This window comes from Moschus berezovskii, chromosome 4, assembly GCF_049115385.1.
Source record: "Moschus berezovskii isolate FMDL1 chromosome 4, NW_MosBer_1.0, whole genome shotgun sequence".
In the NCBI taxonomy this organism is placed as follows: Eukaryota; Metazoa; Chordata; class Mammalia; order Artiodactyla; family Moschidae; genus Moschus; species Moschus berezovskii.
This window is the reverse complement of record NC_142463.1, coordinates 17,729,156-17,840,469: the sequence shown is the minus strand read 5'-3', so window position 1 is coordinate 17,840,469 and position 111,314 is coordinate 17,729,156. Positions and strand designations below refer to the sequence as shown.

Here is a 111,314-nt window from a genome sequence, read left to right as displayed (position 1 = left end):
GCAGGATGCTAGTAGTTGCCATGACCAAGATGAGGCTGTTCTTGCTTTGTTCCAATATGTGTGGATTCAGCTGTCGAGGTGCTGTATCAATAGCAGTTCCTGGACATCACTGTTCACCTTTCAGCTACTAAAGTATTGTTAACTGAGTAACTGTGGAAAGTAGAGATTTTGCTGCTGGCTCTTTAGTCTATAAAACCACTGCCTAAAAGATACATAATGGTTAATGACCCCAAATTGCTTCTTTCAAAGTCTGTGGGTGATTGGTCACTGCACGTGTTACTCAGTTCACGCACAGGTGGCAAAGAGTGCAGTTGTGTTGCCTCCTCATCTTCAGCAATAAACCCACATGGCATTTTATAAAAGTAAGTAACTGAAAGAGGGAACTGACCAAAGAAATGGGAAGGGATAAAGTTGGAAGTAAAATTGAATAGGAAGCAAATGGAGTTATGGGAGGAATATGTTGCCAGGGAATGGAGACATGGCTGCTGTTCTAGGACTAAAAAGAGATGCAGCTAGAGAGCTAGTGAATGTGAACTTAGAATGAGGAAAATGGTGGAAAGGGTGATGATGTCCCAGAGGAGGTCACACTGGCAGAAGACTTCACACCAAAGGGACTCTTGGAGGTATGTTATGACATTGAAAGTACAAATGGTACAATGTTGAAAGCAAATCTGATAGGGATAGAGTAGGATAATTAGAAACCCCACCAGAGGGAGGATTAAGGGAGGAGGGAGGTGGGAGGGGGGTTCAGGAGGGGGAACTTATGTAAACCCAGGGTGAATTCATGTCAATGTATGGCAAAACCAACCAATATAATATTGTAAAAAAAAAAGAGAAAAATATTCCACCAAAAAACATAATAAATTAAAAAATAAAAATGAGTGTAAACAAGAATCAAAGAAAATAAATAAAACAAAAGATTAAAAAAAAAAAAGAAACCCCACTAGAGGATTAAAAATAGGCAATTTTAAAGGAGTTTGGGAGATTTGTAAGTTAATGACCACTCAAGAAAATCCAGTGAGATACAGCAACAATCTGTCCTTTACTGTGCCCATCTTTGCATGAAATGCAATAAAGGACAGAAATGGTATGGACCTAACAGAAACAGAAGATACTAAGAAGAGGTGGGAAAAATACACAGAAGGACTATACAAAAAAGATATTCGTGACTCAGATAACCATGATGGTGTGATCACCCACCTAGAGCCAGACATCCTGGAATGCCTTAGTTAAGTGGGCCTTATGAAGCATCACTAAGAACAAAGCTAGTGGAGGTGATGGAATTCCAGTTGAGCTATTTCAAACCCTAAAAGATAATGCTGTGAAAGTGCTGCACTCAATATGCCAGCAAATTTGGAAAACTCAGCAGTGGCCACCGAACTGGAAAAAGTCAGTTTTCATTGCAATCCTAAAGAAGGGCAATACCAAAGAATGTTCAAACTTGCACTTATTTCACATGCTAGCAAGAAAATGCTCAAAGTTCTCCAAGCCAGGCTTCAATAGTATGTGAACCGTGAACTTCCAGATGTTCAACCTGGATTTAGAAAAGGCAGAGGAACCAGAGATCAAATTGCCAACATCTGCTGGATCATCGAAAAAGCAAGAGAATTCCATAAAAATGTCTACTTCTGCTTTATTGATTATGCCAAAGCTTTTGACTGTAAGGATCACAACAAACTGAAAAATTCTTCAAGAGATGGGAATGCCAGACCACCTTACCTGCCTCCTGAGAAATCTGTATGCAGGTCAAGAAGCAACAGTTAGAACCAGACATGAAACAACAGACTGGTTCCAAATAGGGAAAGGAGTACATCAAGGCTGTATATTGTCATCCTGCTTATTTAACTTATTTCCACAGTACATTATGCGAAATGCTGGGCTGGATGAATCACAAGCTGGAATCAAGATTGCCAGGAGAAATATCAGTAACCTCAGATATGCAGCTGACAACCACCCTTATGGCAGAAAGTGAAGAAGAACTAAAGAGCCTTTTGAAAGTGAAAGGGGAAAGTGAAAACTCTGGCTTAAAGCTCAACATTCAGAAAACTAAGGTCATGTCATCTGGTCCCATCACTTCATGGCAAATAGAAGGGGAAAGAATGGAAACAGTGACAGACTTTATTTTCTTGGGCTCCAGAATCAGTGCAGATGGTGACTGCAGCCATGAAATTAAAAGACACTTGCTCCTTGGAAGAAAAGCTATGACCAACCTAGACAGTATATTAAAAAGCAGAGATTACTTTGCCGACAAAGGCCCATCTAGTTAAAGCTATGGTTTTTCCAGTAGTCATGTATGAATGTGAGGGTTGGACTACAAAGAAAGCTGAGTGTCGAAGAATTGATGCTTTTGAACTGTGGCATTGGAGAAGACTCGAGAGTCCCTTGGACTGCAAGATCAAACCAGTCAATCCTAAAGGAAATCAGTCCTGAATATTCATTGGAAAGGCTGATGCTGAAGCCAAAACTCCAATCTTTTGGCCACCTGATGCAAAGAACTGACTCATTGGAAAAGACCCTGATGCTGGGAAAGATTGAAGGAGGGAGAAGGGGGCGACAGAGGATGAGATGGTTGGATGGCATCAGCAGCTCTATGGACATGAGTTTGAGCAAGCTCTGGGAGTTGGTGATGAACAGGGAAGCCTGGCATGCTGCAGTCCATGGGTCGCAAAGAATCGGACACGACTGAGTGGCTGAACAGAACTGAGCAACAATCTACACTACCTTGAAGGAAGACCAGGTGCATCCAAGTGCCAGGCATACTCAAGCCACAAGTCCTGATAGTTAAATCTCTGCCCCTTCTCCCCACCAGTGCCTTACTTTGTACCTACCTGGAAGCTCCCTAAACCCTGCAGTCTAGGGGCTTTATGGAGATTTCACCATGTGGGCATTATTGATGAAATCATGGGCCATCAGTGATTAGTTCAATCTTGAGCTACTCCTCCCTCCCTAGATTTTGGGTGGTGGGGCTGGAAGTTTTAAGTTTCTAACCAAAGTTTGGTCTTCCTGGGGAGCAGCCCCATCCTGAAACTATCAAGAAGCTGCCAAGACTCACCTCATTAGAACAAAAGACCCTCCTACCACCTTTATCACTTAAATTACAAAGGATTTAGGAGTTCTGTGTCAGGAACCATGACAAAGACCAAATCTCTTTCTATGATATCACAAGTCACCCCCTGGTCACTGACCATGGATTCCTTACAGCAGATGCACTGTAACAGTCATGAGATACTGGCACACTTCTAGATCCCCACGTAGTCACTAATAATTGATCTGGCCCAAACTTGCGTGAAAATGTCCGTCAGGGTGGGGCCACTCAGGATTGCAGCTTCTATTCATTCTTGGCAATTCCAAAAGCAGGAGTGACCTCAGTATATGGCTTCACTCTTCAAGGTATAAGTCAGGAACAGCCAGATGGAAGATACACAGAGAGCAAGGTATTGGGCAGGTGTCGGCGAAGTGCTGAGGTGTGCACAGAATGTCCATGCACTCCTTGGGTGAGTGACTCTCCCAGCACCTCTGTGTGTTCAGTTGCTTGGATGGTCCCTGGTTCTTTCTTCCCAGAACCTTCAAATGGTACCATGTGGGGGTCTTTGGGGGTCAGTTTTTTAAAGCTGGCTCATTTTCCCAAAAAGGAGCCCACTAGCTTCAAACCGAGGGTAAAAATGCAGCCTAGTGGGTGAGGGGTTCATCCCTCCTTTCACAGATGTTCATTGATTGTTTTCAGGCTCATACCTACTCCTAGCCCACGTCTTAGTGTCTCTGAGCCCTGGCTTTTGCCCATTTCTCCAAGAGTAAACCTCCAGTGTGGGAGCTGTTAAGCATCTGGCGCTGGGGTGTGCGACGGGACTCCCAGCAGACTCCCTCCCTCCTTCAGTTCCCTGCCTCACACCCATTCTCTCCAGAATCCTGACCCCTCTCCAGAGATCTGGGGGGACAGGACTCTGTGCCCAAAGGTGTCCCACTCAGCTGGCATTTTGTGGTTTCCTCCACCCTTTTCCACCAGCTTTCCATCTTCTAAGCACTGGCTTCAGTTTTCTTCATTGCTAATGTTTCTCATTTATCTTTTAAAAAATCAATTTATTGTCCTTTATCGGGGTCTAGAAGGCAGAAGTGATTGCAGCCATGAAATTAAAAGATGCTTACTCCTTGGAAGGAAAGTTATGACCAACCTAGATAGCATATTAAAAACCAGAGATATTACTTTGCCAACAAAAGTCTGTCTACTCAAGGCTACGGTTTTTCCAGTGGTCATGTATGGCTGTGAGAGTTGGACTATAAAGAAAGCTGAGCGCCAAAGAATTGATGCTTTTGAACTGTGGTGCTGGAGAAGACTCTTGAGAGTCCCTTGGACTGCGAGGAGACCCAACCAGTCCATCCTAAAGGAGATCAGTCCTGGGTGTTCATTGGAAGGACTGATGCTGAAGCTGAAACTCCAATACTTTGGCCACCTCATGCGACAAGTTGACTCACTGGAAGACTCTGATGCTGGGAAAGATTGGGGGCAGGAGGAGCAGGGGATGACAGAGGATGAGATGGTTGGATGGCATCACTAACTCGATGGACATGGGTTTGGGTGGACTCCGGGAGTTGGTGATGGACAGGGAGGCCTGGCGTGCTGCGATTCATGGGGTTGCAAGGAGTTCGACATGACAGCAACTGAACTGAACTGAACTGAGAAGGCAGAGGAGATGTTGTATACACTTAGTTTGCCGTCTTTAACTGGAATTCTCTCCCTGGTTTATAAGATTAAGGATGTGGACTGGTGAACTTGGGCAGAAGGGAGAAATGTGAGACTCTGGACACAGAAACAGTCAGACCAAGGCTTAAAAGTGTCTTTATTTACCTGGGCAGCACACACTTTGGGCATTAATGACAAGGATTGCCACTGCTGTGGGAATATTACTTGTGGCGATCGTCTTCTCCCAAGCTCCACATTTTAGCCTTGTACAGAGTGATGTCATTGTAGACCCTGAAATGGTTCAGCCTGCGGTCATCACGTTGCGGGTTGACCTAGAGAGGAGGAGGCAGATGTCAGAAAGAAGCCTGTGGGGAAGGGGGAAGACCTTGTCTTGTAGGGACCTGGACTTGACTCAGGTTCTAGTCTCCTGATGTGTGCCCCCTGGTGCTTTTTCTTGCTAAACCCTGTTTGTGAAGTGAAGATGACAAAATCAGAATTGAAAGACAAGTGCAACAGGAAGTTCTTCAAGTTCTTCAAGTCTGTTCAAAATCCTGTGTTTCTTCCTTAGGAACAGAAGCCCTATATCATTTAGGGAGATCATACTTTGCCAGCAAAGGTCCATCTAGTCAAGGCTATGGTTTTTCCAGTAGTCGTGTATGGATGTGAGAGTTGGACTATAAAGAAAGCTGAGTGCCGAATAATTGATGCTTTTGAACTGTGGTGTTGGAGAAGATTCCTGAGAGTCCCTTGGACTGCAAGGAGATCCAACCAGTCCATCCTAAAGGAGATCAGTCCTGGGTGTTCATTGGAAGGACTGATGTTGAAGGTGAAACTCCAATACTTTGGCCACCTGATGCGAAGAGCTGACTCATTGGAAAAGACCCTGATGCTGGGAAAGATTGGGGGCAGGAGGAGAAGGGGATGACAGAGGATGAGCTATTGGATGGCACCACTAACTTGATGGACATGGGTTTGGGTGGACTCCGGGAGTTTGTGATGGACAGGGAGGCCTGGCGTGCTGCAGTTCATGGGGTCGCAAAGAGTCAGACACGACTGAGCGACTGAACTGAACTGAACTGACGCTGAAGACTGCATTTCCCAGGCTCCTTGCACTGAGTGGTGCTTTTCCAATCAATGATACAAATATGTTACTCGCATTCACATTTTCCAGAGAAGGGGACAGAATTTAGAGATGTAGGTGACATGCCCGAGACCACTCTACTTACACCTGGGAGAGCAAACTCAGGCCATCTGTCATCAGCAAGCTTTGTTTAATCCACACTTAGCAGTATTCACTTTGCACCAGGCACTGTGTTCTAAGCACTGTCTCCTCTAATCCTCGGAACAATTTTATGAGAAACATGCTGGATTATCTCCATTGCACTAGGAGAAAGCTTAGTCACAAAAGAGCTTAGTCACTTCCCAGGGTCACACAGCTAGTATGTGGTAGCCAGAGTTCAAGTCCAGGCAGCTGGCTCCATACTCTGTTTCCTTAACCACCGCTGGATTACTTCTGACCTTCCAAGTGAAGGAGACCCACTTACCAAAGGCTCAGAATCCCATCCAATCTCTTGACCTTCAGTCTGTGTCTCTGGGTATTTCTTTCTCGGTCCCTGGGCAGCGTGGTGGATAAGATTTAGAAACCTGGCTGGGAGATGAGGCAGGGGTTACAAAGGAGTCAGGTTTGGGGACCAACAAGAGATGCTGTGCCCTTGACTCTGGCACATCCTCCTGACAGGCAGAGCACCAGCCTCAGAAGCTTGCCTAGACTTCAAGACACAGGCGTCTGGTTCTTCCATGCATCTCTCAACAAACATCTGTTTGAGAACAACTCCCTGCCAGGCACTGTTTGGGCCCTGGAGGCAGAGCAGAGTAAGATAGACATGGTTCCTGGTCTCCTGGTAATGTAGCCTGGGTGAGGGGTGAGGGGACACAATATACAAGTATAAGAACAAGCCCGACATGTACTCACTGCTGTACTTAAAGTGGGTAACCAACAAGGACCTACTGTATAGCGCAGGGAACTCTGCTCAATGTCAGGTGGCAGCCTGGATGGGAGGGGAGTTTGGGGGATACTGGATACATGTATATGTTTGGCTGAGTTGCTCTGCTGTGCACCTGAAACTGTCACATTATTAATTGGTTATACTCCAACATAAAATGGAAAGTTAAAAAGAAAAAGAAAAGCAAACTGCATAGAGGCAGGCAGTGATGCACACTGTGAAGAAGGGAGTAGGCCAGGGGGCAGAGGGAGGCAGGGATGGCTACTTAGAATGACAAGGGGAGGCCTCTCTGGATGCCTTGCTGGTGCTAGCTCTGAGAGAGGCAGAGGAGCAGCACATCATAGGCAGCAAGAAAAAGGCCCTGGGGCATGAGCAAGTTTGGGCAATGAAGCTGCAGAAGAGACAGTGAGGAGCTGGACTATAAGAAGTGAGGTCAGATCCTTCTGGATTGAAATCAGCATGGTTCTCAACGCCAGGTATGTTTCTAACTCTACACCTTAAGGACTTAAGTAGATTTCATTTTCAATCTACCCTATCCAGTCTCAGTTTGAGGGAGGTAGTCTGACAAGGGGAAGAAGCTGGCTTGTAGTTAGACATTCATGGCCCTTCTACTACTAGCTTGACAGGTGGTTTACCTTCTCTGGGCCTCACTTTGCTCACCTGTAAAATGGGAGGAAGATATCTACGTCAGCAAGATGTTCGAGAATGGAAATAAAAAATAAAGGCCTTGGCAGTGGGCCGGTCTTATCCTGAATACAAGGTGGCTTGTAATGAACTCCTTACCACCTGGCTTTTTCCCTTATTGCTACAAGTCCCCAGCTGCTATCCTTTGCTCTAGCCAGGCTGGTGTCTCCACTACAGATGGCAATCTAACTTCCTTGTTCTCTTTCAGTCTATTTACTTGTCTGTCTCCACGATGCCATGAAATCCTCACTCCTCCTGCCCACCCCCACTTCCCAACCCCTCTCCTACAAAAAATCACACATCCTTCCTCTATCAAGCTCCACCCTAAGAAGGGAGAGGGGAAGGAGGAAAGCTTGTCAGAAGAGTTAGGCTTCCTATCGAGTATCTTCTTCCCTCATTCTTAAATGTGGCCCCACTTACCCGTATTGTCACCGCCATGCCGAACTACTCACAGGTCTTGGCCATGCTGGTGTCTCATTTCTGTGCTTTCCCATGTGACCAGAGTGTCCTTCCACATTCCTCTACAACTAACATACTCCACCTCACCTTCTCCAGGAGGGCTTTCCAGAACTTCACTGTCTGAGGTGGGCACCTATTTCCTCTGCTGCTGCGATCCCAATCTAGCTGTTTACCTGGGTATTTACATGTCTGTCTCTTTGCCTATGGTGTTCTAGTGACTATCACAGGGTAATAATGAAAATATTATTAATAACATGTCCCGATCACCACGTACCAGATACTTTTTAAAAAATGTAATAGTTTATTTAACTTCAAAAACATTTCAGCTTTCCAAACATACAAAAAAAGAAAAAAAAAAACCCAAAAAACACAGAACATTGCAGATCGTGTTTAGTATATAAGGTTCTTGAACTTTCACTGGTGCTGTGGCTCTTGGCTTTGCTGACAATGAAGTGTTTTATGGTTTGTTTAAAAAATAAACAACAGTTTAAAACTACCGCACTTCAACTAAAAAGGATCCAAAACACTTCTCATGTCAGCTGACCCCACCTCCTTTTCCACAGCTAAGGATGGCAGCAGGAGGCTATGTCACTATATACAAAACAAGACAACCTGAAGCTAAATGGATGCCCACTGCAGTGCTCACAGGTCCAGCCCCACAGTGCACGCCCTGAGCTACGGCCCCTCCAGAAGGCATCGCCCCTACAGTCTCCAAACCAATCAAGGAGCGTCAAGAGTGTACCTCGGTTGCTTTGCTCTTTTTAACAAACTATAGATATGTACAGTTGAAAACTTGGGATTTCTAGCCAATGACCATAGAATTAACACACCACCTTACAGATTAAAAAAAAAAAAGTGCCAGAAACATCTGTAAGCCTTGTCACACCAGCAGCCAAATGCACAGAGTGAGGAGGACACGAGAGCCTTTTCGTTTTAAAAATGTTTGGAAATATGTACAACTTTGATACAGTTTCCGGGTGCTCCAGACACCCATGGCCACTTCCTGTAAACACTGACAAGTGCTAGAGCACTTGGAGAGACTATGATATGATCATGATCCAATCGGGTAGTTAAACCTAATGAGGGCAACAGACACATCTTGGATGAGAGGTGTGTCAATCATAACGCTCCCTACTCTAAGGTATTCACAGGGAGACAGATCAACAGCTTTTTAAATTCATCCTCCTCCTCCTCCTCCCCTTCTTCCTTCTCCTCCTCTTGTCTTCCTCTTCTACTTTTTCTCCGGGCAACTTTATCAGGACTTTTGGCGCCATCAACTTCCATTTAGACATAGTCTGTGACATCCTTCTCATACTTCTCCTCCAGCTTTGCTGCCTTGTTGATGTATGGCTGCTTCTCCCTGTCACTTAAGTTATTCCACATCTCACCTAGCGTCCTTGCCACGTCTCCAATAAAGATGCCAGGGTTTATAGACTTGATCTTGGGGCAGAATTCAGAGCAGAATAGGAAAAATCCAGATGGTGGTCTCTTGAAGGCATTAGTGTCCATCTTCTTGCCTCCCTTAGCTGGTCCGTAATCCTTCATTTACCGATTACAGCGCACTTTATCCACCTCTGCCATTTCATCGAATTTAGACTTCTCTTTCCCAGACACAGCCTTCCACCTCTCAGAGCATTTCTTGGAAAATTCAGCAAAATTGACAGGAACCTCTGGGTTTTTCTTCTTATGTTCCTCTCTGCCTGTCTGCACAAAGAAGGCATAAGCAGTCATTTTGCCCTTTGATTTCTTGGGATCACCTTTAGTCATCTTGACTGTTTGCGAGTCTGGGTAGCGCGGGGCCCTAGATACTGTTTTAAACACTTGCAATACATTGTTTAATTCTCACAACACCTCTAAGAGAGAGGTTCAGGAATGTTAAAAAAAACTTGCCCAAAGTCACACAGTTAGTGAATGGCAGAACCAGGATTTGAACTCAGTTAGTAGAACTCCAGAACCTGTGCTTGTTATCAGCTAAGTATTGGATGGATGAACAAACGCAATGTTAGGGCCATGAGGAACATGTTTTTTGGCTTGACAATTAATAAACTGGCCGTTTTGAAAATGTTGGTTTCTCGTGAGTTTTGTCAGTATGAGTTCAGCTTTCAGATGATCAAACAGAGGACTGAGGCCTGCCCTAAGGAACCACTGCCCCAAGAGTCCCAGCCAGCTGCCTGTCTCTGCCTCAATGTCATTCTCAAATCCTGGACTTACCGTCTGCAGGTTCTTCCAGGTTATCATGCCAAGACATGGGCTTTCTGGTGATTGTGTGAACTAGAGAAAAACAGCATCATAGGTTCAAGTTAAAAAAATTTCTCCCTGGCCTTTCTAAGACCCTCCCTATGCTGGATACCCATTTAGCATTTTTTGAGTGTCTGTCCAGTGTCAGATATCATGCTGGGCACTAGGGCATAGGATCTTCAAGGACCTCACAATCTGAGAGGCACTGTCCTGATGATGGCCACCAGCCTTGTGTGGCAACTTGAATTTGAGTAATTTAAATTTAATACAATTGAAAATCAGTCCCACAGCCACATTTCAAGTGATCAACAGCCACATATGGCTGCTGGCTGCCATTCAGGGCAGCACAGACAGAGAACATTTCCATTATTTTGGAATGTTCTTTTGGACAGACTGGTCTATGGAGATACAGATGTATCAGGCAGCCAGAGATAGTGATATATACCCGGCATGCCATGTGGTACCAGGTAGAGGCTCCATAGACTTCTATTCAGTTCATAATTACTGATGCAGTGGAGGTAGGGCTGTGAACAAGACAGAGAAGATCCCTGTTCTCCCTGAGCTTTCACTCTACTTGTGGTGACACTCAATAAACAGATATATAATATCAGGCAAATATAAGTAAGATGCACAACCACATAAAGCACATTATATGGATAAACCCATGTTGATGGTGGGCCACAGTGTGGGTGATGTGTCTCCAAAGGCAGACAGAAGAGCAGAGACCTGAATAAACTTGCTGTGTGAGATACATGGGGAAGATCCAAGAGTGAGCTTGGTGAGTTAGAGAAATATTGAGAAGCAGAGTAATTCTGGTGCAGGGAGCTAGGTGAATGGGAGTAGTAAGTGAGTAGAGGCCAGAAGGAACCAGTGGTCTCCACAGGTTTTATCCCAATCTCCTACCAGTAAAAAAACCAAAAACTTCCACATGTGTATATTGATACAGTCTCTATGCCCTGTTGTCATACATTAACAAAGCATCATTTCTTTGTTTATACATAAGTATAATGATAGGTACAAATTCTAATATTTCCTCACTTAATCCCAATGGATCATATTAATCATGTGCCCAATGATTGTGAGCTGAGAGACCAAGCACTTTTCCTAGGAAACCTGGACACTGCTGGAAGGGATTATGAAAATTGTTGAAATAGGCCAAGTTTAAACAGAATTGGATGTTAAGTGATTTTCTTGAAATTAGTAGTTGGGGGCTCCAGAGGAAAACCAGGTTATCATAAGCAAAATGAAGATATACATTTTCTGTACTCTCATCCCCCACCCCCAACCCTCAAAGGTAAGTATGTGAGGAGGTGGTTATGCTTAAATAAATGACTGTCCTAATTATTTCACTGTATAAATGTATATTTAAATGTCACGTGGTATACCTTAACTATATGCAAATTTTAATTTAAAATAATGACAATCCATTTCTTCTACACAGCTGGGCTGCAGTGGACTACAGTTAATCAGGTCCAGGACTGGGGGGTCTTTTCCAATGGGAAAAGACCCTGATGCTAGGAAAGATTGAAGGCAGGAGGAGAAGGGGATGACAGAGGATAAGGTCGTTGGATGGCATCCCTGACTCATGGACATGAATTTGAGCAAGCTCTGGGAGTTGGTGAAGGACAGGGAAGCCTGGTGTTGCAAAGAGTCGGACATGACTGAATGACAAACAAGGGCTGGAGAAGAATTCAGAAAGAAGAAAAAGTGAAGAGGCGGGGAGTAGCATGGTTATTTAGGAAACCCATGCATTCAGATATGATGGGGCAGAAAAGAGCCCATGGCTGCTGCAAAATAGACACTAAAATGTTTATTAAAGGAACAGGGTGCAGGTAAAGGGGAGTTGGGATGAAGCTGGGTGGGCAGCAGAACCAGATCCACAGGGGCCTTCCGTTCTGATCAGGCTAAACCTCAGCTCAGAAGCTGTGGGGCCTCTGAGACTGGATGATCTAATCCCCTTTAGCAAACTCTTGCCAGCCCTGATGTAGGGGAGAGTTGGAGGGTTGGGCCTGGAAGGAGAAAGAGAGTTAGGAGAGCATCAGATCAATGCAGGCAGGAGAGGGGAGGGCCCTGCTGAGTCTTCGGAGGCCAGATGGAGAGAGGGCCGAGCTAAGTGAGGATTGGCAGTCTTGCGTGATGGCATCTCCCACTTAGGCAGGGAGAACCAGTGGGAACCATCCTGTGAGAGAAACGCTAAGGAAAGAAACAGTACAGCGCCTACTCAGCTGTATGGAGTGAGAGAGACTGAGGGTGACTCCCAGGCTTCTAACTAGGGAGGGAGAATGGCTGTGGTGCCTTGTGCTTAAAACAAGATCTTCTGGAGTAGCCATAGGTGGGAGAGAGGTGAGGGATGAACCAGGGAAACGGAGCTGGGAGGTGGTTGTGGACGTGGGTCTAGGTCTCCATTTGAGACTCAGTGGCCTTTAGAGGGAGCTGATGTTACAGGACCAGATGAAACTGGCCCAGGAATGTGCAAAGTGAGAAGAGTTGGGGTGGGGCCATTTAATCAGGGGGCACATTGGGCCTTGAGTCTGCGCCCCTTAAATTTTCTGAAGGACTTCAGACAATATAAGAAGACGGAAAGAAATCCTTTAACTTATTAACAACAAACCAAAACACATGCAAAACAAAACACAAAACCCTGCAAAATATTTCAAAAGCAAATTTATAAAGAACCTTTTAAATTTGTTACAATACAATATTATTTAATCAGGTTGTGGATGCATTTTAATACATCTGTTTGATGTGATGGGGAATGAGACCCCTCCCCAACCCCAAAGTCATAGTTCTGAAACGCTGAGATTAGGGGCGAGGTCAGAGGAGGCGTCAGCTACTGGGCTCCACCCCGTACCCCTGCCCCGCACCCCTGCCGGCTCCTTCCCGCGGGGCGCCCTCTTTCCCTTCCTCCATCCGGTAGCGCCCCTCACCCTTGCGGAGTGGATTCACGTGGTACTGCGTGTAGAGTTTCTGGGTTCGTAGCTCTTTGAGGTACAGTTCCCGCAGGATCTGGTTCTGGTGGACCTCATCTGCGATCGCTTTCTCCTTCTGGTGTCCAGCCATGGCCTTGGCTCTGCTGTGTCCGATCAGTGCAGCGCCCCGTCACCTCCCCGCAGACGCTCACCGGGTGCCAGGCCAAAGGCTGTCTCCAGGCAACAGAGTCCCAAGCCGTCTCCAGGCAACCGGTCCTCGCTCACCGTCCTCCCTTAGACCTCGCTCCTGCTCGCCCATGCCCCACCCCCAAATCTTAGCAGGCGCACTGCGCCCTCTTGAGGCGCTCAACCCACCTCCCGCAGCTTCTCAGGACGTATCTAGCTTGGTTACAGAACCGCTGCCCGAAGCTTCCAGAAAACAGACTCGCCATGAAGTGACCAGTCAATCCTAGAGGAATCAGTCCTGAATATTCATTGGAAGGACTGATTCTGAAGCTGAAACTCCAGTCTTTTGGCCACCTGATGCGAGGAACTGACTCACTGGAAAAAACCCGGATGCTGGGAAAGATTGAAGGCAGGAGGAGAAGGGGATGACAGAGGACGAGATGGTTGGATGGCATCACTGACCCAATGGACTTGAGTTTGAGGAAGCTCCGGGAGTTGACGATGGACAAGGAAGCCTGGCGTGCTGCAGTCCATGGGGTTGCAAACAGCTGGGCACAAATAAGCGACTGAACTGACTGATAAAGTGACCGACTTCATCAAGGTAATGGGCTTAGGATTCAGCCTCACCTTGACTAGTCATTTCCTAAAAAATATTTTGGAAGGAGTAAGAAACCTCTCCACATTAAAGCAGATGCCCAAAATTGAGACCCTCCATGTTCATCTCAGAAACGTGGAGAGGTTTCCCATGCATTAAAGACATTCCTTCCTGTATCACCCATATGATAAATAATATAGACAGGATAACCCTTTCTTAACCCTAAAGGTAACTTAGGAACTTTACAGTTTATTTATTTAAATTTTTAAAGTTGTGGTAAAATACACATAGAATTTGCCATCCGAACCACTTTTAAGTATTGTCGTTCAGCAGTGTGAGGTATAGTCACACAGTGTGAAACTCATCTCCAGAGAGTTTTTATATCCATTATCCCCACTGCCTCCTCCCCTTAGCCCTTGGGGGCCACCATTTTACTTTTTCTATGAATTTTACTCCTCTAGATACCTTGTTTAATACAGTTTATATTAAAAAAAAAAAACCTAAAAGTAGCCCTAGCAGAAAGAAAGGAGCCACCCCTGGTTTTAGGAAGCACCTAAATGCTGACTCCAGAGCCACTTCCCCCTCTATGTACACTCCATCTATCCACCCATCCATCCCTCCATCCAGAACAGTGTGTTCCCAGTGAGTTTAGGTTTGGAGACACAGTGCCGAACATGACAGATGGGTGAACATGTCTGCAGTTTCCTGAGCCCAGCAAGCAACATCATGATCCTTGCTTTAGCTCCTGCTGCTCCATCTCCTTGGCCTGGAAGGCTCTTTTCCCTGTTGTCTGTCTGGGGAACAATCACCTAATGTTTATAATGAGCTCACATGTAATCTTCTTTCAGAAACCTTTCTGGACTCTATAGCCCCTAGTCCAGTTTTTCTTCGTGCCATGCTCAACCTCAACTCTGTAGTTCTAGAATACTGAACTTATTTTATAGAACTAAGTTACTTGAGAACAAGAAATGTACCTGGCCATCTATGAATTACCAGTACCTGGCACAGTATGTACAGATGCAGGCTTTTGGTAAATGTTTGTTGGCTCACTGGATTTCCAACCAGATGGCACTGTGATTTTCTTCTGCTTATACCATTATATAAACCTTTATATCATGTTGAAATGCAAACAGATTTCATCGTACCTGGCTGAATTGGAGAAGAACCTCTGTTACTTGTCACTGTGATTCATGCCTGGGTCCCTTTTTCTAGCAAGAGTCTAACAGCCTCCTGAGGTCTTCAGTTCAGTTCAGTCGCTCAGTCGTGTCTGACTTTTTGCGACCCCATGGGCTGCAGCATGCCAGGCTTCCCTGTTCATCACCAACTCCCAGAGCTTGCTCAAACTCATGTCCATAGAGTCGGTGATGCCATCTAACCACCCCATCACCTTCTCCTGCCTTCAATCTTTCCCAGCATCAGAGTTTTTTTTCCAGTGAGTCAGCTCTTCACATCAGGTGGCCAAAGGATTGGAGTTTCAGCTTCAGCATTAGCTTTTCCAATGAATATTCAGGGTTGATTTTCTTTAGTATTGACCGGTTTGATCTCCTTGCAGTCCAAGGGGCTCTCAAGAGTCTTCTACAACACCACAGTTCAGAATCATCAGTTCTTCGGCACTCAGCTTTCTTTACAGTCCAACTCTCACATCCGTATGTGACTACTGGAAAAACCAGAGCTTTGACTAGGTGGACCTTTGTTGGCAAAGTAATATCTCTGTTTTTTAATATGCTGTCTAGGTTGGTCATAGCTTTTCTTCCAAGGAGCAAGCGTCTTTTAATTTCATGGCTGCAGTCACCATCTGCAGTGATTTTAGAGCCCAAAAAATAAAGTCTGTCACTGTTTCCATTGTTTCCTCACCTATTTGCTATGGAGTGATAGGACCGGATGCCATAATCTTAGTTTTCTGAATGTTGAGTTTTAAGTCAGCTTTTCACTCTCCTCTTTCACTTTCATCAAGAGACTCTTTAGTTCTTCTTCACTTTCTGCCATAAGGGTGGTATCATCTGTGTATCTGAGGTTATTGATATTTCTCCCGGCAATCTTGATTCCAGTTTGTGCTTCATCCTACCTGGAATTTAGCATGATGTACTCTGAATATAAGTTAAATAAGCAGGGTGACAATATACACTCTTGAAGTACTCCTTTCCCAATTTGGAACCAGTCTGTTTTTGTTAGGATTTTTATTGGTATCTGAAGAGGATTGATAAAATTATGATGAAGGCAAAACACAGATAATAGTAAGATAACCAGAGTCTGCTCATGGCTAAAAACATCATCGTAGAAAAGGACTCCTGCAAAGAACTGAACTTACTTTCAAGCTGAATACTGTTTGGCCATCATCTTGAGTTCACTGTGTTCACCAGGTAAGCCTTCTGGGAATTCACAATACCGGCAATTCTGAACTGTACCCAGTCTGTCCCCATAGTAGAGAAATCACCTCTCCAGAATAAGATCTGTGAATCAGCAGGTCTGGTTGGGATTGGCTGGAGTGTTGGTGAGGACCAGAGTCCAAGGTACTAAAAGAAGGGGCATTCAGGGGAGTAGGGGAACAGATAAAGGAGTAACAGGGAAGGGGAGCAAGACGAGCAGGGTGGTGAGTAGTTGACACGGAAGAGACAGGGAAAGAACTGCACGCGGATGTCACCAAGGTAGGGTGGCAGGAAGGGGTGACACTAGTCAGAGGGGGGAAACGGGCAGGCCTGAAGTGTGAAGGAGGTGGGTGGGGCTGCAGAGTAGGCTGAGGGCTAAAAGACTGAGGAGACAGGGGAGGGAGGAGCTTTGGATAACGAGAGCAAGAAGGAACAGAAAGAGGAGGTGGAAGCTAGGGGTGAGGTGGGGAAATTGGAGGTAGCTTTCTTGTCATTTTTTTCAAATGGCATATTTCATTACTCATCTTGTGAAAATAAACTGGCAGAAGCTCATACCTGCTCCAGAACCTATCTGATACACTACCACTGGCACCACCCCATGTTGGAATGCCCGTTATGAAGCGTACATACTCCTCCCTTTGGAGCCAATAAGAAGAGTCCACCAACCAGAGCAATGGTCTCAGTTTCTAGGTTGAAGAGTGGTTATGGGAAATGGCCAAGAGGATAAATGGAGTTGTAATAGTAGCCCCTATTTCTCGGGATAGCATACAGTTTTGCTCCTCAGTAGGCAGAGATTGATCCAAGGGCTAGGATAGAGCTGGGAGTTGGGACCTAGGAGAATGGATCTAAAGCAGAAATGGTCAGAGTGGGGGAGAAGTCAGTGCCCCCATGTATTTAACTTGCTACATTTTACAAAGCCTTTTCACATCATTTACATCACTCCATGAAGATGAGGTAATCACAGTAAGGTGACAAAGCAGGTATAAACTAGAATATGGGTCAAACGTCAGGAAGTAGGGGGCATGCAGGAGGGAACACAAAATGACACAGAACACTAACAGTCAGCATGACCGCGTCCCATGTTTCAGGACAGAATCTTGTAGAGGTGCTTTCAAGCAGAACTTTCCAATATAGCTTTCTTCTTGGTCTTTGTGGTCCTTTGGTGTTCTGCCTGACCCTCTTATGGAATCAGAGACACAAGGTCAAAGCTGACAGGATGACTGCCCAGTCCTGAGTGCCTAATGACTAGGTTTGGACTTTCCTCTTCACTACCCAAGGCACCTAACTCCATGTCAGGTGATTGAGGAGGCTACTGCAACTCCCATTTTCATCTGTCTGGTTTAGCAGTTCTCTCTGCTTAGCAGTTCTGGTTTCTCTGACCACTGTCCAGATCATAATTCCATTTGGCCACCTATTCATTCTCTTTTATAACATTATATTCTGATTGTTCTCTCTGACCCAAAATCCTTGCCTCCCACATTTCACACAACTTTTCTTTGTCCTCTCTGGAAATCTAGCTGCAGGACTGGGAAACTTCCCTATTTCCTAAGACTGTTTCTTCATTGTTTGCATCTGCCAGCTTTAACCATCACCTGGATCTCCCTTGAGGATATTGTTTCCCTTTTATATCTCTTAAGTAGAGATGGCTCATTCTCTCAAACTCTTAAGATGCTTCAGGGTGGGAATGAGGTGTGTTCTCCTTGCTCCTTTTGACTCCTTGTAAACCATTATTCTTCTCTTCCAATTAGAAAAGCCCTTGCTCTTTAGAAACTGGTGCTACCCACCAGCATTTCCTTGGTACTTTCACCTTCAGATCTCCTGGATACTCTTTTTCTATGAAAATTTTATACTTGTTGTAAAGTCAGTGTTGAGTCCATCGTCCTTAAGGACTCTAGTGTCTTGTAGATGACCCCACTCAAAGCTCTGGCCTCTATTTTCTATTTCTTTATCACTAAAGTTCATAACCAACACTCTTCTTTCAGCCACCCGTGGTCATACCTGATCTTTTCCGTTACTCAGGAATTATCTGGGGACTTTCCTGGTGGTCCAGTGGTTAAGAATCCACCTTCCAATGCAGGGGACATGAGTTCCTGGTCAGGGAGCTGCGATCCCACATGCTGCAGGACAACTAAGCCTGGTCGCTGCGACTACTGAGGAGGTGCGCCGCAACACGGAGGCCACGCGCTCTGGAGCCTGCGGCTACTGAGGAGGTGCGCTGCAACACGGAGGCCACGCGCTCTGGAGCCTGTGGCTACTGAGGAGGTGAGCCTGTGGCTACTGAGGAGGTGCGCCACAACACGGAGGCCACGTGCTCTGGATCCTGCGGCTACTGAGGAGGTGTGCCGCAACACGGAGGCCACGCGCTCCGGAGCCTGGTCGCCACAACAAGAGAAAAGCCCGACACCTGCTCAACAAAGGTCCCCCATGTTTCAGCGAAGACCCAACACAGCCAACAATAAATAAATATATTTTTTTAAAAAGTAAAAAGTTATCCCACTTTTGAAATTACTTGTTTGGACCTTGTATTCTCTGACCACTACTTCCTGCTCTTACATTGTAATCATTCCATTTTTCCAATTCCCTGGGGCCTCTGATTCACTGATTCTTACTTTGTTTTAATCTGCGAACACTGATTTCCCTGATTTTATTTCTTTCTTTACCCACTTCAGAATCTATCATTCAAAATGTCAATGACTTTCTTACCCTAGTTCTAAGCTCTCATGCCAGAATATCTTTTTATTGCATTTTCTTGAATGGGGTACCCCTACCTGAGTGATTCCAACTATTTGACTTCCTTGTGTTGCTGAATGTTACTGGAAAAAATTTTTATACAACCTGGAATATTGGTACTAAATTAATAGTCTGACTTCAAGCATAAGCTAAACAATATCCACAAAAAACAATACCCATGAGAATGTTCATGTTGAGAATGTTTACTTATTAGAGTAAACAAATGGAAAACAGCATATATAATTATAAATAAGGATTTAAATAAACTATACCACAATCATCACACCATGGGATATGGAAAGGAAATATCCAGATGCAAAAAATAAAGAAATGTAAATACTTTAGGTGTTAGTATGGCTGTCTAGAATGGAGTGGGTGGTGGAAGAGTGAATTTTGAGAAGTACTAGGGGCTTGGTAATGCCTACCTGGGTGGAACTAAAAATCTATTTACATCACAAGGAATTGATAAGGTGTCTGACTTGGATCTTAGTATTAAAAAGTTTCTCTTGAGATATTAAAATCCCATGTCTACCTCTTGCACTGGTTTTGAGTCCAGAATTTAAACTACATTATGTAGAAACCTATAGCCAATAATTACATTAGTAACAGGTCAATATTACCTCCACGGTATTAGGAAGCTGCAAAGCTTTTCACTCTGTAGGAACACTACAGGCCACTGTAGTGTGGTCTATAACTCAGGCCACAAGTTCTCCCAATTGGAAAATTCCTCTGAAGATGAGTTAACAATCCAAAATTACAAGACACATGAGCAAGCAAGTCATGTGAGCGATAGTCAGCAGATACAACAAAGAGAATATTTATACATACTTCACAAGAAACTTGTAATTAAAGTCATAAAATAAGGACTTGAAACTCTAAAAAAAAATAAGATACTAAAGAGCAGATGACAGAAAAAATAATCAAGAATGCATGACACTGTCATTGAAACAAAAGACTCAATGGATAGGATAAACTTTAGATGGCACGCCACTCTCTTAACACCAGAATGAAAGCTATGGTCATTGAAACAACAATAAGAAAATCTCAGTGAATAGGATAAACTTGACATTGACATTAGATGTCACTCAAGAGCAAAAGAGAGGATAAATGTGAGGGAATGTGTACATTCTGCCTGTTTGTATAATGCTTTGAAACTTGACTTGGTACTTTGGTTTCTGCCCTTGTGAATATTATGCTCTGAGGGAAAGGCAGACAGAATAAAAGAGTTATACAAATAAATATAAACCCCAATTGTTAGATGTACTAAACTGAAAAGATGCATGGTGCTACAAGGGCATGTAATAGGTACATTTAGTCTAGTTGGGTCTGGGAAGCTTTCCTTGTGGAAGTGAAGTGTGAGATCCTATATTAGGAGTTAACTGGGTCAGGAAAATCCCCTGGAGAGGGTCATGGCAACCCATTCCAGTATTCTTGCCTGGAGAGTCTAGTGGACAGAGGAGCCTGGTGGGCTACAGTCTGCTGCTGCTAAGTCACTTCAGTCATGTCTGAGTCACAAAGAATCAGACACGACTGAAGTGACTTAGTATGTAGAGGAAATTAATGGGAGGAGGGAATAATACAACAAGTTCCTACAGTCAGAAGGAGCATGGCATGTACAAGGAACAGAAAGGTCAGTTAGGCAGAAAGCAAAGGAGACGCATGTGGAGAATTAACGGAGTCAAATCACAGGCTTTGGAGGCCACCTTAGAGCTTTGTTCTTTATTTTTTAAAAAAAAGGATGGTGTTCTAAAACACATTTCACTAGAATGGGTCATTCTAGTTGCAGTGTGGAGAATAGATTATCAGGTGAATATATGAAAGTATACACTGCTTTTTTAAAACACTTAATATTTGTTTATTTGACTGCACCAGGTCTCAGTTTTGGCACTCAGGCTCTTTAGTTGCAGCATGTGGGATTTTTAGTTGTGGCATATGGTAAATGATAGTGCGATAAAGAAAGGATGATATTTTTGGGTAATGGTGAAAATGATAAGGAGAATACTAATGAGGTGATGAAGTTATGATGATGATGTAATGTGTGATGAAAATAACAGGGCAATGGTGGTGGTGAAAGTTAAGGTACCTTGGGTGTGTGAGTAACTAAGGTATGCACTTGGGAAAAAGTTAGGTAAAAGTTTAAAAAAGTTTCTTGAGGTGCCTCTGAGGGACACGGAATCATCTCTGCTTTTTCTGCTTAGCTGCAGCTGTTGGCCCAGAGGTTTAATAAGCTGAAGTTCTTAATGATGCTTCTCCCATATTCTTAAGCACTGAATTTAACAAGCCTCCCAGGTCTTATTACCTCAGAGCAACTCAGCTGTGGATTAATTGGGCCACAGCCAGGAAGTTGCACTCCTGGGGCAGAGGGACCCAGGAATGACTCCTAGTAACTGGGGAATAGACTTAAAGACATAGCAGGAGGGGGAAAGAGGAAGAGTGATCAATGCATTATTTTTAGCTTAATTGGGATTAGAAAAGCGTAGTTTTCTATAATTGACAGTTCTATAATTGCATCCTCCTGGAAAGTGTCAAGCTAGTGCAGAGCTTCTGGGGAATTCTCAGTAGCTCAAAGTCTGGGGCCTTTGATTTTCCTTGGGAAGCCATATCACAAACCTAAGGCAGCCCCCTAAATTCATGTAGCATATCCTTGCTGAGAAGCTTTCACCACCTTGAGATAACCTTGCCACGCTATTCAGTTACTGAAGACCAGAGCTATCAGAAGCCTGAAAGGTGGCAGTGATAGCCTGGTTACATGAGAAACCACTGCAGTGTTTTTTAATGGCTGTTATTTGTAATTTCTTTTATTTTGTCTCTAATTATACAAATTAACATTAATACACTCATTGTAAACATTCAAACAATACAGATAAGTAAAAGTCCCCTTTGATCTTTACTGCAATATTAGTCTCCACATCAGAGGTTAAGTCTGCTTCCAGATTAAAATTTTCCAAAGAAAATTTGCTTTAGCATTGTATATATATATATATATATATATATATATATATATATGAACATATAGAAATATAATTTTTTTAAGGTGAGGGACATACTGATATCATAACATAATAATGAAACAAATGACATACTGTTTTTACAGCTGGGTCAAAAGATGTGTGCGTGCTGTCACTTCAGTCATGTCCAGTTCTTTGCAACCCTATGGACTGTAGCCCACCAGGCTCCTCTGTCCATGGGATTCTCCAGGCAAGAATACTGGAGTGGGTTGCCATGCCCTCATCCAGGGGATCTTCCCGACCCAGGGATCAAACCTACATCTCTTATGTCTCCTGCATTGGCAGGCAGATTCTTTACCACTAGTGCCACTTGGGAAGCCCAGATCAAAAGATATACATACTTAAATTTTTTTCTGCTTTACTGAAGTATAATCGACTTGTAAAATTGTAAGATATTTAAAGCATAAACCATGGTGATTGGATAAATGTATACATTATGAAGGGATTCCTCCATCTACTAGCTCATGTATTTATCCATTTTGTGTGTGTGTGTGACAACATTTAAGTTGAATTCTCAGCAAATTTCACTTATATAATACTGTGCTAGCAACTATAGTCATCATTAAAAAAAAAGTCATGATTTCTACTAGATCTTCAGACTTTATTCATCTTACAGCTGAAGGTTTGTAGTGGACTTTTACCAAAGTCTCCCTATTTTCTCCTTCCCACAGCTCCGGCAACAGGTTTTCTACTCTCATTTCTGTGAGTTTAATATTTTAAAAATGAAATATATATGATCCTATCCAGTATTTGTCTTATTTCACTTAACATGATGCCCCAAGGTCCATCTGTATTATTGCAAATGGAAAAGTTGCCTTCTTTCCCATGGAGGAATAATACATATCCCTATGCATCTAGCTACCTACCTACCTATCTATAGCACATCGTCTTTGCCATTTAGGATGTTTCCATATCTTGGCTATTGTGAATAATGCTTCGATGCGTATGGAAGTGCGGATATCTTTTTGACATCCTCTTTTTATTTCCTTTGGATATATACCCAGAAGTACGATTGCTGGATCATACGGTAGCTCTTTCTAAAAACATTTTGAGAACTCTGTACAGTCTTCCATTGTGGCTGTACCAACTTACATTCCTGCCAACAGTGCACCAGGGATCGCTTTTATCCACATCCTTGTCAACACTTGTGGTCACATGTCTATTTGATGATAATCACTCTAACAGGTATGAGGTGATACCTCATTGTAGTTTTGATTTGCATTTTCCTGATGATTAGTAATGCTGAATCGATATACAAGTAACTATTGGGCATTTTTATGTTTTCTTTGGAAGAATGTCTATTCAGTTCCTCTACCCATTTTTAAATCAGATGCGTTTTTACCCCTTTTTTGCTATTGAGCTGTATGATTTCTTTATGTATTTTGAAAATACTCCCTTATCAGATGAAGTGAAAGTGTTAGTCGCTCAGTCGTATCTGACTCTTTGCAACCCCCATGACTGTAACCCGACTGTAGCCTGCCAGGATCCTCTGTCCATGATATTTTCCAGATAAGAATACTGGAGTGGGTTGCCATTTCTGTCTCCAGGGAATCTTCCCAGAGATAGAACCCAGGCAGATTCTTTACTGTCTGAGCCACCAGGCCTGCAATCCCTTCTCAGATATGTGATTTGCAAATATTTTCTCCCATTATGTAAGTTACCTTTACATTTTGCTGATGGTTTCCTTTGCAGTGGAGATTTTTAGTTTGACGTAGTCCCATTTTTTATTTTTTTGCTTGTGTTTTAGGTCATATCCAAAAATATCCTTGCCAAGATCCATGCAAGGAGCTTTTTTTTTCCCTTCTAGGATTTCTATGGTTTTGGGTCTACATTTAAGTCTTTAATCCATTTTGAGTTCATTTTTGTGAGTGGTGTAAGATAGGAGTCTAATTTTACTCTTTTATATGTGACTATCCACTTTTCCTAGCATCTTTTATTGAAGAGATTGTCTTTGAGGATTGTCAATGAGTGTTTTTGGCTCCTTTGTCAAGTATTAGATAACTGTATGTGCTTGAGTGTATTTCTGGGCTCTCAATGCCTTTCCATTGGTCTTTGTGTCTGCTTTTAAACCAGTGACATGCTGTTTCAGTTACCATAGGGTTTTTTTTTTTTAATATATTGCTTAAAATCCCGGGAGGAGGGCATGGCAACCACTCCAACATTCTTGCCTGGTGAATCCCAAGGGCAGAGGAACCTGGCGGGCTGCAGTCCATAGGGTCACGGAGTCAGACATGACTGAAATGACTTCGCATGCGCACATAGGTTAAAATCAAGAAGTGTGATGCTCCATTCTTTGTCTTCAGGATTACTTTGGGTATTTGGGATGTTTTGTGATTCCTTATAAATTTTAAGATTGTTTTACTACTTCTGTAAAAATGCCATTGGAATCTTTATAGAGATTCCATTAAATCTATAGATAGTATTTGGTAGTATTGATGTTTTAACAATATTAATTTTTCCAGTCCGTGAATACAAGATATTTTACATTTATTTCTGTCTTTTTCAACTTCTGTCATCAAGGTCTCGTAGTTTTCAGAGTAGAGCTCTTTCACCTCTTCGGTTAGATTTATTCCTAAGTATTTTTTGTTTTTTTCTTTGATGCTGTGAAAACAGAATCATTTCCTTTTCAGAATATTAGTTGTTAGTGTAAAGAAATGCTACGTTATTTTTTTTGTCTGTTAATTTTGTATTCTGCACTTTACCTAATTCCCTGATTAGATCTAACAGCTTTTTGATGGACTCTTTAGGATTTCTATATATAAAATTATGTCATCCACAAATAGATGTAGTTTTACTTCTTTCTTTCCACTTCTGATGTCTCTTATTTCTTTTTCTCACCTGATTGCTCTGGCTAGGAATTCCAGTACTATGTTCAATAGGAGTGGTAAGAAAGGGCACCCTTGTCTTGTTTACCAATTACTTAAACCTTTTTTTTTTGGCCAACTTGATGAGTGAATTGACATCTTGTTTAATTTGAATGTCACTAATTACTAATGAGATGGACATTTAAAAATTATTGACTGTTATTTTTATTTTTTATAAATTACTTATCATATAATTGGTCCACTTTTTAAATTAGTTTTGTTTTTAAATGTATATATTCTGAGAATAGATTCTTCATGCATTGTGTATATTGTATATACTCCTACATGTTATGCGTATATTTCTTTTTTCTGTATTAAATATGTTATAAGTATGTGTGTTAGTCGCTCAGTCATGTCCAGCTCTTTGTGACCCCGTGAATTGTAGCCTGACAGGTCCTCTGTCCATAGACTTCTCCAGGCAAGAATACTAGAGTGGGTTGCCATTCCCTTCTCCAGGGGATCTTCCTGACCCGGGGATTGAACCTGGATCTCCTGCATTGCAGGCAGATTCTTTACTGTCTGAACCACCAGAGAAACCTGTGTTATAATTATTTTCTCCCATTTTATTCATTTTTTTCTTTTGAGGTTTTTGGTATATTTTTGTTGTCAAATCAATCAGTCTTTTTCCTTATGGCTGTGTATGTGATCTTCAGTTCAGTTCAGTTCAGTCACTCAGTCGTGTCCGACTCTTTGTGACCCCATGAATCACAGCACGCCAGGCCTCCCTGTCCATCACCAACTCCCGGAGTTCACTCAAACTCATGTCCATCAAGTCGGTGATGCCATCCAGCCATCTCATTCTCTGTTGTCCCCTTCTCCTCCTGCACCCAGTCCTTCCCAGCATCAGAATCTTTTCCAGTGAGTCAACTCGTCGCATGAGGTGGCCAAAGTATTGGAGTTTCAGCTTTAGCATCAGTCCTTCCAATGAACATCCAGGATTGATCTCCTTTAGAATGCACTGGTTGGATCTCCTTGTGGTACAAGGGACTCTCAAGAGTCTTCTCCAGCACCACAGTTCAAAAGCATCAATTCTTCGGCGATTAGCTTTCTTCACAGTCCAACTCTCACATCCATCCATGACCACGGGAAAAACCATAGCCTTGACTAGACGGACCTTGGTTGGCAAAGTAATGTCTCTGCTTCTTAATATGCTATCTAGGTTGGTCATAACTTTGATCTTACTTAGGAATTAATCTACATCTTAAAACTATAAAAAATATTTTACATTTTCCTTATATATTTTTAGCTCTTTAATTTATCAAGAATTATTTTTTTTGTTGTGGGATGGGAAAGCGATCTAATATTTTCTCCAGGTTGAGAGCCAGTTGTACAAATAATGTTTACTGAATAGTATATTCTTTACCCAACTGATCTGAAATTCCATCATTACTATATTCTAATGATCCAAGGAATTATGACTTTAATTTGAACTCTACTCTTTTATGGATCAATTAGTATGTTTTCCTATCTTTCCTAGAAGGACAAGTTTTTTTTTGTCATTTTCTCTTTTTGCTATTTTTACATATTTTATGTTCCACTGGAACTTTAGAGTCAGTTGATTTCTGTAAATACATTTTTGGGACTTAGTCTGGGTTTTGAGTTAATAAATTGCAGAAGTGACATATTTACAATATTGAAGTTTCCCATTCATATATGTTCTGCCTTTATTTATTAGTAAAATCACACAGCTGTCTTACATATATCTTAAATGTTAAATAAATGTTTTTAAAACTGTAATTTTATAGCAATTATAAATATTATTTTTCCTTTACATTGGTAATAATTGGAAGGTACTTTATCTTTGTTTTCTTTGTTCATCTTATATGTAGTTTTATTTCTTGAATCTAAAAACATAGGACATGCATTAGTATATTTTTAAATTTGGAATCATTTTGCATTCAATAGGCAAACCGGTGATTGCAGCCATAAATTAAGACGCTTGCTCCTTGGAAGGAAAGTTATGACCAACCTAGATAGCATATTAAAAAGCAGAGACATTCCTTTGCCAACAAAGTCCGTCTAGTCAAGGCTATGGTTTTTCCAGTGGTCATGTATGGATGTGAGAGTTGGACTGTGAAGAAAGCTGTTGCTGCTGCTGCTGCTAAGTCACTTCAGTCGTGTCCGACTCTGTGTGACCCCATAGATGGCAGCCCACCAGGCTCCCCCGTCCCTGGGATTCTTGTCCCAGGCAAGAACACTGGAGTGGGTTGCCATTTCCTTCTCCAACGTGTGAAAGTGAAAAGTGAAAGTGAAGTCGCACAGTCATGTCTGACTCGTAGCGACCCCATGGACTGCAGCCTACCAGGCTCTTCCGTCCATGGGATTTTCTAGGCAAGAACTGGAGTGGCTTGCCATTGCCTTCTCCGGTGAAGAAAGCTGAGCGCTGGAGAATTGATGCTTTTGAACTGTGGTGCTGGAGAAGACTCTTGAGAGTCCCTTGGACTGCAAGGAGATCCAACCAGTCCATTCTAAAGGAGATCAATCCTGGGTGTTCATTGGAAGGACTGATGCTAAAGCTGAAGCTCCAATACTTTGGCCACCTCATGCGACGAGTTGACTCACTGGAAAAGATTCTGATGCTGGGAAGGACTGGGTGCAGGAGGAGAAGGGGACGACAGAGAATGAGATGGCTGGATGGCATCACCGACTTGATGGACATGAGTTTGAGTGAACTCCGGGAGTTGGTGATGGACAAGGAGGCCTGGCGTGCTGTGATTCATGGGGTCACAAAGAGTCGGACACGACTGAACTGAACTTGGTTATGATACATTGTTATTTTAATATACCTCTACATTTCAGTTAATATTTAATTTTATTTATATCTATTTGTAAGGGAAAGATTGGCCTTTAACTTTCACATTTTGTATGATCCTTCTTTCTTTGCCTGTTACAATAACAGTCTTGTAATACAGGAAGCAGTCATCTTTTCCTATATTCAGAGACAGTTTGTGTTAACATGGGAAGGATCTGTTCTGTTAAAGGATTAGTAGCATTCATTTACAAAACATCTGCACCCCAAAACTTTTTAGAAAGTATATATACTTGATTAACATAATAACTTGTTTTCTTGGTCTATTCTGAGATCTTCTTCTTGAGATATTTGATCTGTTAAATTGTTCTAAAAAACTATTCATTGAATCTACATTTTAAAATTTATGGATATGAAATTTTATACAGTACTTAATTCTACTGAATTCTAACAGATTTTTTTGTGAAGTTTTTAGTTTTATAGATACAGATGTAGATTATACATACACTATATACATATAATCTGTAAACAGATACAATTTTTACTTTTTCTTTCCTGATTTTCTTGTCTTTTATTTCCTTATTTATTTTTCTTGCCTAATTGTTCAGGCTAAAACTTCTAGTACTCTGTTGAATAGGAGTAGTGAGAGTAGGCACACTTGTCCTGATCTTAGAGGAGAAATCTTTCAGCTTCTTACCACTGAGTATATTAGCTATGGGCTTATCCTGTATGGCCTTTGTTATATCAAGGTACATTCCATCTATACCTACTTTGTTGAGAATTTTTATCATGGAAGGTGTTGAATTTTGTCAAAAGCTTTTTATACATCTATTGAGATGATCATGTGATTTTTACCCTTCATTCTGTTAATGTGATATATCACATTTATTGATTTGTGTATATTGAACTATTCCTGCATCCTGGAATAAATCTCACTTAGTTATGGTATATGATCCTTACAATATGCTGTTGAATTTGATTTGCTAGTATTTTTGCATCTATGTTCATCAGGGATATTAGCTTGTAATCTTTTCTTGTGGCTTCCTTATCTGATTTTGGCAAGGTACTGCAGACCTCATAAAATAAATTTGGAAGTGTTTCCTACTCTTCTGTTTTTGCTTTTTAAAGAGATTGTGAAGGATTGGTATTAATCCTTCTTTGATATTTCGTATTATTCACCCACAAAGCCATCTGGTCCTGGGATTTTCTGTGTTTGGAAAAGTTTAATACCGATTCAACATACTCCTCTTATTGGTCTGTTTGGATTTCCCATTTCTTCATGATTAATTCTTGGCAGGTTATATGTTGTTAGGGATTTACCATTTCTTTCAGGTTATCTAGTTTCTTGGTGTATAACTGTTTATAGTAGTTTCTTATAATCCTTTGTATATTTGTTCAACTGGAAAGGTTTGATACTGATTCAAATACTCCTCTTATTGGTCTGTTTGGATTTCCTATTTCTTCATGATTAATTCTTGGCAGGTTATACGTTGTTAGGGGTTTACCCGTTTCTTTCAGGTTATCTAGTTTCTTGGTGTATAACTGTTTATAGTCGTTTCTCATAATCCTTCGTATATTTGTTCCACTAGTTGAAATGTCTCCTCATTCATTTATCATTTTGTCTTCTCTCTTTTTTCTTGGTTAATTTAGCTAAAGTTTGGTCATTTCTGTCTATCTTAAAAAATAGCCATTCTGTTAATCTTTCCTATTTTTTCTGATATGTATTTCATTTATTTCTGCTCTAATCTTTTTTATTTCCCTCCTTCTGTTCACTTTGGGCTTACTTTGTTCCTTAGAGTGTAAATTTAGGTTGTTTATTTCAGATTGTTTTCTTTATGTAGGCATTTATTATTGCTATAAACTTTCTTTTGAGAACTGCCTTCACTGTATCCCATAAGTTTTGGTATGTTGTGTTTCCATTTCACTTGTTTCAATATATTAAAAAACTTTTTCCATTTGATTTCTTCTTCAGTCCATTGGTTGTTCAGAGATATGTTGTTTAATTTTCACATATTTGTGAATTTTCCAGATTTTCACTTGTTATAAATCTCTAGTTTCATACCACTGTGATTGGAAAGGTATTTAGTATCATTTCAATCTTATTAATTTTGTTAAGACTTATTTTGTGACCTAATATATGATCTATCCTAGAAAATGTTTCATGTGTGCTTGAGAAGAAAGCATATTCTGTTGCTGTTTAATTGAATGTTCTCTTAATATCTGTTAGGTTCATCTGGCAAAAAGTGTAGTTCTAGTCAAATATCTCCTTACTAATTATAGTCTGTATGTTCTAGCCATTGTTGAAAATGAGGTATTGAAGTCTCTTATTATTATGTTGCTATCTATTTCTGGCTTTGGATCTCTCAATATTTCCTTTATATACTTAGACTCTCTGATGTTGAGTGAATATATATTTATAATTGTTATATCTTTTTTTCTTTTTTTAAATTGCAGTATAGTTGATTTACAATGTTGTGTTAGTTTTAGTCATACAGCAATGTGATTCAGATATATCATGTGGTTACTCTAGTTTTAGTTTTTTAAGGAACACCCATATTACTCTCCATGGTCACTGCACCAATTTACATTCCCACCAATAGTGTACCAAGGTTCTTTTTTCTCCACACCCTCTCCAATGTTTATTATTTGTAGACTTTTTGATGATTTACATTCTGACCAGTGTGAGGAGATACCTCATTGTAGTTTTGATTTGTATTTCTCTAATAATTAGTGATTGGAGAAGGAAATGTCAATCCACTCCAGTATTATTGTCTGGAAAATCCCATGGACAGAGGAGCCTGGTAGGCTACAGTCTATGGGGTCGCAAAGAGTCGAACACAGCTGAGTGACTTTTTGAGCATTTTTACATGTGCTTGGTGATCTGTATGTCTTCTTTGGAGAAATGTCTGTTTAGATCTTCCCCCCATTTTTTGATTTGGTTGTTTCTTTGTTTTTTTATATTGAGCTGTATGAACTCTTCATATATTTTGGAAATGAACCCCTTGTCAGTCACATTGTATGCACATATTTTCTTCCATTCTGTAGATTATCTTTTTGTTTTATTTATGGTATCTTTTACTGTGCAAAGACTTTTAAGTTTAATTGGGTCCCATTTGTTTATTTTTGCTTTTATTTCTGTTATTCTAGGAAATAGATCCACAAAGATATTGCTATGATTTATGTAAAAAAGTGGTCTATGTTTTCCTCTAGGAGTCTTATAGTATCCAGTCTTACATTTAGGTCTTTAATCCATTTGGAGTTTATTTTTGTATATAGTGTTAAAGAAAGTTGCAATTTAAATTTTTTAAAAAGTAGCTGTCCCAGTTTTTTCATCACCACTTATTGAAGAGACAGTCTTTTCTCCATTGTATATTCTCACCTCCTTTGTCATAGATTAATTGACCATAAGTGTGTGAGTTTATTTCTGGACCTTCTATCTTATTCCATTGACCTATATTTCTATTTGTTTGTCAGTTCTGTACTGTTGTGTTTACTGTAGCTTTGTAGTATAGTCTGAAGTTAAGGATCCTAATTCCTTCAGCTCTGTTTTCCTTTATCAGGAGTGCTTTGGCTATTCAGGGTCTTTTGTGTTTCTGTAAAAATTGTAAACTTTTTTTTCAAGTTCTGTAAAAAACACCATTGGTAATTTGACAGTAATTGCATCGAATCTGTAGATTGCCTTGAGTAGTATGGTCATTTTGACAATATTGATTCTTCTAATCCAATAATATGATATAGTTTTCCATCTGTTTGTGTCATCTTTGATTTTTCAACAGTCTTATGGTTTTCAGAGTACAGGTTTTTTATCACCTGGATAGGTTTATTCCTAGGCATTTTGCTCTTTTTGATGTGATGGTAAATGGGATTGTTTCCTTAATTTCCCTTTCTGATCTTTTGTTGTTAGTGTATAGAAATGCAAGAGATTTCTATGTATTAATTTTGTATCCTGCAAGTTTAGTGAATTCATTGAAGAGTTCTACTAGTTTTCTGATAGTATCTTGTGTGTGTATGTTTTAGAACCATTTTAATATAATTATACATATCTGCCAAATCCAGGAAGCAAGATTTATACATATATAACTTTTCCAGTTAACGTCTGCAAGTCCAAAATTCATCAAGATCTGACCAATGTTTATTCACTGCTGTGCTTGCCAACAGTAAATTGTAGATGAATTAGTGTCCTATGTTTCTTTTCTCTCACTCTCCGTGCCCAGAGACAGTTTTTTGTGAAGTTTCAGTGAAGCTCACCTCCAGACAAAGGTAATCTTTTTAGATAAGAACTCAATTACTCTGAATTTACTTATAATTATAGCCTACTTAATCACAGAAGAACCCCTGCAGAATTGGAGTTCAAGGTTGCATACAACAACAGGAGATCATAGTTTTGAAGTCTAGTACAGATTAAAAACCACAGACATACCATTTATATAAGATGATTATCTCTTAAATTACATGTTGACTCCTTATGAACTTTATGTTTTACCTAAAGTCATGCATCTAGAACAATCAGTTGCACAATTCCAGCCCTAGAAAGCTTTTCAGTACCAATTACAATTTGGTCATGAAATGGGAGTAAGTTTAAGACATTGTCCATTCCTAAGATTCAACCAAGTGTTGGCTAAAACAATGGAACACCTCTGCTAAAGAAAACTATGTCCTTCCCTCCTTTCCCTCACAATTTAGTTTTACTTGTTTATTTTTGGTGGTATTTGGTTGTACTCTGGTAATGTCTTTAGGATTTTCTATGTAGAATATCATGTCATCTGCAAACAGTGACAGTTTTACTTCTTTTCCAGTTTGAATGCCAGCTTTTTACTGTTAGGCATGATGTTAGCTGTAGCTTTGTCACATATGGCCTTTATTATGTTGAGGTATATTCCCTCTATACCTGCTTTCTGGGGAGTTTTATCATAAGTGGGTATCGACTTTTTTCAAAATATTTTTCTGCATCTATTGAGAAGATTCTTCAATTTGCTAATGTGGTGTATCACACTGATTGATTTGCATATATTAAAAAAATCCTTGCATCTGTGGGGTGAATCCCACTTGATCATGGTGTATGATCCTTTTAATATACTTTTGGGTTTTATTTGCTAACATCTTGTTGAGGATTTTCACATCTATGTTTGTCAGTGATATTAGCCTGTAATTTTCTCTCTCTCCCTTTTTGTGATATCTTTGTCTGGTTTTGGTATCGGGGGATTGTGGTCTCATAGAGTCTCACTTCAGAAGTGTTCCTTCCTCTGCAGTTTTTAGCAATGACTTCAGAAAGTTATGCATTAACTCTTCTGTAAATGTTTGGTTTCCCTGAAAATTATAATTGATATCTTAACTTATAGCCATCTAATTTACTGGAACTTAATTCTAAGAGTATACAAAGACTTTGCTCTTGTTTGTCTTCATTCCCTCCTGCATATTTTTTTTCCTATTGTCATACAGATTGCATCTTTACACGTTGTGCACCCATTAACACAGATTTATAATTATTATTTTATGCAGTTGTCTTCTAAATTACATGATAAAAAATTACTAACAAAAATACATATAGTCTCTTTTATATTTACTTCTATAATTATCTCTACCAGTACTCTTTATTATTTCATGATGATTTGATTTACTGTCTAATAGCTTCTCATTTCAGTCTTAAAGTTTCCTTTAATATTTCATATAGTGCTTGCTAACAACAGATTCTTTCAGTTCTTGTTTGTTTGTGAATGACTCAATTTATTCTTCATTTTTGGATGATAGTTTTGCTGGACACAGTGGGGCTCCTGGGCACAAAGATTTTCTGTGTCCCCCATTTTTTTTGGTTACTGGAAATAGCCTTTGTTCAGCCTCTATGACCTTTCCTGAGTTCCAACTTGGAACTTCCAACTTGGAAATTTCCAAGTTGGAAATTTCCTGAGTCCCAACATGCAGATCAAGCATTTGCTATTTAGGAAAGGGAAGGGATGCAAGACCAGGGAGTCTGCAAACAGTCAAGAGAAACAATAGAGCAGCCTTGGAGCAAAGTCCTGTTTCTCCATCGGGATACACACAAATGTATCTTTAAGTTGTTTTGCAGATACTGAAACACCCTCCAGGAGAGAGAAGTTAATGATCAACAGTGGTATGCTGCCTGCAAGCTTGTGGACCACAGACCAGATGGAACCTGAATGTTGTTGATGCTTGACTCCTGCTTACCTCACGACCAACCTATCAGAAGAATGTCCGTGAGCTGATCACTTCCTCTTTGGACCATTACTGTAAAACCTCTCACAATCCTCTGTAAGTTGAGATAAATGTATTTTCAAGTCAGGAGCCCACTATATCCCTCTTTGCCTGGCAAAATAATAAAGTTATCCCTTTCTACTTCACCCAAAGCTCTGTCTCCCAGATATGATTCAGTACTGGTGTACAAAAAAACTGAGCTTTGGCATGATAAAAAAACAGAAATAGGAAGACTTTTAGGGAGTGGTAGGGATTCAGACTGGAGGGGTCAGGGAGCTGGCTAATCATAGTCTTGAGTACTAGATGTTGGAGTTTGAAGCTGATGTTCACACCTTGGGGGATTCAAAGGCACAGACAGCTCATTAGGAAGGCACCGGGTTTTCCTCATAGGAATTAAGGCCCCCAGGAGGAGAGTTTCAAAGGAAATATCCTCAGACTCCTGACCCATCCCTCACACAGAGCCCAACAGCAGGTAAAGAATGGCGGGGGTGCAGCAGGGGGGCCCAAGGTTTGGAGCATCCCGTCTTCTGCCTGCCCTAGTTCTCTCTGCTGTCCACAAGTCTTCACACCTGCGTGTCCTTTCGTGTCTGTGCTTCTTGCTCTATCCTTTCCTTCTCTGTGCATCTCTTCTTCCCTGTCTCTCTGACTTGCTTTTCTGTTTTCTTCTCTCTGTCCACCTGCCCTTCTTTCACTCTCTGTCTTTATCTTAGTTGCCCAACTCCCTCAAGGCATCTGGTTTCCTGCTGCCAATAAAAACAAAGAGGAGGAGGAGGAAGTGTTGTTGGGGAGACTGAAGCAATTAGGATTTTTAGGATATGGGAAAGAAGGAAGGGAGTTGCAAGGAGATCTCAGGGGAGTCAGGGATTTGGGGACCACCTTGAAATTGGATGTTTCTCTAAGGATCTCTTATTGAGGAGTGGGCAGCAAGACAGGCACCTACCACAAGAGACCTGCCGTCCCCTGATGCTCTCTGTCAGACTCAGCAGGAATTGGGGACTGAGTGGGGTTTTGGAGCCTGCTCATCTTTCCCCTATTCGCACTCCCCCTGCTCTTCCCCACATATATTCTGCACCATACTTGAAGAGATGGAGGTCACAGTGAGTGAAAAATTGCTTCCAGCAAATGCTGTAGGAATAGGGGAAGGAAGTCACAAGTAAGAAGTTACTGCAGTGCTCCAGGCAGTAGGCATTAGGAACAAAGTTATATAACAAAGAGAACAGAGAAGATGGGAAAGTTCTTAACTCTTCCACGTGGAGTGAACTGCAAGAGTCTTCCTGTCCCACCTTTCTCTAAGTCTGGGTTGATCCCAGAGCATCTCAGACATTCAGTCAGCTAGGTTCAGCCTGAACTGCTCAACTGACAATAAGGAGTTCATTGCTTTTGAGGACAATTCTGCTTATGGACAATTCTGAGAGCCAGAACATTTTCTCTAGTCAAATTGAAACTTGTTATGATGCTAAAGCTGAAACTGCAATACTTTGGCCACCTCATGCGACGAGTTGACTCACTGGAAAAGACTCTGATGCTGGGAAAGGTTGGGGGCGGGAGGAGAAGGGGACGACCGAGAATGAGATGGCTGGATGGCATCACCGACTCTGTGGACATGAGTTTGAGTGTACTCCGGGAGTTGGTGATGGACAGGGAGGCCTGGCGTGCTGTGATTCATGGGGTCGCAGAGAGTCGGACATGACTGAGCGACTGAACTGAACTGAACTGAACTGATCCTGGTAAAATTTACACATAATTCTAAAACTGGGGCTATGCAGAGCAATCTTATTAACCTTTCCTAACACAGCCCTTTAGATACTTCTGTAGACAGCATCCTCCCTAGTTTAAATTTTTGTAGAGAAAATATTATCACTTGCTTAGATTTTTTTTCACTGTCACCATATATCTTCCTACGTGCAGCAACTTGTCCCCACACCCTACTGGGACAGGGGTCATGGGAGTAAATTCTATATTCTTACATGTTTTGCTCCACAGGAGAGGATAGATGTCAATCACTTCGCCTTGTCTTGCCAACACAGCATCTGAGATGTAGTACAAAACTAGCATCCTTGATTTAATAACTTAATAAATATTAATTATTTAAGTTCCTACCGTGTGCCAGGCATAATGATTGCCATTGGAGTAATAGTAGTGAGCAAAGTGTTTGCTTTAACAATCTATTTGGGGGCAACATACAACAATCAGATAAATAATAGATACATTATTCAGAGAAGTGAGATACAATGAAGAAAAGTGAAGCAGGCTAAAGAGACAGTGAAGGGTAGTTGTACTTTACAGAGGATGGTGAAGAAAGAACTCTCTGGTGAAGTGACAATTGGACAGAAAAGCAAAGGAGGTGAAAGAGCTCACCCTGAAAGTATCTGGTTAAAGAGCGTGTAAGAAGCTGAAACTGCAATACTTTGGCCACCTCATGCGACGAGTTGACTCACTGGAAAAGACTGATGCTTGGAAAGGTTGGGGGCGGGAGGAGAAGGGGACGACAGAGAATGAGATGGCTGGATGGCATCACCAATTCTGTGGACATGAGTTTGAGTGAACTCCGGGAGTTGGTGATGGACAGGGAGGCCTGGCGTGCTGTGATTCATGGGGTCGCAGAGAGTCGGACACGACTGAGCAACTGAACTGAACTGAACTGAAGTACTGGATATTGTGGCAAAAGAATTTAGGTGAAAGCCAAGTTGGCAGAATAGAAGAATTACAATGTGGTTTTGGTGGACTGAGCAAAGGAGACAGTAACGGGAGATGAGATCCAAGAGCTAGATCATATAGTGAAAATTAGGAGTCCAGTTTGGGACATGATGAGTTTCAGGTGCCTATTAAACATTCAAGGCAGAGTTCAAGTAGTCAGTCAGCTGGATATGTGGAGTTCAGGAAAGGGTCTGGGCAAAGTGATAAAAATATGAAGATGTATTTAAGACACAGAGTGGTTGGTTTCAGACAGTTTTTCTAGTTGGATGAGATGGGTTTGTGTCCTGATTCTGTGACTAATTCTGATAGATCATACCTTGGGTATGAGGTATGTTAAAAAGGAAAAAATCCTTGATATTATCCAACAGAACTGACACAGATATACTTCAAAATTTCTGTTACATGTTGACCTTTCAAATATTCTGTGTCCACATAAATTCTTAACTCCATCCCACCAACCACAATAGAAAGAGGATCACTCCCTCAAATTGAGCCCAATCCCTCCTTTTGTAGCCTGGATCCCACGTTTTCCTGTTTCATTAAACACTTGGTCCATGATTTAGTTTGTCATAGCCCTATAATTTTAGACTTCTCTATTAACTGGCCATTTCCTTTACCATATGAACAAGCCAAAATCCTTACAACATAAAATACTGTATTTCACCATCTAGTTCGTGACTTACACCTCCTTTCCACCTGGTTCAAAAATCTTAGAAATCCCGCCTACACTTGGCTTCTTTTAACCTACTTCATGTATTAATAGACATCTGTTACAACTATTCTCCCAAAGCCTCTTTGTTGCTAAAAGTGATGGACAACTTTTAAGATTCTTGTCTTACTTGATGTCTTCACACATTTGACCACAAAGACCACCTTCTCCTTGCAGATCTTGTCTCATCTTGGGTTTCTGTGTTGTGTCATCCCTCTTTGGTCACTCAGTACTGTCTTCTCTGGATTCTCCTCTAAGCCTGTCCCTAAATATTGGAGCTTTTCAGGGTTCTGGTGTTAGTTTTCTTCTACACACTCTCTTTGAGTGGTCCCATCCCTTCTTATGGCTTCAGTTCCTCCAGAAGTGCTAATAGCACGCAGATTCCTATCTGCAGAGCATTTTCTTTAGCTTTTGATCCATCAATCCAACAGATACTAGGAGTCCCACAAGCTCCTTGAATCCAAGGCTAGACTTAACATGTTTCCTCCTCAGCTTCTTTCCCAAACTTACATCTCCCATTTCCTTATCTTTTCTTTTTTAATCTTCGTGCCTCCTCCGCCTCTCCTTCTCTCTCCTATGTGACCCACTGAACACATGACTTTGACTCTCCATGGGACACAGTTTATTTCCAAATATCAGTTCTTTTCTTGATAGTACAGACTTGAGTCAGATACCTAACAACTGTGTTTCTAAAGTTCTAGTGTATTCAAGAGCTTCTACTGAAGCCCATTTTTGGGGAAGCTTCAAAGGAAGGGCAGACATCCCCATTTGATATGAAACAGAGCAAATGCTGTATCTACAGATATCTAATTCTTTCCTTGGCCACTTTAAAATATTTTATAGGTTGCATGAACTATACATGTTCATGAAGTAAAACAAATATGTTTAGACACTCCTTTTGCAAGTTCTACATTTTGAAAAGCAGAATTTATTATTTGGGATCTCAAGATAAATTAGGATTAAATAATACAATATTGACATGCTGTTTCATATCAAGTGGAAATTCTTTTAAAAATTTGGCTTTGCAATTGTCCTGATATGCACTTACTTTGCTACTGATACCTGGCACTCCTAACTCGAATAACAGCAGAATTTGTATCTGGAGATTCCACTTTATGGATCATGACTCTGTTATTTCTCTACACCAGGAGAAGGATGCAGGACTTCCTTCTGGGAAACCGCAGCTCCCTTACTGAGTTTATTCTTTTAGGATTCTCTGGCAACACAAAGATAAATATTATTCTATTCAGCGTTTTCCTTTTCCTCTACCTCATCACCCTTCTGGGCAATGGGCTCATTATCACCTTGATATGCAAAGATTCCCGCCTCCACACACCCATGTATTTTTTTCTTAGTGTCCTATCCATTCTGGATATGGGGTATGTCACCACCACAGTGCCCCAGATGCTGGTGCATCTGGTTTCCAAGAAAAAAACCATTTCTTACATTGGATGTGTGGCCCAGATGTACATCTTTCTGATGCTAGGTATCACTGAGTCTTGGCTTTTTGCAATCATGGCTTATGACAGGTATGTAGCTATTTGCCACCCCCTGAGGTATAATGTCATCATGAGCCCTTTGCTGTGTGGGTTAATGGTGGCCTTCTGTGGATTCTGGGGAACTAGTTGTGCCCTGATATACACTGTCTCTGCTATGATTCTTCCCTATTGTGGACCTAATGAGATAAATCACTTCTTCTGTGAAGTACCTGCAGTCTTGAAGTTGGCCTGTGCAGACACATCTCTCAATGACCAGGTGGACTTCATCTTGGGCTTTATCCTTCTGTTGGTCCCACTCTCCCTCATCATCATTGTCTACATCAGTATATTTGCTGCCATCTTGAGAATCCACTCATCCCAAGGGCGACTCAAGGCCTTTTCCACCTGTGCCTCCCACATCACTGTGGTCACCATGTTCTCTGTCCCATGTATGGTCATGTACATGAGACCTGGATCGGAGGCCTCCCCAGAAGAGGACAAGAAGCTGGCCCTGTTCTACAATGTCATCTCTGCCTTCCTCAACCCCATCATCTACAGCCTCCGGAACAAGGATGTGAAGAGGGCTTTCCTCAAAGTGACAGGCTGGGGCAACACACTGGAATGAAGTCACCGAAGCTGGGGCACTGGCAACAAACCCAGGACACAGCCTATATGACCTCTCCATCCAAATTCTTTTGAATGTCCCTGGGCACACCTGATATATCAGTTGGCTAGATTCAGTGGGACTGCATATCAGAACACCCGAAGGGCTAAGGGACAAAGACACCAGACAGTGGACTTCATGTATGCAAGTCCCATGTTTGATTCATCTCCATATCACCAGTTTATAAGATCTAGCAAAGAACTGGCATCAACTTTTATTTTTAATAAAATATTATTTTATTAAAATATTAAAAATATTATTATTTTTATTTTTTATTACTAAATGAACACAAGACTGGGTGCTTGAGCTCTGGACTCATGAAATAAGTTCAACTTGATGGGGACAAGATGACTTCCAGATTCCCAGATCAGTGACCCAACTACAGCTTAATCAGGGACAAGTTTTGAAGTAAGACTAATTTAAGAAAAACAGATGATTGTCATATAAAATAGACTTCAGTGACATAGGAAAGGTCAGTTTTCATTTAGTACTATTAAGAGAGAATGAATTAGGACACAGAAACCCTCCCACACTAAAGAAAGGAACTCTGTTTTAGTAAGGTGATACTTGTAGAGGGGAATAGAATCTCTTAGTAATTGCGTGAAAATCTCCTCCCACCCAGACACTTTTATAATGTATTTTCAACTTTATTGAAGTACACTGACATATAATGAGCTGTAGATATTAAAAGTAAATATTCTGATGAGTTCTGAAGCATGAATATAGCTGTGAAACCATTGCCATAATCAAAATCATCATAACCACCATTCCCCCAAGTTTTCTTGTGATCTTTGCAATTCCTCTGTATTAGTTATCTATCTATAGCTGTGTAACAAATCACCTCCCCCCAATTTTGTGTCTTAAAACAACAAACATTTATTTTTTTTACACTTTCTGTGGGTCAAGAATTTGATTGAAAGTTTGCTGGGTCCACTGGATTAGGGGCTCTCAGGAGACTTCAGTAAAGGTATCCGCTGGAAGAGTAGGTCACATCTGAATGGTCTAGTGGTTTTCCCTACTTTCTTCAATTTAAGTCTGAATTTGGCAATAAGGAATTCATGATCTGAGCCACAGTCAGCTCCTGGTCTTGTTTTTGCTAACTGTATAGAGCTTCTCCATCTTTGGCTGCAAAGAATATAATCAATCTGATTTCGGTGTTGACCATCTGGTGATGTCCATGTGTAGCATCTTCTCTTGTGTTGTTGGAAGAGGGTGTTTGCTATGACCAGTGCATTCTCTTGGCAAAACTCTATTAGCCTTTGCCCTTCTTCATTCCATGCTCCAAGGCCAAATTTGCCTGTTACTCCAGGTGTTTCTTGACTTCCTACTTTTGCATTCCAGTCCCCTAGAATGAAAAGGACAACTTTTTTGGGTGTTAGTTCTAAAAGGTCTTGTAGGTCTTCATAGAACCATTCAACTTCGACTTCTTCAGCATTACTGGTTGGGGCATAGGCTTGGATTACTGTAATACTGAATGGTTTGCCTTGGAAACGAACAGAAATCATTCTGTCATTTTTAAGATTGCATCCAAGTACTGCATTTCGGACTCTTTTGTTGACCATGATGGCTACTCCATTTCTTCTAAGGGATTCCTGCCCACAGTAGTAGATATAATGGTCATCTGAGTTAAATTCACCCATTCCAGTCCATTTTAATTCACTGATTCCTAGAATGTCTATGTTCACTCTTGCCATCTCCTGTTTGACCACTTCCTATTTACCTTGATTCATGGACCTAACATACCAGGTTCCTATGCAATATTGCTCTTTACAGCACCGGACCTTGCTTCTATCACCGGTCACATCCACAGCTGGGTATTGGTTTTGCTTTTGCTCCATCCCTTCATTCCTTCTAGAGTTATTTCTCCACTGATCTCCAGTAGCATACTGGGCACCTACCGACCTGGGGAATTCCTCATTCAGTATCCTATCATTTTGCCCTTTGATCCTGTTCATGGGGTTCTCAAGGCAAGTATACTGAAGTGGTTTGCCATTCCCTTCTCCAGTGGACCACATTCGGCTGTGGTTCATGTGATCAGATCGACTAGTTTCCTGTGATTATGATTTCAGTGTGTCTGCCCTCTGGTGCCCCTTCACAATACCTACCGTCTTATTTGGGTTTCTCTTACCTTGGGTGTGGGATATCTCTTCACAGCTGCTCCAAGAAAGCGTAGCCACTGCACCTTACCTTGGATGAGGGGTATCTCCTCAAGGCCGCCCCTCCTGACCTTGAACGTGGAGTGGATCGTCTCGGCCATCCTGCGCCCGCGCAGCCACCGCCTGTAGGACGTGGAGTAGCTCCTCTCGGCTGCCGGCCCTGGCCTCAGGAGTGGGGTAGCTCCTCAGGGCCTTGCCTCTTTGCGTGGTCGGTTGAGCCGGGGCCGGTGTCTCTCGCGTCCGGGCCGCCGGGGCCGGCGAAAGTAGCGAAAACCACTAGACCATTCAGATATGACCTAAATCAAATCCCTTATGATTATACAGTGGAAGTGAGAAATAGATTTAAGGGACTAGATCTGATAGATAGAGTGCCTGATGAACTCTGGACGGAGGTTCGTGACATTGTGCAGGATACAGGGACCAAGACCATCCCCATGGAAAAGAAATGCAAAAAAGCAAAATGGCTGTCTGAGGAGGCCTTACAAATAGCTGTGAAAAGAAGAGAAGCGAAAAGCAAAGGAGAAAAGGAAAGATATAAGCACCTGAATGCAGAGTTCCAAAGAATAGCAAGGAGAGATAAGAAAGCCTTCCTCAGTGATCACTGCAAAGAAATAGAGGAAAACAACAGAACAGGAAAAACAAGAGATCTCTTCAAGAAAATTAGAGATTCCAAGGGAACATTTCATGCAAAGATGAGCTCGATAAAGGACAGAAATGGTATGGACCTAACAGAAGCAGAAGATATTAAGAAGAGGTGGCAAGAATACACAGAAGAACTGTACAAAAAAGGTCTTCACGACCAAGATAGTCACGATAACATGATTACTGACCTAGAGGCAGACATCTTGGAATGTGAAGTCAAGTGGCCTTAGAGAGCATCACTAGTGGAACAAAGCTAGTGGAGGTGATGGAATTCCAGTTAAGCTATTTCAAATCCTGAAAGATGATGCTATGAAAGCACTGCACTCAATATGCCAGGAAATTTGGAAAACTCACCAGTGACCACAGGACTGGAAAAGGGTCAGTCTTCATTCCAATCCCAAAGAAAGGCAATGCCAAAGAATGCTCAAACTATTGCACAATTGCACTCATCTCACACGCGAGTAAAGTCATGCTCAAAATTCTCCAAGCCAGGCTTCAGCAATATGTGAACCATGAACTCCCAGATGTTCAAACAGGTATTAGAAAAGGCAGAGGCACCAGAGATCAAATTGCCAACATCCGCTGGATTGTGGAGAAAGCAAGAGACTTCCAGAAAAACATCTATTTCTGCTTCATTGACTATGCCAAAGTCTTTGACTGTGTGGATCACAATAAACTGTGGAACATTCTGAAAGAGATGGGCATACCAGACCACCTGACCTGCCTCTTGAGGAACCTGTATGCAGGTCAGGAAGCAACAGTCAGAACTGGACGTGGAACAACAGACTGGTTCCAAATAGGAAAAGGAGTACGTCAAGGCTGTATATTGTCACCCTGCTTATTTAACTTATATGCAGAGTACATCATGAGGAACGCTGGGCTGGAAGAAGCACAAGCTGGAATCAAGATTGCCGGGAGAAATATCAATAACCTCAGATATGCAGATGACACCACTCTTATGGCAGAAAGTGAAGAGTAACTCAAAAGCCTTTTGATGAAAGTGAAAGAGGAGAGTGAAAAGGTTGGCTTCAAGCTCAACATTCAGAAAACAAAGATCATGGCATCTGGTCCCATCACTTCATGGGAAATAGATGGAAAAACTGTGGAGACAGTGTCAGACTTTATTTTTTTGGGCTCCAAAATTACTGCGGATGCTGATTGCAGCCATGAAATTAAAAGACACTGACTCCTGGAAGGAAAGTTATGACCAACCTTGATAGTATTTTAAAAAGCAGAGACATTACTTTGCCAACCAAGGTCCGTCTAGTCAAGGCTATGGTTTTTCCCATGATCATGTATGGATGTGAGAGTTGGACTGTGAAGAAAGCTGAGCACCGAAGAATTGATGCTTTTAAACTGTGGTGTTGGAGAAGACTCTTGAGAGTCCCTTGGACTGCAAGGAGATCCAACCAGTCCATTCTAAAGGAGATCAATCCTGGGTGTTCATTGGAAGGACTGATGCTAAAGCTGAAACTCCAATACTTTGGCCACCTCATGCGACGAGTTGACTCACTGGAAAAGAGTCTGATGTTGGAGGGATTGGGGGTGGGAGGAGACGGGGACAACAGAGAGTGAAATGGCTGGATGATATCACTGACTCGATGGACATGAGTTTGAGTGAACTCCAGGAGTTGGTGATGGACAGGGAGGCCTGGCATGCTGTGATTCATGGGGTCGCAGAGAGTCGGACACGACTGAGCGACTGAACTGAACTGAACTGAACTGAACTGGAAGAGTAGATCTTCTAAAGTTCAACTGGTAAAGAATCTACTTCTAAGAACACATGTTGTTTTCCGGGTTAAGTCCTGCCAGGCTAATGGATTGAGGGTCTGATTTTCTTCCTGACTGTTGTTCAGTTCATTCATCACTTCCTTGCATGTGGACCTCTCCCTACAGCAGCTCTCCATGTGGCAGTGGGTTTTCTCTGAGCAAGCAAGAAAAAGAGCAAGAGAGAGACTGTGAGAAATGTGGAAACCAGGGTCTTTTGCAGCCTAATCTTGAATGAGAGTTCCAATCACTTTTGGGATATTCATGAATAACAAACTAATGGGTTTAGCCCAGATTCAAGGGGAGGGTTTTGATTACCTTAGACATGAATACTAGAATACAGGGGTCATTGGTTCATGCAGACTTCTCCCTTGTGACTCAGATTCTTGCTGCTACTTAAGGAGGGATCTATGGTTGAGTGTCACCAGCATCATCTAGGAGTTGTTAAGAAGTACAGAATCTTGGCACCCTACACACCTTTGGGATCAGAATTTCACTTGAAAAGATATTTCAAGGGATTCTTATGCACATTTGAGTTTTATAACAATGATTTAGCCAACACTGCAAGGACAGTATCACACAACCTGTGTCAGTAGACCAGTAGTATAAGCTACAGCTTTTTTGTTAAAAAAATGTTTGTGAAAATTTAAGCTCAGAAGTGAATAAAGCTTTTTAAAAACTAAGAGGAGAAACCTAAACTTCCTTGACACAGGTTTGGCTCCAGGGTTTCAGGTAAGACTGATCTTACATTCTCTTGTCTCTGAGACTTTATTTGTCATTTATATTAAGTCAGTTATCTGACACTGTAATTATCTTGAGAAAAACCTGAATTTGGCTTTTGTCCACCTTGCTTGTAACTCTCACTTTATTTTGTTGAGAAGAATAAAAAAGAGTAGCATATAGTTATCTGGAATTGGCAGAAAGAAAGGGGCTAGCGTATTGACATTTTATTATCTTATCTCAAAGAAAGGCAACATTTTTTGTCCTATTTTCTTGCCAGCTATCATGCATATCTTCATTTTCCTCCGGAAAAAATTTCCTAGAAAGAGTTGTCCATACTCTAATTTCTGTCCTACAATCTTCTCTGAAACACGCCAGTTAGGTTTGACACTTATTCACACCATTAACACTTCCTTCACCACTACCTCAGTTCAGTTCAGTTCAGTCGCTCAGTCGTAACTGACTCTTTGTGAACCCATGGACTGCAACACTCCAGGCCTCCCTGTCCATCACCAACTCCCGGAGTCTACCCAAACTCATGTCCACTGAGTCGGTGATGCCATACAACCATCTCATCCTCTGTCATCCTCTTCTCCTCCTGCCTTCAATCTTTCCCAGCATCAGGGTCTTTTCAAATGAGTCAGCTCTTTGCATCAGGTGGCCAAAGAATTGGAGTTTCAGTTTCAACATCAGTCTTTCCAATGAACACCCAGGACTGACCTCCTTTAGGATGGACTGGTTGGGTCTCCTTGCAGTCCAAGGGACTCTCAAGAGTCTTCTCCCACAACGCAGTTCAAAAGCATCAATTCTTCAGCGATCAGCTTTCTTCACAGTCCAACTCTCACATCCATCCATGACCACGGGAAAAACCATAGCCTTGACTAGACGGACCTTTGTTGGCAAAGTAATGTCTCTACTTTTTAATATACTATCTAGGTTGGTCATAACTTATCTTCCAAGGAGTAAGCGTCTTTTAATTTCATGGCTGCAATCAGCATCCACAGTGACTTTGGAGCACCCCAAAATAAAGTCTGACACTGTTTCCACTGTTTCCCCATCTATTTCCCATGAAGTGATGGGACCAGATGCCATGATCTTTGTTTTCTGAATGTTGAGCTTCAAGCCAACCTTTTCACTCTCCTCTTTCACTTTCATCAAGAGGCTTTTGAGTTCCTCTTCACTTTCTGAAATAAGGGTGGTGTTATCTGCATATCTGAGGTTATTGATATTTCTCCCAGCAATCCTGATTCCAGCTTGTGCTTCTTCCAGCCCAGCATTCCTCATGATGGACTCTGCATATAAGTTAAATAAGCAGGGTGACAATATACAGCCTTGACGTACTCCTTTTCCTATTTGGAACCAGTCTGTTGTTCCACGTCCAGTTCTGACTGTTGCTTCCTGACCTGCATACAGGTTTCTCAAGAGGCAGGTCAGGTGGTCTGGTATGCCCATCTCTTTCAGAATGTTCCACAGTTTATTGTGATCCACACAGTCAAAGGCTTTGGCATAGTCAATGAAGCAGAAATAGATGTTTTTCTGGAAGTCTCTTGCTTTCTCCACAATCCAGCGGATGTTGGCAATTTGATCTCTGGTGCCTCTGCCTTTTCTAATACCTGTTTGAACATCTGGGAGTTCATGGTTCACATATTGCTGAAGCCTGGCTTGGAAAATTTTGAACATGACTTGCGTGTGAGATGAGTGCAATTGTGCGGTAGTTTGAGCATTCTTTGGCATTGCCTTTCTTTGGGATTGGAATGAAGACTGACCTTTTCTAGTCCTGTGGTCACTGGTGATTTTTCCAAATTTCCTGGCATATTGAGTGCAGCGCTTTCATAGCATCATCTTTCAGGATTTGAAATAGCTTAACTGGAATTCCATCACCTCCACTAGCTTTGTTCCACTAGTGATGCTCTCTAAGGCCACTTGACTTCACATTCCAAGATTTCTGGCTCCAGGTGAGTGATCTCACCATCATGATTATCTTGGTCATGAAGACCTCTTTTGTACAGTTCTTCTGTGTATTCTTGCCACCTCTTCTTAATATCTTCTGCTTCTGTTAGGTCCATACCATTTCTGTCCTTTATCGAGTCCACCTTTGCATGAAATGTTTCCTTGGTATCTCTAATTTTCTTGAAGAGATCTCTTGTTTTTCCTGTTCTGTTGTTTTCCTCTATTTCTTTGCAGTGATCACTGAGGAAGGCTTTCTTATCTCTCCTTGCTATTCTTTGGAACTCTGCATTCAGGTGCTTATATCTTTCCTTTTCTCCTTTGCTTTTCGCTTCTCTTCTTTTCACAGCTATTTGTAAGGCCTCCTCAGACAGCCATTTTGCTTTTTTGCATTTCTTTTCCATGGGGATGGTCTTGGTCCCTGTATCCTTCACAATGTCACGAACCTCCGTCCAGAGTTCATCAGGCACTCTATCTATCAGATCTAGTCCCTTAAATCTATTTCTCACTTCCACTGTATAATCATAAGGAATTTGATTTAGGTCATATCTGAATGGTCTAGTGGTTCTCCATTCTTTCTTCAATTTAAGTCTGAATTTGGCAATAAGAAGTTCATGATCTGAGCCACAGTCAGCTCCTGGTCTTGTTTTTGCTAACTGTATAGAGCTTCTCCATCTTTGGCTGCAAAGAATATAATCAATCTGATTTCGGTGTTGACCATCTGGTGATGTCCATATGTAGCATCTTCTCTTGTGTTGTTGGAAGAGGGTATTTGCTATGACCAGTGCATTCTCTTGGCAAAACTCTATTAGCCTTTGCCCTTCTTCATTCCATGCTCCAAGGCCAAATTTGGCTGATACTCCAGGTGTTTGTTGACTTCCTACTTTTGTATTCCAGTCCCCTATAATGAGTAGCCATCATGGTCAACAAAAGAGTCTGAAATGCAGTTCAGTTCAGTTCAATTCAGTTCAGTTCAGTTGCTCAGTCGTGTCCGACTCTCCGCGACCCCATGAATCACAGCATGCCAGGCCTCCCTGTCCATCACCAACTCCCGGAGTTCACTCAAACTCATGTCCACAGAGTCGGTGATGCTACTTGGATGCAATCTTAAAAACAACAGAATGATTTCTGTTTGTTTTCAAGGCAAACCATTCAGTATTACAGTAATCCAAGCCTATGCCCCAACCAGTAACGCTAAAAAATTACTGTATGCCAATTCTGTATCTTTAGTGTATTATCACATTTAATCATTACAACTTCCCTGTGAGGACAAGATCTAAACCTTAGAATTAAGTTAAATAAGCTGCAAGAATGCACATGCCTAGTGACTGGTAAAGTGAAGTCTCTCATCCTGGTCTGCCTGCAGTGGTCAGGCTTTTGACCACTGTGTTAGATCTGGATCCTCTTTGTTTCAAACCATACCACCGTACATAACGCCGATGACCAAGTACCCTGTTCTCTCCCATAGGCCCAGGGTGAACAGTTAGCTATATGAAGACTATCACTTCAGGTCTTGTGAAAGTGTGTCTGAGGAGTTGATGAGTGTGCGTTCTGCATTGTAAGACTTCTTCATCTTTAAAGTGTCACTCTGGGGCCCTGCTCCTTCCCATCAGTTTGAGGAAAGCATTTTTCACTTCCTTGTTCCTCAGGCTGTAGGTGACAGGGTTGAGGAAGGCTGTGGCAATGTTATAGAAAAGGGCCATTTTCTTGCCACTGTTTGACAAAGAATCAGAGCCAGGGCTCATGTACGTGATGATGCATGGAATAGCAAACATGGTAACCACAGTGATGTGAGAGGCACAGGTGGAGAAGGCCTTGATCCGCCCCTGGGCTGAGCGGATCTTCATGATGGTGGCAAAGATGTTGATATAGACAAGGACAATCAGGGAGAGTGGGACCACAATGACACTGAAGCCGGTGATGAAGTCCACCAAATCATTGAGGGATGTGTCTGCACAGGCCAGCTTCAGGACCGCAGGGACCTCACAGAGGTAGTGGTCAATTTCATTAGGGCCACAGTAGGGGAGGCGCATAGCAAAGAAGGTATCGGTCAGGCCACCCACCACACCATAGGCTGCACAGATGCCCACCATGAGAAGGCACACCCTACGGCTCATGATGACCTTATACCGGAGAGGGTGGCAGATGGCCACGTACCTGTCCACCGACATGATGGAGAAAAGCCAGGACTCAGTGATCCCAAAGAGGAGGAAGATGTACATCTGGGCCACACATCTAGCAAGAGATATGGCTCTCTTCTTGCTGAGAATATGCACGAGCATCTGGGGCACAGTTGTGGTGGTGTAGCACATGTCCAGCATGGAGAGGACACTGATGAAGAAGTACATGGGTGTGTGGAGGCGTGTGTCCTGGTGGATGAGGGTGATGAGGAGGCTGTTGCTCACAAGGATCAGCAGGTAAAAGACTAGAAAGATGGTGAAGAGCAGAGGACTGGTCCTGGTGTTCGTGGCAAAGCCCAACAGGATGAATTCTGTCACAGTGGACTGGTTGAGTTCCTGCATTTTGCTCTGCCTGTTTAGAGTTTGGGGAATATATAATATTTGGGGTTTTGGTGCCAACGAATTTTCACACTTATTGTTTTTTTTATGTCTCCTAACAGGAAGTTTAAATTAGCAGTTGAGGGTACTACTGGATATGTCCCCATAATAGTGTGAATGATTTTGGGGTTTGGTTTGGGATTAAGTTGAGGGTCATTGTTATGGAACGGAGAAGACCAAGTCAGGGAAGTGCTGTATTCAATGTTCCATTCTGTTACTCCCTTCCTGAGACAGATTTAGTTTTTTCTCTGTTATTCATCCCATTTTCCATTTTTCTTGGGACAACAGAGGTTTCTAAGCCTCGGTTTAAGGATCAGGATTAGGACTATTACACTCATTATTTGGGTGAAGGTTTTTATCACTGTTAGGATTAGCATTAAGTTCAGAATTGGGAATTAAAGTGAATTCTACATGAAGTTTTGACTTCATGTTTAAGATTTACCTTTTTCTAGTGAACAAAACTTTACTGGTGTTCATTAATGATGTCATTGATTCATCATGTTTTTGCCAAAAACTTACCATTTGTTATAAATCAGAGAGGTAAAGAAAAGTTAAAAATAATATAGGTGGAAAAGTGATTTCACACAGTCTACCAAGATAAATTCTAAATATGTCAAAGAGTTTAACACAAAAAATATGATTATGAAGCAACTTAGGAGAAAATACACATGGGTGAATATTTATTTTATGATGGGACAGAGAAAGGCTGTTGGCATCACCAGAATGTTCTAAGTCCTTCAAACTCACAGTGTTGACCCTTTTTCCTCTAATAAGCAAACAAAGAAACATTTGAGTTGCTCTATATTTCCCCAGTATTGCTGAGGGATTCTTGTGCATTTCTGTTCATTTTGCTCTAAAGTCTGTGCTGCTGTTCAATCCTTGACCCCCTAATTGACTTTCTTGTGCCAGTACTGACCTCTTCAGTGGTTCATCCCCATTTTCTTTCTCCTTTGTGCCCCAAAGTTCACCAACACAAGGAGGCTATTTGTCAGACTCATCCTGAAGGTGTAGGTGAAAGGATGATGACTTACACTGACACACAGAACAGAAAACGATTTTACAAATGAACACATATTGCAAAGTCTGTGAGTCATCTGTGCAGCAGATTTTTCCTTTCTATCCTCCAGCCAGCTGTTTCTAACTCCTTCCTGGAACCTCATCTCATCTCTTTTTGGTCTCCCTGCTCTAGGATTCTCCTTACTCCTATTACCAGGGCAACCAGTCACGAACCCCCAATTCCTCTAACTCGTGCTTTTAGACTTTCCTGTGACTCAGAATCACCTGGAGGGCTTGTCAGATGCTGTTGTGCCTCATACCAAGTTGTGTTTGGAAAATCTTGGGTGAAGCCTGGGAATTCTCATTTCTTTTTTTAAAAAATTTTTATTTAATAAATGGTACAAATTCATTTATTAAATAAATGAATTCTCATTTCTATAAGTTGCTAGGTAATGCAGATTCTGGGGGCCACACTTTGAGAACTGATCTACTTAGTTGTAAAGGGAAATTTGATACTTTCACAATTTGCCTGTCTCTATATTATGCGCAAACTGTTATGTCCCCCATGGCCCAGACCAATATTTTCTTTCATGTGAGCATAAAAATAAAGGAAGAAAACTAAAGGAAAAGATGAATGCTCCTGGCTATATAAAAAGGAAATTTTTCTCTAAATTAAAAAAATGAATAATAGTGTTGCATATGTGGAATACAAGTGATTAATATCATTAGAATATAAAGATCACTTCTTCATAAAGAAAATATGAATAATCTATTTACAAAAGAGGAGGTTAATGAACTACAAAAGTTTAAACTTAATAGTAATCAAAGACTGCAAATTAAAACATCAATGAAATAGTTTTAACCTATTAATAATTTAATTGACAAAAAATTATTTTAAAATGATAATATCTGGCATCAACCATCTTACAGTAAAAGAGAAATTCTTCTATATTGATACAAGAATTAATATGGGGATAAATTAATCTTTCTGTAGGAAAATTTGACAGTATGTAATTTCACCTGTCATAGCTCCTTGGAAGAAAAGCTATGTATGACAAACCTAGACAGCATGTTAAAAAGCCGAGACGTCACTTTGCCAATAAAGGTCCAAATGGTCACAGCTATGGTTCTTCCAGTAGTCATGTACTGATGTGAGAGTTAGATCATAAAGATGACTGAGCGCCAAAGGATTGATGCTTTTGAATTGTGCTATTGGAGAAGACTCTTGAGAGTCCCTTGGACTGCAAAGAGATCAAACCAGTCAACCCTAAAGGGAATCAACCGTGAATATTCATTGGAAGGACTGATGCTGAAACTGAAGCTCCAATACTTTGGCCACCTGATGTGAAGAACTGACTCATTGGAAAAGACCCTGATGCTGGGAAAGATTGAAGGCAGGAGGTGAAGGGGATGACAGAGGATGAGATGGTTTGGATGGTGTTACCAACTCGATGGACATGAGTTTGAGCAAGCTCTGGGAGTTGGTAATGGACAGGAAAGTCTGGCATGCTGCAGTCCATGGGGTCACAAACAGTTGCACACAACTGAGTGACTGAACTGAACAGAACTCACCTTTAAGAATTTTGCATAGGGAAAAATGAGAGATGTGGGAATAGACTTTCATCAAGGAGGTTTATTAGAGTATTACTTCTAATGGGTAAAACTGGACAAAACATAAATGTCCTATGACAGGTAATTGGTTAAATCAATTATGGTCTATTGATATGATTAAAACCTTGCAGTCTTTAAGATGGGCTCCCCGGGTGGTTCAGTGGTAAACACCTGCCTGCCAAGCAGGAGACACAGGAGATGAGGGTTTGATCCCTGGGTTGAGAAGATTCCCTGGAGGAGTAAACGGCAACCCACTAAAGTATTCTTGCCTGAAAGATTCCACAGACAGAGGAACCTGTTGGGCTATAGTCCATGTGGTTGCAAGAGTCAGACACAACTGAGCAACTAAGCACGCACACACTAACCTTTAAAATGATGTTTTGTAGATTATTTCAGATTGTTAAGTTAAAAAGCAGAATATGAAACTATATATTGCCCAATCCTAATAGAACAAAGATAATATGCACAGACTAAGAATTGGAAATAATTATACCAAAACATTAACAGTGGTCATTTCTGGTAATTAATTTTATAGGTGATATTTGTTTTTAAAAATTCTTTGTTGTTGGTGGTGTTGAGTTGCTCAGTCATGTCCGACTCTTTGCAACTCCATGGACTGCAGCATGCCAGGCTTCCCTGCCCTCCATCATCTCTCAGAGCCTGTTCAAACTCATGTCCATTGAGTCGGTGCTGCCAACTCAACCAACCATCTCATCCTCTGTTGTCCCCTTCTCCTCCCACCTTCAGTTTTTCCCAGGATCAGGGAATTCTTTGAACTTTCCAATTTTTATACAATAAACATAAATGACTTTTACAACAAGGAATAAAGTGTGAGTGATACTTCAAAGATGGAATATATAGGGGTTTGGCTTCTCCATTCAGACTAGTTAGGTAAAAGGGTGGGTATGAGAGTGGAAAATCAGAGATGGAGAAAGGCATGCTAGACCCAGACAAGACTGGAAGAGGACAGAAGGGAGAGCTTCTCCTTCTTTCTGAGCTGCACTTGGAAATCAGCTTATATAGATTAATACACATACATTTACTGCTTAAGGTAAAAGTCTTTTGGGTAGGAGATAATCCTGAGAGATGGAAACGCTTGAACAAGGTTCTTGGTGATGAGGGGCTGCCTAGTTTTTACCTCCAGCTTGTACCTGCAGGGTTGGGGTAGAGGAGATGTGAGTGATAGGACCCTGCCTCCTGGGACTCTTTGCCCTAAGAAGATTTTGTGTCTTTGTCCTAAATGGAGCCTGGGGACTGATTCCTGCCATTATTTCCCTTGGCTGGTTTGCTGTGTGTCTTAAGGGCCATTTACTTGGCCTCCCTGAACCTCAGGTTCTGACCCTGCCACAGCCAGATTTGACAAAGAAACGTTACCAATGAAAAGTAGTCAGAAATGGATTGTGTGATTGCAAATTCCTGGTAGGGTGAGCCTCTAGTCCCCAGATTGGTTTTAGCTGGGACTGGGAGTACCAGCCTTGTTCCCTGTTAGGATGTAATAGAAATCAGAAAAAAGTTGTTTTCTTTTCACATTGGACCCTTATATTTATCTTCTACTCACATACCTACTCTCCTGCAGCACAGGTTAAGAGACAGAAGACTCAAAGTAGTCTTGAATTTTCACTTTTGACATTGAGAGCCATGATTCTGAGCAGGTACTTGTTTCTTATCTGTAAAAAAAGGAGTTTTATTGCAATAGTACATGATTCTGTCACGATCTGAAGATATGTTTTCTCCTCCCTTCCCCTGTCGTCAGCTCTTTCCTCTTTTCCTGGTACCCTCCTGCAGCATCAGCACCAACCTGCAGGGGCTACGGATGACTGAGAAATAGATAAAATGAGAGAGCAACGAAAGCAGAAAGAATGATGGGAAAAGATAGAGAAGCTCAGAAGGTAAGAAGAGACACAAATACAAGAGGCAAGAAGGCAGAGAGAGGCACTGAGAACCAGAATCTGGGGCAGGGGGCACAAACAGGAAGAGAGGAAGATGGATGGTGGGCGTGTAATTGACATCAACAGGAGGAGAAGAGGGGACTCAGAAGGAGGAAGAAGGTGGGACAACGTTTATTCTCTTTGTGTAAAGAGTGGACAAAAGACTAGAAGAAAGACGCAGAGAGATATGAGACCCAAAGAGGCAGCGGACGGAACAAGATGAAGACACAAGAGGAGAAAGAGGCAGGGAGACAGAGAAAGATAGAAAGGGATGTCGGAGATGCCGGGAAGGTGGAGTGTGAGCCAGGTCTGCGAGAAAGAGGCCCCAGAGGGCTGCGCAGGTTGTGACTGGAACAGCGAAGAGCCTACAGAGACCAGAGAGGGGGAAAGAGAAACAGGCAATCCACAGGGCAGGTGGAGATAGGAAGGGACAAGGCCAGTCTCCCAAGGAGAGAGAAGGATCTGGAAGAGAGGGCAAGGGCAAAAAGAGAGGGGTGACTGCAGAGAAGGGAGAGCAAGACAGAGGGGTGGAGGCAGAGAGAGTGCGAGGGTGAGGGAGATTCACAGACAGTGGAAGAAGGATGGCAGAGAACCAGGCTCCCAGGCTAGACCCAGAAACACTTGTTGAGTCAAGGGGGAGCTCTAGACTAAAGAGAAGAGGTAAAAACGCAGGGTGTCTGGAAATGACTCTACTGCAGGCAAATACAGTAGCGCAGTGAGCAGTAAACATATGTAAGAAAGAAAAGGAAAAGCAGAGACAGAGAGATTATAACAGACCCAGAGACAGATAAAGGGATGGATGAATACACAGAGAAAAAGAGGCAGAGACAGCCATGGACACATCCATATAGATGTGCAGAGAGAGACCGAATTGCAGACCAGGCCGGGCTCCACCCCAGAGCTCCCAGCATGGCTTGGGAGCAGTTGTAGGCTGGCTTGCTCTCCAGAATGGATGGGGCACTGTTGTCACGATCTTATAACTCTTCTGGGAAAAGGATTGTGGGCAGGGCTCCCTCAGATACAGGGGCCATTCGTGAGTGGCATGTGGTTCCAGGGCTCTAGCCAGGAGCCACAGCTTCTGCAGCCCTTTCCTGTGGTCACGGAGGAAGAATCAGAATCCCATTCAGGAACATCACTTTTGCTCAGGCCAGGCCCTCTGGAAGCTCAGGTAGGCAGCCAGAATGTAAGTCTCAGCTGGGACAGGAGTGTTTCTGAAAGGAAGGCGTGTCCTGGGATTCAGGATGTGCTCAGAGGACAGGTCTTTTCTCAGCTGCTCCTCCTTCCTCAAGAAAAGAAAAATGAGCTCCCCTGGGAGGTGTAGGGTGATAAAGGCCATGAAATGGTCCTCTCCCTCTGCCAGATGGCATCCCCAGGGCTCTTTCATCCATTAGAAACTGTAGGCAAAGTGTCTAGGGTCCTGGAACTTTAATCTACAGACATATTAGAGACATGAATGATATTTGAGTCAAAATAGGGATCCCGCAAAATAAAGTTACTGAATAGCTAAATAACTAGTAAGTAAAACTTTTTATCAGTCAGTCAATGGCAATTCATTCAACTCTTAGATAGCATATATTAGAAGTGATATCTTCATTATATTTGATGTAGGACATGGTACATTTTAATAAGTGTCTAGTAAACAACAGTGCCCATGGAGGTCTGAAACTACCCATTGGCCTCTTGAGTCTCAGACCTATAAAGGTGTGTTCTGTCATTTCAAGTCACTTGATGAGAAGCTCTTCTCAAGCAGAATAAAAGCGGCCAGGTACCTTTGTGGCCCCTCACTTGGCAAGAACTGTAACATCAAGGACCTGAGATAGGAAACAGGAAGAATTTGCCTCCTGCCATTTTCAGAGAGTGAGGTAGCAAGGAAGTCTTTGGAGCCCCCTTTTTGATATCTCTGGCCAAGGGGTAGGGAGTTCAGTCCTGCCTGAAGGCAAAAGAGACTTCAGGCTCCATCCTTCCTGAGCGTGAGAAGGTCCCCTGCCCACACAGAGCCCAGGGGGATTGGAGTTACATTTGTTTCTTGGGCCAATATTTCCCCGCAGGAACCAGACTGGGGTTTGGGCTGAAAGTTGGGAGACACACAGGGGAGAGGCTGATGAGAGCAGAGCCCATCTGCAGAGCCTCATTTCTGGGAAAAGCGGTCTCCTTAGATGGGAGCACCAGGCACATTCTAGCCCTCACTGTGTCCTACACTCCCCAGATAAAGTCCCTTCTTTTTCCTCCTTATTGGTCACTCGAGAAATTCCTCCTGGGTGATGGTCTCTCTTCTGCTCCCCATATCCTGATCCTGACCCCAGTGTGGAGTCCACTGCAGCACTGACTAGATCCTGGAGGCCTCTTCCTCCACTGGAGGGGAGTTCAGGGTTTGGTGGTTTCCACGTCCAGCTAAATCTGACTTCAGCTCCCTCTGAGACCCTCAGGTCTCAAAGGAAGGTCTTTGCCTGCCTCCCAGTCTATCTTCTTATCTCTGGCAGGCTGTATCCTTTCTCACATTCCCCTGGCCCAGCCTGGAACTCTCCCAGGCTGCCCACTCCATGCAACCATGGTTTCCAGGTGCGTGACCCACCTCACTTCTCAAATGGCAAGACCTGGATTCAACAACAGGCTCTGGGGGCGGTAAGCATTTCCATGGCTGCTACAGTCAGCTATCTAACCTGCAGTTTTGACTTTCCTCCCCCTGGCCATAGCCCACATTGCTTCCATGTGCAACTCCTTCGTCCAGCTGCCAAAGACCTTCTGGCCCTGAATCTTGTCCACCTCCGCAGCCTTCCCTCTTGCAGATCAAGGAAATCTTTGACACGTTTATTTGAGAAAAACCATAAGGAAAAGACTCATAAGAATCCTATTCATTATAAGTCATTACTATATTCTATTCATCAGAAAAGTGAAAAGAATGCTTTTCAGCAGTGAAAAAAATCAATGAGGAAAAATGTCAAAACGTAATGAATGAGTGAATAAATCAAGTAACAGAAGAATACATACTGTGTAAATGAATTTTAAAAATCATGGAAACAATAAATTGTTTAAGAATTGTGCTATATTTTTCAAAATATTAATAAAAGCAATTAAAAAATTTTAGACCTTAAAATGTTAACTATCGTTGTCTCCAAGTCTAAGATAATAGCTATGTGTTTACATCTATTATATAATTTTAAGAATTTACTTATATGACTTTTGCTACAAAGAAAACAAGTAATAAACTGAGAGAAGATATTTTCTTTTCAAAATATTTATTTATTTGACTGGGCCAGGTTTTAGTTGTGGCATGTGAATCCTTAACTGTGGCATGTGGAATCTAGTTCCCCGACCAGGGATTGAACCCAGGCCCTGTGGACTGAGAGCATGGAGTCTCAGCCATTGAACCACCAGGATAGTTCCCAAGAAGATATATTCAGAGCATGAGAATAATAACGAACATATGATAAGCTGCAAATTAAGAAAAGGTGAACATATCTCATATTCATTGAACAGTTAGTATTTGTTTTTTATTATAATAAGTGCTTCATGTATTATCTCATTTAACTCTTCTTTTTAAAAATATATTTTTATTTATTTATTTTTTTAAAAATTTATTTATTTTAATTGGAGGCTAATTACTTTACAATATTGTATTGGTTTTGCCATACATTGACATGGATATGCCCCAGGTGTACATGTGTTCCCCATCTTGAACCCCCCTCCCACCTCCCTCCCCGTATCATCCCTCTGGGTCATCCCAGTGCACCAGCCCCGAGCATCCTGTGTCATGCATCGAACCTGGACTGGCAATTTGTTTCACATATGATAATATACATGTTTCAATGCCATTCTCCCCAATCATCCCACCCTCGCCCTCTCCCACAGAGTCCAAAAGACTGTTCTATACATCTGTGTCTCTTTTGCAGTCTTGTATACAGGGAAGAAAGCTGATCACCGAAGAATTGATGCTTTTGAACTGTGGTGCTGGAGAAGACTCTTGAGAGCCCCTTGGACTGCAAGGAGATCCAACCAGTCCATTCTAAAGGAGATCAATCCTGGGTGTTCATTGGAAGGACTGATGCTAAAGCTGAAGCTCCAATACTTTGGCTACCTCATGCAAAGAGTTAACTTACTGGAAAAGACTCTGATGCTGGGAGGGATTGGGGGCAGGAGGAGAAGGGGACAACAGAGAATGAGATGGCTGGATGGCATCACCGACTCTGTGGACATGAGTTTGAGTGAACTCTGGGAGTTGGTGATGGACAGGGAAGCCTGGTGTGCTGTGATTCATGGGGTTGCAAAGAGTCGGACACGACTGAGCAGCTGAACTGAACTGAACTGATACAGGGTTATAGTTACCATCTTTCTAAATTCTATATATGTGCATTAGTATACTGTATTGATATTTTTCTTTCTGGCTTACTTCACTCTGTATAATAGGCTCTAGTTTCATCCACCTCATTAGAACTGATTCAAATGTATTCTTCTTAATTGCTGAGTAATACTCCATTGTGTATATGTACCAAAGCTTTCTTATTCATTCATCTGCAGATGAACATCTAGGTTGCTTCCATGTCCTGGCTATTATTAACAGTGCTGCGATGAACATTGGAGTACATGTGTCTCTTTCAATTCTGGTTTCCTTGGTGTGTATGCCCAGGAGTGGGACTACTGGGTCGTATGGCAGTTCTATTTCCAGTTTTTTAAGGAATCTCCACACTGTTCTCTATAGTGGCTGTACTAGTTTGCATTCCAACCAACAGTGTCAGAGGGTTCCCTTTTCTCATTTAACCCTTCTAAAACCCCTCTGGGAGAAGGCAATGGCAACCCACTCCAGTACTCTTGCCTGGAAAATCCGGTGGACGGAGGCTGGTAGGCTGCAGTTCATGGTGTTGCTAAGAGTCAGACACGACTGAGCAACTTCACTTTCACTTTTCACTTTCATGCATTGGAGAAGGAAATGGCAACCCACTCCAGTGTTTTTGCCAGAATTCCAGGGATGGGGGAGCCTGGTGGGCTGCTGTCTATGGGGTCACACAGAGTCATACACGACTGAAGTGGCTTAGCAGCAGTAGTAACGCCCCTCTGAAGTCTATGGTATACTCTTCCCAATCACAGATGAGGCAACTGAGACTCACAGAAGTTAGTAATTTGCCCATCATCACTGAGTTAGTAAAGGGTTAGCTGAGGTTAGAATACAGAAGCCTGACTCCAGGGTTGACTTCACTACTCAATACTACCAATAATCTTATGAAAAGATGTTAAATTCACTAGCAATTTTCCATCTATGAGATAGATAGCAACTTTAGAATGATTGAGACAGATGATATTATCAAGTGTTGATGAGAATGAATGGTGTACATTGGTATAACTACTTAGAAGAATAATTTAGGAGCATCTAATAAATTTGAAAGTTTTAAACTCCACCACATTCACTGGAAAAAATACTTACATATGGAGATATGTCCAAAGACATTTGTCACAGAATTGTTTAAATAGTGAAAAGTTGGAAATGAACAAAAGTTCAATAGTAAAGAATTAGATAAATGAAATGTGGCAAATTAAAATGCTTGTTAAAAAGAATGAGTAAGGGACTTTCCTGGTGGATGAGAATCTGCCTAATGCAGGGGAAATGAGTTTGTTCCCTGGTCTGGGAAAAAGTCTGCATGCCAGGGATTAAGCCCATGTGCCACAACTACTGAGCCTATGCTCTAGAGCCTTCAAGATGGAACAACTTAGCCTGCTCAAACTCCATTTCCATTGAGTCGGTGATGCCATCCAACCATCTCATTCTCTGTCATCTCCTTCTCCTCCTGCCTTCAATCTTTCTCAGCATCAGGGTCTTTTCCAATAAGTCAAATCTTTGCATCAGGTGGCCAAAATATTGGAGTTTCAGCTTCAACATCAGTCCTTCCAATGAACACCCAGGACTGACCTCTTTTAGGATGGACTGGTTGGATCTTCTTGCAGTCCAAGGGACTCTCAAGAGTCTTCTCCAGCACCACAGTTCAAAAGCATCAGTTCTTCGGTGCTCAGCTTTCTTTACAGTCCAACTCTCACATCCATACATGACTAGTGGAAAAACCATAGCCTTGACTAGATGGACCTTTGTTGGCAAAGTAATGTCTTTGCTTTTTAATATGCTGTCTAGGTTGATCATAACTTTCCTTCCAAGGAGTAAACGTCTTTCAATTTCATGGCTTCAGTCACCATCTGCAGTGATTTTGGAGCCCAAAAAACTAGTCAGCCACTGTTTCCACTGTTTCCCCATCTATCTTCTATGAAGCGATGGGACTGGATGCCATGATCTTAGTTTTCTGAATGTTGAGCTTTAAGCCAACATTTTCACTCTCCTCTTTCGCTTTCATCAAGAGGCTCTTTAGTTCTTCACTTTCTGCCATAAGAATGGTGTCATCTGCGTATCTGAGGCTATTGATATTTCTCCCAGCAATCTTGATTCCAGCTTGTGCTTCTTCCAGCCCAGTGTTCCTCATGATGTACTCTGCATATAAGTTAAATAAGCAGGGTGACAATGTACAACCTTGACGTACTCCTTTTCCTATTTGGAACCAGTCTGTTGTTCCATGTCCAGTTCTAACTGTTGCTTCCTGACCTGCATACAGACTTCTTAAGAGGCAGGTCAGGTGGTCTGGTATTCCCATCTCTTTCAGATCTTTCAACAGTTTATTGTGATCCAAAGAGTCAAAGGCTTTGGCATAGTCAATAAAGCAGAAATAGATGTTTTTCTGGAACTCTCTTGCTTTTTTGACGATCCACCAGATGTTGGCAATTTGATTTCTGGTTCCTCTGCCTTTTCTTAAACCAGCTAGAGCTTCTGGAAGTTCACGGTTCATGTATTGCTGAAGCCTGGCTTGGAGAATTTTGAGCATGACTTTACTAGCGTGAGAGATGAGTGCAATTGTGCGGTAGTTTGAGCATTCTTCGGCATTGCCTTTCTTTGGGATTGGAATGAAGACTGGCCTTTTCCAGTCCTGTGATCACTGGTGAGTTTTCCAAATTTGCTGGCATATTGAGTGCAGCACTTTCACAGCATCATCTTTTAGGATTTGAAACAGCTCAACTGGAATTCCATCACCTCCACTAGCTTTGTTCGTAGTGATGCTTCCTAAGGACCACTTGACTTCACATTCCAGTATGTCTGGCTCTAGGTGAGTGATCACACCATCATGATTATCTGGGTCATGAAGATCTTTTTTTGTACAGTTCTTCTGTGTATTCTTGCCACCTCTTCTTATTATCTTCTGCTTCTGTTAGGTCCCTACCATCTGTCCTTTATTGAGCCCATCTTTGCATGAAATGTTTCCTTGGTGTCTCTAATTTTCTTGAAGAGGCCTCTAGTCTTTCCCATTCAATTGTTTCCCTCTATTTCTTTGTATTGACCACTGAGGAAGGCTTTCTTATCTCTCCTTGCTATTCTTTGGAACTCTGCATTCAAATATTACTCAGCTATTAAAAAGAATGCATTTGAATCAGTTCTAATGAGGTGGATGAAACTGGAGCCTATTATTCAAAGTGAAGTAAATCAGAAAGAAAAACACCAATACAGTATATTAAGCTATAAATATGGAATTTAGAAGGATGGTAACGATGACCCTATATTCAGGAAAATAAAAGAGACACAGATGTAAAGAACAGACTTTTGGACTCTGTGGGAGAAGGTGACGGTGGAATGATTTGAGAGAATAGCTTTGAAACATGTATACTACCATATTTGAAATAGATTGCCAGTTCAGGTTCGATGCATGAGACAGGGCGCTCAGGGCTGGTGCACTGGGATGACCCTGAGGGATGGGATGGGGAGGGAGGTGGGAGGGGAGTTCAGGATCAGAGACACATGTCCACCCATGGCTGATTCATGTCAATGTATGGGAAAAGCCACTACAATATTGTAAACTAATTAGCCTCCAATTGAAATAAATAAATTAAGTTAAAAAAACAGAAAATTAACATGTGATACAGTATTATTAACTAAAGTACAGATTTTATCCACATTTCATGAAATTTTATGCTAGTGTCCATTGTTTGTTTTCATATCTTATTCAAGATTTCACATTATACTTAGTTGCACTGAGTAGCTACAGCTGCATGCAATAAATTCTGATAAATTCTCTTTTCATTTTGATTTTCTTATGAATATCTCTAATTTTTCTTGTTATGGCTTCTTAGATACACACAACATTTAAAAGCAGACATTTAATTTTCAAATACATGTTTTTAAAGTATCTTCAGTATTAATTTCTCATTTTTATATTAATTTCTTATTTTAATGCTTTCTTCTTTGCAATCACCCTTTATGTTTTTTCAAACTTTTCACTTTATTGAGGCTTTCAATGGCAAAGTCAAAGATCTCTCTTGATAAGTGTCACATTGCACTTGAAATTACGTGGGTAATTTTCAAATATCTTTTGATATTGATTTCTAACATAGTTCCATAGTGATAAGAGAACAGACTCTGTATAATTTCAATACCTTTAGCCCATGAAATGTTTGTACCTTGTTTTATGTCCCTGGATATGTTCCAGTATCTCCTAGTTTAGTCTAAGGGAACTTGAACAGAATTTGTATCCTGCTGTTGTGTGAAAATTATTTAAATTTTAATCATGTTGAATTGGCTCATAGTGATTTTCAGGTCTACTATCCTTCTACTTATTTGAGTATTCATTCTATTAATTTTTGGCAGCTTGTTATTTACTCCAACTAAAAATTTTAATTTATTTACTTAAAGATGATTGTAATATATAGTGGAAATATGTGTAACTTTGTTCTGTATTTTCCAAGTCTCCTATAAGTGTGTTATCATACTTTCATAGTTTAAAATTTTAAAAAAGGAAGCAGAAAGTAAATAAATGTTAATTGTAGTTATCTCCAAATCTAAGGTAACAGTTTTTTGTTTGTATTTATAAATGCAAAGTTTTCAGAATACATATATACTACTTTTGCAATAATGAAAACAAGTAATAGACTTGGACAAGTTTTTTTTTTTTCTAATTTTTATACATTTGGCTTTTCCAGGTCTTAGGCAGGTGAACTCTTAATTTTGATCTGTGGAATCTAGTTCCTCCACCAGGAATTGGACCCAGGCTGCCTGCATTAGAGTACAGAGGTCCAGTCATTGAACTTCCATGAAAGTTCCCAAGAAGATATTTTCAGTACGTGTAATAGAGAAAGAATAAAGCTAAAATATTTAATGACCTATAAATAAGAAAAAGTAAACATATCTTCTATTCATTGAACACTTACTATTTTTTATTATGCTAAATGCTCTACTTGTATTATCTCATTTAATCCTTCTAACACCCCTCTGAGATCTATAATATATTCTTCCCTTTAACAGATGACGAAGCCGAGACTCACAGAAGTTAGGTAACTAGCCCATCATCACTGAGTTAGTAAAGGGTTAGCTGAGGTTAGAATACAGAAGTCTGACTCCAGGGCTGACTTCACCTACACAATACTACCAACAGTCTTATGAAAAGATGTTAAATTCATTAGCAATTAAGGGATTATAAGTGAAACGAAAAACGTCACCAGTTTCCATCTATGAGATAGACTCTATTAGAATGGTTTAGATAAATAACATTAGCAAGGGTTGATGAGAATGAAAGTTGTGGATTGGTATCGATACTTAGAAGAATAATTCAGGGGTATCTAGTAACCAGTAACACTGAAGAAGCCAAAGTTGAACGGTTCTATGAAGACCTACAAGACCTTTTAGAACTAACACCCAAAAAAGATGTCCTTTTCATTCTAGGGGACTGGAATGCAAAAGTAGGAAGTCAAAAACACCTGGAGTAACAGGCAAATTTGACCTTGGGGCACAGAATGAAGCAGGGCAAAGGCTAATAGAGTTTTGCCAAGAGAACGCACTGGTCATAGCAAACACCCTCTTCCAACAACACAAGAGAAGACTCTACACATGGACATCACCAGAGGGTCAACACCGAAATCAGATTGATTATATTCTTTGCAGCCAAAGATGGAAAAGCTGTATACAGTTAGCAAAAACAAGACCAGGAGCTGACTGTGGCTCAGGTCATGAACTCCTTATTGCCAAATTCAGACTTAAATTGAAGAAAGTAGGGAAAGCCACTAGACCATTCAGATATGACCTAAATCAAATCCCTTATGATTATACAGTGGAAGTGAGAAATAGATTTAAGGGACTAGATCTGATAGATAGAGTGCCTGATGAACTCTGGACAGAGGTTCGTGACATTGTACAGGAGACAGGGACCAAGACCATCCCCATGGAAAAGAGATGCAAAAAAGCAAACTGGCTGTCTGAGGAGGCCTTAAAAGTAGCTGTGAAAAGAAGAGAAGTGAAAAGCAAAGGAGAAAGGGAAAGATATAAGCATCTGAATGCAGAGTTCCAAAGAATAGCAAGGAGAGATAAGAAAGCCTTCCTCAGTGATCAATGCAAAGAAATAGAGGAAAACAACAGAATGGGAAAGACAAGATATCTCTTCAAGAAAAATAGAGATTCCAAGGGAACATTTCATGCAAAGATGGGCTCGATAAAGGAAAAAATGGTATGGACCTAACAGAAGCAGAAGATATTAAGAAGAGGTGGCAAGAATACACAGAAGAACTGTACAAAAAAGATCTTCACGACCAAGATAGTCATGATAACGTGATCACTGACCTAGAGCTAGACATCTTGGAATGTGAAGTCAAGTGGGCCTTAGAAAGCATCACTACGAACAAAGCTAGTGGAGGTGATGGGATTCCCGTTGAGCTATTTCAAATCTTGAAAGATGATGCGGTGAAAGTGCTGCACTCAATATGCCAGAAAATTTGGAAAACTCACCAGTGGCCACAGGATTGGAAAAGGTCAGTCTTCATTCCAATCCCAAAGAAAGGCAATGCCAAAGAATGCTCAAACTATCGCACAATTGCACTCATCTCACACGCTAGTAAAGTCATGCTCAAAATTCTCCAAGCCAGGCTTCAGCAATATGTGAACCGTGAACTCCCAGATGTTCAAGCAGGTTTTAGAAAAGGCAGAGGCACCAGAGATCAAATTGCCAACATCCGCTGGATCATGGAGAAAGCAAGACAGTTCCAGAAAAACATCTATTTCTGCTTCTTTGACTATGCCAAAGCCTTTGACTGTGTGGATCACAATAAACTGTGGAACATTCTGAAAGAGATGGGCATACCAGACCACCTGACCTGCCTCTTGAGAAACCTGTATGCAGGTCAGGAAGCAACAGTCAGAACTGGACATGGAACAAACTGGTTCCAAATAGGAAAAGGAGTATACGTCAAGGCTGTATATTGTCACCTTGCTTATTTAACTTATATGCAGAGTCCATAAAGAGGAACGCTAGGCTGGAAGAAGCACAAGCTGGAAACAAGATTGCTGGGAGAAATGTCAATAACCTCAGATATGGAGATGACACCACCCTTATGGCAGAAAGTGAAGAGGAACTCAAAAGCCTCTTGATGAAAGTGAAAGAGGAGAGTGAAAAGGTTGGCTTGAAGCTCAACATTCAGAAAACAAAGATCATGGCATCTGGTCCCATCACTTCATGGGAAATAGATGGAAAAACAGTGGAAACAGTGTCAGACTTTATTTTTTGGGGCTCCAAAATCACTGCGGATGCTGATTGCAGCCATGAAATTAAAAGACGCTTACTCCTTGGAAGGAAAGTTATGACCAACCTTGACAATATATTAAAAAGCAAGACATTACTTTGCCAACCAGGGTCCATCTAGTCAAGGCTATGGTTTTTCCCGTGGTCATGTATGGATGTGAGAGTTGGACTGTGAAGAAAGCTGATCGCCGAAGAATTGATGCTTTTGAACTGTGGTGTTGGAGAAGACTCTTGAGAGTCCCTTGGACTGCAAGGAGATCCAACCAGTCCATTCTAAAGGAGATCAATCCTGGGTGTTCATTGGAAGGACTGATGCTAAAGCTGAAACTGCAATACTTTGGCCACCTCATGAGACGAGTTGACTCACTGGAAAAGACTCTGATGCTGGGAAAGGTTGGGGGTGGGAGGAGAAGGGGACGACAGAGAATGAGATGGCTGGATGGCATCACCGACTCTGTGGACATGAGTTTGAGTGAACTCCGGGAGTTGGTGATGGACAGGGAGGCCTGGCGTGCTGTGATTCATGGGGTCGCAGAGAGTTGGACACGACTGAGCGACTGAACTGAACTGAGTAAATTCCAGTGTTCCTGCCTGGAGAATCCCAGGGAAGGGGGAGCCTGGTGGGCTGCCATCTATGTGGTTGCACAGAGTCGGACACGACTGAAGTGACTTAGCAGCAGCAGCAGCAGAAAATTGGAAAGTTCTAAAAACTGCTACATTCACTGCTATACATACGTCTTGGGGAAAATTTTTACATATGGAGAAATGTCCAAAGAAATTTATCACAATATTATTTAAATAGCAAAAAATTAGAAGTAAAAAAATTTCCAATGATTAAGAATTAGATAAATGAGATGAGGTAAAATGTTTAAATTCTTCTTAAGAGAATGATTTAGACCTTTAAGTATCCAGTGGGGGATGTCAGAACCATGATGTTGAGTTAAATTTGTTCATAGTGGCACTGATATCTTGATACCATTATAAAATGTTAAGTTTATACAAAAACAATTTTGTCTATTGATTATGGATGTGATTACATGTAAGCAAAACTTTGAAACACAGAGAATAGACTTCAATCTAATAAAAGTGGTTGATTCAGAGAAGCTGGAAATAGTCAAAGAGCATTTCAATTTTATCTGTAATTATTTAACCCTTTTCTAAAGTATAAAAAAGACTCAGACTAAATATGGCAAAATATTAACATATTTATTTTGAGTGTGAGAAAACAGGGTCTTTGCTATATTCTTTTGTATAATTTCTTTCTGCATATTTCTGACTCTGTCTGATATCTCATTATATACATAAACATAAAAAGAGAGATATATAGGAAACTTTCCTGCTGGTCCTGGTTAAGAATCCATGCTTCCAATTCAGGGGACCCAGGTTCTATCTCTGATCAGGGATGTAATATCCCACATATCCCCATATGGGGCAACTAAGACCCAGGCATCAACTACAGAACCCGCGTGCCACAACTAGAGAAGCGCATGTGCCACAGCGAAGACTCAGCCAAAGACACACAATGAAGAAGAGAAAAAAAAAAAAAGATGCAGGTGTATATACATGTATTTTCTTTTATGAAATGTATATTATTTTTCTGAAAATAAAAGTGATATTGAAATTATAAAATCAGCTAAGAGTTAGTTTCACAAGTTGAAGAATATTATTAGCCATATTGTTCTACAGATGTGTCTAAAATAACCCTAACTTAGATTTGATACCACCAAGTACAAAAAGCAATGCTAATATTACTTCTGAGTGCTTGTCAGAGAGTAACACAAGACTGTTCCTACATAATCTGTCTACTGTTTTTGTCATCTTCACCCCCAGTCCTTTACACCACTGAAAAGCACATATGCATGTTAAACACTTGGCCATAATATATTGAACTGACATAATTTTCCAGAGTTGAGGAGAGAACCAAGGAAAAACAATAAAGCAATAACCTTGGACCATAAGGACATACTTACTGTAAATCAAATCCTTCGTCTTAAATCCTCGACTGAGTCTGTGGGCGGTAGCAGCTGAAAATTTTCCAACCAGTGGGGAGAACTTCAGAGTGACCTCACCCTTTTTGGGTAGCTCAAAGAAAATGGCCAGAAATGCTGGCCAGAACCTGATGTACTTTCATGATACCACATGAGCCTCATCAAGTCGGCCCATGATTCTGGACAACTCTGAAACATCCTGGGTCATTGAGCTGTCCCTCTCTGGCCAAGTGCTTTCAGAAAGGCCCTCTTTACATCTTTGTTCCGGAGACTATAGATAATGGGGTTGAGGAAGGCAGAGACAACATTGTAGAAAAGAGCCAGCTTCTTGTCCCTCTCTGGGTCATACCAGGAGCCAGGCCTCATGTACATGATCGTGGCTGGCCCATAGAACATGGTGACCACGGTGATGTGGGAAGCACACGTGGAGAAGGACTTGAGTCTCCCCTGGGGTGAGTGGATGCTTAAGATGGAGACAAAGATGAGAACATAAGAGACCAGGATGAAAGAAAGTGGTATCAAAAGCAAGATGAAACCCAAGACGAAGTCCAACCGGTCATTGAGGGATGTGTCTGCACAAGCCAACTTCAGAACAGCAGGGACCTCACAGAAGAAGTGGTTTATCTTGTAGGGGCCACAATAAGGCAGACGCATGGTGAAGACAGTATAGATCAGGGCCCCAGCTATGCTAATGAGCCAACAGACTGTGACCATCTTGATACATATAGGACGACTCATCAGTAGAGTATAGTGAAGGGGGAAGCAGATGGCCATATACCTGTCATAGGCCATAATGGCATAGAGGACACACTCAGCAATGCCCAGGATCAAGAAGATGAACATCTGGGCTGCACAAGCTCCCCAGGAAATGGTCCTCCTTGGATATACCAGATTAACCAACATTTGGGGCACAGTGGTGGTGACATAGCTCATGTCTACCAGGGAGAGGATGCAGAGGAAGAAGTACATAGGTGTGTGGAGGTGTGTATCCAAGTAGATCAGGGTGATGATGAGTCCGTTGCCCAGAATGGTGATGAAGTAGAGGATAAGGAAGAACGTGAACAGAGCCATTCTGACCTGAGACTCACTGGAGAAGCCAAGGAGGATGAACTCAGACACGGAACTGTGGTTCTCCTTGCCAAGGCTCTGCATTTTGTGGTCTGCCTATCAAGGAGAAAAAGACTGGTCCGTTCTGTCCTCAGCCTTGGGGAAAGGAGGACACAGATGACTGAACCAGAGCCACACAGCCCCTTGCACAGTAGCTTGAGATTCAGTCAAATCTTTGTTGAGTTGGGTGAAAAGGTGTGGCAAACTAGGGCAGCTCCTGAACTGGGAGAGCCATCAGAAGATCTGGATTCATGCCTGTAACAGAATATAAGATGCCTGAGTGCTATATATGAACCCACCTTCACCTATAGAAGGCAAGGCATTAGGTAGCTATGTCTGAAGCAGGGGAACCCAGACAGCCTCTGATCACTGCTGAATGCTTCCAAGTGCATATACTTGTCTTGGTCTGGAGAACAATTCTCTGCTGAAAACTTTAAATGATGACACTGAAAGTCTGTGTCACTGGGCTGTCGGTGCTTGAGGTACAGTCAACCCAGAGCTGCTGTGCTGGTGACCCGAAGTCACAGGGGAGCTGGAGTTGTAGAGAACAGTGGAGGTCTTACAAAGATGAGAGCCGACATGCTGGGAAGGAGAGAGCAGAGACCTCACAGCCCCAAGAAATGGAAAGAGTGATTTTGATTCCTAACTTGCCCTGAGGTCTGTGATTGGATATCTGTGGGATTTTCTGTTGAATCCTTATAATTACCACCCTATGATAACATTTTAAGTTCAGTCAGTTCAGTTCAGTTCAGTTCATTTCAGTTGCTCAGTCGTGTCCGACTCTTTGCGACCCCATGATTTTAAGTTCAGTTCAGTTCAGTTCAGTTCATTTCAGTCGCTCAGTTGTGTCCGACTCTCAGCGACCCCATGAACCACAGCACGCCAGGCCTCCCTGTCCATCACCAACTCACGGAGCACACTCAAACTCATGTCCACAGAGTCGGTGATGCCATCCAGCCATCTCATTCTCTGTCGTCCCCTTCTCCTTCCGCCCCCAACCTTTCCCAGCATCAGAGTCTTTTCCAGTGAGTCAACTCATCGCATGAGGTGGCCAAAGTATTGGAGTTTCAGCTTTAGCATCAGTCCCTCCAATGAGCACCCAGGATTGATCTCCTTTAGAATGGACTGGTTGGATCTCCTTGCAGTATAAGGAACTCTCAAGAGTCTTCTCCAACACCACAGTTCAAAAGCATCAATTCTTCGGCGATCAGCTTTCTTCACAGTCCAGCTCTCACATCCATACATGACCACGGGACAAACCATTGCCTTGACTAGACGGACCTTGGTTGGCAAAGTAATGTCTCTGCTTTTTAATATACTATCAAGGTTGGTCATAACTTTCCTTCCAAGGAGCAAGCGTCTTTTAATTTCATGGCTGCAATCAGCATCTGCAGTGATTTTGGAGCCCAAAAAAATAAAGTCTGACACTGTTTCCACTGTTTTTCCATCTATTTCCCATGAAGTGATGGGACCAGATGCCATGATCTTTTCTGAATGTTGAGCTTCAAGCCAACCTTTTCACTCTCCTCTTTCACTTTCATCAAGAGGCTTTTGAGTTCCTCTTCACTTTCTGCCATAAGGGTGGTGTCATCTGCATATCTGAGGTTATTGATATTTCTCCCGGCAATCTTGATTCCAGCTTGTGCCTCCTCCAGCCCAGCATTCCTCATGATGTACTCTGCATATAAGTTAAATAAGCAAGGTGACAATATACAACCTTGATGTACTCCTTTTCCTATTTGGAACCAGTCTGTTGTTCCATGTCCAGTTCTGACTGTTGCTTCCTGACCTGATGTCCTGTTTTAACTGTTCCATGTCCAGTTCTAACTGTTGCTTCCTGACCTAAATGTCTGAAGGCTGTCAATTACCCATCTGTGTAAATTTGCGCAAGTCCCTTCACCCCCATTGGCCTCAGTATCCCCATCTGTTAGAAATGAAACATCCTTGGCACAGAGTAATAGAAAGAAGCATATGAGATAACATATGTCAATAAATTTTGCAAAATACCAACACTAGACAAGTAAAAGGGTTGGTATAAGTGGGACGACTCTGGAAATCAGAAGAGTGGGGACTGGTCATAACTCTGCACCTAATTCGCTGTGTGATTTTGGGTAACTCTGTTGGTCTTGATGACTCCAAGGGACTCTTCTGGGTCTCTATTCTTTAAAGAATGCTCAAACTACAGCGCAATTGCACTCATCTCACACTCTAGTAAAGTCATGCTGAAAATTCTCCAAGCCAGGCTTCAGCAATATGTGAACCGTGAACTCCCAGATGTTCAAGCAGGTTTTAGAAAAGTCAGAGGCACCAGAGATCAAATTGCCAACATCCACTGGATCATGGAGAAAGCAAGAGACTTCCAGAAAAACATTTATTTCTGCTTCATTTACTATGCCAAAGCCTTTGACTGTGTGGATCACAATAAACTGTGGAACATTCTGAAAGAGATGGGAATTCCAGACCACCTGACCTGCCTCTTGAGAAACCTGTATGCAGGTCCGGAAGCAACAGTCAGAACTATACATGCAACAACAGACTGGTTCCAAATAGGAAAAGGAGTACGTCAAGGCTGTATAATGTCACCTTGCTTATTTAACTTATATGCAGAGTACATCATGAGGAATGCTGGGCTGGAAGAAGCACAAGCTGGAATCAAGATTGCTGGGAGAAATATCAATAACCTCAGATATGCAGATGACACTATCCTTATGGCAGAAAGTGAAGAGGAACTCAAAAGCCTCTTGATGAAAGTGAAAGAGGAGAGTGAAAAGGTTGGCTTGAAGCTCAACATTCAGAAAACAAAGATCATGGCATCTGGTCCCATCACTTCATGGGAAATAGATGGAAAAACAGTGGAAACCGTGTCAGACTTTATTTTTGGGGGCTCCAAAATCACTGCAGATGCTTATTGCAGCCATGAAATTAAAAGACGCTTACTCCTTGGAAGGAAAGTTATGACCAACCTTGATAGTATATTAAAAAGCAGAGACATTACTTTGCCAACCAAGGTCCATCTAGTCAAGGCTATGATTTTTCCCGTGGTCATGTATGGATGTGAGAGTTGGACTGTGAAGAAAGCTGATCGCCGAAGAATTGATGCTTTTGAACTGTGGTGTTGGAGAAGACTCTTGAGAGTCCCTTGGACTGCAAGGAGATCCAACCAGCCCATCCTAAAGGAGATCAGTCCTGGGTGTTCATTGGAAGGACTGATGCTAAAGCTGAAACTCCAAAACTTAGGCCACCTCATGTGACGAGTTGACTCACTGGAAAAGACTCTGATGCTGGGAAAGGTTGGGGGCGGCAGGAGAAGGGGATGACAGAGAATGAGATGGCTGGATCGCATCACCGACTCTGTGGACATGAGTTTGAATGAACTCCGGGAGTTGGTGATAGACAGGGAGGCCTGGCGTGCTGTGATTCATGGGGTCACAGAGAGTCGGATACGACTGAGCAACTGAACTGAACTGAACTGATTCTTTGGTCCAAGGAACACCTGGCTGGAGACCTGTGATTGCATCGGTGTCATGAGAACCAAGGGGAGGGCTAGACCGAGCAGTCAGCTGAAGAGGGTTGTGTTAGCAGGAGATTCCTTCCAGGAGTTGGAGACATGAGACCAGGGCATAGACTCAGGTGTCAACACACCATCTTGTATCCTCTTTACCCACTCCTGAGTCACTTAGCCTCTCAGGGTCCCTTGTGCTTTATCTGTAATACCTCCTCCAGAATGGAGTTTGTGTGAAATACAACTGGTGTATTGAAAGTGCTCAATAAATGGTAGAAATTTACATAAGGGTGGCTAAGTGGAAGTAGGAATGGAGAGAAAATTGAGGAGCCATCATGACATTTTCAAGCATCTAAGTTCCAGAGGACAGCCCTGAAAACAAGACTATGAGGACTGATTGCTGCAGAATTCTGGTGAAGGGTGAAGGATGAAGACGTTGTCTGAGGCTATGAGCCAAAGAAGACAGTGTGATATTTTTGTGCTGAGCTTTAGGAAACACCAGTAACTGGATGAAAATAAGTGGAAGGAGAAGGAAAATGATTCAGGTTCGGAGCATCTATGAAGAGAGGAGAACTAGGGAAGCTCAGCGTCTTGGACTTTGAGAGGGGTCACATTCAAGAGACAATGTGAAAACAGCAAACTCTAAAGCCAGAAGGATGAGGGATGAGAATGGGGAGAGGCTCACATCCTCCGTCTCACTAGTCCACATCCAGATCTGGGCTTTCTCAGGAGCCCCTCACTCCTGGTCCACCCACCAGCAGATACTGCTTCATCTCTCATGCCCATTCTCATGCCTCCTTAGACTGTACTAAGACATTTCTCTTCTGGTTCTGACCAATTTTCAAGTCTATAGGATTTTCTGTGACTCAATGGAGAGTTCTGAGCCATGATGCTAAGATTGACCACCAAATCATCCTCATCTAAGCATCGTGGGGGCCCCTCCTCTCTGGCCCACAGATCATCCTCCAAGCTACCTGGCTTTCTCAGCACCTGCCACATAGGCCATGCAAATCTCGCCATTCTTTCCTTGAACAGTTTATCTGTTGGAATGTCTCCCACGATCCCTTCTTCCTCCTCACATTCCACCAGGCCTCAAAGCCCAGTTTGGGGTTCCCTCCTCCTCACCTGACCAGTCAGCCTTGTGGGGTTTGTGTATTGTCTTCCTAGGCAGGCTACAGGCAGAAGCTGTGTCCATTAGATCGATCTCTCCATGGTGTTTAACAGATTTCTTCTGGAGCCCTATTCCAGGACTAGTTTTTTCTGCTTTAAGAACAGACTCTGCTTTGCCTACCTCCAAGCCAATGAGTGGTAGTCCCAGGCCTCATGCTAGATTATCTAGGTGCACAGCCCCCCAGGCTCTTAGAACTGCTCCTTCTGCTGCCTCCCTCCATGAAGGAACAATTACATCAGGCCTTTGAACTATGGGAGCTCCGTTTTTAATATCTGCCCTCCTCTCCTCCTGCCAACCGTTCACTTATCCTTCTCAGTCTCTGCTCTTCTAGTAGATAAGAAAAAAGAAGAGGGACTTCCCTAGTGGTCCCATGGCTAAGACTCCTCACACCTAATGGAGGGGGCTCAAGTTTGGTCCCTGGTTGGGAAACTAGACCCCACATGTTGCTACTAAGACCTGGTGCAGTCCAATAAATAAAAACATACTGTTTTTAGAAAAAGAAGAAAGAGGATCCCTTGTCAGGGGTCCACCAGAGTGCCCCAGGACCCATTTAGGGAATGGGGGTAGGTGGTGTTCCTGAGGGCCACTGTTTGAGTTTGAAAATGGCCATGGAGTTTGCTAGAGATTCTACTCCTGTTTATGAGGGCAGGAGCCCCCTCCCCCTCCCCCAGGGAGTGGGGCAGAGAAGACTAGGGTGATCCCTTGTCTTTTCTTGGGGGTGCCCTAAGAAGGTAACTCACCTAGCTCATCCCTCAGTCCTACTTACGAGTGAACAGCACTCTGTTCTTCATCCCCTTCACCCCTGTGCAGCCTCCGCCTGGTGTCTCTTGGTCTCAGTGGTGCAGTGGAAAGCAGTCTCCCCTTCTCCTTTGCACAGTGGCCCTACTGGGGAGATCTGTGCCATTATTAAGTGTGTCAAATGTATAGCATCCCTGGAGGGAGGGGATTCTAGCACGCAGACCCAGGGGCTTCCTTCATATCAGCATGGGGTTGGAGAGTAGATTTCCTGTCCCTGAAAACCCTGAAGATCTCCTACCCATGCTAGTAAATGCAGCACAAAGCCACTGATTTGGGTGAAAGGCACAGGCAGGAAACTTAATGCCCCCAAGGCATTTTGGGCTCAACTTCTGGAGTTAGTGAGCCAGGCATCCTTCTAAAATTTCCATGTAGGGACTGAAATTCCTTCCAACTGAGACTTCAAAGAGGGAGGAGTCTTATGGTTGAGTGGCTACATCCCTATGTGACACAGTGACAGTACTAAAACAGTGTGCTTTGTTTCCTTTGAAAGCAATTTTGTTTGCCTTTTAAATCCATATTCATCTTATCCAAGGCCACTTATGGAACAGAGATAAAACTAAGGCTTGGATATAGACAATATAAATGCCGATAGTACTTATTAGTGACCTTATAACTTTCACTTCGGAGAAGGCAATGGCAGCCCACTCCAGTACTCTTGCCTGGAATATCCCATGGACAGAGGAGCCTGGTAGGCTACAGTCCATAGGGTCGCAAAGAGTCAGACACGACTGAGTGACTTCACTTTCACTTTTCACTTTCATGCATTAGAGAAGGAAATGGCAACCCACTCCAGTGTTCTTGCCTGGAGAATCCCAGGGACGGAGGAGCCTGGTGGGCTGCCGTCTATGGGGTCACACAGAGTCGGATACGACTGAAGCGACTTAGCAGCAGCAGCAGTGGCAGTAGTTATATAACATCGGCTAAAAACTAGCAGGGGGGCACTTTTTCTGCCCCTTTTAGAGTATATGTCAGAAGCTTTCTCTTTTATTCTTTAATAAAACTTTACTACACAAAAGCTCTGAGATCAAGCCTCGTCACTGGCCCCAGATCCAATTCCTCTCCTTCGGAGACCAAGAATTCCGGTGTCTTTCACAGCTCAGCAACAACCTTTCACACATATTATCTCATTTAATCTTTCTAACAGCCTTCTGTGATCTATAGTAAATTCTTCCCATTAACAGATGAGGAAACTTAGAGAAGTTAGGTAACTTGCCTATCACTATTGAGTTAGTAACTGGTAGAGCTGGGGACAAAATACAGCAGTCCGACTCCAGGGCTCAATTCACTATGCAATAATACCAACAAGCTTATGAAAAGATGTTAAACTCACCAGCAATGAGAGAACTCTGAATAAAACAGGAAATTATGTCACCACTGTCGATCTATGAGATAGAAACTTTAGAATGATGGAGATGGATAATACTATAAAGTGTTGAGAATGAAAGTTTTAGACTTGCATAACTACTTAGAAGAATAATTTAGGAATATCTAGTAAATTTGAAAGTTCTAAACTCTGCCACATTCACTGTTACACATTAAGTCCTGGAAAAAATATTTACATAGGGAGAAATGTCTAAAACATATGTGTCAGAATTGTTTAGATAATGAAAAACTGAAAATAAACAAATATTCAATAATAATTAGATAAATGAAATGCGGTACATACATTAAATGCTTGTTAAAGAAAAAGGGTTAGGCTTATATGTGTTCAGTAGGTAGATGTCAGAAACATGATGGTGAGTTAAATATTTTCAGAATGGTACTGATTTCTTGATATCATTATAAAATTTTAAGTTCATACAAAAACAACTGTATGTATTGCTTATTGATACAATTAAATGTAAGGAAAAACTTAAAGACACTCTAAATAGACATTGATATAATGATACTGGTAGATTCAGAGGAGTTGGGAATAATCAAAAAGCACTTCATCTTTATCTGTGTTGGGGCCAGTGTGAGGAAAGTAGGAGAGACTCCATCTTGAAGCCTGTCATCCATCTTAAAGACAGGATTGAACTGGGCCTGAACCCTGCCCAAGAGTGAGAAATCATTGCTAGTGAAAACCAGGTCTCCTTGAGACTTCCCTCCCTACAAATGACAAATGGAGACTGTAACTGAGGTCAGGCTGCCCCTGTTAGATTAACCATGGGGACATTTCCCCTTGATGTATAATCATGGTGTCCCCCCTTTAACCTTAATTGCTTGTTCTCCTAGCACCTACTTGTTGTAAAACTCAATCATATACAACAAAGAGGTTGCTAACATGTCACCAGTCATGTGGTGGGGGGTATAAAACTGGGCCTCTCAGAAACATCAGGGTCCTTGTTGGGAACTGATTCCCCTTGGACCCGCTGGCGTAATAAACTGACACTCCTTGAGTGTCCCCTGAGGTGTGTTTTGCGACTCCAGATTCCACAACATCTGTAATTATTTAATCCTTTTTTAAAGGAAAAAAGACTCAAATTAATATGGCAAAATATTAAACATGTTTTTGCTATACTCTTTTCTATAAATTCTTTCTGCATATTTCTGACTCTGACTCTCTCATTATATAAATATACATAGAGACAGAGAGAGATGCAGACAGATAGATAAACATACATGTATTTTTCTTTCATGAAATACACACTTTTATTTTCTGAGAGTAAAAGTGATATTTAAAATGTAAAACCAGGTAAGAGTCCATTTTACAACTTGAGTCAGATCAAATTATTAGCCACACTGTTCCACAGATATGTTAAAAATAACTAGTTTACATTTTATAGCACCAAGTGCAAAAAGCAATGCTAATATTACTTGTGAGCGCTTGTCAGACAGTAATGCAAGACTGTTCCTACGTAATCTGTCTACTGTTTATGTCACCTTCACCCCCAGCCCTTTAGACTGCAGAAAAGCATGTATGCACGTTGAATGTTTGACTATGATTATATTGAACTGATAAATAATTTTCCAGAGGTGAGGCAAGAACCCAGGAAAACCAATAAATCAATGGCTTTGGACCATAAGGACATCTTTGTTATAATAGAAATTCTTTGCCTTCAATACTCAACCAAGTCCACTAATGGTAGCAGATGAAAAATTTTAAACCAATGGGGAGGACTTCAATGTAAGAGTGGCCTCACCTTTTCTGGGTATCTCATAGATACAGAAAGGTTCAGATTGGTCAGAAATTATGTACTGTATTGATACCATATGAGCCCCATCAGGTCTGTCCATGATTCTGGACAACTCTGAAACATCCTGGGTCATTGAGCTGTGCCTCTCTGGCCAAGCACTTTCAGAAAGGCCCTCTTTACATCTTTGTTCCAGAGAATGTAGGTGATGGGGTTGAGGAAGGCAGAGATGACATTGTAGAAAAGGGCCAGTTTCTTGTCTGTCTCTGGGTCATACCAGGACCTAGGCCTCATGTACATGATCATGACTGGCCCACAAAACATGGTGACCACAGTGATGTGGGAAGCACACGTGGCAAAGGATTTGACTCTCCCCTGGGATGTACGGGTGCTTAAGGTGTAGGCAAAGATGTGAACACAGGATGCCAGGATGAGGGAGAGAGGGATTGAAAGCAGGATGAAACCCAAAATAAAGTCCAGCTGGTCATTGAGGGATGCGTCTGCACAAGTCAACTTCAGGTCTTTAAGCACTAGCTGCCAGGACCCCCTGCTTGGCCCCTGCAATAAACACTGCACTTTCCTTTATCACAGCCCAGTGTCAGTAGACTGGCTTTACTGCTCAGGTGAGCAGACCCAAGCTTGGTATGTCAATAGAATTTCTTCCTTAAAGCTCTGGTAGAATTCACAAGTAAATCCATCTAGGTCTAGAGTTTTCTCTGTGAAAAGATTTTACTCAACATTCAATTTTAAAATTAGATGTATGGCTATTTGGGTTTCTTATGTATTTTCTTTTTTTTTTTAATTTTTTTTTTTTTATTTTACAATATTATATTGGTTGGTTTTGCCATACATTGACATGAATTTGCCCCAGGTGTACATGAGTTCCCCCTCCTGAACCCCGCTCTCACCTCCCTCCTCCCTTTATCCTCCCTCTGGGTCATCCCCGCACACCAGCCCCGAGTATCCTGTAACATGCATTGACCCTGAACTGCTGATTCGTTTCACATATGACAACATACATGTTTAAATGTCATTCTCTCAAATCATCCCACCCTCACCCTCTCCCACAAAGTCCCAAAGACTGTTCAATACAACTGTGTCTCTTTTGCTGTCTCGTATACAGGGTTATATTTCCATCTTTCTAAATTCCATATATATGTGTTAGTATACTGTATTGGTGCGTTTCTTTCTGTCTTACTTCACTCTGTATAATAGGCTCCAGTTTCATCCACTTCATTAGAACTGATTCAAATGCATTCTTTTTAATGGCTGAGTAATACTCCATTGTGTATATGTACCAAAGTTTCTTATCCATTCGTCTGCAGATGGACATCTAGGTTGCTTCCATGTCCTGGCTATTATAAACAGTGCTGCAATGAACATTGGAGTACATGCGTCTCTTTCAATTCTGGTTTCCTCGGTGTGTATGCCCAAAAGTGCGATTGCTGGATCATATGGCAGTTCTATTTCCAGTTTTTTGAGGAATCTCCACACTGTTCTCCATAGTGGCTGTACTAGTTTGCATTCCCACCAACAGTGTAAGAGGGTTCCCTTCTCTCCACACGCTCTCCAGCATTTATTGCATGTAGACTTTTGGATAGCAGCCATTCTGACTGGTGTGAAATGGTATCTCATTGTGGTTTTGATTTGCATTTCTCTGATTATGAGGGATGTTGAGCATTTTTTCATGTGTTTGTTAGCCATCTTTATGTCTTCTTTGGAGAAATGTCTGTTTAGTTCTTTGGCCCATTTTTTGATTGGGTCATTTATTTTTCTGGAATTGAGCTGCAGGAGCTGCTTATATATTTTGGAGATTAATCCTTTATCAGTTGCTTCATTTGCTATTATTTTCTCCCATTCTGAAGGCTGTCTTTTCACCTTACTTATAGTTTCCTTTGCTGTGCAGAAGCTTTTGATTTTAATTAGGTCCCATTTGTTTATTTTTGCTTTTATTTCCAATATTCTGGGAGGTGGGTCTTGGAGGATCCTGCTGTGATTTATGTCGGAGAGTGTTTTGCCTACGTTCTCCTCTAGGAGTTTTATAGTTTCTGGTCTTACATTTAGCTCTCTAATCCATTTTGAGTTTATTTTGGTGTATGGTGTTAGGAAGTGTTCTAGTTTCATTCTTTTACAAGTGGCTGACCAGTTTTCCCAGCACCACTTGTTAAAGAGACTGTCTTTTCTCCATTGTACATTCTTGCCTCCTTTGTCGAAGATAAGGTGTCCATAGGTGTATGGATTTATCTCTGGGCTTTCTATTTTGTTCCATTGATCTATATTTCTGTCTTTATGCCAGTACCATACTGTCTTGATGACTGTGGCTTTGTAGTAGAGCCTGAAGTCTGGCAGGTTAATTCCCCCAGTTCCATTCTTCTTCCTCAAGATTGCTTTGGCTATTCGAGGTTTTTTGTATTTCCATACAAATTGTGAGATTATTTGTTCTCGTTCTGTGAAAAATATCGTTGGTAGCTTGATAGGGATTGCATTGAATGTATAAATTACTTTGGGTAGTATACTCATTTTTACAATATTTATTCTTCCAATCCATGAACATGGTATATTTCTCCATCTATTAGTGTCCTCTTTGATTGCTTTCAGTAGTGTTTTATAGTTTTCTATGTACAAGTCTTGTTTCCTTAGGTAGATATATTCCTAAGTATTTAATTCTTTTCGTTGCAACAGTGAATGGAATAGTTTCCTTAATTTCTCTTTCTATTTTCTCATTATTAGTGTATAGGAATGCAAGGGATTTCTGTGTGTTGATTTTATATCCTGCAACTTTACTGTAATCATTGATTAGCTCTAGTAGTTTTCTGGTAGAGTCTCTAGGGTTTTCTGTGTAGAGGATCATGTCATCAGCGAACAGTGAAAGCTTTACTTCTTCTTTTCCAATTTGGATTCCTTTTATGTCTTTTTCTGCTCTGATTGCTGTGGCCAAAACTTCCAGAACTATGTTGAATAGTAGTGGTGAGAGTGGGCACCGTTGTCTTGTTCCTGACTTTAGGGGAAATGCTTTCAGTTTTTCACCATTGAGGATAATGTTTGCTGTGGGTTTGTCATATATAGCTTTTATTATGTTGAGGTATGTCCCTTTTATTCCCACTTTCTGGAGGGTTTTTATCATAAATGGATGTTGAATTTTGTCGAAGGCTTTCTCTGCATCTATTGAGATAATCATATGATTTTTATTTTTCAGTTTGTTAATGTGGTGTATTACATTGATTGATTTGCGGATATTGAAGAATCCTTGCATTCCTGGGATAAAGCCCACTTGGTCATGATGTATGATCTTCTTAATGTGTTGTTGGATTCTGATTGCTAGAATTTTGTTAAGGATTTTTGCATCTATGTTCATCAGTGATACTGGCCTGTAGTTTTCTTTTTTTGTGGGGTCTTTACCAGGTTTTGGGATTAGGGTGATGGTGGCCTCATAGAATGAGTTTGGAAGTTTCCCTTCCTCAGCTATTTTCTGGAAGATTTTGAGTAGAATAGGTGTTAGCTCTTCTCTAAATTTTTGGTAGAATTCAGCTGTGAAGCCATCTGGACCTGGGCTTTTGTTTGCTGGGAGATTTTTGATTACAGTTTCAATTTCCGTGCTTGTGATCGGTTTGTTCAGATTTCCTATTTCTTCCTGGCTCAGTTTCGGCAAGGTGTACTTTTCTAGGAATTTGTCCATTTCTTCCAGGTTATTCATTTTATTGCCATATAATTGCTGATAGTATTCTCTAATAATCCTTTGTATTTCTGTGTTGTCGGTTGTGATCTCTCCATTTTCATTTCTAATTTTATTGATTTGGTTCTTCTCCCTTTGTTTCTTGATGAGTCTGGCTAGTGGTTTGTCAATTTTATTTACCTTCTCAAAGAACCATTTTTGGCTTTGTTGATTTTTGCTATGGTCTCTTTTGTTTCTTTTGCATTTATCTCTGCCTTAATTTTTATGATTTCTTTCCTTCTACTGACCCTGGGGTTCTTCATTTCTTCCTTTTCTAGTTGCTTTAGATGTAGAGTTAGGTTATTTAGTTGACTTTTTTCTTGTTTCTTGAGGTGTGCCTGTATTGCTATGAACTTGCCCCTTAGCACTGATTTTACAGTGTCCCAGAGGTTTTGGGTTGTTGTGTTTTCATTTTCATTCATTTCTATGCATATTTGGATGTCTCTTTTGATTTCTTCTATAATTTGTTCATTATTCAGCAGCGTGTTGTTCAGTCTCCATATGTTGGCATTTTTAATAGTTATTCTCCTGTAATTGAGATCTAATCTTACTGCATTGTGGTCAGAAAAGATGCTTGGAATGATTTCAATTTTTTTGAATTTACCTAGGCTAGATTTATGACCCAGGATGTGATCTATCCTGGAAAAGTTTCCATGTGCGCTTGAAAAAAAGGTGAAATTCATTGTTTTGGGGTGAAATGTCCTATAGATATCTATTAGGTCTAACTGGTCTATTGTATCATTTTAAGATTGTGTTTCCTTGTTAATTTTCTGTTTAGTTGATCTATCCATAGATGTAAGTAGGGTGTTAAAATCTCCCACTATTATTGTGTTATTGTTAATTTCCCCTTTCATACTTGTTAGTAATTGTCTTACATATTGCGGTGCTCCTATGTTGGGTGCATAAATATTTATAATTGTTATATCTTCTTCTTGGATTGATCCTTTGATCATTATGTAGTTTCCTTCTTTGTCTCTTTTCACAGCCTTTGTTTTAAAGTCTATTTTATCTGATATGAGTATTGCTACTCCTGCTTTCTTTTGGTCTCTATTTGCATGGAATATCTTTTTCCAGCCCTTCACTTTCAGTCTGTATGTGTCCCTCGTTTTGAGGTGGGTCTCTTGTAGACAACATATATGGGGGTTTTGTTTTTGTATCCATTCAGCCAGCCTTTGTCTTTTGGTTGGGGCATTCAACCCATTTACGTTTAAGGTAATTATTGATAAGTATGATCCCGTAACCATTTTCTTTATTGCTTTGGGTTCAAGTTTATACACTCTTTCTGTGTTTCCTGTCTAGAGAAGATCCTTTAGCATTTGTTGGAGAGCTGGTTTGGTGATGCTGAATTCCCTCAGCTTTTGCTTGTCTGTAAAGCTTTTGATTTCTCCTTCATATTTGAATGAGATCCTTGCTGGGTATAGTAATCTGGGCTGTAGGGTATTTTCTTTCATCACTTTAAGTATGTCTTGCCATTCCCTTCTGGCCTGAAGAGTTTCTGTTGAAAGATCAGCTGTTATCCTTATGGGAATCCCCTTGTGTGTTATTTGCTGCTTTTCCCTTGCTGCTTTTAATATTTTTTCTTTGTGTTTGATCTTTGTTAATTTGATTAATATGTGTCTTGGAGTATTTCGCCTTGGGTTTATCCTGTTGGGGACTCTCTGGGTTTCTTGGACTTGGGTGATTATTTCTTTCCCTATTTTAGGGAAGTTTTCAACTATTATCTCCTCAAGTATTCTTTCATGGTCTTTCTTTTTGTCTTCTTCTTCTGGGACTCCTATGATTCGAATGTTGGAGCGTTTAACATTGTCCCAGAGGTCTCTAATATTGTCCTCATTTCTTTTAATTCGTTTTTCTTTTTTCCTCTCTGTTTCATTTATTTCTACAATTCTATCTTCTAGTTCACTTATCCTGTCTTCTGCCTCTGTTATTCTACTGTTTGTTCCCTCCAGAGTGTTTCTGATCTCATCTATTGCATTATTTATTGTATACTGACTCTTTTTTATTTCTTCTAAGTCCTTATTAAATCTTTCTTCCATCTTCTCAATCCTTTTCTCCAGGTTATTTATCTGTAACTCCATTTTGCTTTCAAGATTTTGAATCATTTTCACCATCAAAATTCGAAATTCTTTATCAGGTAAATTCCCTATATCTTCTTCTTTTGTTTGTGTTGGTGGGCAATTATCTTGTTCCTTTACTTGCTGGGTATTTCTCTGCCTCTTCATCTTGCTTATATTGCTTTGCTTGGGGTGGTCTTTCCCTCTTCTTGCAGTTTGTGGAGTTCTCTTTATTATATAGTTTCTTCGCTGTGTGTGGGGTTGGACGGGTGACTTGTCCGGGTTCCCTGGTTAGGGAAGCATGTGTCGGTGTTCTGGTGGGTGGAGCTGGATTTCTTCTCTCTACTTTCGAAGACAATGGGCTGCTTTTCTGGGTGCCTGATGTCCTCTGCCAGTATTCATAAGTTGTTTTGTGGACTTTACTCCGCGTTCAAATGTTCTTTTGATGAATTTGTGGGGGAGAGAGTGGTCTCGCTATCTTATCCCTCCGCCATCTTGTTCCTTCCTCCCCAGAACACTGGATTCTTATATTCCACTTGGTCATGGAGTATCTCTTCACAGCTGCTCCAGCAAGGTGCAGCCGCTGTACCTTACCTTGGACGAGGGGTATCTCCTCAAGGCCGCCCCTCCTGCCTTGAATGTGGAGCAGCTCCTCTCGGCCCTCTGGTGCCCAAGCAGCCACCGCCTCCTGGACGTGGTACAGCTCCTCTCGGCCACCGCCCTAACCCTGGGCGCGGGGCAGGTCCTCTCAGCCACGATTCTGCACGTGGTCGGTTGCGCCAGAGCCGGGCGCCTCCCGCGCCTGTGACGCCGCCGGAGCCGGGCGTCTCTCGCGTCTCTCTTATGTATTTTCAAATGAGCTTTGATAGTTAATACTTTTCAATGAATTTGTTCATTTTGTCTAAGATATATATTTTTTGGAATTAAGATCTTCATACTATTCTCTTATTAATGTTTTAACTTCCCTCATCCTCTGGTGTTTCCTCATACGCATGCACTGATCAGCCCTCATCTGCAGACTGGAGAGGGGCCCTCTGCAGACTCCTGGGCTTGCTCTTTGTGAAGCTTTCCTCTCTAGTCCTCTGCTCTGAGTTCTAGCCTCCTTGACCTCTGTCTTAGTCAATTCAATCTGCTATAATAGAATACCACAGACTTGGTGGTTTAAATAACAAGCATTATTTCTTGCAGTTCTGGAAGCTGCAAGCTGGAGATCAAGGTAAAATGCTTATCACATAATATTAAGTTTTTAAAAGGTAGAATACTTGATTCATTAGGATTTGCCTGCACAACCCAGGAAAGCCAGCTAACAGTTGTTCAGATATACAAGAATTCATTTTTTCACCTAAGAAAAAGACTTAAATGGTAAATGGCATGTATTAGCTCACAGACGGATAATGTTGATGAGGGGACCCCTGTGATTCTCTGAGCTCTTTCCTCAGGATCTCAAGACAGGGGCCCCATTTCCACTTATGGCATCTCATTCATGGTGATAGGAGGTTTGAGGGAAGGGGTTTGTATCACAGTCACTCTATTCCCTTTTTGTAGGAAAATAAATATTTCACTAACATTCCTCAGATGAATTCCTCTGGAGTCTTGCTGGAAAGGACCAGGTTATGTCACTGCCCTCACTGAGAGGAATTCTGGGAAAGGGGGAAATGGAACCACAATGTCTGGGCTTGGTCCATGATGTATTCACTGCACCTAACAAGGGTGTCAGCGAGAGGATGGTTCTCTCAGCAGAGAAGGAAATGGAGAGTCATTCAACTAGTGTCTGCCATGATAAAACATATGTAAAGCGTGATATCACTGAGGTGAGAAAAAAATCCACTTTCATTTAAGGATAGGAAAAAATTTGAGAAATATCCACAAGTCATAACTAAAATTTTCTTTGTCATGTGGAAGGAACTAGAAGATAATTATTTTCTCCTTTCTACCTTCCTGGGTCTGTGAATTTTCCTCGATGAACACGATCACTGTTGTAACTCAGAAACAAGGGAAGACTCTCAGGAGTTTATGCTGGGTGTGAAGGAATCCATGGGGGAAGGACCTTCAGACTGAGATTCAGAATTCTTGATTTCCCATTCAGCCTCCACCACCTTGCAGCTCAGGTAGAGTCTGGAGAAACAACTCAGTACCCTGGAAATTCTGCAGTTCAACTTGGGGGAAGGGGTGTTAGTAAAGCTGAGGGAAGGGCTGCAGGTGAGAGACTTGGGTGGTCCTGACTTGTCATCCCCACTGCCCACCTCAAGCAAAGAGTGCTTGAGGCCGTTTACCATCAAGCAGACCTAGATTGGGATCTCAGTCGTTTGACCTTGGAGACGGCATTGCATGGCTCTGAACTTTAGTGTCCTCATCTCGAAAGTGGAAATAATGTGATTCCTGTACAGAGTAGTTGGAGGACTAAATGGTATGATGCCTCTGAAGTGCTGGGCACACAGAAGGTGGTCAGTAAATGTTGGTTCCTTTCCCCTCCTCCTTGTCTAGCTCCACAAGAACATGCATCCGACAGAAGCCCCCAAAGAGCTTGCTGCCTTCAAAAGTTGCTGCTCTTGAGTTTAGAGTGAGTTAGTCAGCCACTTTCCACTGTACATGTGACTCTGTCCTTCCCACCCGAGAGGGTGTAAGGCTCCCCGCCTCCGGCCTGACTTGTGATGGATCATGACAGTGGGTTCAGTGCTGGTTAGGAGCAGAGCCTGGTGGTCTGATGAGAATCCCAGCTCTCTCTCCCTACTTAGTGCCCCAAGTTTCCTTTTCTGTATCTGTAAAATGAGGGTAATAATGCTGCGTGAATTTAGTATACATCAGATGTCTGGCCCATAATCACTACTCGACACAAAGAAACCCAATGAGAAGCGTTGTTAAGCTACAGGGAACACAGCTCCATTTCACAGAGAGGAAGCTAAATGACTTGGCTAGGTCACAGTGACTGAGTCTTTCTGATGACAAATCCCTGTGCATCAGATGTTTCCCCAGAGGTTGTTCCTGGGAGCCCTTAGCCGCTGAGCAGAGGGGTGATGCCAGCGGGAAGTCTGCTGGGGCTGCTGCCTGGCATTAGATGCAAGAGATGGGAGTAGGGATCAGCTTGAGCAGAAAGGGCGGGATCAGGGTATGAGAGCTTATCAAGGGGAAGAGGATGACCCAGACAGCCCCACTTACCCTCATAAGGAGAGATGAGACAGGTAAGCCTATGGCATTGAAATGCATACTGGGAACTCAGGAGAACAGAGGAGAGGTGGGAGAGTGCAGGGGCAGAGTCTGAAACAGAGGGGTGCTTTCGAGAGCACATCACTGGGGTCATAATGGACCAGTACTTAGCTTTGGCTCAGAAAGTATTTTATGAAGGGTAGATTCAAGGCTACATAAGCTTCCTTGAGAGGTAATGAGCCTGCTGTCCTTGGAAGAATGTGAACAGGAGCTGGAGCATCTTTTGCCAGGTAGGCTGCAGAGAAGATGTGTGCCCTGCTAGGGGCTGGATTCTCCAAGACTGCCTCCAACCCCAAGTTCTGATGAACCTCTGAAGTTGCCCAGAATATATCTGTGGGGTATCACTGAGGACTCAGGGAGAGACCTGCAACACGGAACACAACAGAGCAAGATGCTCTGGACAGCTTGCTTTGGACCTGGGCCCGAAACTATCCTGAGCTCAGCATCAGCCACTGTAGACTCAGGCCCCTCCCAGACACAGACCTGAGAAGGACTGGGTGAGTCCTATTTGGCTGGGAAGGGAAGACCAGGGCTGGGTCAGGGTCATACTCTGAGCCTGCAGTGTATGGGAAGGCTGAAAGTTTCTGGCATTTGTGCAAAGTGTGCCCTGGCAAGAGTGGGTGGATGAAGGAGGTGGCAGCTGCCCCAGGCTTCCTGCCAGAGGCTCCTGAGAGCCAATACTGCTTCCTGGAGGTAGGTTTCAGGGGCTCTCTGGCCCATGGATTCTGTTTCCAGTTTTAACCTTTTTCAGTCTAGTGATACTGCCCAGCTCTTTTTCTTCTTCCCACACTGAGAGATTCAGAGCACTTGGGGCCAACTCTCCCAATCTTCCTCCTTCAGCCACCTTATGCCCTGATTTCTCCTGGGTGACTTGTGACCTCTAGACACAGGTAATCTTCTCTTCATCTCTGAGGAACAGGAACGGAAAGTGTAGGGAGAGAAAGACTGGCTATATTCTTTCTTTTCTCTTTTTACCCTGGCTTCTCCACAGCTCCCTGTGTGTAGATCATTCAATAAGCGCTTACCAGGTCTTACCATCCGTCAGGCTCTGCATTAAAGTAATGAAGTTACTGTGGGAAAAAAATAAAATTATGCATGGTAAAGTCAAACTGCTTATGGGGGATATGTCTGACTTGCAGAATTTCCAAGTTATCTTTGGCTTGCCTTAAGTTAAGACAGAACCCAAAGAGCTGGCCAGCTGACATCCTGGAGTTCTGGGTCCTCATCTCTGCGACAAAACCCCACCGTGACTTGGAAAACATCTCCTTTCTATGTCTCCGCCTTGCACCTGGCATCTCGGGCCACTGGATGCCCCGTTTCAGTCCTTGCGGCAGCTGGAGAGCTCTTTAAAGTGTTTGATCCACCTTGGAGTCTGGTGAACAAAAGTGAGCCTTGCTTTAAGGAGTGAAGCCAGGGTATCTATTATTCCCATTTTACAGTTGAGGTAACTGAGGCCTAGGAAGTAAACTAACAACCCAAGTTCACCTAGCGAGTAAAGCCAGAGACAGGATTCAAACAGAACCTGCTGTCTCTAAATCTTTTGCTCTTTCCACACTATTGTGTGGTTTCTCTTCTTTGAGACCACCTACCCCAAATACAAAATACTTCATATGGAAACTGAGGCCAACTTGTGGGTACAATGTGACTGACAAAGTCTCCATGGTGAAAGGGATTTAATAAGAATAATTACCTGCCAGCTACTGGATAATGTCTGTGAAGGTCTTAGAAAAGGGTCTAGCATATGGGAGGTTCCAACTATGTTCAGTCTTTAACCAAAGTCAAGAAGCCGTCCAATGTAGTGAATGTGGACACAGGCTCTTGTGAAGACTCATTCAGGGTATCTGAAGGAAAACAAGCAGATCGGAGAACAAGTAGGTTGAGTCAAATAAAATGGTGCCAGGAGAAGAAATGCTACCGACACCATCAAGATTGCTTCATTCCCTGAGCACTGACAGTACACATGACACCTCTTCAGTGACGCTGGCTTCTTCCTGTTCAACATGAAAAAATGAAGGTTCAGGAAGGTTAAGGTGGGGAAGAGCTAAGAGTCAGTAAGAAGCTAAAGGATGGAATGAAATGCTGGCTTTTGTGGGGAGAAGAAACAGAAGGTAGGCATCTAGGGGAGTGAAAATTGATTGTGAGCGTCAAATATGGTGAAGTTGTTCTCAAGATGTTTGCTTGCATAGCTTGGACCTGAATCCCCGTCCCTGTATACAGAGAAGCATCCAGAAATGCAACTCACGTTTATTATGTATCTATCACATTAGGTCCTCTGTGTGATGCTTTCATGACAAAATATCATATGATCTTTGCAGCAAATTTGTAACAAAGAGATAATTACTCTCATTTTGTATGCAAGGAAGTGGCCTCAAAGGGTTAGAGAGCAGGGTAAAGGGCTTACTCAAGGTCATTCACTTAATAAACCTTAAAACCGGGACTTCGAACTCAGTGCGCCTCCTAACAGACAATGACTTGTGATGGAGTAGGTGATGGTCAGAGAGCTGTCCTCGCCGGGAGCAATCTGGGAGTGTAATTAAAGTGGAAAAATAAATTGATGTCCTCAGTAAGACCAAGTAGTTTTTCCCACTGTAATTTGCCAATTTGCATAATCTGTATGACAATGTTTATCTCTAAACACCTGGGAGAAGAGGATGCTAAGAGGAGGTAGAGATCACCTACCCAGTGCTTTCACTTCATAGCTGAGTAAAGTGAGGCTGAGACGAGCGATTGCTGGTGGGTCAGAGGCAGAGCCAGGCCAGATGTGGAAGCCCTTGCCTCTTCATAAATTTCCTGAGAGTGGTGGCAGTGGACAAGGGGAGGTAAAATAACCTGTCATGGGGGATCATGATGTTTCATTATAACTGGACATTGACCACTCCCCCAACCCCATCACCAACCCTTATCCTGGTACACAGTTTAGCTAATCTTCTGTCTAAATTGGTGTCTTTCTTTTTCATTCAGAAGTAGAACACAATGCAAGAGACAAATCAGTCTTCTGTGACTGAATTCATCCTTCTGGGTTTCTCCTTCAGCCCCAAAACTACTCCTCTATTTTTCTCAGCCTTCCTGACAACCTACCTGTTGATCATTCTGGGCAATGGTTTAATCATCATCCTCATCTCCCTGGACTCGCACCTCCACACACCCATGTACTTCTTCATTGTCACCCTTTCCATGTTAGATCTGGCCTATACCACCACTACTATGCCCCAGATGTTGGCACATCTGGCAAGCCAGAAGAAGACTATCTCTTTTGCCAGCTGTGTGGCCCAAATGTACATTTTCTTGGTGTTAGGCATTACTGAGTCCTGGCTCTTTGCCATCATGTCTATAGACAGGTATGTGGCCATCTGCCACCCACTCAGGTACAAGGTCATCATGAGTCCATGGCTGTGTAGGGTAATGGTCTTGTTCTGTGGACTCTGGGGTGTTGTCTCTGCTCTTGTCTACACTGTTTTTGCCATGCGTCTGCCCTACTGTGGTCCCAACAAGATCGACCACTTCTTCTGTGAAGTCCCTGCTATCTTGAAGCTGGCTTGTGCAGATACCTCGGTCAATGACCAGGTAGACTTCATTCTTGGCTTTAGTGTCATCCTGGTTCCACTTTCTCTCATCCTCGTCATTTACATCAATATCCTCATTGCCATCTTAAGGATTCGTTCGGCCCAGGGGCGGCTGAAGGCCTTCTCCACCTGTGCCTCCCACATCACTGTGGTCACCATGTTCTGTGTGCCAGCCATGTTCATGTACATGAGGCCTGGCTCAGAGGCCTCCCCAGGAGAGGACAAGAAGTTGGCCCTGTTCTACAATGTCATCTCTGCCTTCCTCAACCCCATCATCTACAGCCTCCGGAACAAAGATGTGAAGAGGGCTTTCCTCAAGGTGATGGGCTGGGGCAGGGCCCCAGAATGAGGCTCTGAAAGAGGTGTTGGGGGGGGGTGGTCAGAGGAACAAGACTCATGATACACAGTCAATGCCTTCAACACTCATTCATATGACCCAGCAGCACCACTACTACACCATCCCCATGCCCAGCCCGGAGTCCCAACTTTATTCAGGCCCTTGGGGAGCAGACCTACCACGAAATGTCTTCCAGGCATATCAGTCTTTTATTTTCATCTTGTTCTAGTCTTGGTGGTTTACAAAGGAAGGGTATCTGAGTCACTGAAATCTTTGATTGAGACAGAGGAATGAGCATGGGGGAATGACCTGTGGCTGGATCTTGAGAAAGGTACAATGCCCTCTGGAAATTGCACTCGTGCCATTAGGTCAGAAGGGCAAGGACACCGACATTGCAGGATTCCTGGCCAAGGGAGAAGACAGGGTGAATGAGGCCGTGTACAATCTGGCCCCTGTGGCCTTCCCAGGCCTCATCTCACTCTGGTCACTCTGCTCCTCTTTCTCTCACTCCAAGTAAGCTGGATTTCTGTCTTTGCCTTGAATGTGCCATGCTCTTTCCCATTCATTTCAGGATTTCTACATAAGCTATTCCTTCTCTTCTCATCCTTAACCTCATCCCTTTATGCCATTGATGTCTTATTCAGCTGTCAGGTCTTGGCTTAAACTGCAGCTGCTCAAAGAAGCCTTTCCTTGAGCTCCCAGAGTGCGTTAGCCTTCCAAATCACGCTGTACCTCTCATAATAATAAAGGCACATGGTTCTGAGTTCTCTATTAGACAGCAAGTTAATAAATCCACAAGGCAGGGATCATAATTGTCTAGTGCTGAATCCCTAGAATCTAGCCCATGCTGCTTACCTACTGGCCTTCAATGGATATTTTATGAGTGAAAGAGTAACAGTCCATCCAAACAGTCGGAGGGGGAAGATGAAGTCAGTGAGTGGAAGAGTTGATGGATTTGGACTAGCAAAATGTAAGAAATTGTGGCAGATACAAAAAGTGTATGTACATACTCAGTCATGTCAGACTCTTTGTGACCCCATAGACTGTAGCCTGCCAGGCTCCTCTGTTCATGGAATTCTCCAGATGAGAATGGGGAGGAGATAAAAAAGATTATATCTTGTTCAGCTATCATCACATAGAAGAAATGTTTTGCTTTTGTTATTAATAAATATGAATTGAATCATTTTCATCATCAAACTAGCAAGGTTTAGGAAAATGATGATGCCCAATGCTGGGAAGTGTGCAGTAAGCCTTACACTCATGTTTGTTACTGAAAAGAATATTATTGGCTCTACCTTTTCAGAGCAGTGCCTTCCACAGAGTAGGCACTCAATGTATCTGTTAAATAAGGAATTATGTCTGTATTTATTAAGCACTTATATGTCAATAAAGTTTTAAGAATTTTACATATATTCATTTATAAAATAAAAATATCATATGAAAAGAATATAACAATCTGTGTCATACCTTCACAATGTTGTTATAAACGGTCCAGAAATTTCACTTCTAGGAATTTGTCCTAATGTTACAGAGTCCCAGCTTGCTGACTGAATAGATGGCAGATTGATGTCTCGAAAGAAGGATCTTATCTATCGAGATATGGATGCCAGGTTCTTTTGAATCAGAGATGGGGAGAGGTGAGAAACAGTATAAAAAGCCCATTTAATCTTGCAAGTATCTCCCAGAATGGCAAGTTTCAGGCAGGGAATGTGTTAATTTCTTCCTTCCTGCAATCTACACAAATACAGAGTTCTGAACAAAGGCACTTTAACAGTCAGGTAGAGGGACAAGTCCCTTGGACTGCAAGGAGATCCAACCAGATCCTGATCCTAAAGGAAATCAGTCCTGAATATTCATTGGAAGGACTGATGCTGAAGCTGAAACTCCAATACTTTGGCTACCTGATGCGAATAATTGACTCATTTGAAAAGACCCTGATGCTGGGAAAGATTGAAGGCAGCAGGAGAGTGGGACGACAGAGGATGAGATGGTTGGATGGCATCACCGACTCAATGGACATGAGTTTGAGTGAACTGTGGGAGTTGGTGATGGACAGGGAAGCCTAGTGTGCTGCAGTCCACGGGGTCACAGAGAGCTGAACACACGACTGAGCGAATGGACCGAGTGAGAGGGGCAAGACTCTGAGGCAGGCCGTTGTGTATAACAGAAGCAGTGAGAAGCAAGTCAAAGTGACAGTTCCAACAGGGAGTCAGAACTGGCTTTTCCTGGCAATACTAAGAACAAAATCAGAAACACGGACCAAATTTTATATTCAAATATGTTCATCAAAGAACTATTGGAGGACTTCCCTTGTTCCAGTGGTTAAGAATCTGCCTTCCAGTGTAGGGGACACGGGTTTGATCCCTGGTCAGGGAACTAAGATCCCACATGTGCATGCTAAGTCCCTTCAGTTGTGTCAGACTCTTTGTGACCCCATAGACTGTAGCCCGTCAGGCTCTTCTATAGAGTTCTCCAGGCAAGAATACTGGAGTGGGTTGCCGTGCCCTCCGCAAGGGAATCGCCCCGAGTCAGGGATGGAACCCCAGCCTCTTATGTCTCCTGCATTGGCAGGCAAGTTCTTCACCACTAGCGCCACCTGGGAAGCCCAAGATCCCACATGCAGTGGGGCAAAAGAGCCCACGTGCCTCAACTAGAGAGAAATCATGCTCCACAATGAAAGGTCTCACATGCCATAACGAAAATCCCGCATACCACAGCTAAGACTCAAAGAAGTCAAAAATAAAGTGAATGGTAGAATAAATATTAAAAAAGAATGATTGGAAACAGCTGCAAATATGATACATCAACTTTATGAAACACTATGCAACTAATATTATCTATCATATTTAAAGAGTTATTTAATTATAGTGAAAAGTAAATATAACATTAGGTGGAAAAATTCAAAATGTAAATTTGTATGTATAAAGTTAATCCAATTTTTATAAAAATGCATACATTCATTTTTAAAAGCCTGAAAGGATATATACTAACATGTTAACATTGACTGTTTCTGGGTAGTAAGATACCAAGTGATTTTTATTTTTGGTCATATTTTTCTCTACTTTCTAAAATTTCTACAATCAGCACAGATTGTCTTTATAGCAGAAAGAAATAAAGATGACTTGAAAAATATCTGTTATCAGAGAAAACAGGTGAGCCATGATGTTGGCATCATTTATTCATTCATCAAACATTAATTGATGCTTACTGGCATTGCATGTCAGGGATAATGCTAGGTTCTGTGGATGCAGGCATAAATAATGCAAGTCCCAATCTAGCGGGGGAGAGACACATACTAAGACAAGGATGCTATAAGGTGCTGCTGGAAACACACTCAAAACTCTGAAAGAGTGGCAAGGAGGTGGTCCAGGTTCTAAAGACAGAGTTAAAGTTCTGCTGGGTCTTCAAAGCATAAGTAGAAGCTTGATAATTGGATTAAAGTGCAGGAGCAGAGGTTAAAGTGTTCTGGAAGAGGAAATAGGATGCTGAAAGCCTAGAGATATGGAGGTTTTGGAGAGTGGGCAGAGTGGCTGGAAAGTAGTCCAGGCAGGGGAGAGTAGATGTGACAGATAGGGCCTGGCACATTGTGTTGAAGAAATTAGATTTTTTTCTCTAGACAAGCACTTTTCAAGGACTTTACCTGAAACTGGTCTTGTGAAACATTTTGTGACAAAAACATTTCGTGTCCAAATAGGCTTAGAAACATCATTCTATTCATGCTTCACGCAATAGTAGAGAGTCTTGAGAATTCTGAGATTATCTTTAGAGCCTGGACCACCTCCTTGCCACTCCTTCAGAGTTTCGAATGTGTTCCCAGCAGCACCTTATAGCATCCTTGTCTAAGTATGTGTCTCTCCCCTACTAGACTGGGACTTGCATTATTTATGCCTGCATCCACAGAACCTAGCATTATCCCTGACATGCAATGCCAGTAAGCATCAATTAATGTTTGATTAATGAATGAATAGGAAGCAAATAGGTAAATGAACAATTAAAAACAAGGAAAATACAACACTGACTCTATTTAACATAATATTTATCAAGGTTGGATCATAAAACCCTTGCTTTCAGGAACACTTATTAGTTAAAGAAACTTTGTTGTTGTTTAGTTGCTCAGTCGTGTCCGACTCTTTGGGACCCCATGGACTGTATCACGCCAGGCTTCCCTGTCCTTCACTATCTCCCAGTTTGCTCAGATTCATGTCCATTGAGTCGATGATACCATCCAACCATCTCACCCTCTGCATCCCCTTCTCCTTCTGCCTTGAATCTTTCTCAGCATCAGGGTCTTTTCCAATGAGTCAGTTCTTTGCATCAGATGGCCAAAGTATTGGAGTTTCAGCTACAGCATCAGTCCTTCCAATGAATATTCATGGTTTATTTCCTTTAGGATGGACTGGTTTGATCTCCTTGCTGCCCAAGGGACTCTCAAGAGTCTTCTCCAACACCACAGTTCAATGTATATGCAGAATACATTGTGCAAAATGCCCAGCTGGATGCATCACAAGCTGGAATCAAGATTGCCAGGAGAAATATCAACAACCTCAGATTTGCAGATGATACCACTCTATTGGTAGAAAGTGAAGAGGAACTAAAGAACTTCTTGATGAGGATGAAAAAGGAGAGTGAAAAAGTAGGCTTAAAACTAAATATTAAAAAACTAAGATCACGGCATCCAGTCCTATCACTTCATGCCAAACAGATGGGGAAAAAGACCAGCAGAGCAGCTAAAGCTTGGGTCCTGGTATTAACTGCTTAGCTGTACTCATCTATCATGCCCCCACATGGAGGCCTGAGTAAAGGGACAAAACTTCACACTGCTTCTGTAGTTCTAGTTCCCCCCAAATCTTAGGATTCCTTGGGGCACATCAGCCCTTCTTTCTCTATTCTGATGACTCCCTCCTTACTGAACCTTCCCCTGAGGAATGGTATCTCTTAGAATTAGAAGGCTCCTGAGGTGACATCAGGATATATTTGGCTGCACCCTTAGGGACTCTTTGATCCCCAATACCCATGGGCCTCATTAATACATCAACTAGGTATTTCCCAGGGAGCTGCTGAGATGTGACAACTTCTGGAGAGTAGCTAAAACAGGATTCTCTTATACCCAAGGCAGTTGTGGGACTTGGGTGTGGAGGAAGGGTGTGTATTGGACTTGGGATAAGGTGAGAGTGAAAAGACAGGTAAGGGGCATGAAAGACAAAACCAGAATCCTGGGAAGGGTGCTCCCACCAGATCGCTATCAGCAATAGTCCTAACAGCGCATCACCTGTAGATGGTGCAGAAGCAGCAGAGCAAAGTGAAGAGTGGCCTTTGGATAAAGATCTGGGTTGTGCCCTTTAATACTGGGCAACATCAGAAAAGCTATCTTGTTTCCCAATTTCCTTTTTTCTAAAAATTTGTAATTTTTGAGAAAGACTTGTTGTGGGATAAAATAGTAATAATAATAATAACTACTTGTTTTAGAGCAATATTCTGCAGGCATAGTGTTAAGCAACATTACATGTGCTGTTTCAATTAATCATTAGGACAATCCTTTGAGATTAGTACTATCATTATCACAGGTTTCTAGGAGAGGATGTAGACACACACAGTTTAGGTAACTCTTCTAAGGTCACTCTACTAATTAGCGATGGAGTCAGTACTCAAACCCAAGTCTGATTCTAGTGCCATGTGTGCTGTGTTCAGTGATTCAGTCGTGTCCGACTCTGGGACCTGATGGACTGTAGTGCCATACTCTTAATCATTTTCTCATCCTGGATGTAAACTAATTGGCCCACAATGAGCGCTTAATGAAAACGGGTTCTATCTCTGCTTCATCCCCTATCTAATGACATGTCTAGTTGCACAGACTAAGGCTGGAAGAGAAGCACATTTGAGGAAGATAATACAAGAACTGCCTGTGTGTTCTTGACTTCATTTTTCCTGTTTTCCTTTTAACTTTATTTCAGTTGCTAACTTGCTGAGAAGAGGATTTTAGTTATTCTGGACGTGGATAACCCAGGTAGACATCACCAAGAGGACCTGGGTAATAATTTTGAAAGAGAAAGTGATGGGGAAACCATTGGACTGGGAGTTCATTCTTGCAACAAACTCACTCTTATGCCATTAGTATAACTTCATTAAGTCATTAATTTGACATTTATTAGCAACAGCCCATACCCTGTGCTAAGTATTGGAGATAGAAAGGTAAGATAAGGTTTTTCATCTTTAAGGAATTCCACAAACTTGTGTGTGTGTGAGCATGGGGAATAATAAAAGCACATTAAAGGTGTTATCAGAACCCAGAGGAAGAAGAAGTTATGAGGGGAATCACAGAATACTTCCATGATTAGGATTTTTACCAAGAGATGAAAGCAGGGGAGGGCATTTCAACTGGAGGATGATTCAACATTAGCAGAAATAATAACTGACACACTGCTGTAGTGTTCCATACACTTAAAATATCATTTAATCTTCACAAAAACCTTGAAGTTATATGTTATTCTCCCAGTCTTATAGATGATGAAATAGGGTTTGCGATTAATGACTTTCTCTGGGTTGTGCTGTTGGTAAGTGGCAGAGCGGGACTCAAACCAAATTTGACCCCAGAGCCTCTCCTCTCTCGTTGGTACATACTGCCTCATGGAAAATAGATGTGTGAAAGGACCTGGAATATTCGGAGGGTCGTGAATGAGCTGGTTTGCCTTCAGCTGGAGTCAGCAAACCTTTCTTGTAGGGACCAGATCGTAAATATTTTAAGTTTTGTGGGACATATATGATCTCTATTACAGCTTCTCAGCTCTTGTTGTAAGGCAAAGCAGCCGCAGACATAAATGAATATTTTTTTAACCATGTTAAAAAGCAAAAACCATTCCATTCCTAGATAGCAAGCCATATAAAGCACACAAGATGAGTAGGCAAGTAATCAAGTTACTTACCAGGTAGGTAAGAATCAAGTTCCAAAGAGCTTTGAAAACCAAGCTAAAGAAATTAGACATTAGCTTATAGATAATGGGAGTTTTTTTTTTAAAGGTTTGTAAACAGGGAAATATCGTGATCATCTCTGTCTTTTTGAAACTCACTCTGGCCGTGTGTAGATTGGGTTGGATGGAAGAAAGACTAGAACAGGAAAGATCAGGGAAGATACGCCTGTTCTCCTTCAGCGAAAATATTCTTCTGAAATGTTTCTCATCTCCACTCTGTCTTGGATGTTGTATAGTCCTCCTGTGATTTAAATATAGTTGCTACTTAACAACTTTTAAAATTGTCTGTATTTTCCTAATTTGATCCTTAGAACATTCTCTCAAAGGACACAAGAATAAAGAATTTTTAAACAAGAAACCATAACAAAGATTTAATGCAAGTTTTAAAATAGTGTTTTCCCTTCAGCTTTTAGTCTGCTATTTTTCTTAAGCTTTCTTCTTTCTGGAAGAGTCTATGTGGGACCTTCTGGGGGGCAGGAGAGCAATCCTGCCTGGATACCAATCATAGCTCCCAAGTGAGCTCCATATCTGCATAAATAAGACAGTAGGAACTTTAAATTATCTTTTGAATTTTTACATTACACTTGATAAATAGTGTATTCTCACTTTCTTTCAAACTTCCTTTGTTCTCATTATTAGCATATGACTTTGTTTTGACTAGACTCTGTTATGAGGTTGGGTACATAGTGAGAAGTCACCCCTATAATCATAGATTCTCTGAATCTTGGTGTCATTGAGCTTTAGAATCTTAGGATGTTTATGGAAAAATTAAATTTTAATGTAGTACATCATGATTTCACATCCAAAACAGTGATACTACACCTGAGTGATATGGCCTTACAGCTTATGCTTGAAAACTAAAAATGGAGATACTACTCATTTGAGTAGTATTAATCACTAGAAGTTTCTTGCTTTTTTTTTTTGTAACTGAGTTTAAAATTTTCCCTTTTACAACTTTTGCCAAACATTTCTAATTTTCTTCCCTCCAGGAACACACAGTACACATTTCTACCTTTTTCTGCATGACAACCTTCAGAATATTTAGTGAGCTCTCCTAAGTTCCTCGTAAGTCCCCCAACTAAGCTTTCTCAGCCTCTTCCATTCTTCCATAAACAACAAGGTTTCATGGATTCCTTACCAATAAGCTCTTTTCTCTGTATAGAGAAGTTCTAGTTCATGTTTTTTTCCTTTTAAATGGCAGGTTCAAGAGTTAAAAACAGTTCTCTGGGTAGCTCTTGGGTTTTTTGCTTAACTCTGATAATATCATTTTCCTTAGTTGTAAAATGCAGCGAATAGTTGGTATTGACTTTGTGGGATGACCATGGATAATGTATGTAAATGGTCTGGAATCTCTTGTTGTTTAGTCGCTAAGTCATGTCTGATTCTCTTGCGGCCCTATAGACGGTAGCCCTCCAAGCTCCTCTGTCCATGTGATTTCTCAGGCAAGAATACTGGAATGGGTTAACCCGCCATTTCCTTCTTCAAGGGATTTTCCCAACCCAGGGATCAAGCCTGTGTCTCCTTTGTCTCTTGCACTGCAGCTGGATTCTTCACTGCTGAGCCACCAGGAAAGAAATCTGTTGATAGCTATGTAAATTCAAAGGAAAGCCTTAGAGTGAGGTCAACTCCATTGCTAGCTCACTAGGAAGCAAAGTTCAGCAACAAGGATAGCTCCCATAAGTACAAATAGCACCAACTGATGCCCTTGGTGGGCCAGCTCGGAATCAGCTCTTTCATTTATCCAACATTTAAAATATCTACTATATGCTAGGCACTGCTCTAGAATCTGGTAATATACAATAAATCAAGAAGATAAAAATCCCTGAATTCTTGTGAGGGACACTGATAATTTCAAAAAATTACTTTGTACATTAGAAGTTGCTAACTATTATGAAGATAGATAAAACAGAAAATGTACGGAGTATGGGATATTTCAAATTCAAACAGGATGATCAGGAAAGAGTCAAGTCTTCCCTGCAAAGATGACAACTGAGTAAATTCTTAAAGGAGAGAAGAGCATGAACCATATTCACTAACTCTCATACTACTGCAAACAGCCTCTAATGTGAATGTTAATATAATTTTTCTCACTTATCCAAACCTGAGTCCCTTCCTCGGCTTTATGGAGTGTTATTTTAACACAAATTGAGAGTTATCAGCCAGGCTTGTCATGCCAGTGCAATGCTTTAAATGTTGATATTCTGATCCAAAGTTTTGAGATTCTCTATGAAAAACACTTGATAATTTGCAATGTTTTGCAATATGAACTTTCTGCTCTCTAAAAGTGTTGATACACAGGTCAGCTTTCTCTCACAATGTTACCTGAAATGGGTCTATTTTGTGTTTGTGTGTTCTTAACCACTCAGTTATGCCCAACTCTTTGTGACTCCATGGACTATAGCCCATCAGGATCCTCTGTCCATGGGATTTTCCAGGCAAGAATACTGGAGTGGATAGCTTTTCCCTTCTCCAAGGGATCTTCCTAACTGAGGGATCAAACCCAGGTCTCCTACATTTGCAAATGGATTCTTTACCATCTGAGTCATCAGGGAAACCTGCTAAACCCTGCATGAAATTGGTGTGAGGGACACATTTGGGACTTGGACTTTGAATCCTGGCTCCATTATTTACTCTGTCCAAGTTTGGACAGGTCATTTTATGAAAAGGAAATAGTGATACTGACCTCATTGGGTTGTGATGATAATCAAATGAGATCACATTTATTAAAACATTTTCATAGAATGCCATTTCATAAAAGATGATTTCCTTCTTTGGTGTCTGGAAAAGATGTGTATCTAGCAGTTATGGTTCTGTTGCAAAAGGACTAAGAAAAAAGGACTGGTCAGTATTGTGTTCTGCTGTCTAGGCCTGCCAAGGTGAGATCTAGGATTGAGTTCAAATCACACTGATGATCCATTCCCACCCAATACTCAACTCTCTCCTGTGAGCAAAATGGCTGTGGAGGAGTCCTTACTAGTTTTCAAGAAAAGCTTCGAGACACACAGGCACCTAATTTCCAGGTAAATAAGCTTCATTTTCTTGAGAAATGCCAGGAGCACAGACATGTTCTCTAGGTTTCAATTCTTGAGTTTCTGGCTGTCTTTATATGTCAATTTATCTTTAAACTTGTAAGCACTGCAGGTAATTCTGGAATGGTGGGGGTGAGGAAAATAAAAGTTCTAGAGGAAAGATTTCTTTTCCCAAAAAACCTTCCTTGAAATTCCCCCTTTTTCTAAAAATTAATGGTATGTGGGTTTTCAAAGGTACAGTGTCAGAGAGGAAGGCAAAGGCAAGAAGCAAGTGTTTTTGTTTGTTTCATATTTACACTGTCCTTGGTAGCACCTGCTTGTCTTGACATTTGAAAGAATGACTTTAGGACTATAGAGTGCTCTGCAACTTTTTGGTTTATCTTAAAACATTTTACATTTCCCTAGCCTCCTTCCTTTGATTTATGGGATGGGTATGTGTGTATGTTCTTCAAAATAAGATTTATGCCATGTACAGTTTTTCCATTGGGCCCCTGGAACTTTATTAAAGCAGTTAGACTGATCAAAATCATTTCTATAATCCCTACCAAGTGCCTAGAGTAATGTGAAGCCAATTTGGATAGAATGTTCCCTGGCATGAAGGAGGATATCTTGGTTTGATTGCTTGCTTAGTTCTGAGATGCCTTCAGTCCCTGCAGCTGTGGATCTTACACGGCATTCTCTCACTGAGACTGCAAGGTATTTAGGAATATATCCTTTTCTTTCCCCAGAAGGAAGGCCACCCATAGCCAAAGTTGGAAAAATCAAAGCTCTGTAACCGAGTTTATCCTCCTGGGCTTCTCCAGAAATCCCAGAACCAACTGGATCCTTTTCTTCCTCTTCCTCTTCCTTTACTTATTTACAGTCTTGGGCAATGGTCTCATTGTTACTTTGATCAGAGTAGATGCACACCTCCACACCCCCATGTACTTCTTCCTGAGCATCCTCTCTCTACTGGATCTCAGCTACGCTACCACCACAGTGCCCCAGATGTTGATCCATCTAGTAAGCAAGAGTAAAACTATCTCTTATGTTGGATGTGTGGTCCAGATGTACGTTTTCCTAACCTTGGGCATCACTGAGACCTGGATTTTTGCAGCTATGGCCTATGACAGATATGTTGCCATATGCTATCCACTCCATTATGGGGTCAAGATGAGCCAAACCCTGTGTGTACTCCTGGCAGTCAGCTCTGCCCTTTGTGGTCTCACCTGTGCCCTTGTCTACACAGTCTTTGCAATGAATCTGCCCTACTGTGGCCCCAATGAGATCAACCACTTCTTTTGTGAAATTCCTGCTGTCTTGAAGTTGGCTTGTGCAGATACATCCCTCAATGACCAAGTGGACTTTATCTTGGGCTTTATCTTGCTCCTGATTCCATTGTCCCTCATTCTGGCCTCATATGTTTGCATCTTCATTGCTATTCTAAAGATTCGCTCCACCCAGGGGCGAATCAAGGCCTTCTCCACCTGTGCCTCACACATCACTGTGGTCACCATGTTTTGTATTCCATGCATGGTCATGTATATGAGGCCTGGCTCTGAAGCCTCCCCAGAGGATGACAAGAAGCTGGCCCTGTTCTACAATGTCATTTCTGCCTTCCTCAACCCCATCATCTACAGCCTCCGGAACAAGGATGTGAAGAGGGCTTTCTTCCAGTTAGTTGGCGTGAGTGAGGACACTCAGTAGGCCATGGACGAGAGCTGTATGTGATGCCTCTGGTCTCTGTCAATGACATCCACACATTCACTGAAATCATTGGACTGAAGAAGGAGCCCAGGATAGGGAAGATATCTAGAAAAAAAAAAACCACTTTGCATTTAATTAGGCTACTGGAAACATTAGGAAAGAAAGAATTGTGTTCAGGGATGAAAAACATCATTGACTTTCTGTAGTTTTGAAAATGTCAACTCATTTCTCTGAGATTTAATTTTTATATCTGTACAATGTGTTCCAGAATATTCTTTGGGCCTAAATAATAACTACATTTGTTGATCACTTTCTACATGACAAGCATTGTCTAAGTACTTTATATGTCCTTTTTTAAATTCTTATAACAATTCCAGAGGTATGCATTATGATCTTCATAAAGTTTAAAAACAGCAAAACAACAACAACAACAAAAAAAACTGAGGCACAAGATTAAACAAGTTGCAAAGGCTACCCAACTGGAAAGTAACACAATTGAGATTTGACCCCAGGTACTATAGTTCCAGAGCCCAGGCTCTTCTCTAGTATATTATGCCATATCTCAAGGATTCAGTAGAGCTTTCTGAGGCTCAGCTGAGATAGTGGATAGGATATCATTGAGGAAAATTCAAAATATTTAGGATTATGATTCTAAGTCATAGCTATAGGGTCAGATCCATCAATCAGAGCTCTGTTGGTCAATTTAGATATTCCTCACCAGCGTTTCATAGCCTGAGCAAGTAGCATCTTGCAGTGGAATAGTAACTTCTCCATAAATGTTTGTTGAGTGATTTCCTAGCCCTTCTCCATCCCTGGTCTGTCCACCTCTGCAGTTCTTTTAGTTCTTCTTCACTTTCATGGATCCCTCTCTTGTTTCCATTGTACCAACCTCAACATGGCTTTCAGCAATCCAGACCTTACAAAAAGAGTATGTTGGTTTCCATAACTGACTTACCCTTAAATCTCCTCTGCCACCTTAGAGAACAAAGTGAACGGCCCTGAACTTTAGTCTTTACTTAATTTGTTGATATCTTGGAAAAACCACCTAATCTCTCTGGAGCTCAGGCCCCTGTCCATAAAATGAGTCTGATATGGAGATAATGACTATATCATAATATTATTTTTAGGTTCAAGTAGAAATAGGCCTTAGAACTTAAATAATTGTGTAAATTATCATTAGATAGTCATTGTCTTCAAAGCCAGATACCCTAGAAAATAGTCATTACCTTATTAACAGTAGCTTGTATTTGTCAACTACAATGTTAATATCAGGCTTATTGCGAGGTCAGAATATATGGGTTGGATACTAATGATGGTAACTGAAAGCACAGAAGGGCTTCCTTGGTAGCTCAGATAGTAAAGAATCTGCCTGAAATGCAGGAGACCTTGGTTTGATCCCTGGGTCTGGAAGATCCTCTGTAGAAGGGAATGGCAACCAATTCCAGTATTCTTGCCTGGAGAATTCCATGGACAGAGGATCCTGGCGGGCTATAGTCCATGGGGTCACAAAGAGTCAGACACAACTGCACAACTAACACTTTCTCTTTCACAGAGCCATACCTTCAACACACACACACATCAAAATTAGTGGGATGCAATCACATCAGTTTTCATTCCAATCCCAAAGAAGGGCAATGCCGAAGAATGTTCAAACTACTGCACAACCGCACTCATCTCGCACGCTAGTAAAGTAATGCTCAAAATTCTCCAAGTCATGCTTCAGGAGTACCTGAACTGTGAAATTCCAGATGTTCAAACTGGATTTAGAAAAGAAGAGGAACAAGAGGTCAAATTGCCAACATCTTTGGATCATCAGAAAACAAGAGAATTTCAGAAAAACATCTACTTCTGCTTTATTAGGGGCTTCCCTGGTGGCTCAGATGGTAAAGCATCTGCCTGCAATGCAGAAGACCCAGGTTCGATCCTTGGGTCAAGAAGATCCTCTGTAGAAGGAAATGGCAACCCACTCCAGTACTCTTGCCTGGAAAATTCCACGGACGGAGGAACCTGATAGGCTACAGTCCATGGGTTGCAAAGAGTCAGACACGACTGAGCGAATTCACTTTCTTTCTTTCTGTTTTATTGATTACACCAAAGCCTTTGACTGTGTGGATCACAACAAACTGTGGAAAATTCTTCAAGAGATAGGAACACCAGACCACCTTAACTGCCTCCTGAGAAATCTGTATGCAGGTCAAGAATCAACAGTTAGAACCAGACATGGAAAAACAGACTGGTTCCAAATTGGGAAAGGAGTAAATCAAGGCTGTATATTATCACCCTGCTTATTTAACTTATATGCAGAGTACATCATGAGAAATGCTGGACTGGATGAAGCACAAGCTGGAATTAAGATTGCCAGGAGAAATATCATTAACCTCAGATATACAGGTGACACCACCCTTATGGCAGAAAGTGAAGAAAACCTAAAGAGCCTCTTGATGAAAGTGAAAGAGGAGCATGAAAAGCTGGCTTGAAACTCAACATTCAAAAAACGAATATCATGGCATCCGGTCCCATCATTTCATGGGAAATAGATGGGGAAACAATGGGAACAGTGAGAGACTTTATTTTTGGGGGCTCCAAAATCACTGCAGATGGTGACTGCAACCATGAAATTAAAAGATGCTTGCTCCTTGGAAGAAAAGCTATGACCAACCCAGACAGCATATTAAAAAGCAGAGACATTCTGTTGCTAACAAAGGTCCATCTAGTCAAAGCTATGGTTTTTCCAGTAGTCATGTATGGGTGTGAGAGTTGGACTGTAAAGAAAGCTGAGAGCTGAAGAATTGATGATTTTGAACTGTGGTGTTGGAAAAGACTCTTGAGAGTCCCTTGCACTGCAAGGAGATCAAACCAGTCAATCCTAAGGGAAATTAGTCCTGAATATTCATTGGAAGGACTGATGCTGAAGCTGAAGCTCCAATACTTTGGCTACCTGATGCAAAGAACTGACTCATTGGAAAAGACCCTGATGCTGGGAAAGATTGAGGGCAGGAGGAGAAGGGAATGATAAGGGATGACATGGTTGGATGGCATCACCAACTTGATGGACATGAGTTTGAGCCAGCACCAGGAGTTGATGATGGACAGGGAAGCCTCGTGTGCTGCAGTCCATGGGGTGGCAAAGAGTCAGACATGATTGAGCATCTGAACTGAACTGCCACATTAACCAGGAACTAAACTCGTGCTATCAAAGTAAATTTAAATTTCTCTCACTCTGGGGTCAGATAAATATTAATTGCTTTGTAAAAAGAAATACAAGATAAATCTTGTAAATCAGCTACTCTCTATAAGTCTAATAGGATTCAATTATCAAAATATTCTAATTGCACTTAGTTGCTTAGAAACAAGTTTAATTTTAAACCAAGGATTATCTGGATGTTGAGAAAACAGGAAAGAGTACTGAATGCTAAGAGTGCATTTTGCTTATTAGCAACTTTCTCCAGAAGATAAATTTAGGGGAGCTGACAGCTTAGAGAGCTCTTAGCAATCCCCAAGCATTAAGGGAACATAGGCCCTAAGAGTGATATGGATGGGTTGTGAGAAGGGAAGAGCCTACTCTAGTCCCAGGCTTTCCTGCCTGAAGGCTGGCTGTAGCCTCTAAGAAGAGAAGTCCAGGGGAAAGAGGAGCCTTGATTTTCTGGAGAAAAAAAGAATGAAATTGTCAGCAAGGCATTCTGATTGTGTTTCCTGAGGGCTTATTAAGAAAATTGTTCTGGGGCCATTAGAAAGGATATGTGAGAGGACTTCCCCAGCAGTCCAGGGGTTATGACTCCATGCTTCTAAAGCACAGGGTGCAGATTTGATTACTGGTTGGGGAATTAAGATCCTACATGCTGCATGACATGGCCAATAAATAAATAAATAAAAAGGAAGGGCATGTGAGGATTATCTGCTGAAATGACTGGACTTTATTTTTCAGAGCTCTCAGGGCAGTAGAAACCCACAGCAGGCCCACCTAATTTCCCCACCTCCCAACATGATCCCTTACTCCGAGCCAGTCCTGACCCCCCAAAGCTTTGCATCGGCTACTCCACCTGGATTGTACTCTCCTCACGCTTGCCTGCTGCTGCTGCTGCTAAGTCACTTCAGTCGTGTCCGACTCTGTGTGACCCCATAGACGGCAGCCCACCAGGCTCCCCCATCCCTGGGATTCTCCAGGCAAGAACACTGGAGTGGGCTGCCATTTCCTTCTCCAATGTGTGAAAGTGAAAAGTGAAAGTGAAGTCGCTCAGTCATGTCCAACCGTTAGTGACCCCACGGACTGCAGCCTACCAGGTTCCTCCATCCATGGGATTTTCTAGGCAAGAGTACTGGAGTGGCTTGCCATTGCCTTATACTATCCCCTTAACTTGTTCATCAAGGCCTCGTATGGGTCTCTTCTCAGGAAGCTTTCTAACTACTTTCATCTAGGATGAAAGATTTTTTTCTACTCCCCACAGTGCCACCAACTAAGCACTCAACTTTGGCCTCAGAAACACATAGAAATCTTAAAGGGCCTAACTTTCATCTCGTCCCTGAGTCCTTTTGACAAAAAGAACTGCTAACACATCATTCAGATATATTTGCATAAAGCTATTTCAAATATTTATGAGTATGAATGTCCTTTCCCCACATTGATGACTTGAAAAAAAATATCTCAGTGAACTGGAAATAAAAGGAAATTTCCTTATTCTGACCAAAAAAAAAAAAAAATCTACATTAAAAACCTCCAACTAACATCACAAAATGATGAACGATTAAATGCTTTCCCTCCTAAAATCAGTACCAAAATGAGGATGCTTGCTCTCAACAATCCTATTCAAAATAGTATGGTCAACTTTAGCCAGTACAATAAGGCTAGGAAAGAGAATACAGGAAAGGAAGAAGTAAAATTGCATCTATTTTCAAATAACCTAATTGTCTTTGTAAAAAATCAAGGATTCTACATAAAAACTCCTATAATTAATTAGTTTAGTAATGTTACAGGATTCAGGATGAACACATAAAAATCAGTTTTATTCCTATATACTAGCAATGAACAATTGGAAACTGTAATTAAATACATAATATTATTTATGATGGGCTTCCCAGGCAGTTCAGTGGTAAAGAATCTGCCTGCTAATGCAGGAGATGCAGGTTCGATCCCTGGGTCAGCAAGATCCACTGGAGAAGGAAATGGCAACCCACTCCAGTATTCTTGCTGAGATAATTCAATGGACAGAGGGGCCTGGTGGGCTACAGTCCATGGGCGTTGCAAAGAGTCAGAAACAACTGAGCAACTGAGCATGCATATGAACATTATTTTTAACTCCATAAAAGTCAAATTCTTAGAAATGAATTAACAAAACATAAACTATCATACCCTTCAAAACAGCCTAAAGAGGGTAGATTTTGCAGTAATAGAGATAAAAGGCACGGCATCATCCATTAAAGAACCATGACATTAGATTTATATCTGGAATGATCACTCTGGCTCTCATGTGGAAACTAAATTGAAGGAGAAGGATATCAGCTGCTGCACTCACTCAGGCAGGAACAGATGAGAAACTGAACTGTTAAATAAAAGGGTAGCTACTGAACATGAGAGGTTGGTATTAAATAAGAGGTCTTTATGAGGTAGATTCGTTAGCTAGGTAGGTACAGGTAGCTCATTAGGAAATGGTGAGGTAGACAGAGGAGTCAAGGATGAATCCCAGGTCTGGTTAATCAAATGGGTGATGGAGCCACTCACTGAGATTGGGAACAGGGGATTGGGAAGTTTGGGGAGGGAGGTCAGGAGAACAGATACTGAGTTTAGTTGGACTACGGGAGCTTGTGGGACCCCCATTATCTGTTGAACTGATGAGTTTAGCATTCAAGAGAAAGCTCTAAAAATAGGAATCTGAGTGTCATGAGCACTTCCGTAGAAACCACTGGAGGGTTGAGATCACCCAGAGGGAGTGTATAGGAGAACAGAGCTGCAAACAGAATTCTGTCGAATAGTACAGGGATCTTTTCCAGTACTGCACCATCAGTTAAGTGGCAGAGCCAGGATTTGATCACAGGTCTTTGAATTATTCAAGGCTTTGCTCCTATGTTGAAGAAGGAAATGGCAACCCACTCCAGTATTCTTGCCTGGAGAACACCATGGACAGAGGAGCCTGGTAGGTCCATGTGGTTGCAAGAATCAGACTCGACTTAGTGATTAAACCACCACTGCTCCTATGTGGAACATTTATCAGCTGTTCATCCTGATCCAGGTTCCATGAAGGATCTCTTAGGGCATATTCACTTCTCTACAGGATGCCACAGTCTTTTGAAACCCTAAGATATCAGGATAAAATGCAGACCAGTACCCAGCAGGGCAGGATGAAGACAGGGTCCTGGGGTTGAGTGCAGAGTAGAGCCCTTTCCTGCCCTCCAAACCAATTCTTTATGGTGCATAGAAACTTCCCCTGGCTTGCCTGCCCAGCCCTCCCAACCCCCTGCCATTTCTCAATCCCAGCACCTGCTCTTACTGATGTTCATATTTCTGGCCCTTTGGACTGTGAAGCTAAGTAGGCAGCACCTAAGAGGAACGGGAGGCATTGGGATGGGAGGATCAGGCTCTTGAGTGTTTGGTCTTGAGTGCTATACTGGGAGGGTGAAAAGTGAGCTTGGGGCTTGGGAGGGCTGCTGTGGGGCCTGGAGAACCTCACAGAGGCTCATTAAAAAATCTGATCTGTTCTCCCTGAGGATCAGGAGCAGAATACTAAAGGAGGACCCAGCAGGCCCCCAGTGCATCCCGCCCTGAGCCCAGCACCAGGTAAGGAGAAGGGCCTGAGGCAGGGAACTGAACCATGCTCACCCGCTCCTGGGCAGCCCTGTGGTCCCCATATGTCTGTGTGCCTGCCTGCTTCCACCTCCTTTCCATCCATATCAGGCCACCCAGGCCTGCTCCCTGAACTCTGTCCTCCTCAGTTCGGCGATTTCTCTGTGTACGGTGTCATTTTCTTTCCTTCTTTCCTTGTTTTCTGGGTGAGCTCCTCAGCTGAGGGAGAGAAAAGTAGAAGAAAGTGAAGGCTGTTGTATGGAGCTGACGCATTTGACTCTCCTCTGAAGCCCACTGAAGATGCAAGTCAAGACACTGGTAAGGATGGATCAAGGTATTGAGGACAAGTTAATAGAAGTTAGAACCTGGAAGGAGACGTTAGAAGCGGGAAGAACTATGAAGTTCTTATTGGGGAAGGGGAGAGATGCAACTGCTTCTAAACAGGATGCTGCTTTCCTAGCACTCTTTGCTGGTACAGCCTTAGGCCGGGCCGTGGGATGGATGGAAAGAAGGCTCATAGTGGGCTTGGAGCCCCCCATTCACTTACTCCTGGTCCTTCTAGCCCTCTGCACATTCCTCAGTTTTGCACCATAAGATTATGAGTGGGGTGCTTACTGAGAGACTACCACAGTGGGCCAGGCAGCAGGTCCAGATGAAGCTGGAAGAAGAACCGCACAGAAGGATGACAAAGTCCTAACTCCTCCAGAGAGAGTGACCCAGAGACCTTCCCACCTGACCAGCAGGACTAGTCCCAGTGACGCTTTGCTTGATCCTCTTATGGGGTCAGCAAGTTCACTATCTCCCAGGTCAGTTGATCCTACCCATGATCTGCCCTCACTAATGCAAGTTAGTTATATTTTGCTGGAACTGACCTCCCTAGCATAACTCGCAAGTGCACTTTTTAGGACCTGGAACAAGTCTCATCTATCTTCCACATGAAAGCCTTTCAGAGAGTAGGCCCTCAGCTTCCAGAATTCTCCTACCCTTTCATTCCACATGGCAAACACCCCCACTTGCCTCAACTCTTCCTCACATCATGTTGTTTCCAGACGTTTCTTTATAACCTCTTTCAACTTACCTATCATTCCCTTAAAATGTGGCCCCAGAAGGTGGTCTGGCTTCTGCAGACACAGTTCCATGACACCTCCTGTGATCTCACAGCATCTTTTCTCACTGTGTCACTTTACAATGGTGTTTTAGAAACATCCTTGCATTGAGCCCCTTTCAGTTTTCAGTTATTTCTCAGCTGAGCTGGCTATGTATGGCTGGCTTTGTGAGCAGAGAGGCAGGGAATTTTACATTGGTGCTATACCTTTTTTTTTTTTTTTTTGGTTGGCATACGCTTCTTGTTCTATCTAGTTGAGACTTGAAATCTGATTTGCAATGACGTGATCAGATTTTCTTCCTCACCATCTACACGAGATGTAAAGAAAGAACCTGTGAGACTGGTCCATGCGAATGTACCTTGAATTTTCTGGTGGTCACAGTTAGATGTCAGACATGACTGAGTGTACACACACAGAGTTAAATGATCTGTATGCTCCTCATTCGTACATCTTCCCCTTTGTTTCTGCTCTATTGAAACTGCCTCTCAAGACTCGTGTTCTTAGTTTTGTTGCTGTCTGATTCCTCAGAGACCATGCAATAGCACCTCTTTTGGATTTCCCCTGGTGTAATGCACATTCTAAACTCTCTTTTACCTTAAGAAAATGACAAAGGAAACAAAACACTCCCCCCACCTTATGTCCCAGTCTTAGGTATCTCATCTCAGTCCTTCTCTTTCTAGCCAAGTTCACTCCTCATAACCCACTGATACCTGATTTCTGCCTGCACCACTCCACATCTGAGCCACTGATAACTCCGGCATTATCGCATTTTTTTGACCAGTTTTAATTCCTCTTGCTCTCTCTCTGGCATTTAGCAGCAGATGCCCTCTTGGAGATGATAGTTTCCTGAACTTACACTGTCAAGCCCTCCTGCCTCCCTGGACGCTCTTGTTCAAGCCCATCTCTTCTCCTGCTGATCTCTCCAGTGTTCCTCCTCCCAGGTTGCGTCTTTGGAGCCTCTGTACTCTCTCTGAGCTGTCCCTGAGAGTTCTCATCCATTCTGTGTCTTAATCACCTTCTAAAGTTTGATTTTCCACTCAGATCTCTTTCCTGAGCTCCAAGGCAATCTGTCTAACTTTTTGATGATCAGATCCTCAAGGACACTCGATGTTTCAAGATCTGCATGTCTATAATAGGATTAATAATGACTTTCTGGCCATTTTCTCCCCTGCCCCATCACTCTTTTCACCTCCACCCATCTTGTAATGGTATAACTGTCAACGTAGCTTCCCAGGCCTGAAACCTCAAACTCATCCTTGTTTCCTCCCTCTCCCTCATCTTCTGTACCTCTCGGTTTCTAAGTCCTGCACACCTCTCCCTTTGATCTCTCTTCTCTTCTTTGTTGTCTGGAATGTTACCCTCCCCTGTCTTTGCTTCATACCTCTCAGCTGGGCTTTCGCCAATGTCTTTTCCTAACTTCCACCCAAATCTTGATATTTCTAAAATCTAAGCCTTAATGAATTACTTCTCCGCTTAAAACTCATCTGATACTTGCCATGGCCTAAATGATTGAGTCCATGCTCATTACCAGGGTACACAATACCCTTTTCTTCCTATTGTTTGCAAACCAGCCTGCCCTCAGACCTTATCACCTGTGTTCCCTGGTTGCAAAAGCTCTCTCTTCATTTGATCCTTTGTAACTACTACTCCATTTGCTTGCAAAACTCTTCCTATTTTTCCAACTTCCAGCTCTTCTTTGCTTAGCAAATTCCTATTCATCTTTTAAGATTCACAGCATGGGTCCTCTTCTTGGAGAAGTTGAGCTTTCAAAGGCTGGTTTAGGAGCTCCTTTACTGGGTCCCCATGACCCTGTAGACTTGCTTTTGTTACAGTACTTATCACTGGAGTACCATTCATTGTTTATCTGTCTCCTTCCTGTGTGTACTTTTTGAGGGTAGAATTTTTAAATTTCTGTATCCCTAGTGCTTAACACAGCATTGACTGCCAGCCCATATTTCCATCAGAGTGTTAAATACATGGGAATGTGGTTTGTGTCTTTATTCTTCTATTTCCCCAAAAAGACTGAGTTTCTTCAGGATTAGGAATATACCATGTTTGTTCTGGTCTCTT

General features: G+C 42.0%; 6 protein-coding genes and 1 pseudogene across 7 annotated transcripts; 3 read left to right on the top strand and 4 right to left on the bottom strand.

The window, feature by feature from the left end:
- Nucleotides 1–4,829: 4,829 nt before the first annotated feature.
- CFAP144 (cilia and flagella associated protein 144) lies at nt 4,830–13,179 on the bottom strand. Its single transcript, XM_055402580.2, has 4 exons — nt 12,990–13,179; nt 10,036–10,095; nt 6,223–6,326; nt 4,830–5,010 (listed from the first exon to the last, which is right to left on the bottom strand). Exons 1-4 carry the CDS (start codon nt 13,120–13,122, stop codon nt 4,900–4,902), a joined length of 408 nt encoding a protein of 135 aa, XP_055258555.1. The 5' UTR covers nt 13,123–13,179; the 3' UTR covers nt 4,830–4,899.
- On the bottom strand, nt 8,233–9,591 carry LOC129540988 (high mobility group protein B3 pseudogene; annotated as a pseudogene).
- Nucleotides 13,180–38,207: 25,028 nt separating the features above from the next.
- On the top strand, nt 38,208–39,188 carry LOC129541209 (olfactory receptor 2A12-like). The gene has a single exon (XM_055402955.2). The coding sequence runs from the start codon at nt 38,208–38,210 to the stop codon at nt 39,186–39,188; it is 981 nt and encodes a 326-aa protein (XP_055258930.2).
- An 8,854-nt stretch (nt 39,189–48,042) lies between these two features.
- On the bottom strand, nt 48,043–48,981 carry LOC129541259 (olfactory receptor 2D3-like). Its single transcript, XM_055403039.2, has one exon. It carries the CDS (start codon nt 48,979–48,981, stop codon nt 48,043–48,045), a length of 939 nt encoding a protein of 312 aa, XP_055259014.1.
- Nucleotides 48,982–67,326: 18,345 nt separating this feature from the next.
- LOC129541271 (olfactory receptor 2A12-like) lies at nt 67,327–68,274 on the bottom strand. Its single transcript, XM_055403056.2, has one exon. The coding sequence runs from the start codon at nt 68,272–68,274 to the stop codon at nt 67,327–67,329; it is 948 nt and encodes a 315-aa protein (XP_055259031.2).
- A 19,250-nt stretch (nt 68,275–87,524) lies between these two features.
- Nucleotides 87,525–89,695, top strand: LOC129541228 (olfactory receptor 2A12-like). Of its 2 annotated transcripts, XM_088834826.1 has the most exons (2): nt 87,525–87,542; nt 88,766–89,695. In XM_088834826.1, the coding sequence occupies exons 1-2, from the start codon at nt 87,525–87,527 to the stop codon at nt 89,693–89,695; spliced, it is 948 nt and encodes a 315-aa protein (XP_088690952.1). The 2 variants fall into 2 exon arrangements, with proteins under 2 accessions (XP_088690952.1, XP_055258961.2); XM_055402986.2 differs by lacking the exon at nt 87,525–87,542 and having other exon boundaries at nt 88,757–89,695.
- Nucleotides 89,696–99,600: 9,905 nt separating this feature from the next.
- On the top strand, nt 99,601–101,363 carry LOC129540313 (olfactory receptor 2A5-like). The gene is made up of 2 exons (XM_088834984.1): nt 99,601–99,668; nt 100,382–101,363. The coding sequence occupies exons 1-2, from the start codon at nt 99,601–99,603 to the stop codon at nt 101,361–101,363; spliced, it is 1,050 nt and encodes a 349-aa protein (XP_088691110.1).
- The last annotated feature ends 9,951 nt before the right edge of the window (nt 101,364–111,314 follow it).

What these genes read in the sequence shown, in the direction of transcription:
- CFAP144 (XM_055402580.2), bottom strand. Translation starts at nt 13,122, where the DNA reads ATGGCTGGACACCAGAAGGAGAAAGCGATCGCAGATGAGGTCCACCAG. An exon ending in CGTGAATCCACTCCGCAAGG is followed by an intron (nt 10,096 to 12,989) that starts GTGAGGGGCGCT and finishes GTTTTTCTCTAG; the next exon opens with TTCACACAATCACCAGAAAG. An exon ending in GATGGGATTCTGAGCCTTTG is followed by an intron (nt 5,011 to 6,222) that starts GTAAGTGGGTCT and finishes CCTCCTCTCTAG; the next exon opens with GTCAACCCGCAACGTGATGA.
- LOC129541209 (XM_055402955.2), top strand. Translation starts at nt 38,208, where the DNA reads ATGACTCTGTTATTTCTCTACACCAGGAGAAGGATGCAGGACTTCCTT.
- LOC129541259 (XM_055403039.2), bottom strand. Translation starts at nt 48,981, where the DNA reads ATGCAGGAACTCAACCAGTCCACTGTGACAGAATTCATCCTGTTGGGC.
- LOC129541271 (XM_055403056.2), bottom strand. Translation starts at nt 68,274, where the DNA reads ATGCAGAGCCTTGGCAAGGAGAACCACAGTTCCGTGTCTGAGTTCATC.
- LOC129540313 (XM_088834984.1), top strand. Translation starts at nt 99,601, where the DNA reads ATGGCTGTGGAGGAGTCCTTACTAGTTTTCAAGAAAAGCTTCGAGACA. An exon ending in CACAGGCACCTAATTTCCAG is followed by an intron (nt 99,669 to 100,381) that starts GTAAATAAGCTT and finishes CAAGGTATTTAG; the next exon opens with GAATATATCCTTTTCTTTCC.